The sequence below is a fragment of the Capsicum annuum genome, chromosome 1 (assembly GCF_002878395.1).
Source record: "Capsicum annuum cultivar UCD-10X-F1 chromosome 1, UCD10Xv1.1, whole genome shotgun sequence".
NCBI lineage: Eukaryota > Viridiplantae > Streptophyta > Magnoliopsida > Solanales > Solanaceae > Capsicum > Capsicum annuum.
In genome coordinates this window covers 215,562,313-215,706,491 of record NC_061111.1, presented here as the reverse complement: position 1 = coordinate 215,706,491, position 144,179 = coordinate 215,562,313, and positions in this window count along the sequence as shown.

Sequence of the window (144,179 nt, the reverse complement as noted above, 5' to 3'; positions counted from 1 at the left end):
GACGAACATCTCTATTTTCCCACCAAGCATGCAGGCACACTTTGATTTTGTGACCTTCCTGGCCACAACCATAACAACCCTTCTGACCCCACAAATATTTATCTCTATGATTCTTACCGCAATTAGCATATAGGGATTGATTAAGCCTATTACTCACAATATTCTAAGATCTGGACAAAGAGGATACCCCACTATTCCTGACTATTTCTAGGTGCAGAACCATTGGCCGAAGAAGGTGCAGGCATAGATGAATGATTCTAAAACTTTGAATGATTTTCTCTTCCAGACCTATTTTGACCATGATCAAATTGCCCTGTTCTAGCCTACTTATTTACTCAATCTCTTTTTCCTTTATCTTTTTTGCCTCAATATTTTGAGTATACATCATCAATCTAGGGAGATCCATGTCCCTATTGAGCATCGCAGTCTTACACTCCTTAACTGCTATCCCAGACACACCAGTCATAAACTTACTTATGCTTGACCTTGGTTAAGCCATCTGATCAGGGGAATACTTAGACTACTGGTTGAACTTAAGGCAATACTTATTCACTGTCATAGAGCCCTGCCTTAGGTTTATGAACTCTTTTATCCTAGCTTCCCTCATCTCAAGTGGGAAAAACTTATCTATGAATGCATCCTAGAATATCTGCCAAGTTATGGGAGATGTATTCTCCCCTCTACTCTTCTTCCACATCACTACCCAATCATAAGAAAAAATCTTCAGCCTATAGGATTCCAATTCTATACTCTCCTCTTCAGAAACATGCATAATTCAGGTGATCTTTTTTACCTCATTAAGATATAACTATGGGTCCTCTTCTGCTTTTGACCCAAAGAATTTTGGCAGGTTCATTCTTTTGAAATCTCGAATTCTGGCTGCGGTTAAATCCCCATCCTTCTAAGGTGGGACTGCAGCCTGATGATTGCCTGAATATTAGTTGTCACGGCTTGGGCTAGCACCTGAAAGGTAGCTCAAAACTCTGCATATGACATATTCTCATTCAAAAGATCTACAACCTGAGGTGGTTGATTATCGTCTCTGCAGGAATTAGCTCGATGAAGAGGCATTTTCCATTACATAAAATCATGAGTTAGAATATAGAGACACTAAATGCATGATAAATCATAAAAGAAGAGATGATTTCTTAAGATGCTACATAGACTCTTTCTCATAGATGTGGCATGCTGAACACCGATGATCAAGATGCTACATAATGCAGCTTGTCTGACTCCCTAGGACTCTCTAAACCTTAGGCACTAATACCAAGTTTGTAACTCCCCGAAATCTAATTCCTGGGATGCCACATAGTGCTCCAAACTACAAGTAGTCCTGAGCTAACCCTGGCTGCCTTTTCTTAATTCAACTTTCAAAATAGGGAAATAAAGCATTATAGATACAGAAGTTTTTATCTAAAATATAGAAATATCATAAATCTTGGTAAGGCAAATACTGAGAATATGAGTACTGAATCTAAAGTCTAACACTGAAACTAGTAGTCCAACAAGCCTCTAATATCTAAATTTAGAGAGTCAATGGGACAGGCCCCAACTAACTCAAACTATCTAAAAATAAAATAAGAAACATCTGCTAATAAACTGAAAATGTAAGCAACTAAGTCCCCTAACTATGAGGACTCACCAACTGCAGGAATGTAGAAGATATGCTCAAAAACCAATCACGTTGCTGAGACTGAGCACCTGAACCTACATTATGAGACAATGTAGCAAATAGACATTTATGTGGATAGTACTTTGATGATGTACTAAGTATATGAGGGTGCATACAATAAGTAAACAATATCATCACAATTTATAAAATCATGCATACTAAATGCAAATGGCTCACTTAGGCTTGAGTAATCTGAAATCTAGAAGTAAAGTATGAATAATAAAATGTGCAATCTAAATCTTGTGAGTCATCATAAATAGTTCTGAAATCTATAGTTTTGTTTTATTTCTCAAATCACGTAGGCTAAGTGAAGTCTGAAAACTTATTTTGTATATCTTAAGGCTTCAAATTAGTAAACTGTTTTAAGAATGGGGGACATCTTTTGGGAGGTTCTTCTAAATGATAATACACCATGTGAGCAACCAAGGAGTCCCACGACTATCCCCCATTAGGTAGGGATGTTCTACCCTTACCTTCAAAATAGAACATTCTAATCTGAGTGATCACAATCTAAGTCATCCACGTAAAAGTGGAAATAATCTGATAATATGTACCTACGGTGGTACGTAGTTTTGGGGTATAAAATCATAGTAACTTACCTATCTCGGTGCTAAATACTACTCCCAATCTCATGCTCAAAATCTTAAGAAATCCATTTTAGAATTTATACAAAGGTTTATAGAAAAACCAACTATGATTTGATTTTCTTTTAATCTCAAGTCTTCTGAAATAAAGTGGATTCTTTATCTAAAATTTAAAAATAATCTAGTCATAAGGTGCTTATAGGACAAACAGTCTTGAAACAACAATCATTCAATCGGGTCTGTTGACCCAAGCATCAATCTCATGTTAAAACTTCTAAAAATTTGTACTTGGTAATGTAAACATTCATAAATCATCTTAAAATCTGGAAATTTCAGCAATATGTATGGAAACATAAACATAATCATGTATTTCAACTTATAAATCATAGAAAACCTCATAATCTTTCAAAGAATGATAATAGGTATAAACACTAACTTGAATTTCATGGAAAATCATATAAATTGCAGTAAATTTGTAAATAAAATAAAGTTTTGGGCACAAGGATGAAAGAATTATCCTTGTTCAAACCCCACATACCTTAATTAATGATCTTTGATGAAAGGCTCGAATCTTGGATTTCTATGGATGCTTTGGAGATGAATTCTTAGTGTTCTTGTATTGGGAATCCTCAATCTTAACGTATCTTGAAGAGTTAATATAGGAATTCTTTAGTTTTTTGGAGAGGAAGTATGAGCCTTAGGGTTTTGTTTAGGAGAAAATGATGATTGGTGCATAAAGTGCTCTCAAATATGATAAATCTTCTATTTTTGGATGGATTGAGGGTTGGGTAATTTACCAAAATACCCCATTTAAACTTTTAACAGAACTGGAAAATGTAAATTTTCCAAATTTGGGTGGCCACCACGACGCACCATTGTTGCTGTGGTTTACTGGAAAATGACAACTGCAAATTAGGCAGACTCTGCGATGTGGAGTCATCGCAGTGCCCCTTTGGAATGCCATTTTGGTACATGGCGTGACACACTATGATCGTGCTGGACCTCTAAAAATTGATAACTAGGAAATTGGTCCTCTCTGTGATGCACCAATATCGCAGAGGGACACTAGAAAATGACAATTGGGATTTGACACTGCCCCATGGCGCGCTAAGGGTCTAAATGATGGTGTTTTATGACTAGAACTTTAAATAGCCATAAATTCTTACCTGGTTATTTAATTTAGGCAAATCTTATATCGTTGAAAAGCTAATTCAATTTCCTACACCATGGAAATTCTAAATCTAAATAATTACAATGAAATAAACTTCACTCATTCTTTAAGCTACTCTTTGTTATTTTAGGGATGAGTTTAAGCTAGAAAAAATCATGGGGTATTACAGGTTCTTTCCGTATAAAATGAGAGAAGCTAAGCTAGAAAATTTTGTGAACATAAGGCAGGGATTAATGACAATAAAAGAGTATAGCCTTAAGTTTAACTAGTTGTCTAAATGTGCCCCTAATACGATGGCTGAACCTAGGGCGAGTATGAGTAAGTTTTTTATTAGAGTATCTTTTTTGGTAGTCAAGGAGTGTAGGACTGCCATACTTATTAGGGACATGGACCTTGCTAGGTTGATTATTCATGCTGAACAGATTGAGGCAAAAAAGTTGAAGAGATGAGAGAGGGGAAATACGAAGGCTAAAACTGGGCAGTTTGAGTATGGACAGATTAGGTTTGGAGGGGGAAATCATTTGCAATTTCAGAATTATTCATCTATGCCAATGCCATCTTCAGCCTGTGCTCCTACCCTTAGAGCTAGGCAAGAGCAATGGGGTAAAACTTCTATGTCTAAGTCTCAGAATAGTGTGAGTGGAAAACCCAGTTATCCTCCATGTTCTAAATATGGTAAGAATTATCCTAGTAATTATTTGTTGGGACAGAAAGGTTGTTAAGGTTGTGGTAATTTGGGACATGGAATCAAAGAGTGTCCACATGCTAAGAAGGGAAACAAGGATGCTCATCCCCAGACTCAGTCTCCAAGTGCACCAGCTCCTCTAGGTCGCCCAGTCCCTCCTCACGGTGCATAATCCAGTACCGGTGGTGTTCAGTGCCAGAATCAGTTTATTCTTTACTATCCTATCAAGACCAAGAGAATTCACCAAATGTTGTTACTGGTATGTGTCATGTATTTCATCTTGATGTTTTTGTGTTGTTACATCCCTGGTCGAGTTTCTCTTATGTGACCCCATTAGTTGTTGTAGATTTTGAAGTAGGTCCTGAAAAGCTTTCTGAGCCCTTCTTAGTTTCTACCCCAGTGGGTGAGTCAGTTGTAGCCAAACAAATCTATAAAAAGTGTCTTATAATTGTCCTTCATAAGATCATGTTAGCAGAATTAATAGAGTTAGATATAGTTGACTTTCACCTTATTCTTGGTACGAATTCTGTAATACCCCATATTTTTCCTAGCATAATCTAAGTCCTAGTGCAAGAGTATTCATAATTAAAAATTTCGAAACACTCATCATTTTTCAGTTTAGAGCCTTCCATTGCATAGGAAATTCAATTAGCTTTCCAATGATATAAAATTCACCTAAATTCGATAACCGGGTAAGAAGTTATGGCGATTTTAAGTTTCAGTAGTTAAACAATGTCATTTTAACCCTTAGCGCATCACGAAGTCAGTGTAAATAGCAATTGTCAATTTCCAGTATTGCTCCATGATAATGGCACATCACGCCGTAGGCCCAGTTCATAATTGTCCAAATCCAGTGAGGCAGCGCGATCATGGTGCGCCGCGCCAATGATGAAAATCAGAATCAAAGAGGCACCGTGATTTCTTCGCGTCACACCTTCAGCCCAGTTCCCAGTTATCAGTTTCCAGTGACACGGTACGATAGCACCGCATCGCGCCATGTGCCCATTTCAAAAAAATTTGATGAAAATTAAAACTTTTGCCCTAGGGTAAAATAGTCCTTTACCCTAATTTTAATCTGCCAAGGTGTGCAGCCCTAAAAACATTTTTAAACTCACTAATTTAATTATTTTTGCCCAAATCAAGATGCTTCCTATCCCAAATAAAGAACCCTAGCTCTCCAATTTCAAGGCCAATCCTCAAGAACTCACCCAAAACTTTATGAAATTCACTATCCCAGGTATGTTAGATGTTCATCCATGGAGTTCAAATATCCTATTTTAACTACCAAATTATAATCGTTTCAATCTATTTGATTTTAAATTATAATTTCACCCATGAACCTCCATGTATTGCTGATTCTATACCATGTTACCATGAAATTATTGATATAATTCAATCCTCCATGTTTTTATATTATTATTTATTTGATTAAACCATGATTTAGTACTATTATGTTGAATTCATGCTATTTTTATAAGTTCAATGGCATTCCTATGATTGTTTTTGACCTTGAACTACAAGTGTTTGATAAAATTCCTACAAGAGTGATTGATTTAAATAAAAGCCTTCATGTTTTGCCCTTCAAACTTTAGTGTCATTTCACTATTATTGTATTTGAGTCTTGGAGGTGTTGAATACCTGAAATCCCTAGCTATTTGCTTATATAGTATTAGTACATTACAAAATAGTCTTCAGAACATACTATGAGCATTATCAGAATAGTTAGTTGCCAGTCAGATGAACTCAGAATAGTCTAGTATTTTAGTGTCTTTTAGTTAAGAGTAGGATTTAGCACCGAGCGAGTATAGTGATGGAGGCTTCCTCGTCAGATAGGTAGGGTCGTTAGTAGCAGTCCCTATACTCCAGAACTACGTAACCATCATAGGGTATGAGAAATCACCCATCATATTAGGATTGACTATCTTCCAGGGGTCACCCGTCAGTTTAGGCCTGACACCCTTAGTTCGTTGGATATTATATTAGTTTAGTGGATCCACAAAACCATTGTTAGTACCCGTGGCACGGTATTAACACCTTTCCAACTAGAGTTAAAAGTTAGACCTCGATTAGCTCAAATTGGGGAATGTCAGTTAGATGATATCTCCCACAGTCTCAGATATAGTCTCAGTTACAGTCTCAGTTCAGTTATAAAGTCTTAGAGTTGCTTGATTAAAGCATACAAATATCAGTATTATTCAGTATTTCAGATTACAAAGTCTATATTTTCAGTATCTACTTATTCCATGTTCTCTACTCAGTACTTTATATTTTACATGCATATTCAGTTAATTATTAGTTCTATTCATAAAACCATGCATATCAGCCTACCTCATTTAGCATACCAATACATTTAAAGTACTGATTGGATACCATTCTTTTGTGCTATGATATATTATATCATAGGTACTGACGCTCAGTTCCTATACCGCGCTTAAACCTCACTCCTTAGGCTATCAGTAGTACAGTAGCAGTGGTGAGTCCTCATTATTTGAGGATAGATAATTTACTTTATATCTCTATTTCAGTAGTTAGTAGAGTTAGTTGAGGGCTTATCCCATCAACTCATATTCAGTCATTTAGTTTTAGAGGCTTTTCAGACATTAGAGTCAGTTATCCAATATTCAAATTTTTAGTTGACATGTCAGTTTATTAGTATTTAATCAGATTCAGTCAGTTTTTCTATAGATTCATATTTCAATATTGATTCAGTGATAAAATGTTATGGCAACATTAAATGTTTTCTGTAATTATGATATTATTATTCAGTGCTCATGACAGGTACCAGCTCATGGGTTAGCTTATGGTCCCTCAGGACTATAAGCACCGTGTGATGCCCAGGGTGTACTCTCGTGGTGTTACAAACTTCGTATCAAAGCCTAAGGTTTTAAAGTGTCCTAGGAATTCTAAAAGCCATGTCAAGTAGAGTCTTGTGCATGGGTGTGTAGTGCGCCACACTTCTAGATGAGAGGCTACAAGGTGTTTAGGAAAAGTTTCCCTTCTTTTAGTATTCAGGTCGTGCAAGTGAGCATGAGCTCAAGTTAAACTCCCTTTCTAATCTATTTCTTTCTTCCATTTACAGAGCATTTCTCCCAAGAAGAATAGAAGAAGAATAGGAAATCAGCCAACCCCTTAGCCTATCCAGGCAGATCCTCTAGACGAGCATATTTCTCATGCAAAATTCAGAGTTGCGTTCACCACTCTAGAAAACTCTATAGCAGCATAGAATGAACAACTAGCTACTATTTTGGCCAACTCAATGGCCAATAATGCTGCTAAAATAATTCGGCACCTCACCCAAATGTATCCTTCTTCTTTCACGAGATCCAAGTCTGAAGATTATCCACAGAAATTCTTAGATATGGTTCAAAAGGTAACGGATGCTATGGGGGTGAAATTTAGTCAGAGTGCTAAGTTTGCTGCATATCAGTTACAGGATATAGCCCATACTTGGTTTAAGCAGTAGAAGGTTGATATGGGTGTAGATGCAGGACTGTAGAATGGAAAGAGTTTTCCACAGCTTTCTTTGATAGATTCTTCCTATTGGAGTTGAGGGAGGTCAAGGTATTAAAGTTTATTAACTTGAGGCAGGGAAGAAAGAGCGTGAGGGATTACTCCATCAAATTTACTCAGTTAGCAAGATATGCACCTTATGTGGTAGCTGATAACAGGTCCAAGATGAGTAATATTGTGTCTGGCATATCTGATAGTGTGATCAAAGAGTGCAGGACCGTAATGCTTATTATTAAGATGGACTTGTCTAGGATGACTGTAACGCCTTGAGTTTGTACTCCGTATGCTACACGGTGCTTATAATCTCGAAGGACCACAAGCTAACCCATGACTGGTACCTGCTGCAATAACTGAGTAATAAATACTGTAATTATGTGAAAATAGGAAGAAACTTTCCATAAGGTTCAATGCTATGAATATTATTGAATATGGTATCATAATACCAAAACTGAACATCTATACTGAAAAATAGAATAACTGTCTGAAAATACTATAGTCTAAAAAAGCCTCTAATTGTATGAACTATGGAGTTGAAGGGTCAATCTCCCGACTAAACCCATCTACTAAAATAAATTTGAAGTACTATAATTAATAAGCATGTCATCAAACTATGAGGACTCACCATTACTCTGAATGCTAAGAATCTAAACGACTAAGGGTGCTCTGAAGCCTGTGCGTCGGAACCTATGATATAAGTATCATAGCAAAGAGAAAAACATGTGTCAATACTTTGAATTTACTGGTATGCTCAGTGAGGTAGGCTAAAATATGTATGGGTTCATATGCATGAACAATAATAATTGAATAACATGAGTATGACTGAGTAAGAGTACATGCATGAACACATAGACTATAACTGAGATCATGATAATACTGACTACTGAATTGGAATACTGATAACCGATATCTAGGATTAAAAATACAGTATTACTGGTTATCTAACTGGCTGTATCTGACAGTTTTGAGTACCGTGGAACCATACTGAATTCCATACTGAGTTGGGTGACCATGTCTGATAGTCCTGAATTTGTAGAACTGAACTGAGTTCTATTCTGAGAATGAAACTGGAATTGAGACTGTGGGAAGTAATCACCTAACCGACATACCCCTTCTCTAGTTAATTTGGGGTCCAACCTGTAACCCCAGTAGGAAGGGTGTCAATACCATACCATGGGTAAGGACAAGCTGTAGGTTAACCCTCTTTGACAGAAAGCTCTTCCGTCAACCCTCACTGGTAGGATAACTTGGATGAGAAGTATCAACCCTCATAATATCTGGCAGGAAGACATTTCAACCTATACTGGCTACATAGTTATGGAACACAAGGATTGCTTCTAAGGATCACGTCCTCTGCTGGCAAATCACTCCCCATCCTTGGGTTTACTCAGTGCTGAATCCTAGGCCCAACTTAATAGACACTGAAATAATTTTTAGTTTGTACTAGGCTGGACTGAGCTGTTACTATGATTACTGTTTAGCTGAACTGAACTGAGTTCACTGATTTCTATTGACTGACGGAATACTACTAAATTCTGTTAGCTGACTGAGTTTACTAAGGTCTAAACTGGATACTAAATTAGACTGGACTAATATGGATTCTATTGAGTTTTTCCTAAATTTTGTAACTGATTTAGAGTACTACTGATTGTGTCATGACTGATATTATTCTATGACTGACCATATCTCTAGGTAATCAACTAAATTTTCGGGTACAAGTACCCCCAGGACTCGATAACATAAATTAAGAGACATGGCATAACATGAAACATGTAAACTATGAACTTGATCATTATTCATTCATTGGGGCATTTTGACAAACACTTGCATGATATAACTTGCACATAAGCTAACTTGACATGATTTCATTCTCTTAATAGTTCACATGGATAATTTGTCAAGCACTTGGTGAACATAGTATATGCACATAGTATTGAATAACAAGTGAGCATCATAATTCATCTCTAATTTCACAAGTCAAGGGTTTATCATGGATTCACATGAATCTACACACATAATGATCAATTTCACATGAGAAATACATATATAATCATGAATTAGGAACTTAATCTAAATAGCAATTATGGATACACTTTAATTTCAATCATGGAAATCATAAAATCAATTACTTGAAGTTCAAAAGAGATTCTTTGACTCCAAGGGTGGAAGGAACCCTTGGATGAAAACTTCACATACCTTGGTTAAGGAATTTCTGAAAATTGATGGGAGAACTTTTACGATTTGAATCTTGAATTGAATACCCTAAGGTTTGTTCTTATGAGATTTTGAGAGAAAGTGAGTATACTTTTGTGAATTACGGTTGATTTTTGTGTTTTTGGGGGCTGAAAGTTGGGAGAAAAAGACCCAAATAACCCCAAGGGCTTGGTCTTTAAATGAATGAAAAATGTACCATCAACGCATAGACCAACGTAATGCATCATTGGCATTGACGTGATAGCCAATGCGTCATGTTGAGTCCATGTCAACTCATTGGAAATTGACGCTGGAAGATGGGGAAAATATTTATCAACGCAATAGTCGACGCGGCACACCACGATCATGTTGATTCACTGTTTTATATTTCCAAAGGAGCTTCAAATGAAGTCCAAAAAATCCAAAATTTATCCGAAAACATCTACGGATATTCCTGATCATGAATCAACCTAAACATCAAAATTTAATGGATGTAAAGGTCACAAAATAAGATTTCCAACCTTTGTAGGTTAAAATAACAATAAGTCTGAGTACTTAGATTTAATATTCTAAGTCTGGGACCCCTTGATAGGCCTAAAGGACTGATATTCTAATTCTGGGACCCCTTGATAGGAATAAGTGAGCATCATCATTTATCTCTAATTTCACAAGTCAAGTTTTTATCATGGATTCACCTGAATCTACACATATAATGATCAATTTCACATGAGATATATGTATATAATCATGAATTAGGAACTTAATCCAAATAGAAATCATGGATACACTTTAATTCCAACCATGACAATCATAAAATCAATTACTTGAAGTTCAAAAGAGATTCTTGGACTCTAAGGGTGGAAGGAACCCTTGGATGAAAACTTCACATACCTTAGTTAAGGAATTTTTAAAAATTGACGGTAGAACTCTTGATATCTGAATCTTGAATTGGAAACCCTAAGGCTTGTTCTTGAGTGATTTTGAGAGAAAGTGAGTATACTTTTGTGAATTAGGGCTAAATTTCATATTTTTAGGGGATGAAGGCTGGGGGAAAAAGACCCAAATACCACCAATGACGCTGTCTTTTAAATGACTAAAAACTATACCATTGACGTACAGAATGACGCATCGCATCGTTGGCATCGATGCGATATCCAACGTGTCATGTTGAGTCCACGTCGACTCACTGAAAATTGACACTGGGAGTTGGGGAAAACATTTATCAATGCGATAGTCGATGCATGGCGTCAAGCTCACTTTGATTCACTATTTTTGATTTCCAAAAGAGCTTTAAACGAAGTCTAAAAAATTTAAAACTTGTCCTGAAACATCTACGGACATTCCTGATCATGAATCAACCTAAACATCAATATTTAATGGATGTAAATGTCACAAAATAATATTACCAACCTTCATATATTAAAATGACACTAAGTCTGATTAGTTAGCTAAAATATTTTAAGTTTAGGACCTCTTGATAGGCCTAAAGGACTTAATTAAGCATCAAATTTTATGGGGTCTTACACTTATGGTCCATGCTCAACAGGTACAGGAGAAAAATATTAATTAGAGGGAGAGAGAAAACAAGAAAGCTAGGATGGGTAGTTATAATTTCAATCAGCCAAAGTCAGAAGGTGGTAACCGTCCTCAGTTTCATTAGAGGTTTACAGCCCCAACACCCTCTTTAGCTAGTGCCCCAATACCCAAATTTAGAAATGAAAATAAGGATAGGGCACTAGACACTAAGTCCCAATTCAATATCAGAAGTGCTCGTACCAATCCTCTATGTCAGAAATATGGCAGACACCATTAGGGTAAGTGTAGAGTGGGTAGTAATGTGTGATTCGGGTGTGGAAATCTAGGTAATCAGATTTGGGAGTGTTGGGTAGTTGCTCAGAATGGTAGGGATGTGCACTAACAGGGCCAGTCCTATCAGTCGTCTGTTCCATCTACTCGCCCAACTCAGTAGGGTGCCGCTTCAAGTGCTACCAGTGGTCAACATTTGAACCGATTATATGCTCTTCAGTCCCGCCAAGATCAAGAAAAATACTCCAGACATAGTTACTGGTATGTTTCAGGTCTTTTATTTATATGTTTATGCTTTATTAGACTTTGGAGACTCTCTTTCTTTTGTAACTCCATATATTGGCGTCAATTTTGGAGTCAGTCCCAAACTCTAGTAGAGCCTTTTTTAGTGTCTACCCCAGTAAGTCCATTGTAGCAAGATAGGTATAAAGGAACTGTCCAGTCATAATATCTCAGAAAGTCACTTCAGTTAATCTCGTGGAGTTAGAGATGACAGATTTTGATGTCATTCTCAGTATGGATTGGCTCCACTCATGCGATGCCTTAGTTGATTGTAAAAATAGAATAGTTCATTTTCAGTTCCTAAATGAACCAGTCCTTGAATGGAGGGGTAGTACTACAGTTCCTAAGGGTTAGTTGATCTCATACCTTAGAGATAGAAAGATGATATCGAAGGGGTGTATTTACCATCTTGTTTGAGTCAAAGGCTCTAACTAAAAAACTTCAACCCTTGAGTCAAATTTAGTTATCAAGGAATTTCCATATATGTTCCCTGAAGATATCCCCGGAGTTTCTCCCATAAGGGTAATCGACTTTGGAATAGATCTTCTCCCAGATACTCAGCCTATATTTATTCATCCATATAGAATGGCTCCATATGAACTCAAAGAATTGAAAGAACAATTGAAGGATCTCTTAGATAAAAGATTCATCCGACCCAACATCTCCTAGTGGGGCACACCTGTCCAATTCGTGCGTAAGAAAGATGGTTAACTCAGAATGTGTATTGACTACCACTAGTTGAACAAGGTCATAGCCAAGAATAAATATCCACTTCCTAGAATCAATGATTCATTTGACCAACTTTAGGGAGATAGTTATTTTTCCAAGATAGACCTCAGATCAGGCTATCATTAGCTCAGGGCCAGAGAATATGACATTTTGAAAACAGCTTTTCGAACTCGGTATGATCACTTTGAATTTCTAGTCATGTACTTCTATCTTATAAATACCCAACAACCTTCATGAACTTGATAAACTGAGTGTTCAGGCAGTACTTAGACATATTCGTCAAAGTCTTCATTGATGAAATTCTTGTTTCCTCCCATAGCGAAAACGATCATGCAGAACACCTCAAAATAGTAATTCAGACTCTTAGAGCTAACTAATTGTTCGCTAAATTAAGTGTGAATTCAAGATAATATTAGTATCTTTCCTTAACCAAATTATTTCTAGTGATGGAATTGGAGTTGATCCTCAAAAGACTGAGGCGGTGAGAAACTGGCCTAGACCTATCTCTCCATCAGATATCAGGAGTTTCTTGGGCTTAGTTGGATATTACCGTTGGTTGGTTAAAGGGTTTTATTCTATTACATCCCCTATATCCAGATTAACTTAGAAGAAAGTTAAGTTTCAGTGGTTAGATTCATGCGAGAAGAGTTTTCAAGAGTTGCATACTCGACTCACCTCAGCCCCAGTCTTGACTCCAGATGGTTTAGATGATTTTATTGTGTAATATAATACATCTAGATTAGGTTTGTGTTATGTCCTCATGCAGAGAGGTAAGGTCATAGCCTATGCCTCCCGACAGCTTAAACCCCATGAGAAGAATTGCCCTACTCATGATCTTGAGTTAGTAGCTGTAGTGTTTGCCTTACATATTTGGAGGCATTATTTATGTGGGGTGCATGTGGATATGTTCATAGATCATAAAAGCCTTCAGTATGTGTTCTATTTAAGGATTTCAATCTGCATCAAAGAAGGTGGTTAGACTTATTAAGGGATTATTACATGAGTGTTTTGTATCATCCGAGAAAGATCAATATAGTGGCTGATGCTCTCAGTAGATTATCCATGGGTAGTGTAGCTCATGTTGAGGATGGTAAGAAATAGTTAGCTTAGGAAGTCGATCAGCTTGCCCTACTAGGTGTTTACTTAGTCGCCTCAGCAGATTGTAGTGTGTGGGTGCAGAGTAGCTCTTAATCATCTCTAGTTTCTGAGGTGAAGGAAAAGCGGGATAGAGATCCCGATCTAGTTAAGTTGAAAGAATTAGAGATAAAAAAATAAAGGTTTTCTCCCAGGGAGAGATGGTATGTTGCATTGTTAGGGTAGATTATGTGTGCCTGGTATAAATGACATGAGGCAATGAATTCTTGCGAAAGCACATGGTGCGCGTTACTCTATTAATCTAGGGGCGACTAAGATGTACCATAATTTGCTGGAGAACTATTGGTGAAGTGGGTAAAGAGAGATATTGTAGAGTTTGTGGCTAAGTGCTCTGCCTGTTAGCAAGTTAAGATTGAGAATCAAAAGCCTAGTGGACCTATGTAGGAGTTCAGTATTCCTACTTAGAAGTGAGAGGAAGTGAACATGGACCTTGATATGGGTTTGCCTCGTACTCATCATCAGCATGATTCTCTTTGGGTTATCATCGATAAGATGACCAAATTAGCTTATTTCTTGCCAGTCCATATCTCTTATTCAGCTGAGGACTATGCAAAACTCTATCTTAGAGAGTTGGTTAGGTTGCACGGTGTCCCTTTATCTATCATATCAGATAAAGGTTCCCAGTATACTTCTCATTTCTGGAAAGCATTCCAAAAGGGTCGTGGTACCCAAGTCCATCTCAGTACAACCTTCCTCCCTCAAACAGATGGTCAAGTAGAAAGGACCATTCAAAATCTTAAGGATATGCTGAGAGTATGTGCAGTTGATTTTACAGGTAGTTGGGATGACCACTTGACTTTGATTGAATTCATATATAATAACAACTATCATTCTAGTATCCATATTGCTCCGTTTGAGGCTCTCTATGGTAGCAGATGTAGATCTCCAATTAGTTAATTTGAAGTAGTTAAGGCCATACTAGTAGGGACTGACTTGGTGTTTGATGCCTTAGAGAAGGTTCAGTTGATCAGAGAAAGGCTTAAGGCTACCAAGAGCCGATAGAAATCATATGTAGATGTGAGGAGAAAGGATCTTGATTTTGAGGTCGGTGACCTTGTGTACTTGAAAATCTCTCCCATGAAAGGAGTGAAGAGATTCTGTAAAAAGGAAACTCAGTCCCTGATATGTTTGTCAATTATTTCAGAAAGGTAGCTTACGAGCTTGAGTTGCCTTCAAATTTATCCTTAGTACACCCAGTGTTTCATGTCTCATTGTTGAAAAAGTGTATTGGTGATCAAGCTGTAGTTGTTCCCTTAGAAAGTGTAGACATTCAGAACAGTATTTCCTTTGAGGAAGTTCCAGTCGAAACTCTTGATTGCAAAGTTCGTAGACTAAGGAACAAAGAAGTTCCATTAGCCAAAGTTCTTTGGCGGAATCAGTCTGTTAAAGGAGCCACTTGGGCAGCAGAGGCAGCTATGTGGACCAAGTACCCACATCTTTTCTCTGCAAATCCTGATTCAATATAAGGTACTAATTTTCTTAAGATTTCTCTCTATCAATCTCAGTTTCAGTTCCACATTATGTTCATGTCAATCGTGCATTTACAAATTAGTCCAGTCATAATTCTATGCATTAGATATACGTGTTCTGTGTGTAAGCCCAATTCATCAATTTTCCCTCAGCTTAACCAGTCTTATTTGAGGACGAATGATCCCAAGAGGGAGATATTATAATACCCCATATTTTCCCTAGCATAATCTAAATCCGAGTGTATGAGTATTCATAAATAAAATTTTGAAACACTCATCATTTTTCAGTTTAGAGCCTGCCATTGCGTAGGAAATTCAATTAGCTTTCAAATGATATAAAATTTGCCTTAATCTGATAATCGGGTAAGAAAATATGGCGATTTTAAGTTTAAGTCGTTAAACACCATCATTTTTCTCCTTAGCACATCACAGAGTCAGTGAAAATAGCCACTGTAAATTTCCAATGTTGCTCTGCGATAGTGGCGTATCACACCATAAGCCCAGTTCATAATTATCCAAATCCAGTGAGGCAGCGGGATCATGGCGCGCTGTGCCAATGATGAAAGTCAGAATCAAAGGGGCACCACGATTTCTTTGCGTCATGCCTTCAGCGAAGTTATCAATTTCCAGTGACACGACGTGATAGAACCGCGTCGCTCCATGTGCCCATTTTAGATAAATTAGACGAAAATTAAAAGTTTTGCCCAAGGGTAAAATAGTCCTTTCCTATAATTTTAATCCATCCAGGTGTGCTTTTAAGCCCTAAAAATATTTTTACACTCATTATTTTAATTATTTTCCCCCAAATCAAGAGGCTTTGTCTCCCAAATCAAGAACCCTAGCTCTCCAGTTTCAAGGCCAATCCTCAAGAACTCACCCAGAACTTCAAGAAATTCACTATCCCATGTTTGTTAGATATTTATCCATGGATTCCTTTCATCCATGGAGTCCTAATATCCTATTTTAATTACCAAGTTATAATCTTTTCAAGCTATTTGATTTTAAATTATAATTTCACTCATTATCTCCATGTACTATTGATTTTATACCATGTTACCATGAAATTATTGATATCATTCAATCCTCCATGTTTTTATATTATTATTTAGTGAATAAAACCATGATTTAGTACTATTATGTTAAATTAATGCTATTTTTATAAGTTCCATGGAATTCCTATGATTGTTTTAAACCCTAAACTACAAGTGTTTGATAAAATGCCTACAAGAATGATTGATTTAAATAAAAGCCTTCATGTTTTGTCCTTTAAGCTTTAGTGTCATTTTACTATTATTATTTTTGAGTCCTGGGGGTATTGAATACCCAAAATCCATAGTTGTTTACTTAGTCTAGTATTAGTACATTATAGAATAGTCTTCAAAACATACTATGAGCATTATTAGAACAATTAGTTACCAGTCAGATAAACTCAAAACAGTTCAGTATTTCATTACCTTTTAGTTAGGAGTAGGATTTAGCCAGTTACCAGACATGTCATTTTATCATTATTTAATTAAATTCAGTAAGTTTTACTATAGATTCATATTTTAATAATGATTAAGTGATAAAACCTTAAGGCAATATCAAATGTTTTTAGCAATTATGATATTTTTATTCAATATTCACGATAGGTACCAGCTCATGGGTTAGATTGTGGTCCCTCCGAACTATAAGTACCATGTGATGCACAGGGTGTATCTTAGGGCGTTACAGATTTAGCCCCATTTTTGTTATGCATCTATAGATTGTCACATCGGAGTGGTGAAGTTTTAGTTACTAGATGAGCCAGTCTTTGAGTGGGAAGGTAATATAGTATCTCCTAAGAGTCATATCAAAATGGTGTATCTATTATCTAATTTGAGTCAAAGACACTAAGTCTGAGACTCCAACAGTTCAGTCAGTCAATGTAGTCGATGAGTTTCCTAAAGATTTTCCAAGGGTACCTCCCAATAGGGAAATAGAATTCAGTATTGACCTTCTTCTAGATACTCAGCCCCTCTTTATTCCTCCATATCATATTGCTCCAGCTGAGCTTAAGAAGTTAAAAGAACAGCTTAAAAACCTCTTAGATAAAGTTTTCATAAGGCCTAGTGTCTCTTCATGGGGCGGTCCCTTCTTATTTATGCAAAAGAAAAATGGTTCTTTGTGAATGTGCATTGACTATCGTCAGCTGAATAAAGTCACAGGCAAAAACAATTATCCTCTTCCTAGGATTGATGACTTATTTGAACAACTCCCAGGTGCAAGTTATTTCTCCAAGATAGACCTTAGATACGACTATCATCAGCTTAGAGTAAGGGAATATGATATTCCAAAGACAACTTTCAGGACCCGTTATGGTCATTTTGAGTTTTTAGTCATGTCATTTGGTCTTACCAATGCCCCAGCAACCTTCATGGACTTGATGAATAGAGTGTTCAAACAGTATTTGGACATGTTTGTCATAGTCTTTATCGATGATATTCTTGTCTATTCTCGTAATAAGGATGATCATGAAAACCACCTTAGAATTATGTTGCAAACTCATAGAGATCACCAGTTGTTTGCCAAATTTAGTAAATGTGAATTTTAGCTAAGATCATTTGCTTCCCTCGGTCATATTATTTCCATTGATGGCATTAGAGTTGATCCCCAAAAGACAAAAACAGTAAGAAACTTGCCTAGACCCATTTCTACATCAGACATCAGAAGCTTCTTGGGTTTAGCTGGCTATTACATACATTTTGTTGAGGCTTTTTCATCTATTGCATCTCCTATTTCTAGATTTACTTAAAAAAAAGTAAAGTTCTAGTGGTCTGATTCCTATGAGAATAGTATTCAGGAGTTGTTGACTCGACTTAATTTAGCCCCAATTTTAGCACTACCTGATGGGACAAATGGATTTGTTATATATTGTAATGCCTCTAGAATTGGTATGGGTTATATTTTGATACAGAGAGGTAAGGTTATAGCCTATGCCTCTAGATAGCTTAATCCTCATGAAAAGAACTACCCAATCCATGATCTTGAATTAGTTGTTGTTGTGTTTGCATTGATAATTTTGAGGCACTATCTTTATGTGATGCATGATGATGTGTTAACGGATCACAAAAGTTTGTAGTATGTGTTTAGACAGAGGGAGTTAAATCTTTGTCAGAGAAGGTTGTTAGAATTATTGAAGGATTACGACATGAGTGTGTTGTATCATCCGGGCAAGGTCAATATAGTGGCAAACACCCTTAGTAAATTTTCTATGGGCAGTGTTTCTTAGATAGAGAATGATAAGAGACAACTAGTTTAGGAAGTTCTTCGGTTATCTAGATTAGGTGTGAGGTTGGTTGACTCAACTGAAGGTAACATTTGGGATTAGAGTAGTTCATTATCTTCTCTAGTTTTTGAAGTGAAAAAAGAAGAAGGATTAGGATTCTAGTTTGGTCAAGCTGAAGGATTCAGTTAAAGACCAAAAGGTAGAGGTTTTTTCCAAAGGGGGAGATAGTGTGTAGATATACCAGTGCCAGGTGTTGATGATTTAAGGTAGCAGATCATAGCAGAAGCGCATAGTGTGCGTTACTCTATTTATCCAGGAGCCACCAAGATGTACCGCGACTGCAGAAAGTCTATTAGAAGAGTGGTAAGAAGAAAGATATAGCAGAATTTAGGGCTAAGTGTGCAACTTGTCTATAGGTTAATGTAGAACAACAAATACCTGGTGGAGAGTTACAGGAGTTTGGTATTCCCACTTGGAAGTGGGAAGAGGTGAATATGTACTTTGTGACTAGACTACCCCATTCGCATCATCAGCATGATTCCATTTGGGTTATAGTAGATAGATTGACTAAATCATCTCATTTGTTGCCAGTTCACACGTCCTACATAGCTAAAGATTATGCTAAGCTGTATATTAGAGAGTTGGTTTGATTAAATGGAGTTCTCTTGTCCATCATCTTAGATAGGGGCATTTAGTCTACCTCTCAAATTTGGAAAGCCTTTTAAAAAGGTCTTGGTACCCAAGTTCATCTCAGTTTTGCTTTTCATCTGCAGATAGATGGTCAGGAAAAGAGTACCATTTAGACCTTAGAGGATAGGTTAAGGGCATGGGTTCTTGATTTCAAAGGCAATTGGGCTGACCGCTTATCGTTGATCGAGTTTGCCTACAATAATAGTTACCATTCTAATATTCAGATAGCGCCCCATTCGACGCTCTTTATGGGTAGAGATGTAGATCACTCGTCAGATGGTTTGAAGTAGGTTAGGCCTCTTTAATTGGGCTAGATATGGTGTTTGAAGCCATAGAGTAAGTTTATATGATTTGACCGAGATTGAAAGCAGCTCAGAGTCATCAGAAATCTTATGCAGACATAAGAAAGAGAGATCTTGAGTTTGATGTAGATGGTCTGGTATATTTTAAGGTTTCACCCATCAAGGGGTTGACGAGATATGGCAAAAAAGGGAAGGTTAGTCCTTGATGTGTAGGCACCTACTGAATTTTGAGTCATGTTGGGAAGGTAGCATATGAGTTTGAGTTACTTAAAAACTTGTCATCTGTTCATCCAGTGTTCCATATGTCCTTATTGAAGAAGTGCATGGACGATTCAGTTGTTGTAGTCCCTCTAGAAAGCACAGATATTCAGAATAGCCTTTCATACAAAGAACTTCTAACAGAGATTCTTGATTTTCAGATCCGTAGACTAAGGAACAAAGAAGTTCCCTTGGTCAAAGTTCTGTGGTGAAATCAGTTTGGTGAGGGTGAAACTTTGGAAGAAGAAGAAGACATACAAACCAAGTATCCTTATCTCTTCTGAACGAACTTAGATTCAGCTGAATGTAATAGTCTTTCTTAATTTAGTTTGTTTCCAGTCTCAGATTCAGCGATGTAGTTGTTTTCTTATAAATTCATGCATTTGGAGATTAGTTCAGTCGCTCAGTATGTTTTAGATTCATTCATACAACTTGCTTCAATTGTACATGCCAACATATAGCCTCAGTCCTTTAGTATCTTCAGTTTAACTAGTCTCATTTGAGGACAAACTTTCCTAAGGGTGATATAATGTAATTCCCCATACTTTTTCTAGCCCAGTTTAACTCCTAGAATGTCAAGGGTTAGCTTTAAAAATGAATAACTCTTGATACATTTAGAATTTTCAATCTCTAGGTCCTCCAATGTGTAGTTAATTGGCTCAACTTTCCAACGATACCAATTTTGCCTCAATTCGATATTTGGTTGAGAAGTTATGAAAATTTTAGTGAAAGTAGTAGATCACAGCAATAAGCACTACATCCCAGTGAAGTAAAGATTCATGATTGTTCGATTTCCAGTGGAGCACTATGATTATACTGCACTGTGGGGCAGCTCCAGTTCCTATTTGTTTCATTCCAGTAACTCACCGCGATTTACCCGTATTGTGTCAAAATTACCAATTAGACAGACACCGTGTCATGGTGGAGTGCAAAATGGCATGCGTCCTTTTCTACTGTTGCAACGTGATTTAATCTCATCGCGCTAGAGGCCACAATGGAAATTGTCCTTTTTCCAGTAAGCCACCGCAATAGCAACGTGTCATGATGGGCACCAAAATTAGGATTTCGTATTTTAAGTAAAATTTTAAAAGGGTAATTTAGTCTTTTACCAAGCCTCCAAATCGTGTAAAACACAGAATCAATCATATTCAAACAATTATATGCATATTTTCATCAAAATTACTCACCAAGGAAACCCTAGAAATCAATTCTTCATCTCCAAGAAATCCAAATTCTATCATTCTTTTCCAAGATAGCTCAAAATTAAAGATTCCCAATCCAAGAACTTCAAGAATTTATTTTCAATAGAAAAGTAGGAACTCAAAGTTAAAGTTTCTTCAAATAAACATCAATTAAGGTATGTAGGATTTTCAATAAGGATAATCCTTTCACCCTTGTGTTCAAAATTAGTTTTTGAAGATAATTTTACATGAGTTTACATGAGTTTTTAATTAGGGTTCATACCCAATATTGTTATGTGCAAGAATATGAGATTTTTAGAGACTTAGATGTTGAATTACAAGTAATGCTCCAAGTCTATACCTCGAACGACACACGGTGCTTACAACCTCGAAGGACACAATCTTACCTATTACTAGTATCTGCTGTGAGTGCTGAATAATACTACTAAAATAATGCTGAATAATAGGCTGAAATGCCATAAGGTTCATAAATTTTAATACTGATAAATATAGTACTAAAATAAAATCTGAAATTTGAATACTATCTAAACTAGTCTAGTCTGAAAAGCAACTAGTCTAGACTGAAAAGCCTTTAACTGAACTGTTTGAATGTAGAGTTGAAGGGACAAGCCCCCAAAAAACTCCGACTACTGAAATACTGAAGCTACTGAAAATACTAAAATAAAAGTACATTCTCGATAGATGAGGACTCACTACTGAATCTACTGCTCCTAGTTAAATCTTTGTATGAGTGATCAGGAACCTGAGCTTCGAACCTATGATATAAGAATCATAGTGCGAAGAAAGGGTATGCGTTAGTATGTGGAATGTACTGGTATGCTAGATAAGGTAAGGCTGAATGCAAGGGTTCATATGCATGAACAATAACTGACTGCATGATATAGAGTAACTGAATATAATAAGTTCATGGATAACTAAAACTGCTATAAATACTGAGTATGCAATACTGTGCATATACGTGTATACTGTATGTAAGCTTTTACTGAAGCTGAGAACTGATTTTTGATATTGAGTAACTGATAGCTGAGATTACAGATAACTAAATTTTTGATACTGAGTGACTGTACCTGACAGTCCTAATTCTGTAGAACAAAACTGAGTTCTATACTGTGTCTGAAACTGAATCTATGGGCGGTAATCATCTAACCGACATGCCCTAAATAAGATAACTGGGGCCCAACCTGTAACCCCAGTTAGAAGGGTGTCAGTACTGTACTACTGGTAAAGACAAGCTAAAGAGTCACCCTCATCTGGCAGGTGCCCTAAATGAGAATGGTGGTACCCTCAACTGGTAGGTAGAAACATCTCATCGACCCTCAACTGGCAGGTTGATGTATCAACCTATGTTGTCTACGTAGTTCTAGAATGGAAGAACTGCTTCTAAGGATAACGTCCTCTACTAGAAGGTGATCCCCCAACCTTGGGTTCACTCAGTGCTAAATCCTACTCCCATCTAAAAGACGCTGATTATTATACTGAGCTGAACTGGACTGATAGAAAGTTTCACGGATTTGTCTAACTGACTGAGTTCATTGAGTTTTATAACTGACTGAGTACTACTATTTTGTGACATAACTGAGACTATTCTGTCACTACTGTATCTCTAGGTAAAAAACTAGATTTTCAGGTATTAGATATCCCCACGACTCGATAGCATGAATAGTAAAGAATAGCATGATCTTGAAAAGCATAACCAGGTCTACTTGTTCAAAATTCATTCATATAGACATTTTATCAAAAACTTGAGGGCATAAGTATGTACATATGCTAGCATGTCATGATTTCACCATTTAATCCACATGAAATTTCCTTCAAAGACATGGGGAACACAACTTAATGCATATAATCATGGACAACATATAAACATTGTTGCGATGAAACCCTTGCTCTTTGCCCCAAAAGCTCTTGAGAGAATTATGAAGTTTTCAAGAATATTTTCTAAGAGTTTATTAATTGAATAATAGGGTAAATACTCTTCTAAGTAGGATATAAGTTGTGGATTCCTATTAAGGTAAGTATAAAATGTCCAGATACCTCCACTTAAGTTGCACAAAAATCTCGTCACAGGGATTTGATTAACCCATAGGTGTCGTACCCTCTTGATACGAGTGGTACCCATCACTTGTATCCAACCTTAACACTTGGATCCAACACTGCCCAGCATACGACACATCCAACCAAGTCGTATCTATAGTATACAATTCATACCTCCCTTCTGTACCTCTGGCAGAATGGAATAGCAAGAGACTTGAATATTATACCCTATATGAATACAAAAGACGATTCATACCCAACCATACGAATTTAATCACCTAAATCGTATCTATTCTAGTAACCCATCCATCCCTCTAACCAACACTGGTCAGCATACGAAAGGCCTATACCACTCGTACCCCAAAATATGGCTCGTACCCATGAGTTATATTGGGTTCGAAGAACAAAATTCCTGGAAAAATTCTAAGGGCAAAAACCCTCATTCATAACCATGCTATTGGTGGGGTTTCAAATGAAAAACTTAAAGCTTCTGATCTTAGGGCAAACATAAAAATTCTAAGGAGAATTTTGGATACTCTCAGTCGAGAAAATAATGAACTTCGATGCGAAATGCATTACATCAGACATAAACTATTTTAGAACATGGGTGAAATCGACAGAGGGGATAGGAACGGCAGTTTGTGGTGAATTTTCATATTTAATTTATTTATCTAAATTTTTATTCAATTATTTTTTTGTTTAAATTGTGTTATGCTCAATGTAAATCGGTTTTTCTTAGTGTCAGCACACTATGTCACTTATCCTATATTCTATTTTCTTTATATATAATTTTCATGACTTTGCAAAATTAATAACGAACAAATAATATATTTATCGGTACTCAATTCTGAGTATTGCAATTCATAAGTAAGGGTCATTGCATAAGTATTTTATAAGATTGAATGTTGGAAATAGAAAATGCTCCCTTTGTTATGCTACTTTGTTCTTTTCATACTTTTGATTCAAATAATTAGGTTAGTGCAAACCACAGTGCAAATATCGGGTAAAAAATAATGCAATTACCCTTCGACAATGCTTCAGTAAAATAAAATTACATTCATAAGAGTAGAAGCTAATCAAAATAACCTTAACACTTATCAACCAATATTCAATGACTAGGGGTGATGATGGAGGCGTAAGGCATTCATTAGCATCAACGCCCATGCGACTGAGTAAACCCCTTAGCATACTATCCAATGTGTGAATTTGATCAGACAATATCAATAAATGTTTTATTAAATTATTCAAGATCTGAGAGACTTTCAATTCTTTTCTTTAAAGATCCAACTCGAAAATGTATCTGTTCAATCTCCATTTTAGGGTTGTGTAAACAAAAATTAAACATGGAAAATCGTTATTCTAATATAAAGATAAAACAAGAAGCCGAAAAATACCTTTATCAAGTTAACACTTTTAGAATAAGAATCATAAGTGTCCACTATGATATAGCACAAGCAACAACGCCTTTATATAATAGTGTAACACCCTGATTATCTAAACTAGAGTGCTACACGGTGCTCATGACCCTGAAGGACCACAAGCTAACCCATGACTAATATTTGTACCTGTACATTGTATAATATGACATAAAAATATAGAAACATGCACTGAGAGGCCGTAAGGTTCAAAACTGAACATAACTAAATAATAACAATAACGTCTGACATAGAGTGGTATCTCAATACCAAAACAAAACTGAAATACTAAAGTCTGAAAAACATGAAAATCCTATAGTCGTCTGAAAGCCTCTAACTGTCTGACTAAGGAATTGATAGGATATGTCCCCAATGAACTCCATCAACTGATAACTGAACTAAAATTATGGGAATAGTTATTTAACCGACATGCCCTAAATGTGCTATAACAGCTGAGCTGGGGTCTAATCTGTACCCTGATTGGAAGGGTGTTAATACCGCATCACTGGTAAGGATAATTGTGGGTACCCTCATCTGAAAGTTTCCCCAAAATAGAATGGTGGGCCCCTCATCTGAAAGTGTTTATCCACCTCATCAACCCTCATCTGACGGTGTTGATGTCTCAACTTATGCTGGCTACATAGTTCTGGAACACAAGGATGACTACGAAGAATCACACCTTCATTTGACAGTGTGTCTTCCCATCCTTGGGTTCACTCGGTGCTAATTTTAACTCCCATCTGAAGAGACTGAACATGATTGACTAATTGTACATGGACTGAGTTTACTGAATTCCATCAACTGATAGAATACTATTGATATCTGATAACTGACTGAGTTCATAAGATTACTGATCTTACTAAGTACTGAGTTCATGAGATTTTTGAGATTTCCTGAGTCACATGACTGACTGACTTCTATGGAACATGGCTTGACTGAGAGTATCGTGAAAACATGACATAGCTCTAGGCACATAACTATATTTTTTGGGTACAAGTACCCCCAAGACTCGATAGAAGGGAACTGACAAGGCCTAACATTCTTGAATACATGACCAACATCAACAATCCATAATACTTCTTGATCATAGGAATAGAGTTCATAATTCATAAGGCCATAAATATGGGATTTCATGCTTCACATGGTTATCATAGTTTTGATCATGGAAGGGAATGCATATAACATGTACATACTTGCCTGATTTTAATATCATGAACGTTGCATAACACAACAGTCAATACACAACAAAAGCATGGAAATAGTGTTGCATCATAAGGGTTAGCATAGTCTTGTCATTTAGATACTATTGAGTTATAATGAACATGATTCTATCATTCTAGGCATTTTATCAAACACCTTACATGCACACTTAATTTGATAACACTCAAATTACACTCTTGAATGGGTGTAAGCGATCGTTGTCACTATAAAACCCAACTAGGTTGGGGTTGAATCCCACAGGGAATAAGGTGTGAACCTAAGTCGTTGGCGATTTAATTCACTGATATTTTAAAGTTTAGTTTAAAGTTTCCTAAAATGGGGGGTTTAAGTTTCACGAATAATTGTTTATCACTTTAATTTTGATGTTTGTAATCAGGAGTTTATGAAATAACCAGAATTATGTTCACTAGGGCTTACGATACATAACAGATGCTAAAGGTGTCTCAAAATTTGCATGGTGGGTAGGATAACAAGCTATCTTTATCGATGTTATGCTCAAATGTGTCTCGACCTACTTAAGCGTTTAATTTCCTAATCCTCTCGGACTTAGGGAATTTTTATTCGCTCCCTAGATTTTACCTCAGGTTGACCAACCTTGTTATAGCTCTGATTATTAAACGAAGTATTTCTGAGTCCCTGTTGATAATTCACTTCCTACTATATTTGATTTCTTTCTCAAAAAAATCAAAGCAGGTGTGTCTACTGTTTGCAACCAATAGACGTTAATTAAAGCATCAGAATTATCAAGAAATCCTACCACCTATTGAATCTTGAATACCTATCACCTTATCAAGACCTAACCCTAGATCCCATATTTCAGGTTAATGGAGTTTATCCTCTTATGACGGAAAGAATGAACGCTTAATTGAATTCATGATTTGAAAGATAAACTTACAGTGATGAATAAAAACTAATGAATCGTAGATTAGATCACAAAGGACAAATCCCCCAATACCGATAGTAATCTCTGCAAATAGTTGTGTTGTTAAGTCTAGAAGTAGAGAGAAAATATCAAAGTATGTTCCCCAAACTCAAAGTATAGAATAATAATGAATAATTGTTGTTTAGAAAATCGTAAAACAAAGCTTTAAATAGTTTAACCTAATTATAGAAACAAAATCAAGGTTACAGCTTTTCCTCAGAATAGAGGACGACATCCGTGATAGCTTATCAGGAGTCTGATGACTTATCACGGATGTCGTCAGCTTCTCTTCACTTTTGGATTTTGCTGTCTAAGGCTGATGACGACAACGATGGCTTATCAGGATTTTGACAGCTTATCACCAATGTCGTCAAGACTTCTTCTCAACTTCCATGTTCTGCCTAAGTCTGATGGTATCCTTGATGCCTTATCACCATTCTAACACCTTATCATAAAATGTCGTCACAACTTTCTTCAACTTCCATTCTCTGGTTAAAGCTGACGTTGGCCTTAATAGCTTATCACACTTTTGACGACCTATCACCAGATGTCATCACAGGCTTCAACTCATGCCAAATCTCTGGTTAAGTCTGAAGACAACTATGATAGCCTATCATAGGGTTGATGACTTATCACAGATGTCATCATCCACACTTCTCTTCAGATTTCTCCAGATTTCAACTTTTTTTCTTCTATTCTTGTTGGTTCTCTATCTCATCAGCTTAAATTATAAAATCAAACATAAACAAATCAAAAATGATAAAAGTTGCTTAAGACTTTGCAATTATTCTTATTTAAAGGCCTTAAATGTGTTAGCAATTTATCACACATCAATACCCTAAAATTAAAACAATTCAGCCCCAACTAAGAGAGTACATAGCACATTCAGTAGCCCACTTTCCATTTAAGGTCAGGACATAGTTACCACCTCTAAGGTCAATCCAATTAAAACCAACTGTGTATACCATTGAAAAACAATAATGTAACGCAAAGGACTCAAGCGATGGCATCAATCTTAGCCACAACAACCATTCATATGCCAATCCTACACTATTTAAACAAACAAGTAGCTATCAACGATACCAGTATGCCCTCACAATAAAGAAACCCCTCTCCTATTATGTAAGAAGCCAAAAATATAATTGTGGGGGTTATCAAAAGATTCTTACTCTTAAAATGAAGTTCCAATCAGTGTATGCCAAGTACCATAGGCTTGCCCTTATTTTTATTACAAAGACCTTCAAATAGGCCAGCTAGGATCACTATAGTACTTCTTTTAGGCTTGTAATATAGGCTGGGGATGGTATGATATTCAAGGAAATTTAGAGTGACTATGCCTCCTTGACACTACACTATTCTATTGGGGTTCACTTATTAAACTCTTTTACTTTTTCTCTTCTCTTGATCACACATATTTGAGTTGGATGGGTTTTTTTTGTTTTTTTTTAAATCATCACCTAAATTTTATTCATTTTATTTTATTCTACCCTTCTTCATACTCATTTTACACCATGCAGCCCTGTGGTAGCCACCCTCAACTTAGGTTGTTCGCCTAGGTCAAGGTGTACAGTGTCCAAGGAGGACCAGGGCTAAAACAGGTTCATTATGGTATAAATGGGAAAGTTAAAGGTGTCAGAAGAAAGAAATGGTCAATTTAGGCTCAAAATAGGGATCAAGGGGTATTATGCACACAGGGAAGGCTATTTAGTCTAAAAGTGGGTTAATCAACAAAATGGCCTATGATCCTTTCCTAACCCTCTACCCTTCAGCCATGGTAAGACTAACCAGGAAAGTTCTGGCTTTGGCATACAGAGGGAATTAAGTAGCTACTCATACACACATAGCACACAAGTATATCGTAGGCTATCACTTATCTAGTTTATGTAATTGCTTAGCAATGATCGTTAAGAAGCTAGAAATAATTCCACAACAAGATTCACAATGGTCACAAGTAAATGTAATTCACACAGTTTTGCAAATAAAACATTAGAAAGGTGTTCATAAAAAACATATCAAATACTTTCTATACTTGTATTTCTCCTAGTCACCACAAAATATGTTACAAAAAACACACCCTACACCCTCCACTTAAAATCAAAGCAAAACTAAACTAAAGGTTAGAGTATACCTGGAATGGATCAATCTCGGGGGTCATGGTTTGCCTCCCATGCAACACCTGATTTAACGTCGCAGGACAACTCTGGTATCTCAATTACTTTACACTTCATCGAGATAGATAATGGTGATACTTTTCATCGATTCATTTGGGCCAATGTAAAGCTTGACACATTGTCCATTTACCTTGAAGGTACTGCCATCTTCGTTTTCAAGTTCCACTACTCCAGATGAGTGGACTTGACTAACTTTAAAAGGGCCTGACCACTTAGATTTTAGCTTGCCTGAGAATTATTTGAGTCTGGAATTGAATAGAAGCACCAAGTCACCTCTTTGGAATTCTTGTTTCTCTATTCTCCAATCATGGTACTTTTTCATCCTTTCTTTATATAGATCTACTCGTTCATATACCCTGAGATGGAATTCATCCATCTCATTCAATTGCCCCAGTCTCAGCTCTACTGCTTCCTTCCAATTCAGATTCAACCTTTTGAGTGCCCATAAGGCCTTGTGCTCCAGCTCAATTGGTAGGTAGAAATCTTTCCCATAGACCAGCTAAAATGGTGACATGCCAATGGGTGTCTTGAAAGTAGTTCAATATGCCCACAAGGCATCATCGAGATTTCGAGACTAATCTTTTTGGCTAGCGTTCACCGTTTTAGCTAGGATGGCTTTAATCTCATGATATGACACCTCCACTTGTCCACTAGTTTGTGGGTGGTATGGAGTAGACACTCTGTGCTTTTTTACCCCATATTTTTCCAAAGCTGCTCGAAATACTTTGTTGCAAAAATGGGATCCTCCATCGCTTATGATAGTATGTGGTACTCCAAAGCGAGAAAAGATGCTCTTCTTGAGAAAAGCAACAACCGTCTTCCCTTCATTAGCAGACAAGGCCACAGCTTCGACTCATTTTTATATGTAGTCAACAAAAACTAAAATATACTTTATCTCGTATGAGCTTACAAAAGGACCCATAAAATCGATGCCCCAGACATCAAACAATTCCACTTCAAGCATCCTCGTCAAGGGCATCTCATTTTTTTAGAGATTGAACCCTACCTCTGGCATTGGTCATATCTTAGTACAAACTTGTGGGCATCTCTGAACAATGTCGGCCAGTAATAGCTGCTCTGCAACACCTTTCTAGCCATTCGGTCACCTGCATGGTGACCCCCAATCGGGGGAGCATGACATGCTTCCAATATGCATAATACATCTACTTCTAGCACGTATCTCCTTATAATATTGTTTGCACATCACCAAAAAAGATACGGATCATCCCAGAAGTAATGTGTCACATCATGCAAGAACTTCTTCCTTTGATGGAAAGCAAGATTATCTAGGATGAGCTCACTCACAACATAATTTGCATAATCTGCATACCAAGGAAATTTTTCCACAGCGGTAGCCAGGATCTCCTCATCAGGAAATGCATCATTTATCTTTGTATTATCACTAATTTCCTGTTCACCTTGCATTCTAGACAGATGATCTACAACCTGGATTTCACAACCTTTCCTATCTTTGACCTTAAAGTCAAATTCTTGCTGCAGCAATACCCATCTAATCAACCTTGGTTTTGCATCCTTCTTAGCCATCAAATACCTAAAGGCAGTATGGTCGGTGTGGACCCCCACTTTCGTCCCAAGCAGATAAGCTCTGAACTTCTCAAAAGCATACACTACAGCCAGAAACTCTTGTTCAGTGACGGTGTAATTCTTTTGTTCTCCATTCAGTGCTTTACTGACATAATATATCGGATAAAACAGTGTGTCCCTCTTTTGTCCAGCCCCAAGGGCAACACCACTTGCATTACACATGATCTCAAATAGTTTTTTCCAATCAGGTGCAATAACAATAGGGGCCTCAATCAGCTTCTTTTTAAGGCATTCAAATGCCATCAAGCACTCGTCATCAAAGGAAAATTTCACTTCTTTCTCTAAAAGTTTGCAAATTTGATTTGCAACCTTTAAGAAGTCTTTTATAAATCTCCGATAAAAGCCAGCATGTCCAAGAAAACTACGCACTCCCTTTACTAAAATGGGAGGTGGTAGCTTCTCAAAAACTTCCACTTTTGCTCAATCCACTTCTATCCCTTTTTTGGAAATTTTTTGGCCGAGAACGATGCCCTCCTTTACCATGAAATGACATTTTTCCTAGTTAAGCACCAAATTAAATTCTACACATCTTTGCAAGGCTAGATTCAGATTTTCCAAACACGTCTCGAATGAATCACCCACCACAGAGAAATCATCCATGAATACCTCTATGGTGTTCTCCACCATATCTGAGAAGATAGACATCATACACCATTGAAAAGTGGTGGGTGCATTGTGTAGCCCAAATGGCATCCTCTTAAATGCAAAGTTTCATGTGAATGTTGTCTTCTCCTGATCTTTAGGAGCAATACAGATTTGGTTGTATCCAGAATAGCCATCCAGAAAGCAATACCACCCCTTCCAGCCAATTAATCAAGCATTTAGTCCATAAAGGGCATCAGGAAGTGGTCTTTTAGAGTCTAATAATTTAGCTTGTGATAGTCCATGCAAACTCTCCACCCAGTTATAAGCCTGAGTGGAATCAACTTATTCCTTTCATTAGAAACCACTGTCATGCCCGCTTTTTTAGGCACACATTGAACTGGGCTCACCTACTTGCTATCAGAAATAGGGTAAACCACTCCTGCATCTAACCACTTAATAATCTCCTTCTTAACTACCTCTTACATTGATAGGTTAAGACGGAGCTGGTGCTCTATGGTTGGAATACAATCTTCCTCAAGATGAATTTTATGCATGCAGATGTGGGAGGAAATGCCAATAATATCTGCGATGGTCTAACCTATAGCTTTCTTGTGCCTCTGAAGTACTAAAATAAGTGCATTCACCTATTGTTCTCCTAAATCAACTACAATAATAACAGGTAGCATGTTCCCACTGCCCAGAAACACACACCTTTAGTGTCCAGGCAGTTCCTTCAATTCTAACACCAGAGGTTCCTCAATAGATGGCTTGGCTGGTGGTGTTGGTCGATTATCTAGATCAAGGTCCAGCTTTTTAGGAGCATAAGGATATGAACCCATTCCTATCAAGGTACAAACTATCTCTTCATACTCCCTGATACCTTCACTATCATAATTCATTATAACTGCCAATGGTTCGATAACAAGTTGTTCAGCTATGGACACATCTTGTTCGTCCTTATAATACACATAAACTATGGAGAACACACTCATTTCTTCATGCTGCTTCATTGATTTTCCCATATCAAACTGTACCACTTCATCGTTCATCCTGAATAAGAGCTTATTCGCTCTCAAATTAATCAACACACTTCCGATTGCAAGGAAATGTTGACCCAAGATTATGGGCACCTCAAAGTCTACCTCGTAATCCAGAATGATGAAGTCTGCAGGGAATATAAAGTTGGACACCTTCACCAACACATCATACAGAATGCCAACAGGTCACTTTACTGACCTATCTGCCATCACGAGTCTTATATTGGTGGGTATGGGATTTCCCATACCCAGCTTTCTATAAACAGTCAGTGGCATCAAATTAACGCTTGCTCCCAAATCACATAATGACTTAGAAAATTCCATAGTCCCGATTGTACAGGGAATAGTGAATACGCTTAAGTTCGGCTTCTTTTGCACCAAGGTCCTTGTAGAGATAGTGCTACAATGGTGGAGATTTTCCTCCAATTCACAGCTCATAGCTCTTTACTTAGTCACAAGGTCCTTCATGAGTTTCGCATAGCCTAGTATTTACCCAAGTACTTCAACTAAAGATAGATTTATTATCAACTGCTTGAGCATTGCCATGAATTTATTGAATTTTGCATCATCAGCCTTCTTCTTCTGTCGTTGAGAAAAGGGAGGTGGTGGTCATGGGATAGTTTTCAACACCACTTCCTTTCCTTCTCTTTTTCCTTCTTCGAAGCATCAACTGAACTATTCAGCTTCTTAGGCTCCACTGGATTATTTTCTTTGGATTCACTACAACTACCTCACCATCTACAGATTTGCCTAATAGAAGGTCCAGGTAATATCTTACAATTCCTAGTGGTAATTGCCATACATGAGCCATCATTCTGTGGGTTCTACACCATATTGCTTGGTAACATTCCACTCTTTCTCTGGTTGACTACAGCAAAAAGTTGGCTCATCTACTGATCTAACTATTAAATTGTAGTGGAGTATGAGTGCACCAACTGACTGATGGATGTCAGATCGGTCTTCATGGTGGTCACACTAGAGGTTATGGCCTCAACTTCCTTCAACAACTTCTCCATCATGTCTTCCATGGATATCTTTCCTGAGCTAGTTGCAACAGCTTCCCAATTTTTAGGAGGAATATATAAACCACTCCTATCATTACTACTTCTCCGGTTTCCTTGTTCCCTGTCTTTGTAACCAAGCTTGTCATAAATATTCCGACCTTGATTCCCTTGGCTGTTGCCTCAGAAACACCCTGATTATTAATATAATTTGCCTCTTCTTTTGGCTCCACATCAACTCGGTCTTGAGATGTCACAACTTTTACTTTTTCAGTCTTCCCCAATAATAAGTGCTTGGTGAGCAGGTCTATCTGAGTCTTTCAATGGGCCATGTCTTGATCCCGCTCCTCATCTCTACTGCATTGTTCAGCAGACATACCAATAGAAACAGTGGGGCTTGCTACCACAGACTATCTGGTATGCCAAGCCTGACTCTATTTGGTCATCCTATTCAGCATATCTGAGGCATTTTGAAAAAAAAGGTCAACAAATGAACCACCCGTAACATTATCTTCAATTGGCTTTGTAACAGAGTTAAGAGCCCTGTACAAAGTCTCCATCAAATGTATGTCTGTCATGTTATGGTTCGAACACTGTGTCAGATTCTTCTTGAATCTCTCCCAAGTTTCATGAAAGGCTTCAGTCGGGAGCTGCCTCAAGTTGCTGATCGTCTCTCAACTGTACCCTTCTTGAAGGCGAAAAGAACCTTTCTAGGAAAGCTTCTTTCAACTGCCTCTAGTTGGTTATAGAATCGGGTGTCAACTCATTCAGCCGCAATATTGCCTCTCAAAACATAGACAACGGGAGCAACCTCAACCGGATAGCATTTTGGCCTACTCCTGGGTTATCAAAAGATTTGAAAATGGTGACAAAATTCACCAGATACAGGTTGGGGTCATACCCAGGAAGGCCACCAAACAATCCTTTCAGATTCAGGAGTTGAATCATAGTACTTATTATGCTGAATTTTGCACCAGGTGCCAACGGTGGAGGAATGATATCACCCATTGCACCTGCTCCATCCACTCCTTCATCATCGTCATCAACCTCATATTGGACAGGCTACTGACCATACCTTCCTCTGACTGGATGGTTTCTATTAAAGTTTTACTGCATTGGTGCAGCAATTTGCTCTGCTCGCCTTGGGTTTTGAGGATTCAATAATTCCTCATCACCCAAGTCTTCATCATCAGGGTTCGGATGACGTACTTATTGACCCTCATTTTGTACGCTCACTTGAGCCCTGGCCAAGGCTGCCAGTCTGTTAGCCTCTTACTGTTCTGTCATTCTCCCAATTAGCTGTAGTTCTGGATTAATTGGTAATAATGGTTCTCCAGAACTTCTTGTGTTTGGCATAAACAACAAGGATCCTACAACTAAAAAAAATAACAAATAAATGTAAATCTAGGAATCTTAACTAACAGAAAATTAGCACACACAAACTTTCAGTTTATGACCGTATTCTCCGGCAACGATGCCATTTTTGATAATGCTCAAATTATACTCTGAATGGGTGTAAGTGATCATTGTCAATATAAAACCCAACTAGGTTGGGGTCGAATCCCACAGGGAATAAGGTGTGAACCCAAGTCATTTGCGATTTAATTCACTTATAGTTTAATGTTTCATGAAATAGGGGGTTAAAGTTTCACGAATAATTGTTTGTCACTTTAATTTTGATGTTTGAAATCAAGAGGTTATGAAATAACCAGAATTATGTTCACTAAGGCTTACGGTACATGACATATGCTAAAGGTGATTCAAGATTCACATGGTGGGTAGGATAACAAGCTATCTTTATCAATGTTATGCTCAAATGTATCTCGACCTACTTAAGCGTTTAATCATTTAATTTCCTAATAATCTCGGACATAGGGAATTTCTATTCACTGCCCAGATTTTACCTTAGGTTAACCAACGTTGTTACAGTGCTGATTATTAAACGAAGTATTTCCGAGTCCCTGTTGATAATTCACTTCCTACTATATTTGATTTCTTTCTCAAGAAAATCAAAGCAGGTGTATCTACTATTTGTAACCAACAGATGTTAATTAAAGCTTCAGAATTATAAAGAAATCCTACCACCTATTAAATCTTGAATACCTAGCATCTTATCAAGACCTAACCCTAGATCCCATAATTTAGGTTAATGGAGTTTAGCCTCTTATAACGCAAAGAACGAAACATTTAATTGAATTCATGATTTGAAAGATAAACTTACAGTGATGAATAAAAACTAGTGAATCATAGATCAAATCACAAAGGACAAATCCCCCAATACTGATAATAATCTCTCTAAATAGTTCTGTTGTTAAGTCTAGAAGTAGAGAGAGAAAATATCAAAGTATGTTCCCAAAACTTAAAGTGTCGAATAATAATGAATAATTGTTGTTTAGAAAACCCTAAAACAAAGCTTTAAATAGTTTAACCTAATTATGGAAACAAAATCAAGGTTACAACTTTTCCTCGGAATAGATGACGACATCCATGATAGCTTATCAGGAGTCTGATGACTTATCACGGATGTCGTCAGATCCTCTTCACTTTTGGCTCTTGGTGTCTAAGGCTGACGACGATGATGACAACTTATCAGGATTTTGGTGGCTTATCACCAATGTCGTTAAGACTTCTTCTCAGCTTCCATGTTTTGCCTAAGTCTGACGGTATCCTTGACGCCTAATCACCATCCTGATGCCTTATCACAAAATATTGTCACAACTTCTTTTCAACTTCCATTCTCTGGTTAAAGTTGACGTTGGCCTTGATTGCTTATCATACTTTTGACGACCTATCTCTGGTTAATTCTGACGACAACTGTGATAGCCTATCATAGGGCTGACGACTTATCACAGATGTTGTCAGCCACACTTCTCTTTAGATTTCTCCAGATTTCAACTTCTTTGCTTCTATTCTTGTTGGTTCTCTATCTCGTCATCTTAAACTATAAAATCAAACATAAATAAATCAAAAATGAAAAAAGTTGCTTAAGACTTTGCAATTATTCTCAGTTAAAGGCCTTAAATGTGTTAGAAATTGCTCACACATCAATAGCATAGGTGAAATCATCAATTAAAGAATCTAAAACTACCCAAACTCATAGGTTTTCAATCAACAAACTCACATACTTCATGGAAAGTCATCAAGACACCATCTTGAAACATAAATAACAACTAACAACATAAGCATGATCAAATCACAATAGGTTATTTAAAACATGATTCTTAGACTCCACGAATGAAAGGGATCCGTGGATGAACACTATGCATACCTTAGTTTGTGATTTCATGACGATTGACGGAGAGATTCTTGAAATTTGATGATGAATTTCCTTTGAATTAAACCTTCTATGAAAATCTTAGGGCTTGTACATGAGAGTAATTGAGTACAAGTTGCTGAATTATGAACAAATCTCGTGTTATAAGGCTTATATAGGGTGGGGAAATTGAACCTTTTAACCCTAGGACACGTCTTTAATTTCTGATAAAATTTTTTGATTTTCATCCTTGGCGCGACGCGCCACTATCACGCCAAGTCACTGGAAAATGATAAATAGGAATTTGCATGGTGGCATGACGTGGAGCTATCGCGTTGCCACCCTGTCTGTGACCTGGAAGTTTGGCGCGATGTGCCACTATCGTGGAGCAACACTGGAAATTGACAATTGCCATTTGAGCTATCTCTTCAATACGCTGGAGGCTTAAGTGATACACTGTCTCATTAAAAAGGCTCTAACTCTTCGCCTAGGTGTTGGATTTGGGCGAATTTTATATTGCTGGAAAGCTTATTGAATTTCTTATGTGACAAAAAGTGAAAATCTTGAAAATTCCTCATGTAATAATCATCATTCACTTTAGAAGCTAATTCTAGGCATTATTAGGAAGAAATTAGCTAGGAAGAAAATTTGGGGTATTACAAATAGTAACAACGTAAGATTTTTCAATTCATCAATAAAAGTTTAAAATATTTGAGGTTTTTCCTCCGAGTTTCAATCTCCAAATTTTCACTAGAATCATAAATATTTTGGAGAGTTCCCCTCCCTTGACCAAAAATTAAAATCATTGATATTTGAAAAACGTAAAATTTTTAATTCATCATCAAAAAATTAAACACTTTGACATGTCTTTCTCTCTCTTAAAGTATTAGTCACACTTTAAATCTTCTTATATTTATTTGTTCTGTGTGGTTTGGTTATTTAGAATGATTAATATTATACCTTTTAATTAATTAATATCGAATAGTAATAGATTTATTTTTAGTGTGCTAACCGATTTACCTGTAATAGATTTACTAAGCAACCCTTCAAATTGTAGACTGATCTCAATGTTGATTACAAATAATAAGTTCACATAATCGTTTAAGAGTTTAGGAAAAAAAATTCAGTTCTAGAATATCCCAATTATAAATTTCCATAAAAATAGCGCAAGCACCAAAACATACGATAAATTTTTTAGGGCGTTCTCTTTTTCTCCAGCAAAATTCAAACTTTGTTTTAGTTGATCCCTCTCCAGTTCAGTTTCTTTTAGCAATCCTTTCAAGTGATCCCTTTGTCCTTCGACTTCAATGAGTATTGACATCAGAAGATCTTTGTTTTCTTTGAATCCCCGAAGCTTTTGATGGACTTCAAACTTGACAACTCCTGCAAGTTACACATAGAAGGGCTGCTCGATGGTGAATCAACTTTAAGCCACTCGAAAAAAGAGCATCCTCCATTATACTAGACCAATTTACAAGAATGAGATTGCATTTAATAAAATAAAGTAATTACAAATCACTAAATAAAACCACCCACTTTCCCAACCGAACAGTTAAAGAACCATCGACTTGAATTTGAATTGGTGCGTGATTTCTTCAAGACAACTGGATTACCACAATAACAAAAATAACGTATGTTGGTTTCATTGGATGTTTGATAGACCTAAGACATTGTAGATGACTACAAACTGGATAAGAAAATACAGAGTTAAAAAACTCTAAAAAAAATAAGGTGAGTAAGCTACATTGATTTTTTTTTACAAAATTAAAACCAACTTCAAATTATGGAATAGTGGAAAATTAGGCAAAGTTGACAACCTGGTTACACTGACCAATCATCTCAGTACGCAATTAACAGTCTGCCCCATGTCATGAGTGATTATAATAGTAATAGTAATAGTAAATCTGCAGGATTTTATAGCTTTTTTTTATGCATGCTTATTAATTTGATGTGACTATTGAGTGAAAGATGCCATATCTCGCACCATTGTGAGACCACAGGGCTTTAACCAAAGTATAATCCCCCTAGTCTAAAATAGTTGAATTAAGGATATTTCATTCTCTTATAACATTTAAACTAATTAATAATTAAATTGTTCATTATTTTAGATGGAATATATGTTGGTATTTTTTTCAGATATACCCTTCATATTATATTTTCTAGGTTGAGTTTCAAGAGACTTAATTTCTAGATGGAATGCAAATTATAGTTGGTTTTATTTCGTTAAACATTGCAGTAGGTTTTAATAAGATCTAGATCGTTGCAATGAAAGATTAAAAAATCAACATATATACCGATTCACCTAAAAAGGCATCATATTGACTAATTGGCCACTATCCAATTTGATTACTCTCAATAAATATATGTAATAGTGTGAACAATTTGACCTCTTTTTATCCTAGCCTAGCCTACCTTGGTTTGGATGAAATTTTAGTTTATTACAGAAGCCACATCTCCATAATCAACTTTTCACAATACAAGCACTGGTTGATTCTTAACGACGGTCATAAATGCAACCCAAATAAAAATAAATTATTCATTTAATTATTGATATCACATTATAATAGTGTCAATAAAATTGATTCGATTTGGGTTACCTTATTTGCCTTTTCCACATCAATTTTCAATCCTATTTCAAATTGTACTGCATGATGATAATTTACATCAGTGACCTAAAAACCCCACTTGGTAAATTTATTTTTCACGGTCAAACATCATCTTGATAAAGAGTTATCATTCAAACTAACGCATCGTTTATCCATGAAAATAAAAATTTTCTGATTTAGAGTTGGAGTTGGGCTTGGTGTCGTGTTTTCCCATGAATATAAATTAAATTATTTCTGAAATTTTGTGAGAAAAATAAGAGTGGGAAAGTGAAAACAAGTAAAATTTGTTTTCACTTTTTTTTTTAAAAAATTTAAAGTGAAATAAAAATAATTTTTGTTAAGCCACAGGTTAATGGAAAGTCTGATTACCAGAGACCCGAGCTAAGGATCATGGTAAAGACTAGGTGTGGGGTCCACCAGATCTTACTAATATTTAAAGATGCTGCTAGCTAGGCCTAGAGGCCTTATGGTGAATTTCTATCCTTACTTTTACGTGTACTTTGGGGGCAAAGTGTATTTTTAAGTGTGGGGTAAGGAAAATTCCCATGGTATTGGGTGAAGTGTTGCTATAGAATTTTAATTCTGAGTTGTTTTCTAGTTTTTGATGAAAGAAAAAAATTAATTACAAAAAGATTTTCTCTTTGTTTATCTAGTTATTTTTTATGTCTGCCTAGTAGGTGCACACTTCACCCACCCCTTGGTTGTTTTTTTCAGCTCTTTTCTAAGGAGACGCCCTTTGAACCAATATTCATTTTTCATTTTTAGGAGTAACTTTAAAATTTTTTGTGTTAGGAATTTGTGGGATGTTCTTGCTAAGTGCTATATCTGATTACACGATACAAGTGGTTTTGAATGTAAAAGTATGTTGATGGTGTTGAATGACTATAGTTGAGACACCTAGGCTCATTTTTATGACTCTTATACAATGTTGGATTAATTCTGAATTCATGTTATTGCATGGTTTAGAATCTATAATGGTTCTACTTGATTTGAGCATGTGCTATATATGATGTGATGTTTTTGTTTAGTCCTTATTGCATATTTTTGTCTAAAACTTGTCTGGTGTGTGTGCAAAGCAAAATAAAGAATGTGGGTTTAGGAGATAAAATAGAAATTGACAATACTCAAGTGGACAGGCAAGTGTACGTAGTCTATCAAGTAGTAAAATGGCTTTAAAGAAAGTAAAGTATCGATACCACAGGTACTTGATTCAACAACGATTCTATTCTAGTTCACAATATAGATTTAAATGATGGAAGCATAGCCAAAAAAAGTTTGGAATATTGTAAATTGAAAATAAAGTAAACAATGTGTAAAATAAAGTCTTGAAACAATCAATGGGGTAAAGCCCAGGGTTAAAACACTTTGAACAATCATACTATGTTATTGAACTTCATTCGTTAACCTACTTATCTTGGTTGTTGATTCTTAGGGTTAATTACATGATCATGGTCTCCTGACCTCTAACCGTTTACCTAATTTGGATCATACAACTACATTGTTGAGTGGGGGAGTAATAATCCAATTAATTTCTTTAAGATTATACTTAGGACGAGCGAATGCATACCCAAATCCATCTTGTTATTGTTGAGTCACTTTGCACGGCTAAATCACTGATTTGTTGTTAAGAATGGACATTAAGGTAATCATAACAAGCATGAACAAAGTTTTATAGTCATTTGTTTACTTCAAATCACATTTAGATCACTGAAATGAAAAGTAAGGGCAAATCCAAGTATAGTCGCTTCAATGCTACTATGATAATCAACTCTTTCTATAGAACTAAACATGACGTACATTCATTCAACAATCCCATGTGACGAGTAATTTTAATAATGTTTGATATAATGTTAATAAATTGAGAGTCAACACAATTCATAACGTACATTCATTCGACAATCTCATGAAACGAGTGAATTTAATAATGTTTGATATAATTTTGACAAACTGAGAATCGACGCAATTCATAATGTATATTCGTTGAACAAATCCATGTCACGAGTGAATTTAATCATGTTTGATATAATATTGGTAAAATAATAATTGTCTCAATCATAACGTGCATTCATTCAACACTCCCATGAAACAAGTGAATTTAATAATGTTTTAGATAATATTGACAAATTGAGAATCGACGCAATTCATAACATACATTCATTGAACAACCCCATGTCACAAGTGAATTAAATCAAGTTTGATATAATATTGATAAAATAATAATCTTTGCAATTTATGACGTATATTAATTCAACAATTCCATGTCAGGAATGAATTTAATAATGTTTGATATAATATTGATAAATTGAGAGTCAATGCAAATTATAATGTACATTCATTCAAAAATCCCATTTCACGAGGGAATTTAACAAAGTTTGATATAATGTTCACAAATTGAGAGTCGATTCATAATGTAAATTCATTTGACAATTCCATATCACGATTGAATTTACTAATATTTGGTATAATATTGATAAATTGAGAATCGATGCAATTCATAGTGTACATTTATTGAAGAACCTGATATCATAGTTGAATTTGATCATATTTGATATAATATTGATAAAATAATAACCATGACATTCATGACATACATTCATTCAACAATCCCATGACAAACATGAATTTAATAGTGTCTGATATAATGTTGATAAATTGAGCGTCAACGCAAGTCATAACGTATATTCATTAGACAATCCCTTGTCACAAGTGAATTTAATAATGTTTGATATAATGTTGACAAATTAACAATTAGCACAATTCATGATGTACATTCATTCAACAATTCCATGATATAGTGAATTTAATAATGTTTTATATAATGTTGAAAAATTCAGAATCGACGCAATTCATAACGTACATTCATTAAACAACCCCATTTCATGAGTGAATTTAATAAAGTTTGATTTAATATTCACAAATTGAAAATCATCGCAATTCATGATGTATATTCATTCAACAATCCCACGTCACAAGTGAATTTAATAATGTTTGATATAATATTAATAAATTGAGAGTCAAGTCAATTCATAATGTACATTCATTCAACAATGCCATATCATGAGTAAATTTAGTAAAGTCTAATATAATATTGACAAATTGAGAATTGACGCAATGAATAACGTACGTTCATTCATCAATCCCATAAAATGAGTGAATTCACTAAATTTGATAAAACATTGATAAATTGAGAATCAATGAAATTCATATCGTACATTCATTCTAAAATTTCATGTCACGAATTTGGTCAAACGTACAAGTTCGGTGATGGTTTCATTATTATACTGTATGTAATTTGTTGAAATCTCTAGTAGCAAATTTTGTCAAACATCATGTTCATATTCCTTAGGTCGCATGTCTATTCTCCGTGACCCATACTTTTTTTTTAAAGTTTGTTTATCTGGAATAAATTTTGACCCTTTCAAATCCAACTACCTATGTCACCACTAAGAATACAGACCATTAAAATTTTGGTCATCTCTCCCCTTCCTCTCAACTTTAAAAAACATCACAGTGCTCGCTTTACCTACTATATTCAACCAACTACTAAATTCTTTCTTATCTCTCTGAAAAATTATCGGTGTTCATCCCTGTTCAAATGCAGATAGGACCCCTTCATTAATTCCATGTTAAGCTGCACCACAGCTACCTGCTGCTTGATCGAGTGGTAGATTTATTTATTGTTTGTAATAACAGTTTATTGTATATGTCTTTATTTAATACATTCCTCACATTTTTTAGGATTAGAGTAGCTGTCACTAAGCGTCAACGACTACTTACCCAAAAACTGATGATAATTAAGATATTCATTCATCTTTTGAGGTGTATCTAGCTCAGGTTGGTCATTGTGGAATCACAACCGGCGTAGGACCAACAACGAATAGAGAGAATTTATCAGTTTCTACGAAATTTAAGGAAAGAGATGTCTTATATATGTTACTTTGTCATAGTTGTGAAAACTATGTTAAAACTATTATTATTAATCAGGACCCACACCTAGAACATCTTATTGCAAGCACAAAACCTTTACCGCTTTTGTTCAGGCATTTCTAATAGTTTGTTGTTTTGGGTAATAGTTATAAATATATTCAGTTGTTCATGTTCAACAGATTTAGTCATATTTATTTATTTTTATTCTTCCACATTATTTTTTTGAATTTTTTAGGAGTAACCAAAATCATTAATCAATTTTTTATATGTTTTTATTTTCGAAAGAGGACCAATGAATGCAAAACAAAAGAGAAAAATCATGTTTCGTGAAAAAAAAATAGAAAATACATTGGTTACAAAAAAAAGTTACTAAGCGAACCATTAATTAGTGGTTGGGTTGGATTTTAATAAAAAATAAAAAATTTAAAATCCAAAAGAATCTAAAAATATGTTAATCCAAGCACCTACTAAACTGATAAAACTTTAAAATTTTTTAGTTTACAATACAACAGTTAAATTAATAGACCATAGTATTTTGGTTCGGAAATGATGTTTGGATTTTGGGTTATATTATGAGGCGTTATTCAAAATTATAACTATTCATAATTCAATGAAATATTTACAGACACACAAGTTCTACATAATAGATTAAAATCACGTTTCGTAATATTTTGAACAATAGTTGTAATATCATGAATAATATTCGCGGTCTACGCCTACTTTGGATAGAAATAAATTTCTTAATTGTAACCAATAATAAATTGTATCTATCTAAAATATTCATCGTGTTTTCTATGTCCATGAAAAAATTAAAATGTATTCAATTACAAACACACGTTGAATCAACAATTATGGCTACACCAAAACATAGATTGAGTCAACATTTACGATGATACGTCAATCAAAATTGTTCATTGTTGCCATGACAAATTGAAAATCCATTAAATTCGATGTCTTCAATTTAGTTGTCACAAATAACAAGAAAATAAATTGCAAAACATGCATTGAATAAACATTTACAATTACTGGTCATTTCATCGTGTTCATCTAGACTTGACAAATCTAAATCCATTTAATTACAAAATAGATTGAATTCACATTTATGTTAACAACTTGATTCATTATGTTGAATATAGTAATGACAAAGTGATAATCAATTTAGTTCCAAAACATATATTGAATCAACAACTACAATTACTAGTCAAACCATAGTTTTCTCTATAGTGGTTAGTAACAGACAAGTAAATCAATTACGGAATATAAATTGAATAAACAACACCCTATCGGGAGTACATTTATTATGTTCACTATATCTGTCAAACTATCCTAAATGATACGATTTCTAATTAAGAGTAAAACTAGTACCAACCATTAAAAGTCAAGAAATTGTGTTGACTATAGTTGAAATCAATATAAATCGATTCAATTAAAAAAATTGATTTAATCAATAGTGTCATACGCTTTGCCTCAAATAATTCAGTTCATTGTTGTCGTGTCATGTTCATACTCAAAATTATTTCAAAAATATATTACCTCAACAACTATCGATTATAAGTCATTCAGTTGAATTCACCATTCTAATCACAATTTAGATAATCAATTGAATATTCAATTATGCCATTTTTGGTTGTAGACATGGAATCAACATGCAAAACATTTAAATTATTAAAATGCGTCACTCAATTTGTGTGTTACTTTAAATAAATAATTACGTCCCTTAGTAATATACCTAAATAAAGAATCAATAAAAATATAGTGCATGCCAAGTAGGAATGAATGCTATTGCAGTAAATTGGTAAACCATCAACTTTATATGTCATAGGTCCCGAGTTTGAAACCATAGTTTCCTACCTTTTTTTTTGTTTTGAAGGCGGTTCCCCATGTCTTTGGGAATTCAAAATATCATTTCAACTGAAATACTATATTTATTTGCAGGGAAATGGAAAATATCCCTACTCTACTATGTATTATAATCAACACTCCACAATACACAATAAAATTGCAACCAAAATCCTATTCTCCTCCCCCTACCCCCAAAGAAAATGATAACCTTTACTCCAGTACATGGCAACACAACTGATCGGCCAACATTCAGTATTACATTGCATAAATCGTATGTGACGCATGACGGAGTGGTAATTTCTAAATTTTTCTTCAATGACGATTCTATGTTTCTTTGTTAGTTTCATTTAACTTTCATTCTCTTTCAAATTTGAGTAATTCGTCCATCTTCCCCCCCCCCCCCATTTTAGAGGCTATCTCACGAGCCGAAAGAGGATCATGACTGGCACTAAGAAGTTTAGGACTCTAAAGCAAGCCTCATCAGAATTCTATAGAAAATCGGGTAGAGTTTCCCCTGTTTTTAGGCTTAACAAGAAAATTCTCTGTCTCAATTAAACATCAAAACAACACCAACACAGATCACCATAGATCATCAATAATTCACAAATAACACCAACTAACAATACGAAATTTTTCTACAATGAATAAGAGGAAGTCAAATACTCCACAAATCCAAAATAATAAAAAGATACTCAAGCTCTAAAGGCATGACTATGGAGCAAACTAAGAGTTTTCAAGAAAAAGAAACATAACAAATAAATAAACTATAGCTTATGAGAATAAATGCGTGGCTCACCAGGAATATGCTACTCAAATCTTCTAGCCAACAAGACCCTTACTATCACCTACGTTCTTTGAAAAAAAATAGCGAGGAGTGAGACACTAGCTCAGTGAGTAATAACACTTAACCATAACCGTTTTAATGGGGACAAGTCAGAAAACATTATGATATAAATTCTCTTTCAGAAAATAATAACAATAAACAGTATCATTGTCTTATGTAAGCGAAGTGAACCAATAGTTCAGTAATAAACTCATAAAGCATCGTATCATATCAAATATTACATATTTGGGAGGTTTTCAAGAATGAATCATGTAATCAGTGTGACATTCTTCTTTATTAAGAATAACCCATAACATAGGATCCCTCATAAAGGAGTCCCATATCATATCAGTAATGATTCCGCCGTTAGCTACGGGATTCAATCAAGGTCTACTCCTATTCATAAATTCTTTGAAAACAATAGGATATTCGTATGAAAACATCTTTCAGAATAGAACATAAATTTAAAATTCATATCGATAATAATACATGTAAACTTGAATAAAACATATATAAAAATACTTAATCTCATGTAAGTAAAGAGTATTTATCATAATAATATCATATCTCAAATAACCATTTCAATGTCATAGCAAGTAAAGGACTTGCCCCACATGCAATTTGAAAGCATTTCGTAACTCATTATTTCATCAAAATCAAGTATAAAATATGTAAGTTAACAAACATAAATTATGGTAAGATTACTACTCACAGTACATGTGTCAAAATACCAAACGTGTCACCCCAAACGATTCGTATCACTTTCTTTGATCAAACCTATAATCACATCTTTCTGTGTTAACCTAGTCAATGGAGCTACAATTTTAGAGAAATCCTACACAAAACGCCTGTAGTAATTAGCCAAACCAATAAAGCTATGAATCTCTGTGGGTGAAGTAGGCCTAGGCCATTTCTGCACTGCTTTTGTCTTTTTTGAATCCACCGTGATACCTTTTTTGGAGACAACATGCCCTAAAAAGGATACTGAGTCGAGCCAAAATTTGCATTTTGAGAACTTAGCATAAAAGCTTATGTTCTCGTAATGTCTGTAATATAGTCATCAAATGATTCTCATGGTCTTCCTGACTATGTGAATATATCAGAATATCATAAATAAATACTATGACAAATTTGTCCAAATACGGCCTCAACACCCTATTTATCAAGTCCATGAATGTAGCAGGAGCATTGGTTAACTCAAAAGACATCACAAGGAACTCATAATTCCCATATCGAGTTTTGAATGTTGTCTTAGATATATCTTCCTACTTGATTCTAAGCTGATGATAACTAGACCGAAGATCAATCTTCAAAAAATGGACAACCCCTTGTAACTGATTAAATAGGTACTCTAATGAGGCAACATATACTTGTTATGTATTGTTACCTTGTTTAGCTGCCTGTAGTCAATACAAATCCTTAGAGGTCCATCTATTTTCTTTACAAACAAAATTAGTACACCCCATGGCGATATACTCGGTCTGATAAAACTCTTATTTAGCAAGTCTTGCAACTGTTGTTTGAGATCCTTCAATTCTGCTGGTGCCGTATGATATGGGGGTATAGATATTGGCATAGTGTCAGTTGCCAATTCAATACCGAATCTATCTCTCATACTGGAGGTAATCCTGGAAACTCCTTAGGAAATACATCAAAAAATTCCTTCACCACAGGTAGCTTCTCCAAACTAAGGGCTCCCTCTCCAACATCACTCATCATAGCCAAGAAACCTATGAAACCTTTCTTCAATAGTCATAGGATCTTTATAAAAGATATAAGTTTACTAACCTTTGGAACTTGACCCCTTTCCAATACAAAACTAGATTTGTTGGGTATCTTAAATCTAACTATGTTTGCATGACAATCTACGGTAGCATAGCAAGGAGATAACCAATCCATGCCCATCAACATATAAAAGTAAATCATATCAAGTACAATCAAGTTGGAAAGGGTATCCTTACCTCCTACTATAATCTCGCAATCATGGTACATATATTTAACTAATAAAGAATCTCCCATGGGAGTGGCAACAAGAAAAGGACAATCTAACATCTCAGGCTGTCTATCAAATCTCACAGCAAAATACAAAGACACATAAGAGTGGGTAGAACCCAGATCAATCAAAGCATATGCATTAAAAGAAAAAATGGAAAGAATATCTGTAACCATTGCATTCGAGGCCTAAACGTCCTGTCTAGTAAGTGCAAAGACTCTCGATTGGACTCTACCAATATTTTATTGTGCCTAATTTCTAGCAACCCATTTTCCTTTACCTTGACCTCTATTTCCTGTACCTACAGGATTACGATTAACCTGTCTCGGTGCAGCTACCTGACTAGAACCTTGACTAGCATTTCTCTAAAATTGAGGGCAATCCCTGATGCGATGACCTAACTGTCCATATCAAAAACACTCTTCATTCAAAACATAACACTAACCCATATGCAATTTACCACAAGTATGGTAGGATAGATTACCTTGAGATGCTGAAGACCTCTGAGTACCTTTCTAGAAGGTGGCTTATACACGGACTATGAAACTAAATTTGTCCCTATCTGATGGCCCAGATGGTTTTCCTTATTTTCCGCTCTCTGATTTGCACTTAAGTCACCACTGAAAGATCCACTCATCTTAGCCTTCTTACGAACCTTATAAGGTGCCCGCTCTACATGACCCTTCTCCTTAATCATTCTAACAAGAACTACTATCTCATAATAGGTCAAGACTTTTATCTGTGGGGCTACTGCATTATAAACATGAGCAACCAGCCCATTTACAAACCTCTGGACTCGAGCTGCTACCGTGGACACCAAGTATGAATCATGTCTAGCTAACTTGCAAAACATAGTATTATAGGTCGACACATCCATATTTAGAGTCTGAACCAATCTCTCAAACTGAGCTGCATACTTTTGCTTCTAATTTTTTGGAGAAAAGGTATCCATGAAGAACTTAGTGAACTCATCCTATGTCAGAGATGCTGCTCCTGTAGTCCTTCCTAGCAATAAAGTTTCATACCAAGCGTTAGCTATGTCCTCCAACTTGTACAGTGCAAGCTCCATAGCCCTCTCACTAGCACACCCTAACGTACGCAAAGCCTTGAATGTACCATCCAAAAAACTCTGAGGATTAGCTGAACTGTTTGAACCTGTTAATTTTGGTGACTTTAACTTTAGAAACTCCTGCAAAGAAACCTCCTTATTTCCAAAGTTATAAGTCTGAACAAGTGCCTGGAACTGCGTAAAATTATGTTGACCACCTCTCTCCTATCTGTCCAGTTTATCGGCCAAGCCTTCTATGGCTCTTTGTATGGAAGCAAGTACCTCAGCAGTACTACCCTCATAAAATGGTGGAGGTGGAATATCATTCCTTTTAGAAGTAGGCTCTCTTGAACTTCTTAGAGTGGCAGTGCTATTCCCTATGGTACATGACAACCCCTACCTCGACCCCTTCGATGGGCTCCACCTCTTCCCCTACTAGTATCTGCTCTACGAACCATCTGATTAACAAAATAAGATAGTTAGATTCATCTAATTATCCTAAATGTGACACACGTATGAAAGAAAAAGAAAGAAGATTAAGACACATCCTATCATGCTCTCGCAGAATCACGATCATAGAAATGACCAGCAACATAGGGCTGAGGGCTGGCACCATGATGTGTGGCACAATCAAAGTACATATTTTATGAGGGTCTAACTTCAACAACCATCATATCTTTATTAGGAAATTCATCTGTCAGTTCCCAATCAATAGTTATCGGGTGGTTGGCCAAAAAGTCTGCCAGTGCTTAACCCTTTATGACTTTTTAGGGAGTGTAAATGAGCTCAAACTATTGAAATTGAAGGTACCACCTTGTAAGTCGATCATTAAGGACTGGTTTCGACATCACAAACTTGATGGAATTTGCCCTAGACATAAGATGAATGACATGAGCTTGAAAGTTGTGCTTTATTTTTTGGATTGAGAAGACCAATGCCAAGCACAACTTTTAGATCAGAGTATAATTCAGCTCATTTGATGTCATCATTCTACTCATATAGTAAAGAGAGTTTTCTTTGCCTTCACTATTTTCTTAAGCCAGTAATACTCCTATTGACCTTTCTTGTGTTACAATATAGAACAAGTGCCTGGAACTGTGCGGAATTATGTTGACCACCTCTCTCCTATCTATCCAGTCGATCGGCTAAGCCTTCTATGGCTCTTTGTATGGAAACAAGTACCTCAGCAGCACTACCCTCATAAAATGGTGGAGGTGGAATATCATTCCTTTTAGGAGTAGGCTCTCTTGAACTTCTTAGAGTGGCAGTGTTATTCCCTACGGTATCACGACAACCCCTACCTCGACCCCTTCGATGGGCTCCACCTCTTCCCCTACTAGTAGCTGCTCTACGAACCATCTGATTAGCAAAATAAGATAGTTAGATTCATCTAATTGATCCTAAATGTGACACACGTATGAAAGAAAAAGAAAGAAGATTAAGACACATCCTATCATGTTCTTGCAGAATCACGATCATAGAAATGGCCAGCAACATAGGGATGAGGGCTGGCACCATGATGTGTGGCACTATCAAAGTACATATTTTATGAGGGTCTAACTTCAACAACCATCATATCTTTATTAGGAAATTCATCTGTCAGTTCCCAATCAATAGTTATCGGGTGGTTGGCCAAAAAGTCTGCCAGTGCTTAACCCTTTATGACTTTTTAGGGAATGTAAATGAGCTCAAACTATTGAAATTGAAGGTACCACCTTGCAAGTCGATCACTAAGGACTGGTTTCGACATCACAAACTTAATGGAATTTGCCCTAGACATAAGATGAATGACATGAGCTTGAAAGTTGTGCTTTATTTTTTGGATTGAGAAGACCAATGCCAAGCACAACTTTTAGATCAGAGTATAATTCAGCTCATTTGATGTCATCATTCTACTCATATAGTAAAGAGAGTTTTCTTTGCCTTCACTATTTTCTTAAGCCAGTAATACTCCCATTGACCTTTCTTGTGTTACAATGTAGACTATCAATGGTTATCCAAGTTGGTGCCACAAGAAATGTAGATTTTATCAAATATGATTTGATACTTTCAAAGGCCTTAGTACAAGCTTGGTCTCATTCAAAAAGAGCATTTCTTAATGGCTAAATGGTTGACATTTTCTAGCCAAGTTTGAGATGAACCTACTTAAATATTCTATCCTTTATAACTCATGAATATTTTGAAACTCGAGCATCTTAAAAATTATATAAACCTTGGCCTGATTAATTTTAATTCCTCGATGTCATACAATGAAACCAAAAACTATCCAAAAGTAACTGAGGTTACATTTCAATAGGTTCATGCTAAGTTGATATCTTCAAAGCAACTCAAATACCATCCTTATATATTTTTTGTTGTTGTTCCTTTTTTTTACTTCATCACTAAGTCATCCATATAAAACTTGATATCTTTTATAAAGTAGGTCATCAAATATATTTTGGATAGCCCTTTGATAAGTAGAACCAACATTCTTCAAACCAAAAGACATCACCTCAAAGCAAATAACATAGAATGTAGCAGATAGCAGATAATTAGTCTTTATTTTAACTAATTATAAATATCTAATTACAAAACCATAGAACTAAGGAAGCACAACAGCAACACCTCTCTAAGTAGGATATTAAGATATTTTGTTTGTGGACATATTGGTAATTTCCTACATATTTTTTTCATTACCATATATCAAAGAACATAATGTCCAACCAAGTCAATGCATATATTTGTGTAACGCCCCAAGAGTACACCCTGGATGCGACACAGTGCTTACGGTCACAAATGATCACAAGCAAACCCATGAGCTGGTACCTGCTGTGAGCGCTGAATAAAATTGATAATAAATGAACATTTATAGAACTTAACTATAACTCGCTATAAGGTTCCAAATACGGAAAACATTACTGAATCATAATACTGAAAACAATTGTCTGAAGACTGATAAAACATTAATAACTGTCTAACTATCTAAAAGTATCTGAAAGCCTCTAAAACTAACTGACTGTGGAGTTGATGGGATAAGCCCCCAGCTAACTCCGACTGTCTAATAATAGAAATACTATAAAAACTAAACCAAGATAAACTCATCCTTGAAGCATGAGGACTCACCACTGCTGTTGCTACTGATAAGATAAACTGTCTAAGCGCGATCAGGAAATTAATTGTCTGAACCTATGATATAATACATCATAGTGCAAAAAAACTTTATGCGATCAGTACTTTGAATGTACTAGTATATGAGATGAGGTTAGGTTGAAGGCATGAATTCATATGCATGAAAATAGTAATAACAGACATGAGCGGAAATACTGAAATCTGATTGAACATGACTGATAACTAATTGACTGAATAACATGAGATAACTGATACAAAGTTGCATGAAAACTGTAATATTTGAGTATGCAAGATCAAGTATATAACATGATTCTAAAATAGTCTGTAAACTAAAATACTAAAATCTAATAATTGAATAACTGATAAACTGTATGCTATGGTCAAGCACAAACTAAACTGAATTATGAACTAAATACTGAAACCAAAATTGTGAAAGGTATCACCTAACCGATATACCCCATTCTGAGCTGATCAGAGTCTAACCTGTGACCCAATTGGAAGGGTGCTAGTACCATGCCATGGGTACTAATAATGGCTATGGAGTTAGTCCTAATTTGGCGGGTGACTCCTGAGATCAGTCCTAAACTAGAGGGTGATATATCATAACCTATGATAGCTACATTGTTTTAGAACTTAGGGATTGATACTAAGGACCCAATCCTAACTGATGATTGAGCCCCCATCCCTAGGTTCACTCGGTGTTGAATCCTACTCCTAACTAAACTGACTCAGAATACTGAACTAATCTATGTTTAACTAATTATGATAACTGACTGAACTAATACTGCTCATAACATATATAATACCATTCTGAAGATACTGAGACTAAGTAAACAACTAAGTTTTCAGGTATTCATAACCCCCAGGACATGATAGTGCAATAATAAGGACATATTGAAGCTTGGAAAGTATAATAAGTACACATTGATCAAAACTCAATCATTTAGTCATTTCATCAAATAGTTGAAATTCATGAATTAAAGAAACATAATTCCAATACCAAGATCATAAAATAGGGATTTAACATGACAATTTCCATCATTCAAATGTGTAAGGCTAATTCAATCAAAAATCACTTGTAAACATGACATAAAATCAAAATTCATGAAATTTTAGGGATATAATTCATAATAACATGTAAAGATCATGATATTTAAACTTGAAAATGGATTATTGGATTCCATGGGTGAAAAGGTCCCATGGATGAACATCACACATACCTTAATAGATGATTTCTTAAAGATTGCTTGAACCTAGAAGCTTGGAACCTTGATTTCTCGAGAAAGAAACTTGAATTTATTCTTGGGAGTGGGGATGGTTTCTATGTGAGTTGATTTGAAGAAGATGGGAAACTAATTCCCCTTTTTGAGTTATAAATTGTGTTTGGATGGTTGGAGATAAGAGAAAAGGTCTAAATTGGCCCTTGGCCTTCTTTTCTAGGGTAAATAACCCTCGTGGTGCGACCCCAGGAAAGGTAGAGTGGAACTCGTGTCGCCACTCCCAGAAGGGTGGAGTGGACCTCGTGTCTTGAGCCTATCACGAGACCTTATTATTTCTCACAAAAATAGTCATAAATTTTTGTTCGGGTATCAGATTAAGGCAAAATTGGCATCGTTGGAAAGCCAATTCAATTATCTATGACTTGGTAGTATTGATATATAAAAATACATTTATATATAAATTTATACAAATTCAAAGTTAACCCTTATAGAATCAAATACTAAACTTTAGATGAATCAAAGGCTCTTAGTTCAACTTTATTTTAAGTGATTCTTATGAATATTTTTGACCTCGAAATCACTTCATACACTAGGATAAAGCATATAAGAACAACACTTCAAAGTCAAGCCCAAAATATGGAGTGTTACATTATCTTTCTCTTGGGAACTTCCATTCTCGAATGAGACTAGTTAGACTGAGAGTACTGTATGAAGGTAACTAAGATCATATTTTGAAAAACATGATTTGGAACATGACTACATGACTGAGTCTGAGCTTGATACATAAACTAAACTGATTTCATGAATCCATGCATTGATATGAGAATGGTTATAAGGCTGAGATAGAAATGAGAGAGTCAACTTATAAGTAACCAATAATTCAGGATGTATCTGGTTTTGTGAACAAAATATGAGAGGTTTAGGACATGAAAAATCGGGGCATTATGATATCCCCTGTAGGGATTAGTTCGTTCCCCCAAACAATATTGACTTGGCTAAAATACTAAGGAAAGCTTGAGATGATGCACAGGACACTTACGATTTAAGTCATAACTAAATATTCAGGATCTAAACTTGAGTCCTGAGGAATCAAATATCCATGAAATGGTTTTTTCAGAGAGTTTTAAACTAAGGACATACATGACATAAGATTATAATTTTGCTGATCATTAAGAGTGTAGCATGAGTACTGGAACTGAGCATACTGTAAAGCTTGAGTACATGAGTCATGAGCTGCATGAACTGAATTTGGAGTTCATAAATTTATGGAACATGATCCGTACTAATGAGAAAATTAGAATTCCTTATACTAGGAACTGGAAGAATACATGATTTTCGTTAAGGTGCACAAACATGAGCTATGATCATAGAGATGACATTTAAGACATGAGTACATATCATAATAACTAAAGCTCAAAAATTTGCACTGAGATAAGAATGGGTTGAGCATCATCCTCCCTTACTGCTATTCTACAACATACTGACATCACTACTAGAATCTGAGAGCCTGACTGGGTTACTTGTTCTATCATCTCCCCCTTAGCTTTAAGTCATCATTCTAAGCCAGTGTGCATAAACTCTAAACGAATCTGCCACCACTGTACTCTAGAGTCTGGGGTAAAATAATGCATATAAACACTATACTTACCCTGAAAGACTATACCTGATCATGTAAAACTCGCTGCTAGTACTTTTTTCTGAGATACAACTCTTAGACCTCTATAGCCCCAACAATTATCATGTAACAAATTAAAATTGACTATATTAGAATTTTCAAATTCTTTTTCTATTAGCTTAACTTTCAAAGATTCAAACTTAGATCCTAACACATAAGATGGATATCCCCAAATCTTTAAATACCATAATACTTTCATCATAGCCTACAAATATCACATCCACAACATATATTTTGAATTAACAAACTTAAATTGTTGCATACACCACTTCAAGCCTACTGATTCACCTTTCATAAAACTAGCCCTATGAAATATAATTTGCTCAAAATCAGATAACACTATCTCAACTCCACTACTATTGCTAAACTCCTAGTCTCATGCTTCTAATTCTAAATCATATGCTACCATAGGATTCTAAGAAAGAATCTAAAAACAAGCCTGACTCCTAAGCACTAAGGTACTATCCCTCTATTCAATGACTAGTTCATCAAGAAACTGAAATTGAATGATTCTATTCTTGAAATCAATTGAAGTGATTTTCTAGAATATTGTAATAGAGCAATTTATGTATACACATCTGGTTGGAATTGGTTTAACTAATGGGGTATAAACTAAGGAGGCCTCTACTAGAATATCAGGACTGACACCCAAATTAACAACTATATACTAAGTTACCAAAAAAAAGCAAGGCTCCTGGTTCTAATAAAGCATAAGCACAAAGATTAAAAACCTGTAAAATACCAGTAACCACATTAAGAGATCTTTCCTGATCATGATGATACTGGAGTGCATAAAGTTTGTTCTGGTGTTGACCACTAGTGGCACTAGAAGTGGCGCCCTGCTGAGTTGGGCGATCAGGTAGGACTAGAGAACGATTGGACTGACCCTATTGGTGCAAATCCTTTCCCTCTGATCCATTACTCTACACTCCTACATCCTGTGGACTAGTATACCATATACAAAATATACATCACTACCATCTCTACACATACCTAGGTGATTTCTTCCATATTCTCTGCAAAGTGGATGGGTACAACCATTATTCACACTACCTTGGGTTTTGGAGCCTGGCACCCCATCTCGAATATCACTCCTGAACTTTGGTACTATCACACTAGATAAATACATAATTGGGAATAAACACTTATGGATAAACTGAGAACGGTTACCACTCTGTTACTGAGCAAAATTAAAACTACCTATTCTACCCCTCTTACTCTTTCTTTCTTTTTTCTTTAACCTTCTCTTCATCGATCTGCTGAGCATGGACCATAAGTCTAGATAATTCTATTTTCTTAATCAAATTTTCCATCCTACACTCTTTGACCATACCATCAGATATACTAGACACAAACTTTCTCATCCTAGACCAGTTATCAGCCACCACATGAGGAGCATACCCGGCTAGCTGAGTATACTTAAGTGAATACTCCTTCACACTCATACTTCCCTACTTCAAATTAATGAACTCTAGCACTGTAGCTTCCCTCAAATCCAAAGGAAAGAATCTATCTAAAATATTTGTAGCAAACTTCTTCCATTCTATAGGTCCTATATCTGCACCTCTATCTTTCTTCCACTGCTTATACTGAATGTGAGCTACATCCTATAACTAGTAAGCATCCAATTCTACACTCTCACTAGAAGTCACAGCCATAATGTCTATTATCTTTTGAACTATGTCAAGGAATTCTTTTGGATCCTCATCAGTCTTGGATCCCAAAAATAATGGAGAATTCATTTGGGTGAAGTCTCGAATCCTATTTATGGTAGCACTGGCTACTGGAATGAATAGGATAGCAATTAGTTGATTGTTCTGAGATACTACTGAATGAGCTAAGTTAGTGAAGGAAGCTCTAAATTCAACAGGAGAAATATGCTCATTTAGGGGATCTTACTGAACAGGCGGAGGTGCGGGCTGATTCCTATTCCTTGAGGTGCGGGCTGATTCCTATTCCTTCTTCTATTATTCTTTTTGGGAGGCATGGCCTTTAACAAAATAGAGGAGGGATTTGAAAGAGAGTTTAAGTTTAGCTCATGCTCACTCTCAGGACATAAATATTGAAAGAAGGGAAACTTTTTCAACAAATGTCTTGTAGCCTCTTGTCCATAAGTATGACATGCTTCATACACATGTACAAGACAACCTGGCTTTCAGACTCTGTAGGACACTTTAAAACCTTAGTCTCTGATACCAAGTTTTTAATGCCCCTAGAGTACACCCTAGATGCCACACGGTGCTTACGGTCACAAGTGACCACAAGCTAACCCATGAGCTGGTACCTGCTGTGAGCAATGAATAAAATTAATAATAAATAAACATGAACAGAATTTAACTGCAACTTGCCATAAGGTTCCAAATGCGGAAAACAATACTAAATCTTAGTACTAAAAACAACTGTCTGAAGACTGTTAAAACACTGATAACTGACTGACTATCTGAAAGTGTCTGAAAGCCTCTAAAATTGACTGATAGTAGAGTTTCTTGGACAAGCCCCCAACTAACTTCGACTGTCTAATAATAGAACTACTATAAAAAGTAAACCAAGATAAACTCGTCCTCAAAGTATGAGGACTCACCACTACTACTGCTGCTAGAAAGCTGAACTGTCTAAGCATGGTCAGGAAATTGATTGTCCAAACCTATGATATAAGACATTATAGTGCAAAAAACATATATGCAATCAATAATTTGAATGTATTGGTATATGCGATGGTGTTAGGCTAAATGCATGGGTTCATGTGCATGAAAATAGTAATAACAAATATGCACGAAAATACTAAAATCTGACTGAACAAAACTGATAACTAACTACCTGAATAGCTTGAGATAAATGATGCAAAGTTGCATGAAAACTGTAAAATCTGAGTATGCAAGACCAAGTATATAACATGATTCTAAAATAGTTTGTTAACTCAAATACTAAAGTCTGATAACTATATAACTGATAAACTGTATGCTATGGTCAAGCATAAACTAAATTAAAATCTTAATTGAATACTGAAACCAAAATTATAGGAGGTATCATCTAATCGACATGCCCTAGTCTGAGATGATCGGGGTCCAATCTATGACCCCAATTGAATGGGTTCTAGTACCATGTCATGGGTATTAACAATGTCTATGGAGTTAGTCCTAATATGGCGGGTGACCCCTGAGATTAGTCGTAAACTGGTAGGTGATTCTTGAGAGTGTCAGTCCTAGGATGGCGGATGACATCTCATAACCTACATTGGCTACGTAGTTATAGAACTTAGAGATTATTTCTAAGGACCCAGTCCTAACTGATGGGTGAGCCCCCATCCCTAGGTTCGCTTGGTACTAAATCCTACTCCCCACTGAACTGACTCGGGATACTGAACTTATCTAAGTTTAACTGATTATGATAACTAATTGAAGTGATAATGCTCATAAAATATCTAAAACCATTTTGAATATATTGATACTAAGTAAATAGCTAAGTTTTTGGGTATTGATAACCCCCGGGACTCGATAGCACAACAATAAGGACATCTGAACCTTGGAAATCATAATAAGTACATATTGATCAAAACTCAATCATTTAGGTATTTCATCAAACACTTGAAGTTTATGAATTAAAGCATGGGAATATTCACAACATGTGAAAATAACATAATTCCAATACCAAGACCATAAATTAGGAATTTAACATGACAATTTCCATCATTGAAACGTGTAAGGCTAATTCAATCAAAAATTACTTGTAAACATGATATAAAATCAAAATTCATGAAATTTCATGGATATAATTCATAATAATACGTAAAGATCATAATTTATAAACTTGAAAATGGATTATTAGTCTCCATGGGTGAAAAGGGCCCATGGATGAACATCACACATACCTTAATTGATGATTTCTTGAAGATTACTTGAACTTATTAGCTTGGAACCTTGATTTCTTGGGAAAGAAACTTGAATTTGTTTTTGGGAAAGAGGAGGGTTTTTACGTGAGTTGATTTGAAGAATATGGGCAAATAATGCCTCCTTTTGAGTTATAATTCATGTTTAGATGACTGGGGTTGAGGGAAAAGGACTAAATTATCCCTTGGCCTTTTTTCCCATGTAAATATCCCTCATGGAGTGATCCCCACAAAGGTGGAGTGGACCTCAAATCGTGACTCCTAGAAAGTTGGAGTGGATCTCGCTTCGCGAGCCTATTGCGAGACCTTACTGATTCTTGCGAAAATAGTTATAACTTTTTGCTCGGGTACCGGATTAAGGCGAAATTGGTGTTGTTGGAAAGCTAATTAAATTATCTAAAACTTGGTGGGTATTCAGCTATAAAGTGCAATATGTATAAAATTTTATACACATTCAAAGTCGACCCTTGTAGAATCGAATACCATACTTTGGACGAATCAAAGGCTCTTAGCTCAACTTTGTTCTAAGTGATTCGTCTGAACATTTTCGACCTTGAAATGATTTCATACACTAGGATAAAGATCATGACACGTGTATTAAAATAAAATTCATGGGATTAAAGTCAACACATGTAATAATGAAATTTCAAAGTCTAGCCCAAAAATATAGGGTGTTACAATTTGTTACCTGAATTTGAACTTCTAACAAAACATTTGCTCCTTCCCCATACACTTCTAATTAATTAACCTATTCCTTTCCCATGAATGCCTAACTAATTAGGGGAGTCTTTTCAAATTTCTTCTCCATTTGTTAGTCTCTTTTCAAAGAGACACATCTTTTTAGTTCCCTTCTTCATCTCTTAATCTCCTTTCAAAGAGACGCCTCCCATTTCTCTTTCTCTATTTAATAACTTTATCTCCTTTGTTTAATAACTTAAGCAAGGCTAGTAACATCTATAAGGAAAAAAGGGCAAACTCATTACTAGTATGTATGGATGATAATAATCCATGTTGTGACCTGGAGATGAGGTGCGACCATGACCATGTGTTACCAATGAAGACTTGTTGGGATGCTCAAAATCCCAAAAGACGATATTAGGCTTGTCCTCTATACAGTTTAAGTTGTCTTTTCAAAGTTCAATTTAAACTCATCTTTTGTGTCTAGTTTTTTCCTTCCTACTTCATATTTTTATGATTTTAATTAATATTGCAAGGGCCCCAGAACTTCAAATTTTTTCTTTGGAGAGGTATGGAAATTTGTCTCCGGTCATGTTTCATGATCTCTAAACTTATTGCTCGAATTAATCAGTTATAGCTGCAGCTGGAATCTCATAATAATGATGGTGATCCTAATGATGATGCATAGGCTTCAATGATTACGGAAGGGGATGTTGAACCAAACAAATGATATAATGTAAATGTGAATGTCTAGTCGAATGACAAAAATGGAGGAGGGGGCATAGAAGTAGAGGTTGTAGAGGAAGTAGAGGTTGAAGATGAAGAGGGGCATAGAAGTCCAACTTAGAAGGATACATCTCATATTACATTTTTTCAAAGTTTTTAACTTTTATAAATTCATCGATCCTTTTATAAAATATTAGTTCATATCTTTTTGTTTCACTTTTGATACGCATAATTTTTGTTCGCTATTATTTTCAATCTTGTTATTTATCCAGATCACAAAAAACTGTTGATCGTCCTACATAATTTGAAGGCTGACAAAAGGCACAATAACTCAACATATATCTTGATCAATATTACATTATGATGATCCATACACGTTAACTAGAACTTATGTGTTGTTTCCAATTTTCTTTGATCAGACTTTAATAGAATAACTCTTAAATTTTTTCTTCTTAGAAATCAATGTAGACATTTATTGGTGTAAAAAGAATTTATTTTGTATTTTCAATACACTCAGCCTAATAAGATTGATTTGTTAGGCCTAATAGCTATTAAACACTAAAGTAAGAAGGATAACCCAAAAAATTAAAATGTTGTACAACCAAATTACGAATGTCCAATGGTCAACAATATATTATAGCAAATAAATTGAAAATAGAGTCTCTAAGTATCAAGTTACCTAGTTCAATGTTTTTCAACACTTGAAATCCAAAATTGTGTCAAGGAGGATTAGTTTTTGCTTATTTTAAAATAAAATACTCAAAATCTCTAAATGTCACCTAGGAAGAAGTATAAGACTAGCTAACGAATGAGAAGTACTCTATTTTAAGCATCTCTATTTTATTTTAATTTTATGTATAGTATTTAGTAAAGCCTAGTCATTTGGAAGGTTTATTTTCTAATCTCTTGCAGGTAGTAGTAAAAATCCTTTAATTTTTGGATTATTAGCATCACTAAGGTGATTACAATTAGCACTTACTTTTTATTAAAAATTAAACTAATAATACTGCGTAACATTGAAAGAAAAGGCTTCCTTTAAAGACTATTATTCTAATATGAAAAAACATAAAAATATATGAACAAAGAGAGTTGACAATTATCTATTTGATGACATTTATGGGAGGGAGGTTGGTGGAAGTGGCTTCATCATTTTATCCATCATTATTTCCATGTAACTTATAAACAGGTCCTGCTTGCGGCCAAAATTGTCCATTCTTACATTTAATGGATCAACCTGTATTCTGACTTCGATGATCTGAGGATATGATAAGAGTGGATTAGGGGGATCACTAATGTATTAGGGGGGCGGTGGAAGATTTTCTAGGACTGGAAGTTGCTAAATTATTTTGTTGGTTTCTCATTTTCACTCACAATTATTGATTATTATTCTATAGATGATCTCCTATAGATTGATTTAAATAGAAGAGCATAGAAGATTTCAAAAACAAGTGAAAGCTAAGGTAATAAAATTTGTACTTGTTCCAAGGGTCAAAGCATTTAAGAAATTATTATATTTTCAAGCCTTTTATTCTGTTTAAGATGATTAATACTTAGTTTGGAAGACTGAAATTTTCTCAGAAAATGTACTTTGAACAATTTTCAACCTTTAATAAAGCAAAATTGAAAACTCAAACATTTTCTTTAATAAATCTTTAAGTTATTTTCCGTAGCTATTTTTTGTAGTTATTTTAATGAATTATCAATAGTGAAAAGTTTTATGAAAAAATTTAAGTAATTTTCTATTGTTATTTGTTGAAAATTCAAACATTTGGTCTCAATGACTTAGACATATTTTTGAGGGTTTTCATCAAACATTTCTAATTGATGACTCTTCATTTAGTTTTCTTCTTAGTAATAACTATAGACAACTGTTAGCATAACAAATCTTTTTGCGTAATGAGATTGGTTAGGCGTGCTTGATCAAACCAAAAAGCATTATTTTGTTCAGTTTATTATTATGTCTTGAGTTTTAAATCCATGCCATAATGAAATAATTGGTTTTCATGTTTTGTCAAATTTCTAATTTTGGAAATATTTATATTTGAAGTTACATTAAGTTCTTCGATGGATGGGATTAATGACCTCGTTTACTTATATGAACTAGACAATAAAGCTGAAACATAACCATAAATTTTATTAAGACGTCAAAGTTAAAATAACACTAAAACATTAAAAATTTCTTTAAAATTTCTGTTTTCTGTTTAGAGGGTGGGGTGAAACGGAGGAACTTGGAGGTGTAAGGGAGGATCTTGGAGGCAGCATCATAAATTTTTCCATCATTTTCTCCATCGACTTGATCATGGCATCATGCTTATGCTCAAAACTCTCCATGCATCGAGTTAAGGCATCAAGATCTATTTTGATGTCATGAAGTTGAGAGTGTAATGTAAGAAGTAGGCCCACTTCCTTATAACTTTGTTGAGGATTGGAGGAGACTTGGACGCTGGAAGAGGCAGATGTGTTGGAAGACCCTTGTAGATTCAATGTGCCATGGCTGTTTGGTGGGCCATGGGTCACGTCTAGAGAGATTTGAATGTTGGAAATTGAAGCAATATGTGACATGTTGGTCAATATTTTACTTTGTAATCACAGGTTGCTTGTCTGGTTGTATGTGTTTACACAAATAATTTGTTTATTTGATGTCAATTACTATTTATATTTTAATTTTGAATAGCTGAATGAAATTGTTCCCTACCATTTTAATGCTAACGTTTGAGTTGTTTTAAGATAAGGAAAAGATTGAAATTTTGTCAAAAAATGAACTTTGAACAATTTCCAACCTTTAACAAAGGGTTATTGAAAAGTAAAATGTTTTCTTTACTAAATGTTTAAGTTATTTTTTGTAGTTACTTTTTCATATTATTTTAAAGGATCATCAATAGTAAAAAGATTTTTTTAAAAAAATACGTGAGAATTTAAGTAATTTGTTGTAGTTATTTTCTTGATAATTCAAACACTTGATCTCAATGATTAAGATTTAATTTGTCTTCTAAATTATTTTTGAGGGTTCTCATCAGACATTTGTAGTGTAATCATTTTTTGTATTGTATTTTCAGTGCACTCAACCTAATGGGATTGGTTAGGTTTGATAGACTTAAAACCCTAAAGTAAGGAGGATAAGAAAAAAAAATGAATAGGTCATGGTTAGGTTTGACTTCCCAACACACTCCACCATTGGTTAGGCATGCGTGGGCTAACCAAATGCATTAATTCCTACATTGATAGTTCATGTCTTTATTTAATTTTAGCAGCTACATCGGGTCAAAAATTAAAATCTAATGTTCTTGGAATAAACTTAGCTACTCTTTCGTGTCTCATTAAAGCCCTAAAATCAGATTATTTGCTCTCACTTGTTGAGAAATCTCTCTCATCAAACCTCAACAAACCCTTCTCATCAGACCCTAAACTACTCATAGTTCATATTCCTCTAGTCATTCATTGATTCTCCTTCTAATAAATAGTGACTTCTTTTTCAAGCCATGCAAAAAAAGGTAGGAGGTCCTAGTCAGAATAACTCCAATAACAAACCTTTACTTCCACCTGATCTGTATTTATTTGGAAGTAGAAAACATTGCTTGGGAATCAAAGAAGGAAGAGAAATGGAAGGGCAAAAGGATACATTCTATTTTGATTTGATAGATGAAAGGAAAATAAGCAATAAAGTACCAAAAGACAACACTAAGAGGAAAAGTATTTGTCGCGATGCTAGTGAAGGACCTGACTACTGGTCAAGTTTGTCAAAAAGGAAAAGGGAAGATGAAGAGAATCTTAAGCATCAGAAATTTTTAGGAAGAAAAATTATTGATCCCACAGTACCAGAAGCGAGAGAGGTAGTCAATATGTTAAAGTTCCCAAATTAGGACTACTTGCTCCAACTCGATGCACCCTATCGGTATGCAGAGGAGGTGAAGATGTTTTATGAAAATTTGGAAATTTTTGCCAATAGTCTGTATCTAACCTCTCTAGTAAATGGTATAAAAATAGGTTTGGATAAAGAGACTCTCGCTGAAATCCTATGAGTCCCAACTTCTAGAATCAAATGCATAAAGTCGATAAAGGGGGTCTGCATAGTTATTAAAATTGTGTGGTGTACTTGAGAGATCACACCTTGAAAGATTTGACAAAAGAGTTATCAATAGAGACTTTCAATTGTTATCTGAGTTGGTAACAAGTACTTTGTGACCCGACCCGACCCGAGGCCTTGTTATAATGGGCATACTAAATCCAACCCAAACTGGAGACCACCCCATTATCCAACCTAACCGCCAACAGCCTGCCCTGAGTCGCTTGAATTTTGAGCATATAACAAGATAGTGTAATCATCCAATTCCAGACTCTGGAAAAATTCAATTACACAGACCGACCCAAATAAGTCCAATCGTTTGAACCGAATATACCATAACCCAAAACCGAAACAAACTAAATGATAACCAAGTTCTTTTCCATAATATAATAGAAAAGGATGGAATAATCATAAATCCAGTTCAACGATATCATCCCCAATACCAATGCCAATACTAAGGCTGACACCAATATCGACCCCGCCCATTCCAACTCATAGTAGTCATGCAAGTGTAACGACCCAATTTGCTGAACTGGAATGCTACACAGTGCTCATGACCCCGAGGGACCATAAGCTAACCCATGACTAATGTACCTGTATACTGCATAAGACAACTTAATAATGTGGAAAGATGCAGTGAAAGCCATAAGGTTCTATGATGAACATAACTGAATAACGTAACATCTATGTGGGGTAATAGAATACCCAAAACAAAACCTAATTCTAAAATACAATAGTCTGTATCTAGTTTACATCTTGTCTGAAAGCCTCTACTATTTGAAGAATCTAAATAAGGAGTTGATGGGACATGTCCCCAACTAACTCCAACTAATAAGCTAATCAATGAGATACTAGAAAATCATTATGTCCTCAAATGAAGAGGACTCACTTCTACTCTGACTACTGAATCTGGAATCTACTGCTGATCTGGAATTCGTGTCTCTGAACCTATGGTGTAACATAAAAAGAAAGCACCATAGCGTGAATGCGTCAGTACATATGTACTGAGTATATATGTGAGGTAGGCTATATAAAATGGTTCACATGCATGAATAATGCTAACTAACTGTCTAACATGAACGTGAGAATACATGCATAAAATGTAACTGTAACTAACAATGTGATATCATGATTTCTGAGTCTATATACTGACAACGTGGCATGCTAGTAACTGATATGAATGATAACATGAAGGACTATATTTGAATAATGCTGATAACATTGGTGGCTGTATCTGGGGATAACTGATAACGTAGGTGACTGTAGCTAATAGTCCTGAATCTGATGGAACTATCTAAGTTCCGTACTATATCTGAGATGACTATATCTGATAGTCCTAAAATTTGAAGACTTATCTGAGTTCTATTACTGAGTCTGATTGACTGTATCTGACAGTCCTGATTCTATAACAGGAAACTGTGGGAAGTAGTATCTAACTGACATGCCTCAAAGGTGCTATAATAGCTGAGATGGGTTCCAATCTATGCCCTGATTAGAATGGTGTCAATACCACGCCACTAGTAAGGAAAACATATGAGTAACCTTCATATAATATGTAACTCTACCGAGAACGGTTGGAACCCTCACATAACAGGTTAAGCCACCTCATCTACCCTCATATAGCAGGCTACGATGTCTCAACCTATACTAGCTACATAGTTCCGGAATGCAAGGATTGCTTCTAAGAATCGCACCCTCGTATAACTAGTGAGTCCCCATCCTTGGGTTTACTCGGTGCTAATTCCTACTTCCATCTGAATGGACACTAAACCTGATTTACTAAACTGAATTAAGCATGGACTGAGTTACTGAATTTCCATTGCTGATGGAATACTACTAATATCTGACAACTGACTGAGTCTTGAGATCATGGAGATTTTTCCTGAGTCATAAAACTATCTGAAGTCTAAGAGTTCATAGCTTGACTGAGATTATCGTGAAAAAATGACATGGATCTAGGCACACAACTAATATTTTGGGTACAAGTACCCCTAGGACTCCATAGAAGGAAACAGACATGACTTAATATTCTTGAGTGTATGATAATCACCACAATACGTTTATTGAAGCATTTCATCAAACGTCTAATAGCCATAAGCTTGTACATTTATGGGGATTTTCATGATATCATGCTAGTTACGCAAATTTCCTTCATCTAGGAATTTTATCAAACATATGGCAGGCATAGTACATGTAAACATCATGGTATAGCAATTAAACATCATGGTTCACTTCCAATTTCATCATACAAGGTTTTAGTCATGAGATTTCGTAAATCTTTATTTATACTAACCAACCCACATGGAATTTATCATCAAATCATGGAATAGAAATCAATTCCTCATTTATCATCATGAAAGAGAACATACAAAGCATGAACACATGAAGAAAATCCATAACTTGTAGTTGAAAAGGGATTCTTGGACTTCATGAATGAAAGGAGCCCATGAATGAACACTATGCATACCTTAGTTCGTGATTTTGTGAAGATTGATGGTGAGACCTTCTTGAAATTGGACCTTCTATTAAAACCCTAGATTGAGTTCTTGAGAGTATTTGAGAAAAACATCAATATTTTGGATCAATAAAGGCTAAATCCCGTGTTTGGAAGCTTATATAGGGGGGGAAATTGACCTATTTAACCCTAGACACGTAATTTAACTTTCAGTAAAATTTCTCGAATTGGGCCCTTGGCGCGACGCGGTGTTATCACACCGTGTCATTGGAAATTGATAATTGGGAAACTGTACGGTAGCGCAACGTGGAGCTATAGCATTGCCACCTTGTCTACGACCTAGAAATTTGGCACGACGCGCCAGTATCATGGAGCAACACTGGAAATTGACAATTGACAATTGCCATTTGAGCTATCTCCGTGACATGCTGAAGGCTCAGGTCATACACTATCTCACTAAAAAGGCTTTAACTCTTCGCTTGGGTGTCGGATTTAGGTGAATTATATATCGATGGAGAGCTTATTCAATTTCCCATATGAATAAGAATGAATTCTTATTTCAAAGAAAGTTATAATCTACCTAAGATGATTTTCAAGCTAAGAAAAAGCATGGGTATTACAGCAAGCCTCTAATCGAAAGAAAACACATATCCGGTTGGGACATGCCACCAACAATAGCCAAAAACAATATCCATAGAACAACCAAAATATGAAAAGAAGTCCATGATATGAAATGGAGACTTCTGGATTAAGGAAGAACACCACTTCAATCCAATAGCCGATCTCAAATTTGATAACTAAGCAGGAGAAGTAGAATGGCCGGTTCCTGCACTGCGTGGGGATACATCCGCCCAAGGATGGGTTAGCAGGTGAACGCTAGCAAGTACTCAAGATAAGGATAAGATATTTCCATATAGTAAAACCAATTAAACCAACCATATGCACACAACCATATATATACATATATAACTATCCCGGGATAGGGAACTGGTTTAGCATGCATTTAAAATCATTAATTTTGGTATGTGTAGCTTAAACGTCCTAGAACCTCCCACGGACTATATAATTCCAGTGTAACCCCCTGAACAATCCCGATACGTGTAACAGCATGAATCAAAGATACTATAAGAGTAAGGGATTCTCGAGTACCCTTTGCTCTCCATGATACATATGTACAGTGTACTTAAAGGATTACCGTGTACCTTATAGTATCATATATGGTTTCTATGACCAACCCTCATGCTGGGAAACATGATTTTCCAGTGTTCATCCATTGGACTTGCACCTTCACGGTTAGCTATCACACCCTGCCATTGTTGCCTAATTAAGACTATTACCATCCAACCAAACCATTTACCATTATTATTAACAAAGGATATGAGTAGTGGTATCGTCATACCGACTATATCTTACAAGAAATATCCTTAGCCATCCTTTATATGTAAAGGGGATCCCATGTACCCATAGATTACATTATCAAATTAACTTGGAGGATTCCCATGTACCCCACATGTGTTCCATTATAATATTTACTTGGGGGAATCCCGTGCACCCCACAAGTTGGTTTAATTATCCATAACCATGACCCCCAACCCTTACCATTTAACTATTCCAAACCATTCAAACTATTTATATCATATAGGATTCAATTACCAAACCATACCATGCGATAGTTTCATTAAACCTCCAATAATATAGTAAAAGCATTCTTGTAGGCATTTTATCAAACATGTTGTGGGCATAGTGTTTCCAAAACTAATACCACTTACCAATTAAACATTCCCATATAACTAATCACCCAAACCACCATTTAATCATGTGAAAACATAATTAAACAAGGGAAAACCTTAACCAAGCATTTTTAACCAAAACCCTAACATATATTTGAAAACTCCAAAACTACATAATAATCATACCATGAAAACATTATATAAAACAAGCCTTTAGTTGGAAATAACAATGGGGGAGGAGTACATGCCTTAGATTACAAAGATGATGGAGAGAAATCACCCGTACAAGACCTAAATTGATCCTCTTAATGAAACCTTATCCTTCTTTTATTCAAGAGCCTTAGAGAAAATTAGAGAGTGTTTTAAGAGAGTTTCTAAGTGTTTAAGATTAGAATAAAAGGTAAATAATGTCCCAAGTGTGATATTAGTCATGGGGTCCCAAGGAGTTATAAGGGGAAATGTCCAGATTACCCCCAACTTAAACTTTATAAAAGTCCCTTCTGAGGATGCTCCCATACCAGTTGTACCCTCCAATACGAGTGGTACCCACCACTCAATCCATAGATCTCTTCCTTGGATCCAAAACTTTCCACCATATGACTTACCCAAACCAAGTCATATCCAACCATATGATTAGTACCCCTAAACCATATCCCTAACAATATAGAAATAAAAAGGAGTTTGAAAATTGCCTACCATACCAGTTGATGGTACAACTCATACCCTAGCTCATGGCCCATGACGAGCCACTCGTACTCAAATTTAAGTTATTTTACTAAGTCACAAATTAAATAATGGAAAAAACTAAACCATACACCTTATCAACCACCATATGACTCGTATCTATCTAAGTCGTATGCATTCTAGAAACTAACCTACCAACCATCACTAATTATCATGAGACCAAGGTATACCACTTGTACCCCATTATACGGCTGGTACCCACCACACATATGTTTTCCAGAACCCAAAAATCTAGGAAATTTTTCTAAGGGTACCAAACCCAAGGTGTTTTACTCTCCCCTACTAGGATCATTCATCCCCGAATGACGATTGAGGTAGGTAAACCACAAATAGAGTCATTTCCATTATCAAACATCAATTCAATCTTTAAACAAACTCAGAAAATAAAGATGTGTTCAAGAACACATACCTTTCGAACGAATATCTGAAGCAGAAAACAAATTTGGATACTTGGACTTCATGTCCTCTTCCGCTTCCTTTGTAGACTTTTCCACCTTGTGGTTTCGCCATAGAACCTTAACTGAAGCTACATCCTTGGTTCGTAGCCGACGAACCTTTCGATCTAAAATCTAAACCAAGACCTCTTCATAAGAAAAATAATCTAATATACCCAATACTTCTAAAGGAACCACCAAAGAAAGATTACCAAAACACTTTCTAAACGTAGAGACAAAAAATACCAAATAAATGGAGTTCAAACTAGAAGGAAACTCCAATTCATACCTCATGTTATTAACCCTCCACAAAACTACATACTGAGGACTAAGTTTCCTCTTTTTACCAAACCGCATTACTCCCTTCATGGGAAATACCATTAGGAATAACTTATCCCTAACATTGAACTCCAAGTCTTTACGCCTTAAATTGGCATACAACTTTTGGCAACTTTAGGAAGCCTTAAGACTATCCCAAATCACCTTTACCTTTTCTATAGCCTGATAAACTAAGTCCGGGCCAAACATATCCACCTCACCAAGCTCAAACCACCTTATAGGATATCTACATCTTCTACCATACAATGCTTCAAAAAGGGCCCTCCTAATGCTAGAATGATAGTTGTTGTTGTAAGAAAACTCTACCAAAGGTAGATACTCAACCCATTTGCAACCATAATCAATCACACACACACAAAGCATGTCCTCTAATGTCAGTCTTTTTGGCTTGCCCATCTATCTGTGGATGAAAAGTAGTACTCAAACTAACTTTACTCCCCAATCCCTTCTGGGAAGACCGCCAGAAGTGAGATGTAAACTGCATACCATGATCAGAGATGATCAAAATAGGTACCTTATGAAACTTCATAATCTTCTAAAGATACAACCGCGTATAATTCTCTGCCGAATAGTTGGTCCACACCGGTAAGAAGTAAGTAAACTTTGTTATCCTATCCATAATGACCCAAACCGAATCAAATTGGTTTCAAGATTGAGGAAGACTGGTAATGAAATCCATATTAATTTACTCCCATTTCTATTAAGGAAAATCAATCCCATGAAACATGCCCCTAGGCCTCATGTGCTCAACTTTAACTTGTTCACACACTATACACTTGGCCAGAAAATCAACCACATTTCTCTTCATACCGTTCCACCAATATATCTTCTAGAGATCATAATACATTTTTTTTGAATTGAGATGTACAACATAGAGCTATTCATGCTCCTCAGCCAAAACCCTTTATAGAAAACCATCGACGCCAGGAACACATAACCTCCCTTGGTACCGTAAAGTATCATCACCACTGATCTCAACTACCATTACCTTTTAACCATCTACATCATTCTTGATTCTCATCAAGATAGGATCTAGAACTTGCTTCTTCTTGATCTCTGCACCAATAGATAATCGAACCACTTCCTGTACTATCACACCACCCTTTTCGGAGTCCCCTAGACAAACTCCATTATTAGACAAGCGGTGAATATCTTTTACTAGTTCCTGCTTGTCCTTATCTATATGAGCTAAAATCCCCATGGACAACCAACTAAGAGCATCAACAACTGCATTAGCTTTATCTAGGTGGTAGTGAAGACTCATATCATAGTCTTTGAGAAGCTCCACCATCTTCTCTACCTGATATTTAGCTCTTTCTGATTGAGAACATACTGTAGACTCTTATGATCAGAAAAGATGTCCACGTGCACACCATACATATAATTCCCCCATATATTTAAAGCAAAAACCACTGCTGAAAGCTCCAAATCATAAGTAGGATAATTCTTCTCATATACCTTCAACTACGTGGAAGCATAGGCAATCACTTTCATATGTTACATCAAAACGCAACCAAGACCCACCTGAGACGCAACACAATAAACTACGAACCCCTCATTACCATTATAAAATATCAAAATTAGAACCAAAGTTAGCTTATCCTTCAGCTTATTGAAACTACCCTCACAAGCATTCGACCAAGGAAACTTTACCTTCTTCTGTGTTAACTTATTCAAATGAGCAGCTATCATTGAGAAACCTTCCACTAACAGCCTATAATACCTAGCCAAACCCAAGAAGCTCCAAATATTGGTTGGAGTCATGGATCTAGGCCACTTCTTCACCACCATAACTTATTATGGATATACCGTTATCCTCTCACTAGAAATAATAGGACCAAGAAAAGTTACAGTGTTAAACCAAAACTCTCACTTAGAGAATTTGGGATACAACTGCTTCTCCTTAAAGGTCTACAACACCACAGAGGTGATTGTCATGATCCACCTCACTCATATAATATAGCAGAATATCATTAATGAACATAATGACAAAAAGGTCCAGAAACTACCTAAATACTTTATCAAATCCATAAATGCGTCTAGGCATTAGTAAACCTAATTGACATAACCAAGATCTCAAAGTGCCCATACTGAGTATGAAAAACCATGTTAAGGATATCCACCTCCCTAATCTTTAGTTGATGATACCCAGACCGAAGATCTATCTTAGAAAAAAATTTGGCACCTTGCAACTGGTCAAACAAGTCCTCTATACTTGGAATAGGATACTTATTCTTAACCATTAAATTATTCAACTGCCAATAGTCAATAAATATCCGAATCCTTCTTGTGAACAAATAAAATCGGTGCACCCTACGGAGATACACTAGGACGAATGAATCCCTTATCGAAAATATCATTAAGTTTCTCCTTGAGTTCCCTCAATCCTTAAAGCTCTTTACCACTCTGCAAAGCGATTGCCTTGAATTGCTTAGGATTTTCTATATCAGCTAGAAAACTACCTTGTGGTCTAGTATTTAACACTTGTTATATCTGCCCAACCTGCAACTCTAGATTTCTCTAGGCCACTTTTTGATTCTATGATTATGACCTTTGACTATTTAGAATCATAATCAATTATGTTTGACCAGCTAAGATTTGTTTCAACATCTCTTTCGTGTTTCTCATTGACTGATTTGATTAGTCTTATGGCCATGAAGTGTTCCACGGCTGATTTGGTGGCTGAGTTTGCCACTTCATATTGTAGGCATTACTATAATTTGGCCTTTGACAATTACTTACATACATCACGGATTTCACATTTGATACATAAATGGTAGCCGCATGACCACTATTTTTGCGTACTTCACACCTATAACTTGTTGGATAGCATTGGCTTTGGCTACAGGTTGGGTTGCTCCCAACTTCGTACTACTAAATGATGTGTTGATCAAATTCTACAATGTGAAAACCTGAGTTAATAGGGCTGTGAATTGGTCCACATTCAACAAACCCGCAATTCTTTTCGTGGAACTTCTAGAATCTGAATGCCACTCTGGATTTCCTTATGCTATGCGATTAAACAATGTGTACAGCTTATCATAAGTTAGCTCCAATGCTTGACCACCTGCGGCTGAATCTAGAAAACTTTTTGTATTATGATAAAGAGCTTCTATAAAAGTATGAGCAAGTACCTCATTCGACTGTTGGTGGTGTGGAAAATCCTGAAGAAGGTCCTTGAAGCATTCCCAAGCATGATATAGATTTTTATTAAGCTTCTATTTGAAGCTCACTATCTCTCTACGAAGTCTTGAAGTCTTTCTTGATGGAAAGAATCTGATGAGGAACCTTCTAGCTAAGTCATCCCATGATGTAATTGAATTAGTCGGCTCTGCATTCAACCACCTTTTAGATTTCCCCAAAATTGAATAGGGAAAAGTGTCAGCCTCATATAATCTGGTGTCACCCCAGTCGGAGTGAATGTATCTGTAAGCCCAATAAAGCTCTGCAAGTGGAATTGTGGATCCTCGTGTGAAAGCCCCAAAAAATTTCCACTGCTAATAAGAAGCTGCACCATATTATGTTTCAACTCAAAATTCCCCCCAGCTGCCGGTCTTTGAATTATGGAAGTCAAGTTCATTGGAAGTGGGACTACCACTTTCCTAACCTTCCTACCAGCTGCTTGTTGTTCTACCATAGGAGCGGTGTTCTCTTGGTATTCTTGGATTTGTGGAATTCTAGGGAGAAAGATTGCTTCTCTCCTGCATTAATGGTAAAGATGCTCAGGTTCCGAGTTTGGTTCTACCAACTCCTGATCCCTTGCCATCTTATAAACTTAGAAACCTGTCTTCTACAAATACAAAAATAAGACCAAGCATAAATATACCAAATAAATCTAAATATCAAACTAAAATAAATAATTGCAAAAAAATAAGACCCTGATAATGGTGCCAAAAACTTGTTGCAACTCAGGCGCACACACAAGTGTACGTGGTCTGACAAGTAATATAGTTGCCTTCAAGAAAGCTGAATATCGATCCCACGGAGACAAGGTTTGGAAATAATTTAAATTTGTTCACACTTTAGATTCAATTGATGTGAGAGCAACCAAATAATGAGTTTGAAAATTGTAAATTAAAACTAAATAATACGCAAAGTAAAGATCTTGAGAGAATTAATAGGAGAAAACCCAGGGTTGAAGCACTCTGAACAATCATATTATACTATTGGATTTCATTCGTTAACTTGCTTATCTTGGTTGTTAATTCATAGGGTTAATTTCATGATTATGGTTTTCCAACATCTAATCTTTTACCTAAGTGGAACCTTACACCTACATCGTTGACAGAGGATGTAATAGTTAACTCAAGATCTTAACAAATATCGTCCTACATATGAATCAAGTAAGGTATCTAAGTACATCCCTGTCCTAGATACTAATTCAAGTTTCTTATTTTATAAGGAATCAAGAACCATACTCTTCTTATTCCCATATTCTATCGCCCTATTCCCTCTCCCAAGTTCACAAGGTTGATAATGGATGTATTCTAAGGGTTGCAAATCCTTAAAATAGTTAAAAAAATAATAAAAAAACAAAAAATATCTATAAGTAAAGAAAACAAACTTAATCCATAAGAATAATAATCATGTTCTTGGCTTCAACCTCGGAAAGGGGGCGTTAGCCACGCATAGTCATAATCGTAATCACAAAATAGTAATTAACAAATAAAACATGAAAGAACTAAATAAAAATAATAAAAAGCTAATGAATAGGTTGTAGAGTCTCTTTGATCTCCAAAATATGCTTAAAGATGTGTTAAAACGTAATACAATATGTATTTATAGTGTAGGCGTAATCTCAATCTGTGTTGGCCAAGAAAAGCTTCAGATGTTGAGCATGGGACTAGGTGGGTTAACACCATGGGTATCCCCCTACTTCAGGTTGTGAGGCACCCTAGATACAGCCCCGCTACAGGTCGGGCGGTGCCTCAATATCGACCAGGCTCTCTGGAATTTGCTTTCAGAAATTTTGTTAAGTGTTGAGTCTCCCTTCTTGAACCCTTGTCTAGTGGCGTATTTCCCATGAATTCCAAGCCTTATTAAGATCAAAATATAATCATATTCAGCTCCGAAAGACACCTACCCAACCACACAACACGAATGAAAAATAAAATACAACACTACATCCATTACGACGAATCAAAATAAGAGCTAAGTTAAGCTAGTTTGCATTGATCTTTCACTTATTGTTCCAGCTTTACACTCATTAAAATTGAAATTTTCTCATTCCTAACACTTTATTCCACTCAAAATAACACATAAATACCATTTGGAATACTTTCAACACAATAGAATCAACAAAAATTAACTAGACAAGCACCTAGCTCAAGCTAGTAGCACTATTTTTCCGGGTTGAACTTTAAATGAATCTTTTAAGCACAAACTTGTTTGGAACTCAATACTAATAGAATAAACACATGATTCATTATCAACTCATATATCACATGAATCATCCCTAAAACAAGGCTACAAAGGCTAGAATAGTGATACTAGAATGCATAAATACACCAAAATCACCCATGTACTCCACAAGTAGGTTTAATTAACCTTACCATTTTGACCATTCATAACCATTTATGATTCCATTAACAAACCATTTTAAGACTGTGTAAAATTCTTAGCTTAACTCAGTCCTTTAAGCTTGTTAAGGGCTCCTAGACTTAGAAAATTTTAGCTAAGTATAAAGACATAGAATCATTTTATCCTTACAATTTGGAGGATTTTATTTCCCACCTTCCCTGCCTCAGTTTGTAGATTTTCAACTTGATTCATGATCAGGGTCACTTGTAGGTCATCTCAGGCGAGTTTTGAATTTTTCAGACCAACGTAAGGGTGAGTTTGGATGCCTAAAATAGTGAAAGATTGTAATAGCCCCGCATCGCGAGGTGCATTCAACCCATGTAAGGGTCGCGCCTCGATGGCTGCTTAACTCGAGTGGGGGTCGCATCATGATAGATACTTGACCCAAGCAGGGGTCGCAACGTGAGGGCAACCCTATTCAGCATTATTTTAATATGTGTTGTTGGGGAAATGGGTTATTTCCCCACTCTTATTCAGCGTTAACATGAAATTAATTAGCCTATAGGGCAAAATCTCATTCTTTATTCAGAAACTCTCTCAAGAGCAAGCCCTAACCTCATCAAGTTCAAGAATTTAAGTCTCAAGAACTCACTTCAATCTTTTCAAAAGTAGTAATCAAGGTATGTGAAGTGTTCATCCAAAAGTCCCTTCTACCTTTAGAGTCCAAGAAACTATTTTTGAACTTCAAGTGTAATGATTCCATGAATTCTATATTGGATTTGATTATATTCATGATTATAATTATCTATTGTGTTTCTAATCTATGTTTTATGATAGGTTTCAAGTGGGGTCAATTGATATATGTGTAGTATCATGTGGATCCATGTTAAACACTTGAAATTGTCAATGGTGATTTGAATTATGATGTTTACTTGTTGTTTAGTGTTATGTACATTTGTATGCTCACCAAGTGCTTGATGAATTACTCATGTGAACTAATAAGGAAATGAGATCATGTTATGTTAGCTTATGTGCAAGTTGTACCATGCAAGTGGATGATGGAATGTTTCCATGAATGAGTTATAAACAAGTTCACATGATTATGCTTTTCAAGCTTATGCTATGATTTACCTTTCATGCTATCGAGTCCTAGGGGTATTCAATACCCAAAAACTTAGCTATTTACCTAGAGCTTCAGTCAGTTATAGAACTCAAGAAAATCTTAGTAGTATTTATAAGCCAGTCATAATATTTAGTTCAGAACTCAATGGTACTTACTCAGTTAACAGAATTCAGTAGTATTCCGTCAGTCTATGGAACTTAGTGAACTTAGTTCAATTCAGTCAAATAGTACAATAAGTAACAGTTCAGTCAAGCTTAGTACAGTATTGGAATTAGTTTAGTGTCTATTCAGTTGGGAGTGAACCTAAGGATGAGGACTCACCTACCTGTAGAGGGCATGATCCTTAGAAGCAGTCCTTGAGTTCCAAAACTATGTAGCCAGTGTAGGTTGAGAGATCAACCTGCCAGTTGAGGGTGGATGAGGTGATTTAACCTGACAATTGAGGGCCCCATCATTCTCTTTCAGAGAACAAACTAGATAAGGATGACTCAGCTTGTCCTTACCCGTGGCACGGTATTGACACCTTTCCAACTAGGGTTACAGGTTGGAACCCAAATCAGTTTGAGAAGGGGCATATCGGTTAGATGATTACTTCCTATAGTCATAATTTCAAATTCAGTCTTAGTATAGAACTCAATTCATTTCTACAGATTTAGGACTATCAGACATAGTCACTAAGCTAAGTATATAAATCAGTATAGTTTCACAGAATCAAGACTGTCAGATACAATCACTTAGTTATTGGTAATACAGTTTCAGTATAACTGAATATCAGTTAATCAATATTCAAATTCAGTATTAAGTGTCACCACGATCTTAGTTACAGTTTACGTATTCATGCATGTACTCTCAATCAGTTAAACTCATGTCATTCAATCAGTATTATTCATGCATACAAACCCATGCATTTTAGCCTACCTCACTTTTCATACCAGTACATTTAAAGTATTAAGGCATACTTTTCTCTTTTTTATAATGTCTTATATCATAGGTTCAAATGCACGGGCTCTCGAGAAACCTTAGTAGTTCAGATTTTTAGCAGTCAGAGTTAGCAGCGAATCCTCATAGTTTGAGGACATGATTTTTTTCTTTCAGTATTTTAGTTATCAGTTCACTTTTAGTAGTTGGAGTTAGTTGGGGGCTTATCCCATCAACTCCACAGTTCAGACATTTTAGAGTCTTTTCAGACTAGAAGTATTTTCAGACAGATATTTTAGTTTTGGTATTGTTATACCGTATTTAGTTTTTTCTATAGATTTGAACCTTATGGAAAGTTTCTGCCTAAATTCTATATACTACAGTATTATTATTATTTAGTTATTATAGCAGGTACCAGTCATGGGTTAGTTTATGGTCCTTGGGGATTATGAGCATCGTGTAGCGTTCGGGGTACAGACTTGAGGCATTACAAAGTTAGTATCAGAGCCTAAGGTTCAATAGAGTCCTAGGAAGTCTGAAAGACACATCTAGTAGATTTATGTGCATGGGTGTGTAGCACGCCACACTTATAGGCAAGAGGCTATGAGATGTTTTAGGAAAAGTTACCCTTCTTTCAGTATTCATAACCTGCGATTGAGCATAAGCTCAAGTTAAACTCTCAGTCTAATTCATCTCTTACTTTTGCTTGCAGAACATGCCTCCCAAAAAAGCTTATAGAGAAAAGAACGAAAATCAGGCAGCTCATCCGCCCAATTCAGGAAGATCCCTAGAATGAGCATATCCCTTATGCTAAATTTAGAGCTGCTTTCACTACCTTAGGTTATTCAGTAGTTGCTCAGAATAATTTATAGATTTTTATCCGATATTGGCTTTCAACTTGCACTCAGAAGAGTGAGAGAAGGGAGCATAGAAAAAATAAGAGGGCTAGAACAAATGATTCTAAGCCAAGATAAGGGGGCAGTAAATGCTCCCAGTTTTGTCAGAGATTCTAAGCCCCAATTTTTCTTTCAGTCAAGGTGCCAGTGCCTAATTCTAATAATGACAGTCGATATGGAGCACCAGGCTCTAAGCCACAGGGTTGTGGGAAGAGTGTTTGTACTCATCTTCTTTGTGGGGAATATGGTAAGAACCATAAGGAAGTGTGTAGAGCTGGCAGTGATATATGTTTTGGATATGGTAATCCAGTCCACAAGATGAGGGAATATAGAGTAATGGCTCAGAGAGGAAAGAATTTGCACCAACATGGTCAGTCCAACTGTTCTCCAGCTTAGTCTGATTGCCTGAATCAATAGAGTACCGCTTCCAGTGGGCAATGCCCAAATAGACACTATGAATTTCAGTCCTGACAAGATCAGGAAAGTTCTCTTGATGTGGTCACTGGTATGTTACAAGTTTATCATTTATGTATTTATGCTTCGCTAGATTTAGGAGCTTCTTTATTCTTTGTTACTCCTTATATAACTGTTAACTTTGGAGTCAGTCCTAAAATTCTAGCAGAGCCTTTCCCAGTCTCTACCTAATGGGTAAATCTATCATAGCTCGGTAGGTATATAGGAACTGTCCGATTATGGTATCTCAGAAATTCACTCCACAAGACTTAGTCGAATTTAAGATGAATGATTTTGATGTCATCCTTGGCATGGATTGGCTCCATTCCTTCTATGCCTCAGTCGACTGTAGAAACAAAATTGTCCAATTTCAGTTTCTAAAAGAACAAATCATTGAATGAAGGGATAGACCTCAGTTTTAGTTGATTTAAGTTAGAATTTCTTGATTGAACTAGTAGGAAGAGAACTTTAGAATTCTAAGTTATTTAGTTTAAGGTTGCTATATGATGCTTGTTGGGCAATAGAAGGTTAGGAAATTATGTATCAAAAGGAAGTAATAGCAATGGACCTTCCATTATCAGGAGTAGTCCTTCAGAATAAGGTTAGTGTTTGCGAGCATTTTTATATCTTAGGCTTCCAGGTGCTCATGCTACACCTCTAATGATCATCAAAATTCAGTTTATGCCATGTGCATCCTTAGTGTAGATCTTTTAGTAAATCCACAATGTTGATATTCTATCCCTCAGGCCTTGTTTAAATGTCGAGTCTAGTATAGTATTCATTTATGCTTTGGGACCTCATGTCTTAACCCGTTAGTGAACACTCCCACAGTTACACTTTTAGTATTCAGTACTCAGTAATCAGTATTCAGTCCTAGAATTTAGTAAAGAACTCAGATAGTTCTACAGAACCATGACTATCAGTTATCAGTGACTTAGCCAATAGAATTCAGTACTTTAGTATCAGTCTAAATCACAATTATCAGTTTCTCAGTTATCAAAACTCAGTATTTAGTTCTAGTATAGTCTAAGTTATAGTCTCATTCACCATCCTAGTTATAGTCTCTATCGTAGTCTCATTCCAGTTATCAGATCAGTAACTTAGTTCAGTTTCAGGTTTGCATGACCATAGAGTACAGTTATCAACTATTCAGTTATCAGTATTTCTGTTACATAGTTTACAGACTATTTAAGAATCTTGTTATACGTTTGGTCTTACATTTTAAAACAATACATTATTTCATAAATTCATGCTCAATTATCTCATGTTACTGAGTTAGTCATTACCTCATATGCATAATACTCTACAGTTTTAGTCCAGTTATCCAGAGTATGTTTAGTTGAGTCTTACATACCCAATATTCAGCTATCAACCATTCAGTTAATTAGGTAAATTAGTATGTTTATGAATTCGTGCTTAACACCCATGTGAATATTTCTAGTAGTCTCAAGTGAAGCACCGTACTAAGGTGGAAGGTATAGTTGAGAGAGTATTCAACAGATGCATCTAAGCATAAAGATTGTAGCTACAGTGAAAAAGGCCTAGTCACCCTATCTTAGATGTTGATTCATATGCCTTGCCTCATATTAAAAAAATTTAGCCAAGATGTGATTTCTTATTCAAATGTTTGATTCAAGCCATGCCAAGATTCCTTGCTTCCTAAAGTCACTAAGAACTCTATAGAAAGAGTTTCAAGGAAATGCTTCAGTTGAGTATGAAATTTTCAGCATAAGTTGGTTTGTAAAGCCAGTAATTCAGTTTAGTAGTCAGATGGATAAGCTTGTATGGTTTGGTTTCCCATATTTTCCTCTAGTCGCACTATCTGAAGTCTCATGGACGTAACTGTTCCAAGATGGGGCAACCAGGTAGTTGTTTGGTTAGCTCAGTTCATGTATCATGTCTCAGTTTTAGATCCTAGATACTCAGTCACAATGTAGTTCATAGGTGCACTGTGTATCATCCCATTTTTTCCTCAGTATCTCAGCTAAGTTAGTATTCTTCAAGGGACACAATATCCCAAGAGGGAGATACACTATAACCCTTGCGATTTTATGTCCCAAACCTCTCAGCTTCTCTTCAGGTAATGAATTTAGCTTGGAATAGTAGGTACTCATAAGTTGACCCATAAGTTCCAGTCTCAGCCATAATCTATGTAATCAAGGGCTTAGTTCAGCTCATGATATTCAGTTCATGTATCACATTCCAGGCTTAATTATGTTCTTAGGTTCTTGTTCATGCATTTTCAGTAAATGATCTCGAGTTAGAGATCGGTGATTTTGTATTCTTGAAAAAATCTATCCCATGAAGGTAGTAAAGAGGTTCTATAAGAAAGGAAAGCTCAATCCCTGATGTGTTGGTCCTTGCAGAATTCTTAGCCATTTTAGAAAGGTAGCTTACAAGCTCGAGTTACCTTAAAACTTAGCTTCAGTGCATCCAGTGTTCCACATCTCCTTGCTTAAGAAATGCATAGGTGACCCAGCAGCCGTAGTCACTATAGAGAGCATAGATATTCAGAACAGCCTCTCTTTCAAAGAGATCCCAGTCGAAATCTTTGATTATCAGACTCATAAACTGAGGAACAAAGAAGTTCCTCTAGTCAAAGTTCTTTGGCAAAATCAGTCTGTTAAGGGAGCTACTTGGGAATTGGAAGTAGACATGTAGACCAAGTATCCTCACCACTTCTCCACAAATTTAGACTCAGCTCAAGGTAACAATTCCCCTAACTCTATTCAGTTTCATGTTTGGATATAGTTACCAACTTGGTATAATTACCATTGCATTTTCAATTGTGTATTTATGCATAAGCTATTCATGTACAATATGAGAAACTCAGCCTCTCTATAACTCCAGTTATGTATTCCTGAATCATGTTCAGTGATATACTCATGCATCACACATGCATGTTCAATATATATAAACTCAGCTTATCAGTAATATCAATTATGAAATTATGCATCAGATATGCATTTCAGCAGAAATTCCAGCATAACAATAGTCTCAGCCATGAAATCATGTTTTAGTTGTGTATGTCTATTACGTACTTGCAGTCTGTCATTTCTCCCATCTTAGTCAGTCTCATTCAAGGACGAATGTTCGAAAGGGAGAGATATTGTAAGACCCCGCAAAATTTTTAGCTTAACTCAGTCCTTTAAGCTTGTTAAGGGGTCCTAGAATTAGAAAATTTTAGCTAAGTATCAAGACATAGAATCATTTTAGCCTCCAAATTTGGAGCATTTTATTTCTGACCTTCTCGACCATAGTTTGTTGATTTTTAAATTTATTCATGACCAGGGTCACTTGTAGGTCATCTCAGGCGAGTTTTAGATTTTTTGGACTAGCATAAGGGCGAGTTTATATGCCAAAAATAGTGCAGGGTCACGATAGCCCCGTATCGCGAGGGCCAGTCAACCCAAGTAAAGGTCGCACTGTGATGGCTGGTTGACCCAAGTAGGGTTCGCATCATGATGGCTACTTAACCCAAGCGGGGGTCGAGATGCAAGGGCAGCCGTGTTCAGCATTATTTTAATATGGGTTGTGGGTGCAAATGGGTTATTTTCCCCACCCTTATTCAGCCTTAACATGAAATTAATCAGCCTATTGGGCAAAATTTCATTATTTACTCATAAACTCTCTCAAGAGCAAGCCCTAGCCTCATTAAGTTCAAGACTTCAAGTCTCAAGAACTCATTTCAATCTTCTCAAAAGTAGTAATCAAGGTATGTGAAGTGTTAATCCAAGGGTCCCTTCCACCCTTGGAGTCCAAGAAACTATTTTTGAACTTCAAGTGTAATGATTCCATGAATTCTATGTTGGGTTTGATTATATTCATGATTATTATTATCTATTGTGTTTCTAATCTATGTTTTATGATAAGTTTCAAGTGGGGTCAATTGATATATGTGTAGTATCATGTGGATCCATGTTAAACCCTTGAAATTGTCAATGGTGATTTGAATTATGATGTTTACTTTTTTTTTAGTGTTATGTGCATATGTATGCTCACCAAGTGCTTGATGAATTACTCATGTGAACTAATAAGGGAATGAGATCATGTTATGTTAGCTTATCTGCAAGTTCTACCATGCAAGTGGTTGAGAGAATGTTTCCATTAATGAGTTATGAACAAGTTCACATGATTATGCTTTTCAAGCTTATGCTATGATTTACCTTTCATGCTATCGAGTCCTAGGGGTATTCAATACTAAAAAACTTAGCTGTTTACCTAGAGTTTCAGTTAGTTATAGAACTCAAGAAAATTTCAGTAGTATTTATAAGTAAGTCACAGTTTTTAGTTCAGAACTCAATGGTACTCAGTTAGTTAACAGAATTCAAAAGTATTTCGTTAGTCCACGGAACTCAGTGAACTAATGCAGTTCAGCCAAATAGTACAATCAGTAATAGTTCAGTCAATCTTAGTATAGTTTAGGAATAATTTTAGTGTCTATTCAGTTGGGATTAGGATTCAGCACCAAGTTAACCTAAGGATGTGGATTCACCTGCCATTAGAGGGTATATCCTTAGAAGCAGTCCTTGAGTTCCAGAACTACGTAACCAGCATACGTTGAGAAATCAACCTAGTAGTTGAGGGTTGATAAGGTGATTTAACCTGCCAGTTGAGGGTCCCACCATTCTCTTTCAGAGCACATGCCAGAGGAGGGTGACTTCTCTTGTCCTTAACCATGGCAGGGTATTGATACCCTTCTAACTGGGGTTACAGGTTGGACCCCAAATCAGTTAGAAATGGGGCATGACGGTTAGATAATTACTTTCCATAGTCCCATTTTCAGATTCAGTCTTAGTATAGAACTAAGTTCAGTTCTACATACTCAAGACTGTTAGACATAGTCACTCAGCTCAGTATGGAACTTAGTAAGTTCCACATAATCAAGACTGTCAGATATAGTCAATCAGTTATCAGTAATATACAGTGTCAGTATAATTAGATATTAGTTAATCAGTATTCAGATTCAATATTCAGTGTCACAACGATCTCAGTTAGAATTTACGTATTCTTGCATGTACTTTCAGTCAATTATACTTATGTCATTCAGTCAGTATTGTTCATGCATAGAAGCCTTGTATTTCAGCCTGCCTCACTTTGTATACCAGTACATTCAAAGTACTAACGTATACTTTTCTCTTGCTCTATGATGTCTTATATCATAGGTTCAGATGCACGAGCTCCCGAGAACCCTTAGCAGTTCAAATTTTCAACAGTCAAAGTTAGCGGCGGGTCCTCATAGTTCAAGGATATGATTGTTTTCTTTTAGTATTTTAGTTATCTGTTCACTTTCAATAGTTGAAGTTAGTTGGGAGCTTGTCCCATCAACTCCACAGTTTGAATAGTTTAGGGGCTTTTCAGACTAGAAGTATTTTCAAACATATATTTCAGTTTTGTTATTGTTCTACTGTATTCAGTTTTATCTACAGATTTGAACCTCATGGAAAGATTCCATCTAAATTCAGCCTATTATAGTATTATTATTATTCTATTATAATAGTAGGTACTAGTCATGGTTTAGCTTGTGATCCTTTGGGATTATGAGCACTGTGTAGCATCTAGGGTACAGACTCGGTGTGTTACAACTGTACTATGCAATAGTTCTACTAAAGGTTCATTAATATAGTAAAAGCATTATCAAAGGCATTTCATCAAACATGTTGGGGGCATAGTGTTTCCAAAACCAATTCCAATTACCAAGTTAACCATTCTTATGCAACCAATTTATCCAAACCACCATTCAAATATGTAGAAACATAATTAAAACATGGGAAAATCATAACCAAGCATTTATAAGCAAAACCCCAACATGGAGTTGAAAACCCCAAAACCATACAATAATCATGTCAGGAAACCATTATATAAAACATTCCATTAGTTAGAACTAACAATGAGGGAGGAGTACATGACTTAGATTCGAAGATGGTGGAGAGAAATCACCCAAACAAGTCCCAAATTGTTCTTCTTGATGAAACCTTAGCCTTCCTTTACCCAAGAGATTTAGGGAGGATTAGAGAGAGTTTCTAAGTGTTTAAGAATAGAATAATAGGGTAAATAATGTCCCCATGTGTGATATTACTCTTGGGGTTCCGAGAAGTTATGAAGGGAAATGTCCAGATTACCTCAACTTAAGCTACATAAAATCCAGTTAGAGGATATGACTCTCCCATATTAGTCGTACCCTCAAGTATAAGGGTTACCCACCATTCGTACCCTAGACCTCCCCCTTGGACCCAACACTATCAACCTTACCACTTACCAAACCAAGTCGTATCCAACCATACAATGAGTACCCTTGACCTGTACCTTGGTAAAATAGAATCAAAGGGAGTTTGAATACTGCCTACTTTATGAGTCAATGGTATGAATCATACCCTATCTTACGGCTCATGGTGAACCACTCGTACTCAGATCCAAGTTATTTTACTAAGTCTCAAATTAGGTGAAGGAAAAACCAAAACCAAACGACCCGTATCCCACCATACAACTCGTACCTACAAGGTCGTACTCATTCCAGAAACTAATTCAAACCACCAACTAACAATAGTTCACATACGACCAACCCATATAAGCAGTATCCCTTCTTACGACTAGTACTCCTTCATTGTATCCTATCCTGAAACCAGAAATCCAAAAAGTTTTCTAAGGGACCCAAACCCAAGGCGTTTCAGCCTTTAAATAGCACAAGTAAATTAATTTTTAAGTCAAATTTTGATGACCCCTTCCCTCTATTTTGCAAAGTTTAACCTTCACCAAAAAAGTATGAAAATATCACCATTTTCGTCCATTGACTAAATTTTATTTTTTAATTGAGTATTCCTCTCGGTTTATATTATTTGGGTTCCGCATATTATTGGTGAAGAAAACTAGACAAGTACACAACCCCTAAATTGTATAGTGTTAAACTTATCATTTATGTCAAAAAAAAAAAAACTACGCAAATACTGTCTCCTCTTAAATCTTCTCTAGGAAATAAAATGAATAGTATTTCCTGTTCATTCTTTAATTTCGTTATTAATTTAATTAGACATTAACGTGCGTATAATGAAAAATTAAACGAAAACTTGAACATGCTTGCCAATAAAAAAGAAACAACTATAACATTGTAACTACAAAACAACCACTTTATTACTCATTAACTTGTCAAAGGAAACCACCTCACGAAAACAACTATACATGTTGGGTGTAGGGTGCCAAGAAACCCACTTTTTTTCAAGAGGAAGAAGGGGGTGATGGGGGAAGGATATCATTGTCATCAAGGCCAAAAGCATGGACTTTTACCCTCACAATAACTCCAAACCATCCACTTTTTTACAGAGTTGACCTTGTTGGTCCAAAATCACGTCCAATTTTGAGACAAGGACAATAAAAAGAAAGTGTAAATCAATGAGACGGTCCTTCGTTGGATTTTCAATGAGTGCATTGGCGTACTTGTCGCTAATTTTTTCTTCCATTTCTATATGAACCAAAAAAATCAGATGAATGAACAAGAGATGATAATAATCCAAAATAAATATTAAAAAATTAAACATCATCACATAATGGAAAGAATTTAGAGTTTGATAGATGAACAATGACTTGCCTTTTTAATTGAATTCACGTCGTTACAATTCTTTTCTAAATAATTAAGCTTAATTTAAAAAATTGTGATTTCTCAAATGTGTAAAGACAAGTAATTATACTAGTGTTAATGTCATTTAAATAGATCTTTGTCAAATTTAATGCCATTTATGAAACGTTGTAACCATACGAAGTGGTGCAACTTTACAAAATACTGCAACTGTATGAAGCATCAAAATATTTATATTTTTTAAGATTATTTTTTAGAACCACCAAAATCAAAAATATCTTTTATTTAGTCTTAGTAGGTGTTTGGACCTGAGAATAACTTTTCACTTTGTTACTTCACTTTAGTGAAAAATAGTTGTGTTTGGCCAAAAAAACTTCATAACTTTAGGGAAAATTATTTTTGAAATAGTAAAATTAAGTTTTATTTCTTTTCACTTTTTTCACTCTATTTCTTTCACAACATTTCAATAACAACATCAATATACATATTCATTTCTAAACACAATAACTTCAATTGCAAGTCCAACTCTGAAGATTTTTTCATAGCAAAATAGGATCTTAAATTAGGTTTGTGTTTAACAAATGGATGGGGTACTATTTTTATGCATGTAATGCCTTACATGAATGGACAAAGGTTCAAATACCGACTCATGGTCATCATTATACTTTTACTTTGGAAATGCAACCATGCCATTTTCCAACACTCCTAGAAGTTATCACGCGGTTTCATAGATTTGACTTTCTATAATACAACCCTATATCTTCATTCTTCCTTACAATTCCATAAAAAGTTCAAGTATTTTAATAGTTGCTACAAACATGGACAACTCTCATGCCAACAATCATTCTAACGGTTTTGTAAATGACCATACAAATGGCTAACTATATAACTATGTTCGTGCCTCGTTCTATGACCATATTGTTGCTGTGGTTTCAATTGAAAACCTTGGAGCTACGGATCTTAGAGCAGACATGGAACTTCTAAGGAGAATTGTGGATGCTCTCATTCGAGAAAATAATGAACTTTGACATGAAATTCATTACATCAAGTAAAAATTATTTCAACACATGGGTGAAATTAACAGCGGGGAAAGACGATTTGTGGTGAATTTTTATATTTCCTTTATTTATCTAAATTTTGCTTTATTTATTTATTTTTTAAATTTTTTTTATGCTTAATGAAAACAGATTTTTTTTCTTTTCAGCACACTGTGTCACTTATCATCTATTCTGCTTTTTTATATATATAATTTTCATGACTTTGCAAAATAAATAACAAACAAGTAATATATTTATCGGTACTCAATTATGATTATTGCAATTCATAAGTAAGGGTCATCTCCTAAGTATTTTATAAGATTGAATATTAAAAATAGAAAATGCTCCCTTTGTTATGCTACTTTGTTCTTTTCAACATAATTTTGATGCAAATGAATAGGTTAGGGCAAATCACAGTGCAAATATCTGGTAAAAAATAATGCAATTATCCTTCGACAATGCTTCGATGAAAAAATTACATCCATAAGAGTAGAAACTAATCAAAATAACCTTAACACTTACCAACCAATTTTCATTGACTATGGGGTGATGATGGAGGAGTAAGACATTCATCAGCATCGATGCCCATGCGACTGAGTAAACCCCTTAGCATACTATTCAATGTGTGAATTTAATCAGACAATATCGATAATTTTTTATCAAATTCTTCACGATATGGAAGACTTTCAATTCTTTCCTTTAAAGATTCAAATGAAAAATGTATCTGTTCAATCTCTATTTTAGGGTTGTGTAAACAAAATTTAAACATGAAGAACCGTTATTCTAATATAAAGATAAAACAAGAAGCCAACAACAGAATTATGTCTACTTATACCTTTATCAAGTTGACACTTTCACAATAAGAATCATAAGTTTCCACTATGATATAGCACAAGCAACAGTGCCTTTACATACTAGTAACAATGTAAGATTTTTCAATTCATCAATAAAAATTTAAAAAATTTGATGTTTTTCCTCTGAGTTTCACTTGCCAAATTTTCAATGGAATCACAAAGAGTTTGGAGAATTTTCCTCCCTTGACCAAAATTTAAAATCATTTACATTTGGACAATGTAAAATTTTCAATTCATCATCAAAAAATTAAACACTTTGACGTGACTTTCCCTCGCTAAAAGAATAATTCACTTTAAAATCTTTATACATTTATTGGTTGTGTGTGGATTGGTTATTTAGAATTCTTAATATTATACCTTTTAATTAATTAATATCAAATAGTAATAGATTTATTTTTAGTGGGCTAACTGATTTACCTATAATAGATTTATTAAGCAACACTTCAAATTGTAGAATAACCCCATAGTTGATTACAAATCATAAGTTCACATAATCGTTTAAGAGTTAAGGAAAAACTATATTTTTTTCAGTTCTATTACATCCTTATTACAAATTTCCAAAAAAAAACGTAAACACCAAAACATACGATAATTTTTTAAGGACATTGTCTTTTTCTTTGGTGAAATTCAACCTTTGTTTTAGTTGATCCCTCTCTAGTTCAATTTTTAACAATCCTTTCATGTGACCTCTTTGTCCTTCGGCTTCAATGAGCATTGACGTCATTAGATCCCTATTTTCTTTGGATTCTTGAAGATTTTGGAGTACTTCAAACGTGGCAACTCCTTGTAAGTTACACGTAGAAGGACTACTCACCTATGAATCTACTTTAAGTGTAATACCCCATACTTTTCCTTGTTTAGTTTAGCTCCTAGAATGTCAAGGGTTAGCTTCAAAAATTAATAAATCTTGATACAGGTAGATATTTCAAGATCTAGACCCACTAATGTGTCGATAATTGGCTCAGCTTTCCAATGATAGCAATTTCACCGCAATCCAATACTCAGTTGAAAAGTTACCGCGATAAGCAGCGCGTCGTGGTGAAGGACAGATTCACGATTGTATGATTTCAAGTGGAGCACCACGATTATTCCACATCATGGTGAAGCTCCAGTTCCCATTCATCCCATTTCGATATCTCACCGCGATTATCCCATATCGAGTCAAAAATTACCAATTGAACAGACACTGCATCACGGTAGAATGCAAAATGGCACTCATCCTTTTCCAGTGATGCAATGCAATTTCACCGCATCACGCTAGAGGCCAAAATGGCAATTGTCCCTTTTCCATTAAGCCACCACGATAGCGGTGTGTCGCGGTGGGTGGCAAAATTGGGATTTTTAGTTTCGAGTAAAATTTTAGAAGGGAAATTTAGTCTTTTCCCAAGCACCCAAATCATGTAAAACACAGAATTAATCCTATTCTAACCATTAGATGCATATTTTCATCAAAATTACTCTCTAAACAAAGCCTAGAACTCAAATCTTTATCTCTAAGAAATCCAAATTCCACCATTCTTTTTCCAAGATAGCTCAAAATTAAAGATTCCCAATCCAAGAACTTCAAGAATCAATCTTCAAGAGCACAAGTAGGAACTCAAAGTTCAAGTTTCTTCATCTAAACATCAATTAAGGTATGTGAGGTTTTCAATAAGGATAATCCTTTCATCCTTGTACCCAAAATTAGTTTTTGAAGATAATTTTAGATGAGTTTACATGGGTTTTGAATTAGGGTTCATACCCAATATTGTTATTTGTAAGATTATGAGATTTTGAGAGATTTAGATGTTGAATTTTATGTCTACTTTCGTATTTTCATGCGTATTGCAGTAATTTCTTGATTTAGAATTGAATTATCAATATTTTCATTATCAAGCATGAACTTTATGATGATTTGACATGAATTTGATGTATGGGTTATTAGCCCTTGTTTGAATGTTGATTTTTCAAGAATGACTATGCTTTAAGCATCCCATGACTAGTTATTTTCAGATTTTTAATAAATATTTGATCTTTTGATCTCAGCTTTGACATGGAATCTACTTTACAGTTTCAGTTACAGTTTATACAAATTGATATACAATTGGTTTTTATTATAAACCATTTATACTAGTTTTAAAGTGGATTTCCAACAAAATGAGCACACAGATTAAAGGGAGTAGTATTTAGCATCGAGTTGGATATGTTTGCATATCCCAGAACTATGAGCCAACGTAAGTTCAGATTATCAGATTATTTCTATTTCTATATGGATGATAGATATAGATGTGATTACTTAGATTAGGTTATACTCCTTGGCAACAGTATGACACCTCTCCTGAATATGAGGTTTTCATATAAGGGAACTAGACATTGGACACTATGATAACTCACATAGTGTATGTCGGTTAGAAGAACCTCCATAATAGTAAAGACTTGTAGAATAGTTTTTAAAATTATTTCCCTATAACTTATAAAAAAGAGTAAAGAATAACAGAAAAGCTTTTAGAAACTAAGTGTAAAGACTCACAAATTTTATTCAGATATTACTGTATATGAGCCATTAGTTACAGATGTCAGCTTTCAAATTTCAGATATAAAGTGATTCCTTTCTATACTTAGAAAACATGATTTAAAGATAGAATACAATTACAGTTTTTAGAAACTAAATATTATGACTCACTATATCTATACAACATGTTTTTATATTCATGATTATGATTTTCAGTCTTCAGATATTCCAACTTATGCGAGTCATCTACATTTCGCATACATTCTTCAATAATTTTATAATATTATTAAGATATTGATTTACTTGTGCATTCACCCCCATATAATCAGTACAATCTAGAAGTACAGATCCACATATACATCTCTATGTTACATTGTCTCATAATGTAGGTTCAGGCACTTAGTTTTAGCAGCGTGAGTAATTTTTGGCATCTCCATCTACATCTCAATAGTTGGTGAGTCCTCATTGTTTGGGGACCCAGTCTTCCAGTTTTTTAGCTTATTAGTATAAATAATCCACTATTTTCAGACAGTTCGAGTCAGCTGGGGGTTTGTCCAAGTGAGTCTCTAGCATTAGTAGTTGAGGTTTTTCAGACTGCTTGATATAATTCAGATTTTTAGTATTGATTGATTACACTCTTGAGTTTAGTATTTCCATTTATTATATTTAGACTATTTTAGATTAGCTTATATAGAATTCTGTATTTTACCTTGATTGCATATCTAAACTTCCCTATTATGAGTTTCAAATTTAGTAGATGACTTATAGGGTTACCTTAAGGATACTCGTAGTCTTGAGCACCATGTGACATCTTGGGACCCATTTTTGGGTTAGGGAGTCAGACAAGCCATGGTATGTAGAGTCTTGATCATGGGTGTGAAGCGCACCACATTTATGAGCAAGGGGCTACGGGATATTTTTAAGAAATTATCTCTTTCTTTCATGATATATCGTGCTTATAGTATTTGTATCTTCTTTTAACTCATGCTCTTACATGATAGTTTAATATTCCTTCTTGTCGAGCTAACGCTTATAAAAATGATAACCAGCCACCCCATCCTACTAATCCTCTGAATGAGTATGTATCCCATGCTAAATTTTGGGCTACTTTTTAGGCGTTGGCCCAAGATGTGGCTAGAAATGTTCAGGGAAACCATCATGCTGCAATCCCACTTTAGTAGAAAGGTGATTTAGTAGCAACTAAAATCTAGGACTATGAGAATTAATCCGCTAGAGTTCTTCGAGTCAAAAGAAGGTGAGTACCCACAACTTTATTTAGGTGAGGTGAAAAAGATCACCCAGATTATGTATCTTTCTGAAAAAGAGAGTGTAGAGTTATCATCTTATAGATTGAAGGATATAGCATATGATTTGGTGATTATGTTGAAGAACGGTAGAGGTGAGAATGCAGTTCCTATGAGTTGGCAGGTGTTTTTGGATGAATTTCTAGTCAGGTTCTGTAACGCCCCAAAATCTGATTCCCGAGATGCCACACGGTGCTCCGAACTAAAAGTAGTCCTTACATAACACTGACTGCCTTTTCTAAATCCGAATCTCAAAATAGGGAAATACAGGTATGAAAATATAATAGATGCGAAAGTTTTTATCTAAAACATAAAAATCTCATAAATCTTGGTAAGGCAAATACTGAGAATCAAAGTATTGAATCTAAAGTCTAACACTGAAACTAGTAGTCCGATAAGCCTCTAATATCTGAATCTAGAGAGTCACTGGAACTGGCCCCAGCCGACTCAATTTGTCTAAAAATAAAATAAGAAACATCTGCTAATAAACTAAAAGTGTAAGTAGCTAAGTCCCTGAACTATAAGGACTCACCAACTGCAGGAATATAGAAGAGATGATCGAAAATCAATCACCCTGCTCAGACTGAGCACCTGTACCTACATTATGAGATAATATAGCACATAGACATATTTATGGATCAGTACTTTGATGATGTACTGAGTATATGGGGGTGCATGCAATAACTAAACAATATCATCACAATTTATAAAATCATGCATACTAAATGTAAATGACTCACTTAGGCTTAAGTAATCGAAAATCTGGAAGTAAAGCATAAATAAAAAAACATGTAATCTAAATCTTGTGAGTCATCACACTTAGTTCTGAAATCTATAGCTTTGTTATATTTGTCAAATAATGTAGCCTAAGTGAAGTTTGAAAACTATTCTGTATATCTTAAGACTTTCAATCAATAAACTGATTTAAGAATGGGGGACATATTTTGGGAGGTTCTTCGCACTGACAATACAGTATGTGAGCATCCATGGAGTCTTGCAACTGCCCCCATTAGATAGGGTTGTTCTACCCTTGCCATCGGAATATAACATTCTAGTACCTACGGTGGCACATAGTTTTGGGGTATGAAACCGTAGTAACTTACCCATCTCGGTGCTAAATACTACTCACAATATCATGCTCAAAATCGTAAGAAATCCATTTTAGGATTTATACAAAGGTTTATAGAAAAACCAACAATGCTTTGTTTTTCTTTAAATCCCAAGTCTTCTAAAATAAAGTGGATTCTTTATCAAAAATTTGAAAATAATACAGTCATGGGGTGCTTATAGCACAAACAATCTTGAAACAACAATCTTTAAATAGGGTCTATTGACCCAAGCATCAATCTCATGTTAAAACATCTAAAAATTCATACATGGTAATATAAACATTCATAAATCATCTTAAAATCTTGAAATTTCAGCAATATGCATGGAAATATAAACATAATCATGTATTTCAACTTCTAAATCATGAAAAAACTCATAATCTTGCAAAGAATTATAATGGGTATAAACTCTAACTTGAATTTCATGGAAAATCATATAAACTGCAGTAAATTTGTAAATAAAATAAAGTTTTGGGCACAAAGATGAAAGAATTATCCTTGTTCAAACCCCACATACCTTAATTGATGATCTTTGATGAAAGGCTCAAATCTTGGATTCCTATGGATGCTTTGGAGATGAATTCTTAGTGTTCTTGTATTGGGAATCCTAAATCTTAACTTATCTTGAAGAGTTAATGAAGGAATTCTTGAGTTTCTTGGAGAGGAAGTATGAGCCTTAGTGTTTTGTTAAAGAGGGAATGATGAATGGAGCATAAAGTGATCTCAAATATGATAAATCTTCTATTTTTGGATGGATTGGGGGTTGGGTAATTTACAAAAATGCCCCCTTTAAATTTTTAAATGAAACTGGAAAACATATATTTTCTCGATCTGGATGGCCACCACGATGGGCCACTATCGCGGTGGCCCACTAGAAACTGACTGTTGGAAATTGGGCAGACTCCGGGACGTGGAGTCATCGCGGTGCCCCTTTGGAATGTCATTTTTTCACATCGCGCAATGCGTCATTATCGCGCTGGACCTCTAAAATTGAAAACTGGGAAATTAGCCCTCTCTGTGATCGCCAATATTGTGGACGACCACTGGAAAATGATAATTGGGATTTGACACTGCCCTACAGCACGCTAAGGGTCTAAATGATGATGTTTTATGACTGGAATTTTAAATAGCCATAACTTCTTACATGGTAATCGGATTTCGGTGAATCTTGTATTGTTGGAGAGCTAATTCTATTTCCTACACCATGGAAAGTCCAAATCTGAAGAATTCCATACAAAATAAACGTCACTCATTCTAGAAGCTACTCCTTATCATTTTTTGGATGATTTTAAGTTAGGAAAAATTGTAGGGTATTATAATATCTCCCCTTTGAGAATATTCATCCTCGAATGTGGCTAGTTAAGATGAAATTTCTGAGGAATCTGAGAGTATAAGATAGCATGCACAACAATAGTGAACTGAGCAACTGAATTTAAATCATTCTAAGCTTCTGAGTAATTCTGTGAGTGCATAAACTTACATGAGGACAACTATATAGCTGAATGTATGATTAGAAAAGAACTAGATTCAGAAAGAGTAGTACCTTCATCTAGATCTGAGTTTTCGGAGAAGAGGTGAGGGTACTTGGATCACATGTCTGCTTCTGTTTCCCAAGTAGTGCCCTCAACCGATTGATTCCTCCAAAGAAATTTGACCAAGGGAACTTCTTTGTTCCTTAGTCTACGGATGTGATGGTCTAAAATCTCAACTGGAATCTTTTCATACGAAAGACTATTCTGAATATCTAAGATTTCTAAAGGAACTACAACGGTGGAGTCACCGATACTCTTCTTAAGCATAGAGATGTGGAATATAGGATGAATGGCTGACAAGTGTGCGGAGAATTCAAGCTCATAATCTACTTTCCTAACACGACTCAAAATTCTATAAGGGCCACTATACCGGATACTAAGCTTTCCCTTCTTGCCAAATCTCTTCACCCCTTTCATGGGTGAAATCTTCAAATATACAAAATCGCCAACTTCTAACTCAAGGTCCCTTTTTCTCACATCTACGGAGGACGTCTGACGAATCTAGGCTGTTTCCAATCTTTCTCTAATTAACATAACTTTCTCCATAGCCTCAAACACTGCATCAAGCCTAAGCAAAGTGGCCTCACCCACTTCAAACCAACCAATGGGTGATCAACATCTCCTCCCATAAAAAGCCTCAAACGGAGCCATTCAAATGCTAGCATAATAGCTGTTATTATAAGAGAACACAATCAATGGTAAATGCTCATCCCAACTACCATTGAAATCAATAGCACATGCCCTCATCATATCTTTTAGAGTTTGGATGATCCTCTCTACCTAACTATCTATTTGAGGGTGGAAAGCTGATCTAAGATGGATTTGGGTACCTCGACCCTTTTGAAAGGCTTTCAAAAACTGGAAAGTGAACTGAGTACCCCTATCTGAAATTATAGACAAGGGAACTCCATGCAATCTGACTAACTCTCGGATATACAACTTAGCATAATCCTCAGCTGTATAAGATGTGTGAACTGGTAAGAAATGCACTGACTTAGTCAATCTATCTACGTGAATAGGGTAAACTAGTCACAAAATCCAAATTCACCTCTTCCAACTTCTAAGTGGGAATACCAAACTTTTGCAATGTACCACCAGGTCTTTTGTGCTCTATCTTAACCTGTTAACAAGTTATACACTTAGCTATGACTCCACTATATCTCTCTTTATATCATTCCACCAATAGATTTACCACAAGCCGCGGTACATCTTGGTAACACCTGGATCAATAGAATACCATGCACCATGCGCTTCTGTCATAATCTGCTACCTCAAATCATCAACATATGGAACATACAATCTACTTTGGTGTCTGAACACACCATCGCCCCCGTGAGAGAAAACCTCTAATTTTTGGTCTTTAACTGACTCTTTTAGTTTGACCTAAGTAGAATCTATGTCTCACTTCTCCTTCATTTCCAAAACTAGGGAAGATTCGGAACTACTCTAAACCCAAACATTACCTTCAGCTGAATCAACTAACCTAATGCCTAATTTAGCCAAACGATGAACTTCTCGAGCTAACTCTTTCTTATCATTCTCCACATGAGCAACACTACCCATAGATAGTCTACTAAGGGTGTTTGCCACTACATTGGCCTATCCTAGATGGTATAACACACTCATGTTCATAATTCTTCAACAACTCCAACCATCTTCTCTGGTAGAGATTCAACTCCCTTTGAGTAAATACATACTGCAATCTTTTTTGGTCTGTAAACACATCAACATGTATACCATATAGATAATGTCTCTAGATTTTCAAAGCAAATACCACAACAGCTAATTCCAGATCATGGGTTGGGTAATTCTTTACATGAGTCTTAACTGTCTAGAGGCATAGGTTATGACCTTACTTTTCTGCATCAATACACAACCCAAACCAACTCGGGAGGCATCATAATACACCACAAAACCATCTGTACCATCAGGTAATGCTAACATTAGGGCTGAAGTGAGTCGAGTCTTCAACTCTTTAAAACTCTTCTCACAGGAATATGACCATTGAAACTTAACTTTCTTTTGGGTAAATCTAGACATAGGAGATGAAATATATGAGAAACCTTCAACAAAACGGTGATAGTAACTAGCTAAACACAAAAAACTCACAATGTTTGTTGGAGAGATAGGTCTAGGCCAATTTCTTATAGCTTTTGTTTTTTGGGGATCAACTCTAATACCATCGGCGAAAATAATATGACCAAGGAAGGCTACTGATCTTAGCCAAAATTTGCACATGCTGAATTTGGCAAAAAATTGATGATCTTTAAGAGTTTCAAGATAATTCTATGATGGTTTGCATGGTCATCCTCGCTACGGGAGTACATAAGGATATCATCTATAATTACTATGACAATCATGTCTAGATACTGTTTGGACACTCGATTTAGGAGGTCTATGAAAGCTACTGGAGCACTAGTTAGCTTGAAAGACATGACTAAAAACTCAAAATGACCATAATGGGTTCTAAAGGATGTCTTTGGAATATCATATTCCCTTACTTTAAGCTGATGATAGCCGGATCTAAGGCCTGTCTTTGAGAAATAACTTGCACCTTGTAATTGATCAAACAAGTTATCAATTCTAGGAAGAGGATATTTGTTTTTGACTATAACTTTATTCAGCTGACGATAGTCAATACACATATATAAAGAACCATCTTTCTTTTGCACGAATAGGATAGGAGCACCCCATGGAGAAACACTAGGCCTTATGAAATCTTTATCTAGAAGATATTTGAGTTGCTCCTTCAACTCCTTAAGCTCTGTGGGTGCCATACGATATATAGGGATAGAAATAGGCTGAGTATCTAGGTGAAGGTCAATACCGAATTTTATTTCCCTATCGGGAGGTACCCTTAGGAGATCTTCTGGAATAACATCAGGAAATTTATTTACTATATTGACTGGCTGAACAGTTGGAGTCTCAGACTTTGTGTCTTTAACTCAAACTAGATAATAAATGCAATCTTTGGATATCAACTTTCTGGCCTTAATATAAGATATGATGAAATGACCTTGGGAGACACTGAATTTCCTAACCACTCAAAGATTATCTTATCTGGGAACTGAAACTTCACCACTCGGGTACGATAATCTATAGATGGATAACAAGAATAAAGCCAATCCATACCAAGAATAAGATCAAAATCAACCATGTCTAACTCTATCAGGCCTGCTAACATGACTTTATGAAGAACAGTGATAGAAAACTTCTTATAAATTTATTTGGCAACAACTGACTCACCTACTGGAGTAGAAACCAAGAAAGGCTCAGGGATCTTTTCAGAACTTATCTCAAAATTCACAGCAACTAATAGGATCACAGAAGAGAAGCTTGACCCAGGGTCTAACAACATATAAACATCAAAAAGGAAGACACAAAGCATATCAGTAACAACAGCTGGGTGACCTAGAGGAGATGGTGCACTATCGGGGATGAACATCTCTATTTACCCGCCAAGTATGCGAGCACTCTTTGATTTCGTCACCCTCTTATCCATAACCATAACAACACTTATGACCCCACAAATATTTACCTCCATGATTCTTACCTCAATTAGAATATATGGATTGTTAGGCCTATTACTCACACTATTCTGAGATCTGGACATAGAGGATTTACCCCACTGTTCTTGACTATTTCTAGGTGCAAAAGCACTGGATGAAGAAGGTGTAGGTATAGATAAATGATTCTGAAACTGCAAATGATTTTCTCTTCTAGACCTATTTTGACCATGACCAAATTTCCCTGTTCTAGCCTACTTATTTAGTCTCTCTTTTCTTTATCTTTTCTACCTAAATCTGTTGAGCATGCATCATTAATATAGGGAGATCCATGTCCCTATTAAACATCGCAGTCCTACATACCTTAACTACCATCCCAGACACACCAGTGACAAACTTGCTCATGCTTGACCTAGGATCAACCATCTAATCAGGAGCAAACTTAGACAACTGGTTAAACTTGAGGCAATACTTTTTCATTGTCATAGAGCCCTGGCTTAGGTTCATGAACTCTTCTATCCTATATTCCCTCATCTTAAGTGGGAAGAACTTATCTAAGAATGCATGCTAAAACATCTACCAATTTATGGGAGCTACATTCTCCCCCTACTCTTCTTCCACATCACTACCCAATCATAACCAAAATTCTTCAGCCTATAGGATGCCAATTGTACACTCTCCTCTTTAGAAATATGCATAATTTGGGTGATCTTCTTCATCTTATCAAGATATAACTATGGGTCCTCTCCTTCTTTCGACCCAAAGAATTCTGGTGGGTTCATTCTCTTGAAATCTTGAATTCTGGCTACAGCTAAATCCCCATCCTACTGAGGTGGGACTGTAACCTAATGATTGCTCTGAATATTAGTTGTCACAGCTTGGGCTAGTGCCTGAAAGGTAGCTTAAAACTCTGTATGTGACACATTATCATTCAAAAGATCTGCAGCTTGAGGTGGCTGATTATCATCTCTGCGGGGATTAGCTCGACGAGGAGGCATTTTTTGTCACGTGAAATCATGAGTTAGAATATAGAGACACTTAATGCATGATAGATCATGAAAGAAAAGATGATTTTCTAAGATGCTCCGTAGCCTCTTGCACATAGATGTGGCACGCTTCACACCGATGATCAAGACGCTACGTAACCAAATTGTAGGGGGTGCGGATAACATGTGTGGTAAAATATATCTATTATAAGTAGAATGGATCTATTTTTATTTGTGCGTGGATATTTCTTAACTTCCTAAATATTTTTATTTTGAGTTTATTTATGTTAGTTTTATCGATATTTATATCTTGGGGGGTGATTATATGGTAATTGGTTAAATTCTTTACTATAGTATTCTTTATTTTTTGCCCTTAGTTTTTGTAATTCTTCTATATTATTTTGAAGGTATTCTAAATATTCTATATCTTTTGTTTCAAAATATCCAATTAGATTTTCTTTCATAAGTTTGTCTAATAATATTATTTCTTCCATATTTTGTCTCCAATGTTTTAAATATTCATAGTCTATCATTTTATCCTGTAGTAATTGCAGAGTTACAAATTTCTGTATAATAATTTATCCTATTTGTATTGTAATGTATATCTAATTCTTGATTTTCAATGCTATTTATTATCTTGTGTTGTTCTTCTCGTAGCGATTTTTTTAAATTATATAAACTATCACATGCACTTTTTCTTAAATTTTCTAAGGTTTCTTCTATCTATATTAATTTTTCTTTTAGATTCTCCATTATTTTTCTAATTCGGTTTCTATAATTAATTTCTTCATTTAGATTATCTTGATTTTCTCTAGTTTTTCTAATATATTCTAACATTTCTTAATCTGAATAATATCCATCTGGGTAATTATCCAGGTATAACTGTTCTATCCAATTTATAGTTTCAATTTCATAGTCTAATACTTTTTCTAATATTATTCTCTTAATATCTATAATTTCTATATCTGTAAGTATATATAAGATTAAAATTTTAAGATTATTTATCATTTAAAATTGGTTAAATACTTTATTATAATATTTTTTAGTTGTTTGTTTTAATCTCATTAATTCTTCTATATTTTCATTAAGAAATTGTATATATTTGATATCTATTTTCCAAAATTCTAAATATACATAATTTATCATAGTTAGTGTATGGGTTTGGTATGTAAGTATTTATGAGAGTAGTTCGGTAGGTGTGGTATATAATTAATTTTTAGTCATAAAATATCTATCAAATATTTTTTTAATATGATTTTTCTTATATCTACTATTTCTATATCTTTAAGTATATATATAAAACGGGTATTTTAAATTTATCTACCATTTCGTCAGATAAAAAATTATCCATTTTTCATAAAATTACTATTTTCAAAATATTACCTTCAATCATGCACATACCAAAATATGATCACTTTAGATTGCTATATACTAGATTATTCTTAAATAGCATATTTTTCGGTCACTATTAGTATGGTAATCTGGATACTTTTTCCTTAAACAACGCCTCTACTCTGGTTACTCTCCTATCACGGCTTTCTTGCCTCACCGGTTTCACCTTTAGGATGGCATATTCTTACAGATTTTTCTCCTTTTCTACTTTGCTAATAAACTTCTTAACATGCTATTTTTCGAATAATTCTACTGTAAAACAACTAACATGAACTTATTTTATCATATCATGATTGTTAGAAATTTATGAATTTAGCTATTCATAATAGTTAATGAATATACCTTTTCTGGTAGGTTTGGTAATTCTAAGCTTTGTTCCTCCATAGATTTTTCTATTAAAATATACCTGTTTTTTAATAAATAAGCAACATATTTGTTGTGGACAAGAGATTTTGTGCTTCAATGCATGAAGGCTTACCTTCATCTGATCAAGTGCTCATTTATTTATATTCTTAGAAATGAAAATGTGTACACTGTTTTTCTTTACATCTATCAGCTACTTTACAAAAGTAAAAAAAAATGTTTCTACAAAGTCCTAAAGCTAATGTCTAATCTAATAATGACACTACTTGCCAAAAAAGACTAAGAAAAGTCAAAAGCCTAAGGCTACTTACATGATAATTTATGTAAAGCTATCTAGCTATTTTAAATCTTCCATATGTCTTTTTCTCCTTTAATAACTTGAATTACTTTCTTTGTCTTCTTTCTTTATCCGTAGTTATCTTCTTTTTATTGTTCTGTATCTCCATTATTGCTTCATATCTTGCATCTTCCAGCTGTCGCTTTTATCTTCTTCTATTCCAGTTGAACTTCTGGGACAATATTATCTTCTCCATTACATTTTGAACATTGATGGTCTGGATATTTATGTCCAATTAACTTGCAATATCTGGTTAATAATTCTTCTAAAATAAATTTTTCTCTAATGGCTCTGGTGATAGTTTTTTTCTCTGGATTGAGTAACATCAAGATCTATTGCCCAACCTCATCCATATATGCTTCTCGTAGTTCCTTTGAATTTGAGTATACTATTACATTACCTCTTGAATAATAACTCCATATGGGATTTCTATTGCGATAAATGTTTGCTAACTCTTGAAGAATCGTGGATAGTCCAATAATTCTCTTATTTGCATAAAAATTTGGTATCTCAATTCTAGGTATTTCTGGTTGTTGAGTAATATCTTCTGGTATAATCTTATCTCGGGTCATTCCTACTTTTACAACTTGTATAGGTGATTTAACTTCATCATACAATATCTCTACTGGTGCTGTGTAAAATTTTATAAAAAATAGGTTACCTTTGGTTATTTATTTAAAAATACTAAATGACTCATTTATTTCTGGTATAGTGGATATTACATTTTCGTCTTGGGTGTATATGGTACTAAGTAGTCCATATTCGTAACAGGTTTTAACTAGACTTGGTTTGGTTTTGGGTAAAACAATTAGCTTATTGTATCCGGTTAGCTTCTAGGTTATGTAATTCGTATGTGGTTCTTGGATGTTTATAGCTCTGGGGTTGGTATTTAAGAAGGTTTGTATTATTTAAATATTTTCTATGTATGTTCGGGCTGTATAGTTGTAGGTTTTTTTGTCTTGGTTTAAACTATCTTGGTATGTGGTAATTTGTGGGGGTATGAACATAGGATCTTTTGGTGTATTTGGAATAAATGGTTATCAAATAGCCTGTTTAGGTTCATATTTGTGTTTTTCCTAACTCATTTACTTGTACCTGCAGAAGTAGATTGATAAACGTTATGGGTTTTATTGAGTATCTCAACGTCTCCTTCTAGCTCTGGAATTTTAAAGTCTTCCGATCGACATAGCTCTACACACTGCTGAGTTAGCTGATTTGTAGTTTTAGACTTCAGTTTAACTTCATTAGTCTTTAGCTTTTCTATTTCATTACCCATACTGTCCACTTTCATTGAAAGCGTAGTTAGGGTGTTGAATATCTTTTCTAGAGTATCCTCTTCTATTATATCAGTTTGTGTAGCTTTGTCTTGATATGTAATCTGCTATAACATTTTTGTTAGTACTAATTAATTCAATTGTAAATGTGAAATTTAATATATTCAAGACTAGTCTCCGAATCTCTTTTGTTGTAACTGAATTTTGTATTTTCTTTGTTAGTCACCAACGTACCTGTGTATTATCTGTCTGTACAATAAACTTGTTATTTACAATATATGGCTCAATTTCTAATAAACATTTATATAATGAACAGAATTCTTTTCTATTTATTTCTCATTTTATTTCTATTTCATTAAACGTACCTGAGTAGTATCTACAATGGTGTTCTAATTTTTCTTCTTCATATCTATATTTAAGTACTCCTCCATAACTACATTCACTAGCATCTACTTCTACTATATATATAAATTTTCCATTTTCATCTGGAAATTGTAATTTTGGTAATTCTTTACAAAGTATTTTTATTTTTTGAACTTGTTTTTTATCTTCTTCATTGTAATTATATTCTACATCCTTTTTTAATTTTTTCTGTAAAGGCTTTAGGTTTTTCTGCTAATTTTGGTATATATTTTCTTACTTGGTTTACTAATCCTAAAAATGATTTTAATTTCTTTTTTGTATCGAATTCTTCTTTTGAATTTATTATTTTTTGTACTGTATGTTGTTGCATTTTTACTCCACTTTTATCTATTTGTATTCCTAAAAATTCTATCTGATTTTTCATAATTTTAGCTTTCTTTTCACTTAAACTTATTCCCGATTTTTCTATTATATCCGTAAATTGTTCTAATAATTTTAAATGTTCTTCTTTGGTTTTTGTATATAATAGTATATCATCTATATATACTATACAATTAGCCAATTGTTTAAAAGAACTATTCATAAAATGTTGATATCTACCTGGTGCATTTTTATATCCAAATGGTAGTGCATTCCATTCATAATATCCCTGTGGTACCGTAAATGCGACTAATTCCTTAGATTCTTCTCCTAACTTTAAATGGTAAAATCCTGATTTACAATCAAATTTACTAAAGTAATTATATCCTTGTATTTCTCTTATTTTTAATATCTTATTTGGTATTGGATAATTATATGTCATAGTTTTTGCATTTAAATTTCTATAGTCAATAACCATTCTACCTTTTTCTCTTTATTGTTCACTATGTTTATTTACTATAAATGCTGGACTATTATGTTTACCATTACTTTTTTGTATATATTTTTTTTCTAATAATTCTTCTATGTGCATTTTAAATTCTTTTAAATCGTCAAAATTATATGTTAATGGTTTTTGAGTTATTATGCTATTTTTATCTATTAATTCAATTTTTATAGTGGTTTTATATTTTTTCCATCCCTTTAATGGATCTTCACTATATAATTGTTCTTATTTTTTCTTAATTATTTCTATCTTACTTATTGAAAATATAGTTATTTCCTTTTTATTTATTGAAAATACGACCAATTCTATTGTATCTTCAGTATTTTTTATATTTTTTAATTTTTGTATAATTTTTTCACTTTCTTCTATCCAATCAGTTTTCTTTCTTATTTTATTAGTAACTCTTTTTGCTTTTACTTTCTGTTTACATGGTGTTGTAAATCTTGGTAAGGAAAATACTGAGAATTTGAGTACTGAATCTAAAGTCTAACACTGAAACTAGTAGTCCAACAAGCCTCTAATATTTGAATCTAGGGAGTCATTAGGACAGGTCCCAACTGACTCAAATTGTCTGAAAATAAAATAAGAAACATTTGCTAATAAACTGAAAGTGTAACCAGCTAAGTCCCCTAACTATGAAGACTCACCAACTATAGGAATGTAGAAGAGATGCTCAAAAATCAATCACGCTACTGAGACTGAGCACCTGAGCCTACATTATGAGACAATGTAGCACATAGATATATATATGGATCAGTACTTTGATAATGTACTGAGTATATAGGGTGCATGCAATAAGTAAACAATATCATCACAATTTATAAAATCATGCATACTAAATATAAATGACTCACTTAGGCTTGAGTAATCTGAAATCTAGAAGTAAAGTATATATAATAAAATGAGTAATCTAAATCTTGTGAGTCATCATACATAGTTCTGAAATCTGTAGTTCTGTTCTATTTCTCAAATCACATAGGCTAAGTGAAGTCTGAAAACTTATTTTGTATATCTTAAGGCTTTAAATCAATAAACTTTTTTAAGAATGAGGGATATCTTTTGGGAGGTTCTTTTAACTGATAATACATAATGTGAGCATCCATGGAGTTCCACGTCAAGCCCCCATTAGGTAGGGCTGTTCTAACTTTGCCATCAAAATAGAACATTCTAATCTGAGTGATCACAATCTGAGTCATCCACAAAGAAGTGGGAATAATCTGATAATCTGTACCTATGGTGGCACACAGTTCTTGGGTATAAAACCATAGTAACTTACCTATTTTGGTGCTAAATACTACTCCCAATCTCATGCTCAAAATCTTAAGAAATTCACTTTAGAATTTATACAAAGGTTTACAGAAGAACCAACTATGCTTTGATTTTAGTTAAATCTCGTCTTCTAAAATAAAGTGGATTCTTTATCTAAAATTTGAAAATAATCTAGTCATGGGGTGCTTATAGCACAAACAGTCTTGAAACAACAATCTTTAAATCGGGTCTATTGACCCAAGAATCAATCTCATGTTAAAACATATAAAAATTTATATTTGGTAATGTAAACATCCATAAATCATCTTAAAATCTGGAAATTTCAGCAATATGCATGGAAACATAATCATGTATTTCAACTTGGAAATCATGTAAAACCTCATTATCTTACAAAGAATGATAATGGGTATAAACTCTAACTTGAATTTCATGGAAAATCATATAAATTGCAGTAAATTTGTAAATAAAATAAAGTTTTGGGCACAAGGATGAAATAATTATCTTTGTTCAAACCCCACATATCTTAATTAATGATCTTTGATGAAAGGCTCGAATCTTGGATTCCTATGGATGCTTTGGAGATGAATTCTTAGTGTTCTTGTATTGGAAATTCTCAATCTTAACTTATCTTAGAGAGTTAATGGAGGAATTCTTGAGTTTTTTGGACAGGAAGTAGGAGCCTCAGGGTTTTGTTTAAGAGAGAATGATGATTGGAGCACAAAGTGCTCTCAAATATGATAAATCTTCTATTTTTGGATGGATTGGGGGTTGGGTAATTTACCAAAATGCCCCTTTTAAACTTTTAATGGAATTGAAAAACGTAAATTTTCTTGATCTGGGTGGCCACCACAATGCACCATTATTCCGGTGGCTCACTGGAAAATGACAACTTGAAATTAAGCAGACTCTGCGATGTGGAGTCATCGCGGTGCCCCTTTAGAATGCCATTTTGGCACATGGCGCGATGCACTATTATCATGCTGGACCTCTAGAAATTGACAAATAGGAATGTGGCCCTCTCTGTGATTCACCAATATCATAGAAGGCCACTAGAAATTGACAATTGGGATTTGACACTATCCCGTGGTGCGCTAAGGGTCTAAGTGATGGTGTTTTACGACTGTAACTTTAAATAGCCATAACTTCTTACCCGATTATTTGATTTAGGCAAATTTTATATCATTGAAAAGCTAATTCAATTTCCTACACTATGGAAAGTCCAAATCTAAAAAATTCCATACGAAATAAACATCACTTATTCTTAAAGCTACTTCTTTTCATTTTCTAGATGAGTTTAAGCTAGGAAAAATCATGGGGTATTATAGGTTCTTTCTATGTGAAATAAAAAGATCTAAGGTAGAAGATTTTGTGAACCTAAGGTAGGGATCGATGACACTGAAAGAGTATAACCTTAAGTTTAACTAGTTGTCTAAGTATGCCCCTAATACGATGGCTAACCCTAGGGCGAGTATGAGTAAGTTTGTTATTAGAGTATCTGGTTTGGTAGTCAAAGAGTGTAGGACTTCCATGCTTATTAGGGACATGGACCTTGCTAGGTTGATGATTCATTCTCAGTAGATTGAGGCTGAAAAGTTGAAGGAAAGAGAGAGGGGAAATAAGAAGGCTAGAACTAGGCAGTTTGAGTATGGCCAGACTAGGGTTGGAGGGGCAAATTGTTTGCTGTTTCAGAATTATTCATCTATGCTTGTGCCATCTTTAGCCAGTGCTCCTACCCGCAGATCTTGGCAGGAAAAATAGGGTAAGACTTCTATGTCCAAGTCTCAGAATAGTGTGAGTGAAAAACCCAGTTATCCTCCATGTGCTAAATGCTGTTAGAATCATCCTAGTAAGTGCTTATTGGGATAGAAAGGTTGTTATGGTAGAGGTAAGTTGGGACATAGAATCAAAGAGTGTCAGCATGCTAAGAAGGAAAACAGAGATGCTCGTCCTTAGACTTAGTCTCCAAGTGCACCAGCTCCTCTAGGTCGCCCAGTCCCTCCTCAGGGCGCATCATCCAGTACGATGGTGGTCAGGGCCAGAATTGGTTTTATTCTTTACTATCCTATCAAGACTAAGAGGATTCACCAGATATTATTACTAGTATGTGTCGTATATTTTATCTTGATGTATATGTGTTGTTAGATCCCTAGTCGAGTTTCTCTTATGTGACCCCATTAGTTGCAGTAGATTTTGAAGTAGGTCCTGAAAAGCTTTCTGAGCCTTTCTTAGTTTCTACCCCAGTGGCTTAGTTAGTTGTAGCCAAACAAATCTATAGAAAGTATCCTATCACTGTCCTTCCTAAGATCATGTTAGAACATTTAATAAAGTTAGATATGGTTGAATTTTACCTTATTCTTGGTATGGATTGTGTAATACCCTCTATTTTCCCTAGCATAATATAAGTCCTAGTGCAAGAGTATACATAAATAAAACTTTTGAAACACTCATCATTTTACAGCTTAGAGCTTGCCATTGCATAGGAAATTCAGTTAGGTTTCCAACAATATAAAATTCACCTAAATTCGATAACTAGGTAAGAAGTTATGGCGATTTTAAGTTTCAGTAGTTAAAAATCATCATTTTAACCCTTAGCGCGTCACGGGGTTAGTGTAAATAGCAATTGTTAATTTCTAGTATTGCTCCATAATAGTGGCGCATCGTGCCGTAGGCCCAGTTCATAATTGTCCAAATCCAGTGAGGCAACGCAATCGTGGCGCGTCGCGCCAATGATAAAAATCAGAATCAAAGAGACACCGCTGTTTCTTCACGTCGCGCCTTCAGCCCACTTTCCAGTTTTTAATTTCCTGTGACACGGCACGATAGCACCACGTCATGCCATGTGCCTATTTCGGAAAAATTTAATGAAAATTAAAAGTTTCACCCAAGGGTAAAATAGTCCTTTCCCCTAATTTTAATCTGCCAAGGTGTGTTTTTAAGCCCTAAAAATATTTTTAAACTCATTATTTTAATTATTTTCCCCCAAATCAAGATGCTTTCTATCCCAAATAAAGAACCCTACCTCTCCAATTTCAAGGCCAATCCTCAAGAACTCACCCAGAACTTTAAACAATTCACTATCCCAGGTATGATAGATGTTCATCCATGGAGTCCAAATATCCTATTTTAATTACCAAATTATAATCTTTTCAAGCTATTTGATTTTAAATTATAATTTCACCCATAAACCTCCATGTACTATTGATTTTATACCATGTTACCATGAAATTATTGATATCATTCAATCCTCCATGTTTTTATATTATTATTTATTGAATTAAACCATGATATAGTACTATTATGTTGAATTCATGCTATTTTTATAAGTTCCATGGCATTTCTATGATTGTTTTTGACCCTGAACTATAAGTGTTTGGTAAAATGCCTACAAGAGTGATTGATTTAAATAAAAGCCTTCATGTTTTGTCCTTCAAACTTTAGTGTAATTTTACTATTATTGTTTTTGAGTCCTCGGGTATTGAATACCTGAGCATTATTAGAACAGTCAGTTGCCTGTTAGATGAACTTAGAATAGTCTAGTATTTTTCTATCTTTCAGTTAAGAGTAGGATTTAGCACGTAGCGAGTGTAGTGATAGCGGCTTCCCCGTCAGATAGGCAGAGTCATTAGTAGCAGTCCCTATACTCCAGAACTACATAGCCATCATAGGGTATGAGAAGTCACCCATTAGATTAGGATTGACTATTTCGCAATGGTCACCCGTTAGTTCAGGCTTGACACCTTTAGTCCTTTGGACATTATATTAGTTTAGTGGATCCAAAAAACCATCGTTAGTACTCATGGCACGGTATTAACACCCTTCCAACTAGGGTTATAAGTTGGAACTCGATTAGCTTAAATTGGGGAATGTCAATTAAATGATATCTCCCACAGTTTCAGATATAGTCTCAGTTACAGTCTCAGTTCGATTATATAGTCTTAGAGATACTTGACCAAAGCATACAAATATTAGTATTATTCAGTATTTTAGATTACAGAGTCTCTATATTTTCAGTATCTACAGATTCCATGTTCTCTACTCAGTACTCTATGTTTTACATGCATATTCAGTTAATTATTAGTTCTATTCATGAAACCATGCATATCAGCCTTCCTCATTTAGCATACCAGTTCATTCAAAGTACTGATCGCATACCTTTCTTTTGTGCTATGATATATTATGTCATATTTGCTGACGCTTAGTTCCCGGACTGCGCTTAGACCTCACTCCTCAGGCTATCATTAGTACAATAGCAGTGGTGAGTCCTCATTATTTGAGGATAGATTATTTAATTCATATATCTATTTCACTAGTTAGCAGAGTTAGTTGGGGGCCTATCCCATCAACTCATATTCAGTCAGTCAGTTTTAGAGGCTTTTCAGACATTAGAGTCAGTTATCTAGTATTCAGATTTTTAGTTGACATGTCAGTTTATCAGTATTAAATCAAATTCAATCAATTTTTATATAGATTCATATTTCAGTATTGATTCAGTGATAAATCCTTATGGTAATATTAGATGTTTTTTGCAATTATGATATTATTATTCAGTGCTCACGAAAGGTACCAGCTCATGGGTAGCTTGTGGTCCCTCGAGACGATAAGCACCGTGTGATGCCCAGGGTGTACTCTCGGTGTGTTACAAACTTGATTTTAGTGCCAAAGTTTTTAAAGTGTCCTAGGAAGTCTGAAAGTCATGTCAAGTAAATTCTTGTGCATGGGTGTGTAGCGTGCCACACTTATGGATGAGAGGCTACGAGGCGCTTAGGAAAAGTTTCCCTTCTTTTAGTATTTAGGTCGTGCGAGTAAGCATTAGATCAAGTTAAACTACCTGTCTAATCTATTTCTTATTTCCATTTACAGAACATTTATCCCAAGAAGAACAGAAGAAGAATAGGAAATCAGCCAACCCCTCAGCCCGTCCAGGCAGATCCTCTGGACGAGCATATTTCTCATGAAAAATTTAGATCTGCGTTCACCACTCTAGAAAACTCCGTAGCAGCATAGAATGAATAACTAGCTGCTATTTTGGCTAACCCTATGGCCAATACTGTTGATAACAGAATCTGGGACTTTACCCAGATGAATCCTCCTTCTTTCACGGGATCCAAGTCTGAAGAGTATCCACAAGAATTCTTAGGTATGGTTCAAAAGGTAACGGATGCTATGGGGGTGACATCTAGTTAGAGTGTTGAGTTAGCTACATATCAGTTGTAGGATATAGCCCATACTTAGTTTAAGCCGTAGAAGGTTTATGGGTGTACATACAGGGGTTGTAGAATGGGAAGAGTTTTCCACAGCTTTCTTTGATAGATTCTTCACATTGGAGTTGAGGGAGGTCAAGGTATTAGAGTTTATTAACTTGAGGAAGGGAAGAATGTGCGTGAGGGAGTATTCCCTCAACTTTACTCAGTTAGCTAGATATGCTCCTAATGTGGTAGCTGATAACAGGTCTAAGATGAGTAATGTTGTGTCTGGCATATCTTATAGTGTGGTTAAAGAGTGCAGGAACGCAATGGTTATTAATAAGATGGACTTGTCTTGGATGAATATAACACCTTGAGTCTGTAATCTGTACACTACACGGTGCTTATAATCTCAAAGGACCACAAGATAACCCATGACTAGTACCTACTGCAATAACTGAGTAATAAATACCATAATTATGCGAAAATAGGTGAAAACTTTCCATAAGGTTAAATGCTATAAATATTAGTGAATATGGTATCACAATACCAAAATTGAACATCAATACTGAAAAAGTAAATAACTATCTGAAAATACTCTAGTTTGAAAAAGCCTCTAATTGTATGAACTATGGAGTTGAAGGGACAAGATCCCAACTAAACCCATCTACTAAAATAAATTTGAAGCACTATAATTAATAAGCATGTTATCAAACTATGAGGACACACCACAACTTTGAATACTGAGAATCTAAACGACTAAGGGTGCTTTGGAGCCCGTGCATCGAAACCTATGATATAAGACATCATAGCACAAAGAAAAGCATGTGTCAGTACTTTTAATATACTGGTATGCTCAGTGAGGTAGGTTGATATGCATTGGTTCATATACATGAACAATAATAACTGAATAATATGAGTATGACTGAGTAAGAGTACATGTATGAACACATAGACTATAACTGAGATCATGATAATACTGATAACCGATAGCTAGGTTTACGAATATGGAATTATTGATTATCTAAATGACTGTATCTGACAGTTCTGAGTACTGTAGAACCATACTAAATTCTGTACTGAGCTGAGTGACCATGTCTGATAGTCCTGAATTTGTAGAACTGAACTGAGCTCTATTTTGAGACTGAAACTAGAACTGAGACTGTAAGAGGTATTCATCTAACCAACAAGCCCCTTTTCTAGTTGATTTGGGGTCTAAGCTATAACCCCAGTTGGAAGAGTGTCAATACCAAGCCACGGGTAAGGACAAGCTGTGAGTTAGCCCTCTATGACAGGAAGCTCTTCTATCAACCCTCACTGGTAGGATAACTCAGATGAGAAGTAGTAACCGTTATAATATCTGGAAGAAAGATATCTCAACCTATGCTTGCTATGTAGTTATGGAACACTAGGATTGCTTTTAAGGATCACGTCCTCTGTTGGTAGGTGAGTCCCTATCCTTGGGTTCACTCGGTGCTGGATCTTACTCCTAACTGTTACTATTTAGCTGAACTGAACTAAGTTCACATAGTTCTGTTAACTGACGGAATACTACTGAATTTTATTAGTTGACTGAGTTTACTGAGGTCTAAACTGTATATTGAATTATACTGGACTAATATGGATTTTACTGAGTTTTTCCTGAATTCTATAACTGACTGAGAGTATTACTGATTGTGTTGTAACTGATATTGTTTTATAACTGACCATTGCTATCGGTAATCAACTAAATTATCGGGTACAAGTACCCCCAGGACTCGATAACATAAATTAAGAGACATGGCATAACATGAAATATGTAAACTATGAACTTGATCATCATTCATTCATTGGAGCATTTTGACAAACACTTGAATGACATAACTTGCACATAAGCTAACTTGACATGATTTCATTCTCTTAATAGTTCACGGGGACAATTTATCAAACACTTGGTGAGCATAGTGTATGCATAGTATAGAATAACAAGTGAGCATCATAATTCATCTCTAATTTCACAAGTCAAGGGTTTACCATGGATTCACATGAATCTACACACATAATGATCAATTTCACATGAGAAATACATATATAATCATGAATTAGGAACTTAATCTAAATAAAAATCATGGATACAATTTAATTCCAACCATGGATATCATAAAATCAATTACATGAAGTTCAAAAGAGATTCTTGAACTCCAAGGGTGGAAGGAACCCTTGGATGAACACTTCACATACCTTAGTTAAGGAATTTCTGAAAATTGATGGTAGAACTCTTGAGATTTGAATCTTGAATTGAATACCCTAAGGTTTGTTCTTGAGAGATTTTGAGAGAAAGTGAGTATACTTTTGTGAATTATGGATGAATTTTGTGTTTTTTGGGGTTGAAGGTTATGAGAAAAAGACCCAAATACCCTCAAGAACGCATTCTTTTAAATGACTCAGAACTGTACCATCGACGCATGGACCGACGCAATGTATTATTTGCATCGACACCATATCCAATGCGTCACATTGAGTCCAAGTCGACTCATTAGAAATTAATGCTGGGAGCTGGAGAAAATATTTATCAACGCGATAGTCGATGTAGCGCGTGACGATTGCATTAATTCACTATTTTATATTTCCAAAGGAGCTTCAAACGAATGTCGAAAAATCCAAAACATCTATGGATATTGCTGATCATGAATCAACCTAAACATCAAAATTTAATGGATGTAAAGGTCACAAAATAAGACAGAATTAGGCTTAGGATTTTGCAGGATCTTTCATTATCACCCCCTTAGGAATATTCATCCTTGAATGAGACTGCTGAGACTGAGAATACTGAGAGACTGACTTACTTACTAGACATAAACATCTGAAACATGACAATATAACTGAATTACTGGTATTTTGAATTATCATACTGAACATGCATATCTGATGCATAATTATAGCTAAACATGATTCATGAATGCATGATTGGGATTTTCGAAAAACTGAATCCTTATACTGAACATGCATATCTGATACATGGATACATGACTGAACTGGCTCATGGACGTATAACTGAACATGGAATGGTAAATAATACCAAATTTGTAACTGAAATCTGAACATGAAATTGAGTAGGTTCTTGGAAAAACTATTATTTAAACTAAAAAAAATACTGATGGACTCAACATCATTTTTAGAGTACACATGAACGGGAACATAAGAACGTGACTGAGATTGGAATGTTATACATGAACTGAATATCATGAACTAAACTTAGCCCTTTGAATACGCAGCTTACAGATGAGATTGGAACTTGAGGGTCAACTTATGAGTATCCACTACTCCAAACTGGATTCATTATGTAAAGAGAACTGGGAGGTTTAGGACATAAATTCTTGAGGTTATAGTGTATCTCCCCCTTAGGACATTATGTCGCTCAAAGAATGCTGACTTAGCTAAGATACTAAGGAAAACCGAGGCGATTCACAAGGCACCTACAAACTGAATCATGACTGAATATATGGGATCTGAAACTGAGAAATAATACATAAACTGAGGTGAACACGCACTACCTAATTGCTCCATATTGGAATAATTTAATTCATGACATATTCGGATAGAGCGACTAGATAGAAAGGCAGAAACCACACCACACGAACTTGTCTGTCTGATTGCTAATATTGAATTACTGGCTTTACGGGCTAACTCATACTAAAAACTTATTCTTAAGTATACTCTCCACCTTAGTACAACACTTCACCTGGGATTACTGAAAAATATTCACATGGGCACTGCACACGAATGCATAAGCATACTAACGTATCTGATTAACTGAATGAATGATAACTGAACACTAGGCTGGTAAGACTAAACTGTACTTAGTCTGAAAACTGGACTGAAACTATAGGGTATTATGCATATGATGATGGGACTGACTGAGTAACATGAGATAACTAAGCATGAATTCATGAAAACTGTATTATCTGAGAATGCAAGACCAAGCATATAACATGGTTCTGAAATATTCTGTAAACTAAGGTACTGAAATACTGATAACTGAATAACTAATAACTATATGCTATGGTCAAGAAAACCTAAAACTGAACTAAGTTATTGATATGATTACTTGACTGAGATTGACACTATAACTAAGACCATAACTGAGACTAAGATTTAATGGTAACTGGGACTAAACACACTATAAGGCATGAGTGCAGAAGTCATGAGCTAGATGACCTGAGTTTGGAGTTCATAATTTCACAAAATATAATTCATACTGCTCAGTGAACTGGAGCTCCTCATACTAGGAACTGGAAATGCACACGACTCTGTGGAAAGTGTGTGAGTATAAGTTGTGTTCATAGAGCTGAGACGCAAAGCATGCATAGGCATCGTGATAAATAAAGTATAAGCTTTGAACTAAGGGAATGACGAGTTGGTCATCATTCCTACCCATTACTTTCCTGCACATACTAATATTACTACTAAAATTTGGAAGCCTTATTTCCTAAGATATCATAATCGGACAGTTCCTGTATACCCACCGGGCTATGATAGACTGCTCCACTGGGGTAGAGGCTGAGAAAGGTTTTGTTAATATATTGTATGACCTTAAAGTTAACTGCTGTACAAGAAGTTTAAAAATATGGATTAGCTCCAGGATCTAATGAGACATAAAGATGTAAATGAGAGGTCTGTAATGTACCAGTGATCGTATCAGGAGAAATTTTTCGATCTTGTCTAGGCTGAAGTGCATAAAGCCTATTTGGACACTGCCCTCTGGCGGCAGTAAAAGTGGCACCCTGCTAATTTTGGTGACCAGAATGAGCTGAAGTACGGTTGTGCTGACTTTGTAGACGAGCCTTAGGACAGTCTCAGACTCTGTGACCTGACTTGCCATATCTAAAACACATATCACTACCGGCTCTACACATACCCTTATGATTCTTACCATATTCTTCACAAAGTAGATTAGTATAAATACCACTCGCACTACTCTGGGTTTTGGAGTCTGGCACCCCATCATAACTGTCATTCCTGAACCTTGGTACTAGTGTACTAGCTAAAGATGGAATTAGGGCTAAAAACTTCTGACTAAATTGAGAACGGTTATAATTCTCTGACCTTGGTTGGGCAAAACTAAAGCTACCCATTCTGGCTCTCTTATTTTCTCTCTCTATCTTCTTAAGTGTCTATTCCTCAATCTGTTGAGCATGAATATTAAGCCTAGATATGTCCATCTCACTAATTAATATCACAGTCCTACACTCCTTAACCACTCTACCCGATATCCCAAACACAAACTTGCTCATTCTAGATCTATTGTCTACTACTACATGGGAAGCATACCTGGCTAACTGAGTGAATTTAAGGGAATACTATTTCACACACATACTGACATGCCTAAGATTGATGAACTCTAACACCTTGCCTTGTTTCATCTCTACGGGAAAGAATCCATCTAAGTTGGATATAGCAAACTCTTCTCACTCTATGGGCTTAGCATTTGCACCCCTGTCTACCTTTCACTCTTAAACCACATATGGGATACATCTTGTAGCTGATAGGCATCTAATTCAGCACTCTAACTGGAATTCACTCCCATGATATTTATGACTTTCTACACCTGATCAAGAAATTCCTGAGGGTCCTTATCTGACTTAGACTTGGTAAATGGTGAAAGTCCTAAATCCTGACAGCAGCAGTATTGGCCTCTGGGTTGGCTAGAACCACAGCTGCACGTTTATTCTAGGCTGCCACAAAATAAGCTAGGGTAGTGAAGGATTCTTTAAACTCTGTGTGGGAGACATGCTAGCCAAAAGGATCTGGATGGACGGGCTGAGGGACTGTCTAATATCCCGTTCCTCTTCCCTAAGTCCTCTTTGGAGGTATATTCTGTAAATGAAAGTGAAGCTACGATTAGAAAAAGAGTGTAACTGGAGCTCATTGTCACTCGTACAACATGAATACTAAAAGAAGGGAAACTTTTCCTAAAACATCTCATAGTCTCTTGTCCATAAGTGTGGCTTGCAACACACCCATGCATAAGACTTTACTAGATGTGACTTTCATACTTCCTAGGACTCTGTTGAACCTTAGGATTTGATACCAAGTTTTTAACGCCCCAATTCTATACCCCAAACACTACACGATACTTATAATCTCAAAGGACCCCAAACTAACGCATGACTGGTACCTGCTGCAATAACTGAGTAATAAATACTGTAATTATGTAGAAATATGCAAAAACTTTCTATAAGGTTGAATACTGTAAATATTACTTAATACGGTATCATAATACTAAAACTGAACATCAATACTGAAAAGCTGAACAACTATCTGAAAATACTCTAGTCTGAAAAAGCCTCTAACTGTCTGAACTGTGGAGTAGATGGGACAAGCCCCCAACTAACTCCATCTACTAAAATAAATCTGAAGTACTAAAATTAAAAAACATGTCCTCAAACTATAAGGACTCACCACTACTCTAAAAGCTGAGAATCTGAATGGCTAAGGGTGCTCTGAAACCCGTGCATCTGAACCTATGATATAAGACATCATCGCTTAAAGAATAGCCTGTATCAGTATTTTGAATGTACTGGTATGCTCTACGAGGTAGGCTAATATGCATGGGTTCATATGCATGAACAATAATAACTGAATAACATGAGTATGACTGAGTAAGCGTACATGTATGAACACATAGACTGTAACAGAGATCGTGCTAATATTGAGTACTGAATCGAAATACTGATAACCAATAGCTGGGTTTAAAAATACTATATTACTAATTATCTAACTGACTATATCTAACAGTTCCGAGTACTGTGGAATCATACTGAGTTTCGTACTGAGCTGAGTAACCATGTTTGGTAATCCTAAATCTGTAGAACTAAATTGAGTTCTATGATGAGACTGATACTGGAATTGAGACTGTGGGAGCTAATCATCTAACTGACATACCTCTTCTCTAGTTGATTTCGGGTCCAACCTGTAACTCCAGTTGGAAGAGAGTCAATACCGTGCCATGAGTAAGGACAAGCTGTGAGTTAACCCTCTCTGATAAAAAGCTCTTCCGTCAACCCTCACTAGTAGGATAACTCGGATAAGAAGTATCAAGCCTCATAATATATGGTAGGAGGATATCTCAACCTACACTGGCTACGTAGTTTTGGAACACAAGGATTTCTTTTAAGGATCACTCTCTCCATTGGCAGGTAAGTCCCCATCCTTGGGTTTACTCGGTGTTGAATCCTACTCCCAAGTGAATAGACACTAAACTGATTTCTACTCTATACTAGGCTGGAATGAGATGTTATTAAGATTACTATTTAGCTAAACTAAACTAAGTTCATTGAGTTTCATTGACTGACGGAATGCTATAGAATTCTGTTAGCTAATTGAGTTTTGTAAAGTCTGAACTGGATACTGAATTAGAATAGACTAATATGGATTCTACTGAGTTTTTCCTGAATTCTGTAACTGATTGAGAGTACTACAGATTATGTCATGACTGATATTGTTCTATGACTGACTATGGCTCTAGGTAATCAACTAAATTATCAGGTACAAGTACCCCAGAACCCAATAACATAAATTAAGAGACATGGTATAACATGAAACATGTAAACTATGAACTTGATCATCATTCATTCATTGGGGCATTTTGACAAACACTTGCATGATATAACTTGCACATAAAGTAACTATACATTATTTCATTCTCTTCATAGTTAACATGGATAATTTATCAAGCACTTGGTGAGCATAGTATATTCACATAGTTTTGAATAACAAGTGAGCATCATAATTTATCTCTAATTTCACAAGTCAAGGGTTTATCATGGATTCACATGAATCTACAAACATAATGATTAATTTCACATGATATATATATATATATATATATATATATATATAAAATCACGAATTAGGAACTCAATCCACATAGAAATCATAGATACACTTAAATTCCAACAGTGGAAATCATAAAATCAATTACTTGAAGTTCAAAAGAGATTCTTGGAATCCAAGGGTGGTAGGAACCCTTGGATGAAAACTTCACATACCTTAGTTAAGGAATTTCTGAAAATTGATGGTAGAACTGTTGATAGTTGAATCTTGAATTGAAAACCCTAAGGCTTGTTCTTGAGAGATTTTGAGAGAAAGTGAGTATACTTTTGTGAATTAGGGTTGAACTTCATATTTTTGGGAGATGAAGGTTGGGGGAAAATGACCCAAATACCCCCAAGGATGCGGTCTTTTAAGTGACTAAAAACTTTACCATCGACGCATAGAAGATGCGCCACATCATTGATATCGATGCGATAGCCAGTGCGTCATGTCGACTCCACGTTGAATCACTGGAAATTGACGCTGGGAGCTGGGGAAAACATTTATCAATGTGATAGTCGATTCATGGCGCCAAGCTCACTTTGATTCACTGTGTTAGATTTCCAAAGGAGCTTCAAACGAAGTCTAAAAAATCTGAAAGTTGTCCAGAAACATCTATGGACATTCCTGATAATGAATCAACCTAAAAATCAATATTTAATGGATGTAAATGTCATTAAATAAGATTCCTAACCTTCATAGATTAAAATGACACTAAGTCTGAGTAGTTAGCTAAAATATTTGAAGTTTGGGACCCCTTGACAGGCCTAAAGGACTTAATTAAGCTTTGGATTTTGTGGGATCTTACAATGATGGTCCATGCTCTATAGGTAGAGAAGAAAAATATTAAGGAGAAAGAGATAGGAAACAAGAGAAACAGGATGGGCAGTTTTAATTTCAATTAGCTAAAGTCAAAAGGTGGTAATCGTCCTCAATTTTATCAGAGGTCTACAGCCCCAGCACCCTTTTTAGCCAGTGCCCCAGTACCCAAATTTAGAAATTACAATAGGGATAGAGCATTGGGCTCTAAGTCTGAAATCAATATTAGCAGTACTCGTACCAATCCTCTTTGTCAGAAATATGACAGACACCACTAGGGTGAGTGCAGAATGGGTAGTGATGTGTACTTCGGGTATGGAAATTTGGGCCATCAGATTTGGGAGTGTTGGGTAGTTGCTCAGAAAGCTAGGGATGTGATCCAATAGGGCTAGTCCTATCAGTCGTCAGTTCCATCTGCTCGCCAAACTCAGTAGGGTGTCGCTTCCAATGCTACCAGTAGTCAGCGTTCGAACTGATTATATGCTCTTCAGTTTCACTAAGACCAGGAAAATTCTCAAGACATAGTTATTGGTACGTTTCAGGACTTTTATTTATATGTTTATGCTTTACTAGACCTTGGAGCCTCTCTTGCTTTTGTAACTCCATATATAGGCATCAATTTCGGAGTCAGTCCCAAAACTCTAGCAGATCCTTTTTCAGTGTCTATCCCAATAAGTGTTTCCATTATAGCAAGACAGGTATAAAGGAACTGTCCAATCATAATATCTTAGAAAGTCAATTCAGTTAATCTCGTGGAGTTAGAGATGACGAATTTTGATATCATTCTCATCATGGATTGGCTCCACTTATGCTATAGCTCAGTTGATTGTAGATATAGAATAGTTTATTTTCAGTTCCCAAATGAACCAGTACTTGAATGGAGGGGTAGTACTACAGCTCTTAGGGGTCAGTTGATCTCATAAATTTGAGCCAGAAAGATGATATCGAAGGGGTGTATTTACCATCTTGTTTGAGTCAAAGACTCTAACTCAGAAACTTTAACCCTTGAGTCAGTTTCAGTTGTCAGGGAATTTCCAGATGTTTTCCCTAAAGATCTCCCCTGAGTTTCTCCCGTAAGGGAAATCGACTTTGGAATAAACCTTCTCCCAGATAATCAGCCTATATCTATTTTGCCATACAGAATGGCTCCAGCTAAAGTCAAAGAATTGAAAGAACAGTTGAAAGATATCTTAGATAAGGGATTCATCATACCCAGTATCTCCCTGTGGGGCACACCAATCAATTCCTGCATAAGAAAGATGGTTATCTTAGAATGTGTATTGACTACCGTCAGTTGAACAAGGTCACAGTCAAGAATAAGTATCCACTTCCTAGAATCGATGATTTTAATGACCAACTTCAGGGAGCTAGTTATTTTTCCAAGATAGACCTTAGATTAGGCTATCATCAGCTCAGGGTCATAGAACGTGACATTTTGAAAATAGCTTTTCAAACTCGGTATGATCACTTCAAATTTCTAGTCATGTCCTTTTGTCTTATAATTACCCAACAGCCTTTATCGACTTGATAAAATGAGTGTTCAAGTAGTACTTAAACATATTCGTTAAAGTTTTCATTGATGAAATTCTATTTTACTCCCTTAGCAAAAACGATCATGTAGACCACCTCAGAATAGTACTTCAGACTCTAAGAGCACACTAGTTGTTCGCTAAATTCAGTAAGTGTTAATTCTAGATAATATTAGTAGCTTTCCTTGGATATATTATTTTTGGTGATGGCATTAGAGTTGATCCTTAAAAGACCAAGGCGGTGAGAAACTGACCTAGACCCATCTCTCCATAAGATATCAGGAGTTTCTTAGGTTTAGTTGGATATTACCATCAGTTTGTTAAATGGTTTTCTTCTATTGCACCCCCTATGTCCAGATTAACTCAGAAGAAATTTAACTTTTAGTGGCCAAATTCGTGCGAGAAAAGTTTTCAAGAGTTGTAGACTCGACTCACCTCAGCCCCTGTCTTGACTTTACCAGATGGTTCAGATGATTTTATTGTATACTATGTTGCATCTAGAGTTGGTTTGGGTTGTGTCCTCATGTAGAGAGGTAAGGTCATATCCTATGCCCTGAGACAGCTTAAAACCCATGAGAAGAATTACCCTACTCATGATCTTGAGTTAGCAGCTATAGTGTTTTCCTTAAATATTTGGAGGCATTATGTGTATGGGGTGCATGTGGATGTGTTCACAGATTACAAAATCCTTCAGTATGTGTTCTCTCAGAAAGATGTCAATCTGTGTTAAAGAAGGTGGTTAGAATTATTAAGGGATTCTGACATGAGTGTTCTGTATCATTCGAGAAATACTAATATAATGGTTGATGCTCTAGTAGATTATCCATGGGTAGTGTAGCTCATGTTGAGGATGGTAAGAAGCATTTAGCTGAGGAAGTCCATCAGCTTGAATGACTAGGTGTTTACTTAGTTGCCTCAGCAGATTGTAGTGTGTGGGTGCAGAGTGGCTCATAATCATCTCTAGTTTTCAAGGTGAAGGAAAAGCAGGATAGAGATCTCGGTCTATTTAAGTTGAAAGAATCATAGATCAGAAAGTGGAGGTTTTCTCCCATAGGGGAAATGGTATATTGTGTTGTCAGGGTAGATTTTGTGTGCCTGGTGTAGATGAGTTGAGGCAATGAATTCTTCCGAAAGCACATGGTGTGCGTTACTCTATTTATCTAGGGGCCACTAAGATGTACCACAATTTATGGGAGATCTATTGGTGAAGTGGGTGAAGAGAGATATTGCAGAGTCTGTAAGTACTCTGCCTATTAGCAAGTTAAGATTAACCACCAAAAGCCTAGTTGATCCATTCAGGAGTTCAATATTCCCACTTAGAAGTGGGAGGAAGTGAACATGGACCTTGTGACAGGTTTACCTCGTATTCATTATCAGCATGATTCTATTTGGGTTATCATAGACAAGAAAACCAAATTAGCTCATTTTTTTCCAGTCCATACCTCTTATTTAGCCGAGGACTATGCAAAACTCTATCTTAGAGAGTTGGTTAGGTTGCACAGTGTCCCCTTATCTATTATCTCAGATAGAGGTGCCCAGTTTACCTTTTATTTCTGGAAAGCATTTCAAAAGGGTCTTGGTACCCAAGTCCATCTCAGTACAACCTTCCACCCTCAGACAGACGGTCAAGCAGAGAGGACCATTCAGACTCTTGAGGATATGCTGAGAGCATGCGCAGTTGATTTTAAAGGTAGTTAGGATGACCACTTGCCTTTGATTGAATTTGCATACAATAACAAATATCATTCTAGTATTTGTATGGCTTCATTTGAGGCTCTCTATGGTAGCAGATGTAGATCTCCAATTGGTTAATTTGAAGTTAGTGAGGCTACACTAGTAGGGACTGACTTGGTGTTTGATGTCTTAGAGAAGGTTTAGTTGATCAAAGAAAGGCTTAGGGCTACCCAGAGACGACAGAAATCATATGTAGATATGATGAGGAAGGATCCTGAGTTTGAGGTCGGTGACACTGTGTACTTAAAATTCTCTCCCATGAAAGGAATGAAGAGATTTGGTAAGAAACGAAAACTCAGTCCCTGATATTTTCCTAAGTCTTTCCGAAAAGGTAGCTTATGAGCATGATTTACCTTAAGATTTAGCCTCAGTACACCTAGTGTTCCATGTCTCATTGTTGAAAAAGTGTATTAGTGATCAAGCTGTAGTTGTTCCCTTAGAAAGTGTAGATATTCAGAATAGTCTTTCCTTTAAGGAAGTTCCAATTTAAATTCTTGATCATCAAGTTCGTAGACTAAGGAACAAAGAATTTCCATTGGCCAAAGTTCTTTGGCAAAATCAGTCCGTTGAAGGAGACACTTGGGAAGCAGAGGCAGATATGCGGACCAAGTACCCTTATCATTTCTCTGCGAATCTAGATTCAGTATAAGGTACTAATCTTCTTAAGATTTTTCTCCATCAAGTCATTTACAATTGTGAATTTACAAATCAATCCAATCATGCATTCCATGCATCAGATATACGTGTTTTGTGTGTAAGCCCAATCCATCAGTTTTCCCTCAGCTTAACCAGTCTCATTTGAGGATGAATGATACCAAGGGGGAGATATTATAATACCCCGTATTTTCCCTAGCATAATCTAAGTCCTAGTGCATGAGTATTCATAATTAAAATTTTTGAAACACTCATCATTTTTCAGTTTAAAGCCTGCCATGGCGTAGGAAATTCAATTAGCTTACCAACGATATAAAATTTGCCTTAATCCGATAATCGGATAAGAAAATATGACAATTTTAAGTTTCAGTCGCTAAACACCATCATTTTGATCTTTAGCACATCGCGGAGTCAGTGCAAATAGCCATTGTAAATTTCCAGTGTTGCTTCGCAATAGTGGCATATTGCGCCATAGGCCCAGTTCATAATTGTCCAAATCCAGTGAGGCAGTGCGATCTGGCGCACTGTGCCCATGATGAAAATCAGAATCAAAGGGGCACCGCAATTTCTTTGTGTCATGCCTTCAACTCAGTTATCAATTTCTAGTGACACGATGCGATGGAGATGTGTCGCGCTATGTGCCCATTTCAGATAGATTCGACAAAAATTAAAAGTTTTGCCCAAGGGTAAAACAATCCTTTTCCCAAATTTTAATCCATCCAGGTGTGCTTTTAATCTCTAAAAATATTTTTAAACTCATTATTTTAATAATTTTCCCCCAAATCAAAAATCTTTCTCTACCAAATCAAGAACCCTAGCTCTCCAATTTCATGGCCAATCCTCAAGAACTCACCCAAAAATTTAAGAAATTCACTATCCCAGGTATTTTAGATGTTCATCCATGGATTCCTTTGATCCATAGATTCCTTTCATCCATGGAGTCCAAATATCATATTTTAATTACCAAGTTATAATCTTTTCAAGCTATTTGATTTTAAATTATAATTTCACCCGTGAACCTCTATGTACTATTGATTTTATACCATGTTACCATGAAATTATTGATATCATTCAATCCTCCATGTTTTTATATTATTATTTATTGAATAAAACCATGATTTAGTACTATTATGTTGAATTCATGCTATTTTTATAAGTTCCATGGAATTCCTATGATTATTTTAAACCCTGAACTACAAGTGTTTGATAAAATACCTACAAGAATGATTGATTTAAATAAAAGCCTTCATGTTTTGTCCTTCAAGCTTTAGTATCATTTTACTATTATTGTTTTTGAGTCCTGGGAGTATTGAATACCCAAAATCCATAGTTGTTTACTTAGTCTAGTATCAGTACATTACAGAATAGTGTTCAGAACATACTATGAGCATTATTAGAACAGTCAGTTACCAGCCAGATTAACTCAGAACAATTTAGTATTTTAGTGTCTTTTAGTTGGGAGTAGGATTTATCACCAAGCGAGTCTAGGGATGGAAGCTTCCCTATCAGATAGGCAGAGTCATTAGTAGTAGCCCCTATACGCTAGAACTACGTAGCCATCGTAGGGTATCAGAAGTCACCCATCAGATTAGGCTTGACTATATTGCAGGGGTCATGCATCAGCTCAGGCTTAACACCGTTAGTCCTTTGGATATTTTATCAGTTTAGTGGATCCACACAGCTATCGTTAGTACCCATGGCATGGTATTAACACTTTTCCAACTGGGGTTACAGGTTGGACCTTAATTAGCTTGAATTGGGGAATGTCGGTTGGATGATACCTCCCACAGTCTCAGATATAGTCTCAGTTATAGCCTCAATTCAGTTATGTAGTCTTAGAGTTGCTTGAATAAGGAATACATATATTAGTATTTTTTAGTATTTCAATTTACAGATTCTCCGTATTTTTAGTATCTCTAGATTTCATGTTCTCTATTTAGTACTCTATGTTTTACATGAATATTCAGTTAATTATTAGTTTTGTTCATGAAACAATGCATATAAGCCTACCTTATTTAGCATACCAGTACATTCAAAGTACTGATCACATACCTTTGTTTTGTGCTATGATGTATTATATCATAGGTGCTGACTCTTAGTTCTTGAACCATTCTTAGACCTCATTCCTCAGGATATTAGTAGTACAGTAGCAGTGGTGAGTCCTCATCATTCGAGGACAAATTATTTTACTTCATATCTCTATTTAAGTATTTAGCAGATTTAGTTGGGGGCCTGTCCTATCAACTCATATTTAGTCAGTTAGTTTTAGAGTTTTTTTAGACACTAGAGTCCGTTATCCCATATTTATATTTTTAGTAGACATGTTAGTTTATCATTATTTAATCAAATTCAGTCAGTTTTTCTATAGATTCATATTTCAATATTGATTCAGTGATAAAACCTTATGGTAATATCAAATGTTTTTTGCAATTATGATATTTTTATTCAATACTCATGATAGGTACCAGCTCATGGGTTAGCTTGGGGTCCTTCGGGACAGTAAGCACCGTGTCATGCCCAAGGTGTACCCTCGTGGTGTTATAGATTAGATCCATTCTTATTATGCATCTATAGATTGTCGCACTGGAGTGGTGAAGTTTCAGTTTCTAGATGAGCCAGTCTTTGAGTGGGAAGGTAATGTACTGTCTCCCAAGAGTCATTTCATATCCTATATTAAATCTAGAAAGTTGATATCAAAAGGGTGTATCTATCATCTAATTTGCATCAAAGACACTAAGTCAGAGACTCCAACAGTTCAGTCAGTCCGTATAGTTAATGATTTTCCTACAGATTTTCCAAGGGTACCTCCCAATAGGGAAATAGAATTTAGTATCGACCTTCTTCTAGATACTCATCCCATCTTTATTTGTCCATATCTAATTGCTCCAGCAGAGCTTAAGGAGTTAAAAGAACAACTTAAAGACCTCTTAGATAAAGGTTTGATAAGGCCTAGTGCCTTTTCAAAGGGCGGTCCCATCCTATTCATGCAAAAGAAAAATGGTTCTTTACAAATGTGCATTGACTAACGTCAGCTGAATAAAGTCACAGTCAAAAACAAATATCCTTTTCCTAGGATTCATGACTTATTTGACCAACTCCAAGGTGCAAGTTATTTCTCCAAGATAGACCTTAGATATGGCTATCATCAACTTAGAGTAAGGGGATGTGATATTTCAAAGATAAGTTTCAGAACCCTTTATGGTCATTTTGAGTTTCTAGTCATGCATTTGGTCTTATAAATGCCCCAAAAACCTCTATGGACTTGATGAATAGAGTGTTCAAATAGTATCTGGACATGTTTGTCATAGTCTTTATCGATGATATTCTTGTCTATTCTTGTAATGAGGATAATCATGCAAACCACCTTAGAATTGTGTTGCAAACTCTTAAAGATCACCAGTTGTTCACCAAGTTCAGCAAATGTGAATTTTTAATAAGATCAGTAGCTTTCCTCGATTATATTTTTCCAGTGATGGAATTAGAGTTGATCCCTAAAAGACAAAAATTGTAAGAAACTTTCCTAGACCCATTTATCCATCAGACATCAAAAGCTTCTTGGGTTTAGCTGGCTATTACAAACATTTTGTTGAGGGTTTTTCATCTATTGCATCTTCTATGTCTAGATTTACCCAAAATAAAGTTAAGTTCCAGTGGTCAGATTCCTATGAGAAGAGTATTCAGGAGTTATAGACTCGACTCACTTTAGCCCCAGTTTTAGCACTACCTGCTGGTACAGATGGGTTCATAGTATATTTTTATGCCTCTAGAATTGGTATGGGTTATGTTTTGATGTAGAGAGGTAAGGTTATAGTCTATGCCTCTAGACATCTTAAGCCTTATGAAAAGAACTACCCAACCCATGATCTTGAATTAGTTGTTGTTGTGTTTGCATTGATAATTTGGAGGCACTATCTTTATGTGATGTATGTTGATGTGTTTATAGATCACAAAATTTTGCAGTATGTGTTTAGTCAGAGGGAGTTAAATCTTCATTAAAGAAAGTTGTTAGAATTATTGAAGAGACAACTAGTTTGGGAAGTTTTTCGGTTATCTAGATTGGGTGTGAGGTTGGCTGACTCAGCTGAAGGTAACGTTTGGGTTCAGAGTAGTTCATAATCTTCTCTAGTTTCTGAAGTGAAAAAAAAGAAGGATAAGGATTCTAGTTTGGTCAAGCTGAAGGGTTCAGCTAAAGACCAAAAGGTAGAGGTTTTTTCTAAAGGGTGAGATGGTGTGTAAATATACCAGTATAGATGATGTGTGATGGGTTTTGATGATTTGAGGTAGCAGATCATAGAAGAAGTGCATGGTGAGCGTCACTCTATTCATCTATGAGCCACCAAGATGTACCGCGACTATGGGAAGTCTATTAGAAGAGTGGTAAGAAAAAAGATATAGTAGAATTTGTGGCCAAGTGTGCAACTTATCTATAGGTTAAGGTAGAATGCCAAAGACCTGTTGGCATGATGCAAGAGTTTGGTATTCCCACTAGGAAGTGGGAAGAGGTGAATATGTACTTTATGATTGGACTACCCCATTTGCATCATCAACATGATTCGATTTGGATTATAGTAGATAGATTGACTAAATCATCTTATTTTTTGCCAGTTCACACATCCTACACAGCTGAAGATTATGCTAAGCTATATATTAGAGAGTTGGTTAGATTACATGGAGTTCCCTTGTCCATCATCTTAGATAGGGGTATTTAGTTTACCTCTCAAATTTTAAAAGCCTTTTAAAATGGTCTTGGTACCCAAGTTCATTTCAGTTCAAATTTTCATCCACAGATAGATGGTCATGAAAAGAGTACCATTCAGACCTTAGAGGATAGTTGAGGGCATGTGTTCTTGATTTCAAAGGCAATTGGGATGACCACTTACTATTGATCGAGTTTGCCTATAATAATATTTACCATTATAATATTCAGATGGCCCCATTTGAGGCTCTTATGGGTGGAGATGTAGATCACTCGTCGGATGGTTTGAAGTAGGTTAGGACTCTTTAATTAGGCTAGATATGGTGTTTGAAGCCATGGAGAAATTTTATATGATTCGAGCGAGATTGAAAGTAGCTCAGAGTCATAAAAAATCTTATGCAGACGTAAGAAAGACAGATCTTGAGTTTTATGCTGATGGGCTGGTGTATTTGTAGGTTTCACCCAAGAAGGGGGTGAAGAGATTTGGTAAAAAGGGGAAGCTTAGTCCTCGATATGTAAGCACTTACCGAATTTAGAGTCGTGTTGGGAAGGTATCATATTAGTTTTAGTTACTTGCAAACTTGTCATCAGTTTACCCAGTGTTACATGTGTCCTTATTGAAGAAGTGCATGGACAATTCAGCTGTTGTAGTCCCTCTAGAAAGCACAAATACCTTGGTCAAAGTTCTGTGGTGAAATCAGTCTATTGAGGGTAATACTTGGGAAGCATAAGAAGACATGCAAACCAAGTATCCTCATCTCTTCTGAACGAACTCAAATTTAGCTAAAGATAATAGTCTTTTTTAATTCAGTTCGTTTCTAGTCTCAGATTCAGATATGTAGTTATCTTCTTATAAATTCACGTATTCACAGATTAGTTCAGTTGCTCAGTATGTTTTAGATTCAGTGATTCAACTTGTTTCAATTGTGCATGCCAGTATATAGCCTTAGTCCCTCAGTATCTTAAGTTTAACTTGTCTCATTCAAGGATGAGTGTTCCTAAGGGGGATATAATGTAATACACCATACTTTTCCTAGCCCAGTTTAGCTTTTAGAATATCAAAGGTTAGCTTAAAAAATGAATAACTCTTGATACATGTAGAATTTTCAAGCTCTAGACCCACCAATGTGTAGATAATTGGCTCAGCTTTCCAACGATACAAATTTTGCCTCAATCCGATATTCGGTTGAGAAGTTATGGTAATTTTAGTGAATGCAGTAGATCACAGTGATAAGCATTGCATCGCGGTGAAGAAAAGATTCGTGATTGTCCAATTTCCAGTGGAGCACTATGATTAGCCCGCGTTGTGGTGAAGATCCAATTCCTATTTGTCCCATTCCAGTAGCTCACCGTGATTAGCCCGTATCACGTCAAAATTACCAATTAGATAGACACCGCATCGCGGTGGAGTGCAAAATGGCACTCGTCCTTTTCCAGTGACGCATTGCAAATTCATCGCATCGCGCTAGAGGCCATAATGGAAATTTTCCCTTTTCCAGTGATCCACGGCGATAGCAACGCATCATGATGGGCGGAAAAGTCGAGATTTCCTATTCTGAGTAAAATTTTAAAAAGGCAATTTAGTCTTTTTCCAAGCCCCCAAATCATGTAAAACACAAAATCAATCATATTCAAACAATTATATGCATATTTTCATCAAAATTACTCACCAAGGAAACCCTAGAACTCAATTCTTTATCTCCAAGAAATCTAAATTTCATTATTCTCTCTCCAAGATAGCTCAAAATTAAAGATTCCCAATACAAGAACTTCAAGAATCCATTTTCAATAGACAAGTAGGAACTCAAAGTTAAATTTTCTTCACATAAACATCAATTAAGGTATGTGGGGTTTTCAATAAGGATAATCCTTTCATCCTTGTGCCCAAAATTAGTTTTTGAAGATAATTTTACATGAGTTTACATGAGTTTTTAATTAGGGTTCATACCCAATATTGTTATTTACAAGAATACAATATTTTGAGAGATTTAGATGTTGAATTGCAAGAAACGCTCCAAGTCTATACCTCAGATGACACACTGGGCTTACCACCCCAAAGGACCACAAACTGACCCATGACTAGTACCTGCTGTGAGTGTTGAATTATAATACTAAAATAATGCTGAATAATAGGCTGAAATGCCATAAGGTTCATAAATCTGAATACTGATAAACATAGTACTAAAATAAAATCTGAAATTAGAATACTATCTATATTAGTCTAGTCTGAAAAGCCTCTAACTGAACTGTTTGAATGTGGAGTTAATGGGACAAGCCCCCAACTAACTCCGACTACTGAAATACTGAAGATACTAAAAATACTAAAATAAAAGTACATCCTTGATAGATAAGGACTCAATACTAAATCTACTACTGCTAGTTGAATTTGTGTATAAGAGGTCAGGAGCCTGAGCTTCGAACCTATGATATGAGATATCATAACCCAAAAAAAGGGTATGCGTCAGTACGTGAAATGTACTAGTATGCGAGATGAGGTAAGGCTGAATGCTAGGGTTCATATGCATGAACAATAACTGACTAAATGATATAGAGTAACTGAATATAGTAAGTACATGGATAACTGAAACTGCTGTAAATACTGAGTATGCAATACTGTGCATATATGTGTATACTATATCTAAGCTTTCACTAAAGCTTAGAAATGATTTCTGATACTGAGTAACTGATATTTGAGATTACAGATAACTAAATTTCTGATATTGAGTGACTGTATCTGACAGTCCTAATTCGGTAGAACAAAACTGAGTTCTATACTGAGTCTGAAACTGAATTTATGGGAGGTAATCATCTAACTAACATGCCCTAAATACGATAATTGGGGTCCACCCTGTAACCCCAGTTGGAAGGGTGTTAGTACCGTACCACTGGTAAAGACAAGATGAAGAGTCACTCTTTTTTGGAAGGTGCCCTAAACGACAATAGTGGTACCCTCAACTGGTAGGTAGAAACACCTCATAACCCTCAACTGGTAGGTCAATGTCTCAACCTATGCTGTCTATGTAGTTCTAGAATTGAAGGACTGCTTCTAAGGATCACACCTTCTACTGGCAGGTGATCCCCTCTCCTTGGGTTCACTCAGTGCTGAATCCTAATCCCATCTGAAAGAAACTAAATATTATACTGAGCTGAACTAGACTGATATAAAGTTTCACAGAGTTTTATAACTAACTGAGTTCACTGGGTTCTATAACTAACTGACTACTACTATTTATTGACATGACTGAGACTATTCTGTAACTACTGTATCTCTAGGTAAACAACTAGATTGTCGGGTATTAGATACCCCCAGGAGTCGATAGCATGAAAAGTAAAGCATAGCATGATCTTGAAAAGCATAACAAGGTCTACTTGTTCCAAATTCATTCATATACACATTTTATCAAACACTTGCAGGGCATAAACATGTACATATGCTACCATGTCATGATTTCACCATTTAATCCACATGGACTTTCCTTCAAACACATGGGGAGAACAACTTAATGCATATAATCATAGACAACATATAAACATTGTAACTACAGTACCCGGACTTGCTAATTCAAGGATTATAACATGGGAATTACACAATTCAATATATATACTGTTTCAATTTCATGGAACCTACAATTAATCATGGATTGAAACTTAATTAATGTCATGAACATGAATACAATCAAATTTCAAGCATGTAAATCATGAATCAATAATCTTGTAGTTTTAAAAATGGATAGTTGGACTCTATGAGTAAAATAAACCCATAGATGAATACCTAACATACTTGGGAATATTAATTCCTGAAGGTTCTTGGAGGAATTCCTGAGTTTATTCTTGATTTCTTGAAGCTAGGGTTTTGCCCTTTTGAGAGAGAATGTTTTAATCTTGAGATAAAGTGAGTACATAATAACATTATAGGTTATTTATCGGTTTAATTTCGTGTTTAAACTGATTAGGGCTGTGGAAAAAATACCAAATTATCCCCGGGAATAAATTAAATTTTATCACTGAAAATCTTGAGTTTGGTCTCCACCACGACGCGGTGGCATCGGGGTGAGCCACTGGAATTAGGCTGGCACTGTTCAAAAAGGGACAAATGTAAAATGGACCCTTAGCGCAACACGGCACAATCGCGGAGCCTCACTGGAATTTGACAAATATGAAAATGGCAAGCGGCGCGACACAGTGGGATCACATTGCCATACTAGAAAATGACAATTGTGATTTGAAGCATTGATGTGACATGCCATTATCACGGAGCTTTATTGGAAACTGACGACAGCCACTTAGCTGGTCTCTGTGATTCGCTGATGTACCAGGTGGCACACTGTTTTACAAAAATGGTTCTAACTCTTTTCTTGGGCATCAGATTTGGGCGAACTTTATATCGTTGGAAATCTGATTGTATTTCCTACAAAATGGTAAGCTCTAAAATAAAAAATACTAAGTATTTTAAAATTTTTATATATAAATACTCATGTAATGGGTGTTAAATTGATCTCGAAAAATATGGGGTATTACAATATCTCCTTCTTGGGAACATTCATCCTCGAATGAGACTGACTAAGATGAGAAATACTGATGGACTGAGTTTATACACTGAACATACATATATGATGCATGGAATACATTACTGAAGCCACTGATAGGCTGAGTTTTCATACTGAACATGCATATCTGATGCATTAGTACATGGATGAAGTGATTCATGAATGCATGACTGTCATGAAGATGATATGCAATGGTAAAGAATACCAAGTTTATAACTGTAAATGAACATGGAACTGAGCAAATCTAAGGAAGACTATTACCTTAAGCTGAATCTGAATTTGCGGAGAAAAGGTGAGGGTACTTGTTCTGCATAGCTGCTTCTTCTTCCCAAGTATCTCCCTCAACAGACTGATTCCGCCAAAGAACTTTGACTAAGAGAACTTCTTTGTTCCTCATTCTGCGAATCTGACGATCAAGGATCTGGGATGGAACCTTTTCAAAAGAGAGATCATTCTAAATGTCTATGCCCTCTAAGAGAACTATGACTACTAGGTCACCCATGCATTTCTTCAGCAAGAAGACATGGAATATTAGGCGCACTGAAACTAGATCTGAAGGAAACTCAAACTCATAAGCTACCTTTTCAAAATGACTAAGAATTTTATAAGGACTGATATATAGGGGACTGAGTTTTCCCTTCATGCTTAACCTTTTCACCCCCTTTATAGGACCGATTTTTAAGAACACAAAATCACCAATCTCAAACTCAAGATCTTTTCTCCTCACATCTGCATACAATTTTTGTCGGCTCTAGGCTGCCCTAAGCCTTTCTCTGATCAACTGAACCTTCTTTAAGGCATCAAACACTAAGTCAGGCCCTACAATTGTAGCCTCACCTACCTCAAACCAACCAATTAGAGAACTACATCTCCTACCATAAAGAGCCTCAAATGGAGCCATTTGAATACTAGAATGATAAATAAGTGAATTCAATCAAAGGCAAGTGGTCATCCCAACTACCTTTGAAATCAACAATGCAAGATCTTAACATATCTTCTAGAGTCTGAATGGTCCTTTCTACTTGACCATCTATTTGAGGGTGCAAGGTTGTACTAAGGTGAACTTAGGTACCAAGACCCTTTTGGAATGCTTTCCAGAAGTGAGGTAAATTGGGTACTTCTATTTGAGATAATAGATACTGGGACTCTGTGTAACTTGACCAACTCCCTGATATAGAGTTTGGCATAGTGCTCAGTAGAATAGAAAGTATGAACTGTCAAGAAGTAAGATGATTTGTTTATCCTATACAATGAACCAAATAGAATCATGATGACGACGAGTTCGAGGCAATCCCATCACAAAGTCTATGTTCAGTTCTTCCTATTTCTAAGTGGGAATACTAAACTCTTGCATGGACCCATTAGGTTTTAGGTGCTCAATATTAACCTATTGACATATTGAGCACTTGGCTAAAAACTCTACAATATCTCTCTCCATCCCACTCCACAAGTAGATCTCTCACAAATTATAGTACATCATAGTGTCCCCTAGATGATTAGAGTAGCGCGCACCGCTTCTGCAAGAATTCATTGCCTCAAGTCATCTACACTTGGAACACATAGCCAACCTTGGGAACACAACACACCATCTTCCCCCTTGGGAGAAAACCTTTACTTCTTGATCTCTAACTAACTATTCCAGCTTAACTAGACTGGGATCTCTGTCCTGCTTTTCATTTACTTTGGAAACCAGAGATGATTCTGAACTATTTTGCACCCACACACTTCCTTCTACTGAATTGACTATGTGGACAAATAGTTGATCAAGTTGATAAAATTCCTGAAATAACTTCTTCTTATCATTCTCAATGTGAAAAACAGTACCCATAGACAACCTACTAAGACCATATGCCGGATGATACAGAACACCCATATCATAATCTTTTAGCAATTCTAACCATATTTTTTGGCATAAAATCTTTCATAGAGAACACATACTACAATATGTTGCAATATGTGAACACATTAACATGCACCCCATACCAATAGTGCCTCTAAATCTTTAAGAAAAACACTACAACTGCTAACTCAAGATCATGGATAGGGTAATTCTTCTCATGGAACTTAAGATGTTTAGAGGCTTAGGCTATGACCTTACCTCTCTACACGAGGACACAACCCAAACCTACTCTGTATGTATCATAGTACATAACAAACCTATCTGGTTAAGTCAAAACTGAGGCTGAGGTGAGTCGAATCTTCAACTCCTGAAAACTTTTCTTACAAAAATCTGACCACTAAAGCTTGACTTTTTTCAGAGTCAATTTAGACATAGGGGATGCAATAGATGAAAACCATTCAATAAACTGACGGTAATAGCCAGGTAAACCTAAGAAACTCCTGATATCTAATAGAAAAATAGGTCTAGGCAGTTTCTCACCACTTTGGTCTTTTGAGGATCAACACTAATGACATCACTGGAAAAAATATTACCAAGGAATGATACTGACCTTAGACAAAATTTACACTTACTAAATTTGACAAATAATTGATGGGCTTTGAGAGTCTGAAGTATGATTCTGAGGAAATTTGCATTATCATTCTCGCTACAAGAATAGATAAAAATGTCATCGATGAAGACTATAATGAACATGTCCAAGTACTTCTTGAACACGCAATTCATTAAGTCTATGAAAGCTATTGGAGAATGAGTGAGACCAAAGGACATGACTAGAAATTCAAAGTGACCATATCAGGTTTGGAAAGTTATTTTCGGAATGTCAAATTCTTTGACTCTCAGTTGATGATAGCCTGCTCTAAGGTCTATCTTAGAAAAGTAACTAGCACCCTAAAGTTGGTCAAACAAGTCATCAATTCTAGGAAGTGGGTATTTGTTCTGTACGGTAACTTTGTTCAACTGACAGTAGTCTATACATATTCTAAAAGAGAACCATCCTTCTTACACATGAATAAGACTGGTGCACCCTATGGGGAAATGTTGGGTTTGATGAAATCATTGTCTAAAGGATCTTTTAATTGTTGTTTAAATTCCTTGAGTTCTACTGGTGCCATTTTGTATGGTGGAATAGATCTAGGCTGAGTTTCTGGAAGAAAGTCTATTCTGAAGTCAATTTCCCTAATAGGAAGAACTCTGAGAAGATCTTTGGGAAACACATTGAGAATTTATTCACTACTGGAACTAAATCAAGACTTGAAGTCTCTGAACTAGAGTCTTTGACTCACACAAAATGATAGACACATCACTGGGATATCATTTTTTTGCTCTAAGGTATGTAATCAATTGACCTTTAAGCACTGTAGTACTACCTCTCCATTCAAGGACTGATTCATTTGGAAATTGGAAATGAAATTTTTTTTTTTTATAATCAACTGAGGCATAGCATGAATGGAGACAATCCATGCCAAGAATAACATCGAAATCCTTCATCTCTAATTCTACTAAGTCTGCTAAAGTTTCTTTCTGAGATATCATAATCAAAAAATTCTTGTATACCCACTGGGCTATGATAGAATGACCTATTAGGGGGAGAGACTGTGAAGGGTTCTACTAAGATTTTTGTTCTGACTTTGAAATCGACTGCTATGTAAGGAGTTACAAAAGACAAAGATGCTCCTAGATCTAATTAGGCATAAATATGTAAGTGGAAGATCTGTAATGTACCAGTGACAATGTTAGGATAACTTTCCTAATTTTGTCTGGACTGAAGTGCATAAAACCTGTTTGGATGTTGTCCACTGATGGCACTGGAAACGATACCTTGCTGATTTGGGAGACTGAACTGAGCTAGGGGATGATTATACTAACCCTGAGAACCTGACTGAGGACAATCTCTGACTCTGTGGACTGGCTTGCCAAACTCGAAACTAACATCACTTCCAGCTCTACAGACACCCTTATGGTTTCTGCCACAATTCTAACAAATAGGATTTGTTCAAGTACTGCTGACACTACTCTAAGATTTAGAGCCTATCACCCTATCCTTGTTACTATTTGTAAACCTAGGTACTGGAGCACTGGCTGAAGACGGAGCTGGAACTAAAGATTTTTGACAAAATGGAGAACGGTTATAGCCCTCTAACATAGGCTGAGTGAAATTAAAGCTACCTGTTCTAGCTCTTTTGTTCTCCCTCTATCTCTCTTTACTCTTAGCCTTTTCTATCTATTGAGCATGGACCATGAGCCTGGATATGTCCATCTCCTTAATTAACATTGTGGTTCTACACTCCTTAACCAAACTCTCTGACACCCTAGATATGAAGTTGCTCATTTTGGACCTACTGTCTGCCACTACATGGGGAGCATACCTGTCTAACTATGTAAACTTAAAGGAATACTCTTTCACACTCATATTACCTTGCCTGAGATTGATAAACCCTAACACCTTGGCTTTTCTCATCTCTAAGAGAAAGAATCTATCTAAAAAAGTAGTAGCAAACTCTTCCCACTCAATGGGTTCTGCATCTGTGCCTTTGTTTACTATCTACTACTTAAACCATGTATGAGCTATATCTTGTAGCTGATAGGCTGCTAACTCAACACTCTCACTAAAATTCACTCCCATAATATCTGTGACTTTTTGAACCTATACGAGCAACTTCTATAGGTCCTCTCCATACTTAGATCCTGAGAATAGGGGAGGATTCATTTGGATAAAGTCCTAAATCCTAGCTGCAGCAGTATTGGCTATTGGGTTGGCCTAAATAATATCTGTCCATTCATTTTGAGCTTTCACCAAATTGGCTAGAGTGGTGAATGCAACTCTAAATTCTGCATGGGAGACATGCTCGTCCAGGGGATCTGCATGAATTGGCTGAGGTGCTGACTGGTTTTTATTCCTTCTTTCGTTAGCTTTTTTGGAAGGCATGTTCTGTAAATAAAAAGGAGAAATAAATTAGACTAAAAGTTTAACTTGAGCTCATGCTCACTCGCATGACATGAATATTGAAAGAAGTGAAACTTTTAATAAAAACATCTCATAGCCTCTTTCCCATAAGTAAGGAGTGCTACACACCCATGCACAAACTCTACTAGACGCGACTTTCAAACTCCCTAGGACCCTGTTATACCTTAGATCACTAAAATGAAAAGTAAGGGTAAATCCAAGTATAGTATCTTCATTTCTAATATACTAATTAACTCTTTTTAAAGCCCTCAACATAAAAATTTTACCCATGTCATTTACAATATCATCAAATTTATGTAGTAAATTCACACCAAATGAATAAAAAGTTTTTTAGTTACTTCAATAAAATAAAAAAATTCATCTATCAAATAATACCAGCTACTCTCAAATTGAAAAATCAAATGAAATTAAACTTCTTATTTCTTTGGGTTTTTAATCAGAACTAAAATATATGTGAAAATCAAAAAGGGAAATAGCAAAAAGATTAAGCAAAATTTCATAAAAACTTTGACATTAGATAGTTAATCAAATCCAACAATCATTTCATAATTGATCGAACAATGAAATTTCTTACATGAAATTAGACATTAATCTTCATTAGGAGGGGGAAGGAGTGGAGGTGGTTGCACTTCAGTAATATCAACTACATCGACACCGGCATTTGACCTCTTAATCACCTCGATCTGATCCATCTGCGGTTTAACTAGGATTTGCACAATCAATATTTTTTGTAACGTAAATAGGTCTTTAAAGTAATATTTGTCAATATCCGCGAAACATTACTCCATTCTCTTCTCACGTAGAGCATTGAAATTTCATTTGACCTTTTACGTTTTATTTCTGATTAAAAAAACAAAACAATTACCACATAGGAAACACATTAGGAGAGGAAGATAAAGTTTGATAAACCTATGAGTGATGCCAAAGAATTGCAAGATTATGAAACAGTCTGTAAACAAAGTTGGAATGCTTTGCCATAACAAAATTAAGGGGCATATAAAATAAAAAAGTGCGCCCTTTGAAACTCCATTTATATTTTTTTAATGTGGGAGATGGTTAATTAATCAGCAATCAGGTGAAGTAATCTGTTACATCCTGGGTTTTGGCCTTAGATTTTTTCTAGAATTTCATTCTCTGGGCCTAATATGACTTATGGGTACGATCCATATATTGAGGTACGAGTGGTATGGTCCTATCGTATACTGACTAGTGTTGGTTGGTGGGATGGATGGGTTACTGGAATGGATATGACTTGGGAGATATGAGTCATATAGTTTGGTATGAGTCATATCTTATACTCATATAGGGACAGTGCTCAATCCTCTCTGTATTTTATTTTGTCAGGGATATGGATGGGAGGTACATATCATATACTTTGGATATGACTTGGTTGGATGAGTCATATACTGGATAGTGTTGGGTCCAACGATTGGATATTAGTGGTGGGTACCACTCGTATCAAAATGGTATGACTCATATGGGTCAGTCGTATCCCTGTGATGAGAATTTTGTACAACTTAAGTGATGGTATTTTAGACATTTCCCTACATACACTAATAGGACCCCATGACTTCTAACCTATTTGGGAGGCTATTTACTTTATTTTTTCTCTCTTTAATGCTTAGAAACTACTCCTAAACAATCTAAAATCCTCTCGAAATCTTTGGGGCATGGAAGAGCTAGCGTTTCATCTTAAGGATAAAACATGGGGCTTGCTTCAATGATTTTTTTCAATCAATTCCTTGATATAAGCCACATTCTCTTTTCCCATTGTTTGTTCCAACTAATGACATGATTTTCATTATTGGTTTTCATGATTTTATTATTGTATGCTTTGGGTTTTCAAATATAATTTGGTATTTTTTTATAAACACTTGGGTATGGTTTTAATTATGCTTTTATATGCATTAATGATTGTTTTGGATAATTAGAATACATAAAAAGGTTAATGATAATTTAAATTAGTCTTGGAAATATATTATGCCTACAATGTGTTTGAAAAAATCTTATAAAGATATGTTCGTTGCATTAACTTCTTTTAAATAGAACTCTTGCTAGTTTTAAACTTGGTAAGGGATTTATACATGGTTTAAATGGTTTGAAAAGGTAAATGAATAAATGGTTCTGCTTATGGGGTATGGATTCCTCCATGAGGTTTAATATGGTAAATAGAGGGGCATTTGAAAGTCACCTTAAACCTACATATGATTGTCTATGGATAGTACTTGCAAGTATGGTTGGTATGATGATACCACCACTAAATGGCCTTGATTAAAATGGTAAAAGGATTTCTTATAAATAGTTTTAATTGGAAATTAAAGGGGAAGGTATAGCTAAGCTGTGGAAGGTGGTGGTCCTGGGGGGACCAAAACTGGAAACTCATATTTACTGGTATGAGGTTAGTCTTGGTGGACCGTGTGAAAGATGTCTGTAATACCCCGAAAAATCTAAAACAATATTAGATACATATACCAAGCTCATACATAGTACATCATGGTTCTTTTATAGTTTAATGATTAAGCTAGATGTATATTAAGGCTTCAAATAACTCCCATCTATCAGACGAATCAAAACATTGCTTATCGATTGAATTCTTGAGAAGGATATTGGTATAGTCAACTTCAAACGAGAATATCTATCATTATAATTGGATTTTTTGATCTCATTACCTATCAACAGATAGATAATTTAATTATCTTTCCAACGATACCAATTTCTCCTAAATTCGATATTGGAGCAAAGAGTTATTCCTATTTTACTCTAGCATGTTAGGCTGGAAACAGTGTGACGACATTCGTGGTAACTTACCACATTTGTGACACCCTATCACGAAGTCCATCAACCTTAGGCAGAAACCAGCTCCTAAGTGATGACATTCGTGGCAGATAACCATATTTTTAATGCTATGTCATAAATGTCATCAGCCTTAGGCAGAATCCAGCTCCTAAGTGACGACATCCGTGGTAGCTTACCACATTTTTGATGCCATGTCACAAATATCGTCAGCCTTAGGTAGAATCCAACTCCTAAGTGATGACATTCGTGGTAGCTTACCATATTTTTGACGCCATGTCAAAAATGTCGTCAGCCTTAGGCAGAATCCAGCTTCTGTGTGACGACATTTTTGACGGCTTGTCACATTTTTGACACCATGTCACAAATATCGTCAAACTTAGGCAGAAACCATCAATTCCAGATCCTGTGTGATGATATTTTTGATGGCTTGTCACATTTTTGACGCCTTGTCACAAATGTCGTCTGCTATTACTTTTAGCAACTGGGAATTTATTTTATAAGGGTGTTTTGGTCTTTTTCCTTCACTTCCCACGCCTTATAACCCTCAAGGAACATATTATGTTTCATTCTCTTTAGTAAAAATATGTCAAAAAGCTCTCTCATACACTTTTAACCACAAGATTAGTGTTTCCTATCAAGATCATCTCCTCAGGAACAAGAACATTCTTTCCCAAAGGGGTTAAACCTTAGTCAAGAAAAATCAAGGGCAAGCCTAAGGACTTCTTCAGGAACATTCAGAAATATTAGATCTCTTTTAAGATTAAGCTTTAAGGTATGCATTGTGTTCATCTATGGATCCAATCCGTTCATAGAGCTCAAGAACCATGTTTTAAATATTATTTTGTAAACTTTTTGTGGTGATATGAGTATGTACATGTTGACGATTGATGTCTAAGTTTCAATGTGATGTCTAAAGGTGTTTTCATGGAATATATATGTTTGTTAATTAAAAACCATGAACTTTAGGTGATTTAATATGGTGCAAGTATGAAACCCACCTATGCCTTAAAGAATGCATGGAAGGTGTTTGATAAAATACTTAGGATGCTAGAAATTCATATTTGTATGGTTCTATGATGTCTAAATGACAAGTCTATATTAGCTATATACTTTAATATAAATTCCATGCTTTTCATGTGTTGCTATTATGGTGGTATGAAGCATGTAAGATAATGGAGATATACAATATGTACACGAAATATATCCATGCATTTCCTATATTGTTTAAGATGTTGAATAACTATATGAAATATCATATCCCCTACTTATGTTATTATGAATTGTGGACTCAAATCTTGTGATCAATTCATGTCATGTGTGTCAGTTTCCTTCTATCGAGTCTTGGGGGAATTCGTATCCAAAAAATATAGTTGTGTGCCTAGAGTCATGTCATGTTATCACGATACTCTCAGTTAAGCCATGATCTATAGAATTTAGTTAGTCATGTGACTCAGGAAAACTCAAAAATCTTAGTAATCTCTGGGCTCAGTAACCTCAGTAATCACAGTAAATTTGAGTAACTTCAGCACTCTTAATCAGTCCTCAGAACTAATTATATTCTATCCATTATCAAAATCTAGTAAACTCAGTTTTACCTACGCTAAATAATACCACTAGTATCAGTTTAGTTAATCAGTATCAGTTCAGCAAATTAGTTTAGTTAAGTTATTTAGTTCAGCTCAATTATTCAGTTTAGTATCTTTCATATGGGAGTAGGATTCAGCACCGAGCAAACCTAGGGATAAGGGCTCACCCGCTAGAATAGGACTGAGATCCCTAAAAGCAATCCCTAAGTTCCAAAACTATGTTGCCAGTGTAGGTACGATATGTCACCCGTTAGATAGGACTAACATACTCAGGGGTCACCCGTTAGCACATTTATATGTATAGGACTGATCCCAGGAGTCACCCGCTATATTAGGAATGACTCCACAACAGATTTTTTACTGGTGGCGTGGTACAGACACCCTTCCAGTCAGGGCAGAGATTGGACCCCAGTCAGCTTAGCTTAGGGCATGTCGGTTAGATGAATAGATCCCACAGTTTCAGTTACAGATTCAGGACTGTCAGATACAGTCAACTAAACTTAGTAGTATAGATTCAGTACTGTTAGATATAGTCAATGCTTATCATTATAAATAGACTTCATGATCACCCATTAGCTAGGACTGATCTCAACTATGATTAATCAGTATCGGAATTATTAGATTTAAAGATCACCCACTAGATAGGACTGATCTCAGACTAAGTCAAATCATCCTTATTATCAGTATACTTACGATCACCCGCTAAGTAGGACTGATCTCAAATTTAGTTACTCAAAGTAGAACAAAACTCAGATAGTTCCATCAGAACTTAGACTGTCAGATATAGTCGCTCAGCATCAGTGACATCGGTTAGGACGATCATCACAGTTATATCAGTTATATTAGTTTTCTGAACTTATGTATTAGTCATATCAGTTATCAGAATTTATGATATTAGTATTCCTCTTCAGGACTGTCAGACATAGTCTTTTAGACCAGTTCTTTATAATTTGAATTGTCAGAAATAGTCATTCATCTATTCAGTATATCAGTATCAGTACACTCATGTTGTCAGTATTCAGACTCAGTAGTCAGTATCTCTACGATTTCAGTTACAGTTATGTATGCATGTATGTATTCTCACGTTCATATTAGTCAGCATTGTTCATGCATATAACCCTTTGCATTTAGCCTACCTCACTCGTATACTCAGTACATTCAGACGTACTGATGAATTTACGCTATGGTGATTTCTCTTATGTTACACCATAGGTTCAGAGGCACGAGCTCCAGATCAGTAGTAGCATTCCAGTATTCAGAGTTTGCAGTGAGTCCTTCTCATTCGAGAATAATATAATTATTGCTATATTTACTATTCAGTTGCTAGATGGAGGATTTAGTTGGAGACATGTTCCTTCAACTCCTTATTGAGTTCAGTTAAAGGCCTTTAGACTAGATGTCATATTAGATATTCAGATCTTATTATTTTCAGTATTTATGACTTGTTTTGGTATTGTTATACCTTTTTCAGACATTTTGTTATTAGACGTTTATTCTGTTCAAAACTTATGGCCTTATATGTTCATGTTTTCCACATTTTATAATATATTATGTAGTATACTGATACAAATATCAGCCATGGGTTAGTTTGTGGTTCTTCGGGGTTATGAGCATCGTGTAGCATTTTGGTTCAAGGTAATAGAAGTAGTGAAGATCAAGTCCTACTGATAGTTCTTTCTCAAATAGTCTCTACAGATAGCTATGGGATTTCCCTCATACTCAACAATATCCCATCAGTTCAGTTATGTACCAAAGTTATACGGATCTTATTCATGATTATGAGAAATCGTTCTTGAACCCAAATTTAGATATGCCAGCAGATCACTTCTCAAAATCCTATGATAGCATATGACTAGAGTTAGAAGCATGAACCCAAGAGTTTAGCAGTAGTAAAGTTAGGATAATGATATCCAGATTGAATAGACTATGTATTCATTGAGATAGTTGTGCCAGAATGAATCAGTAGGCTTGAACAGTGTGAGTTAGAAATTTAAGTTTATTGACTCAAAATTAAGCATGAAGGTGTAAATGTGATACTAGTAGTATGTAAGGGAAATAGGGGCAGATGATGTGTTTAGTAAGGCAAGCATGTGTTAATCAGAGTGTAAGTATGTGATGATGATTGCAGTTCAGTTCAGAGTTTAGTTTAGTGCTTACAGAATTATGATGATGGCTTAAATCCAAGTGGGGATGGTAGATCAAGTACCCAAGTCAGGTTCTCATATTCCAGTAGTAGTGCCAGTATGTACAGAAAAGCAGTTAGGGAAGATGATTCTCGACCCATCCATATCTCAGTGTAAAGCTTCGTACTTTAGTTGGCATAATGCCTATGCATGTTTTATGTCTCAGATTCCATAAATACTCTTACATTCACACACATTCCATAGAATCGTGTGCACTTTCAATTCCCAGTATAGGGAATTTAGTTCTAGATCACTCAGTGTTACAAATCATGTTCCACGAACTCAAACATTCCATAAATAGGTCATGCAGCTCATGACTCATGTACATATATCATGCTCCCCAGTATACTCAGTTTCCATGACTCATGCTATGCCTCCACTGATTAGATAAATCAAGACTATGTCATGTATATCCTCAGTTAAACTCATCCATCATACATTAGTTTCAGACTCCCGAAGTTTAGTTATAATCTTGTTCATAGATTCCCTGTGCATCCCCCAGTATCTTATTAGAGGGACGTAGCATCCCAAGGGGGAGATACCCCACCTTATCTTAACTCTTTTATGTCTTAGATCTTTTAGTTTCTCCTTCCATAATGAATTCAGTCTAGAATAGAGGGTACTCATAAGTTGACCCTCAAGTTAGAACTCAGCTGTAAGTCAAGTATTCAGAGGTTCAGTTCAGTTCATGATGTTCAGTCTATATATCATGTAGCAGACTCAGTCATGTTCTTATGTTTCAGTTCAATCTTAGTGCCTTTATCATTGCCTGTTCAGTCGCATGTTCGTGAGTCAGTTCAGTCATGTATTCACGCATCAGATATGCGTGGTCAGCATATCAGTACTTTCAATCATGCATTTATGTATAATATCAGTCATATAATTATGCATCAGATATTCATGGATTCAACTTATCAGTTAAGCATCAGATATGCATTTACAGTTTAAGAAACTCAGTTTATCGGAACACTTAGTCCTACATTCATAAATTAGCTACCCATGCATCATATATGTATGTACAGTATGATATACTCAGTTTTAAGTCATGTCAGCCATGAAATCATGATCAGTCATTCAT